Source organism: Thermobia domestica, chromosome 7 (assembly GCF_964235325.1).
Source record: "Thermobia domestica chromosome 7, izTheDome1.hap1.1, whole genome shotgun sequence".
Taxonomy (NCBI): Eukaryota; Metazoa; Arthropoda; class Insecta; order Zygentoma; family Lepismatidae; genus Thermobia; species Thermobia domestica.
In genome coordinates, this window is record NC_137460.1 from 113,032,567 (window position 1) to 113,176,745 (window position 144,179).

Consider the following 144,179-nt stretch of genomic DNA (forward strand, 5'->3'; position numbering starts at 1 on the left):
TTCGCCATTTTGGATTTTTGATTTTTTTAAATGGGAAGGGGGTGTATGACATCAAATAACACTAGCGTGAGCTCAGAAATTTAGTGGTGTAATTTGGTTTTTTCTATCTTGTACAATGTAGAAGTTATTAATGTTCAAAGGTGGGAAATTACCTTGATACTGACCCAGTTCTCTCTCTGTTCCAGGTGATCTAAAATGGGTCTGACACGTGAACAGAAGATCGAAATCATCCTTATATCAGGGGAACGCAGCTACCGAATAATAGCAGCTGACTACAAGAGACGGCACCCAGACAGAGAACCGGTATCGCACAGCACGGTGGCTCACGTGATTACCAAATTCTGGGAGACGGGCTCTGTTCAAGATAGGGCACGTAGTGGGCGACCAAAGACGGCCACCAATGAGGAAACTGCAACGACGGTTGTTGTGTCGTTTGTAAAAAGTCCTAAACGAAGTACCCGTCGTGTGTCCCTAGCATGTGCAATAAGCCAATCCTCCGTTATCCAGATATTGCACGCCAATCAGTGGCATCCTTACAAGCTGCACATGCAACATAAACTGAACGAGGATGACCCTGATCGCCGGTTGGAGTTCCGCATGTGGGCTACTGAACAACACGAACTGGATCCTGGGTTTGCCAAGGGTATACTGTTCAGCGACGAGGCGTATTTCACTTTGAACGGGGAGGTTAATCGACATAATTGTCGATACTGGTGTGACGCAAATCCGAACTGGGTTGACCCGAGTCGAGAACATAGTCCAGCGAAGGTGATGGCATGGTGTGGCATGTGGGACACAAGCATCATTGGTCCATTTTTCATTTACAACACCTTAACTGCACCACAGTATATGATGCTGCTCCAGGACCTTGTGTTACCTGCCACACTGAACGCTGACGGCATTTTCCCATCTTATTTTCAGCACGATGGAGCCCCTCTACACTATGGACTTGGTATCCGTGAATGGTTGGATGAACAACTGCCAGGGAAGTGGATTGGTCGCCGTGGTCCCGTGGAGTGGCCGCCCAGATCCCCTGACTTAACGCCCCTTAATTTTATCTATGGGGACATCTTAAGCAGATAGTGTATGCTGAGACAGTCCGTGATTTGAGACACGTGGAGAAACGCATCCAACAAGCCTGTGATCAAATTTCAGAAGACATTCTTCTCCGTATGCAGTCAGAGTGGTTGCGGCGACTAGTTGTGCATTGCACGGGATGGACAACACGTAGAACATGTGTTGTAGCATTCAGTATCAAGGTAACCCACCTTTGAACATTAACAACTTCTACACTGTACAAGATAGAAAAAAAAATTACACCACTAAATTCCTGAGCTCAAGCTAGTGTTCTTTGATGTGTCATACACCCCACTTCCTATTTTTAAAAAATGACTTGAATCCAAAATGGCGGATTTCAAGATAGCGGTCATGAATGACATACACTTCAAACGTTGCGGCCCCTAATCAAAGCTCTGTTCCCATCATCACCTTTTACTTTTCCCGTCGGTTTTCAAACTTATGCAGGTGATCAAGGACTTTTGACTCACCCTATATATATATATATATATATATATATATATATATATATATATATATATATATATATATATATATATATATATATATATATAAAGAAAGAAAGAAAGAGAACCGGTTGTTAAAAGATTAGAATAGCACCACTGAATAATACAATCCTATATCATTCATTGTTCCTATCATGAGTGCCGGTTGGCTTTCATTTGATCATTCCTTACATATATAAGGGGGTGGTCACACTGTTTGTGCTTATAAATTCCTACTTCTTTCGAAGGTAATTCTCTTCAAAATGTATATTTGAACAGTTTAGCACAAATGGAACTTTGTATCTAATTAATAGGCTAGTATATTCGGATCAGCAAAAATTATAAATCTAAGCAATGAATATTTGGTGAAGACTATGGGTACTTAAAGAAGGAAAAATTGCGAGTTTTGTCAATGTAAAAACTTCAGGAATTCACTTTATGATTTAAATTTCTGACGCAGACAATTAGTTCCATATAATCTTTTAATATTTTTATCCATATTTAATATAAAATTTCAAACTTTTCATTTTTTAAATATACTTTTTAGTATATAAAATGAAGAAAACTTCAAATACGAATAATTTCGCAATCATTAAATTTATTTTTTTAAAGATGTGTTTATTCACTAAAACATTGATATATTGAAAAAAAATTATTCCATACCATATGTTTCTCCCTTAGATGTTAGTTTAAACCTGGAGCAGATGTTAATTTAAACTTGCATCCCCATTTTGAACTATGAATTAGAAATATAAATTAATTGTATGTTTTCCTCCTGATAAATAAATATTTGTTACTGTTTGTATACATTTACTTGCTGTGTTTTTAACTTCCATTGACTTCATCTTACAAGTTTGTTCCTCCGCTGAAGCATCAGAAGCACGATTTATTGGCCGAGTTGCGTTTTCTATATCTTCAGTCAAAACTTTATCTATATAAGGGTCGTTGTAGATGTAAAAATTGACACGACCGCTCAACTGGCAATGCGTGAATTGAGTGACTTGTGTGTGTAACGACGAATTGATAATTTTCTGTATAATTTTTTGAACGTACCTATCGTTAATAGTCTTCAACCTATCGTCGTCTTCAGCATTGCCACTGGGTATTCTTGTGTATCTCACAAGGAACCGGCCAGCGATATTACAGTCTTCGAACATATATACCTCTTCCGGATTAAGATTAAGTTCAACAAGTCGTTCCTGGTTACGCGCTGATTCTTTCTTCAGTGCTTTCTTTCCACCAACGTTGAAAGACACATCGGAAACTTTCGGATAGCCAAATATCTGGAACACAATATCTCCACTTATATTGGTGTTCTTAAATAAATGTCTGCCCAATCTCATTTCCAACGCTTGAATGACCTGATTAAGACTTTGCTTATTACGTACAATTTCTTTGGCATCTGTCATTCGTGTAGTTGATTGCGCTCTGGTCGCAAAAGCATTAGTATGTACTTCGAAAGAAATGTTACCACTGAATGAACAATCTTCAAACGTCAAGCTGTAGAGTTTCCCAGTGCAAAGTTCGAGTTTAGTTGTGTCAGCGTTACCATCCGGTGGTCCTGCTCTTGTTTCATTGCGAGCATGATTTCCAACTACGAGTTTTAAAGAAATATGGCCAGAGACCTGGCAATCCTTAAAGAGCAAAATAAAAAGCTTTCTACCAGTTTCTTCTATATTTGACATGGACGGTGTGCCACTCACATCTGCACATTTAACGGGACTGTTATATATTTCCAGAGAGATGTGGCCACAAATTCGACAATCTCTGAATATGCTCATCCCACTTCTCAGTGGCGCCAAGTAATGCATTGACTTTTTATCATCCTTATTTTCTTTATTTGACGACTCCTTAGCACACTCTGAATAATTATATATTTTAAAAAATACGTGTCCATAGAATTGACAATCTCGAAAACAGTTACCTCCGTTAGTTTGAATTATTTCTATGTTGTTTCTAATCACTAACTTTTGATCATGTTCGCTGCCTTTAAATTTTGATTTATTTACAATTTCGTTTCCCCCGAAAGCATTGTTGTACATTTTAAAAGTGATATTAGTGGTATAATAAGTACCTACATATGTCTTCTCTTCTGGTGTGGTGAACAGCCCTTCGCTAAAATAATCTTTTCCGTCGTCTCGTCTGAGTATGGCTATTTCTTCTTCTTCCTCCTCTTCTTCGGCACTAGATGCATCTGCATTGTTGTATATGTGGAATGAAACGGTACCACCAAACTGACAATCAGTGAAATGATTCATGGTTTACACAAATGCATCAGCCGAAGAGATGAGAATTAGTAACTTGAAAATTTAATTATTTGCTACATGTTTGTGATGGATTGATTTAAGTTTTTTTTTTTTTGTCACTTCTGCTACTGAGCAACCATTATTACTTAATAAACAATGAACAAATATAATTCATACTTTATCTTTGTGTATGTATGTGTGTGTCATATTAAAAGCTTATTTTCGAAGAATATATGAAGTATGCAGGCACTAGCCAGGATTTCGTAATGGGGGGAGGGATGCGTGCCTGACATGAAATACTGTGGTTATCACACCAGGGGCTTGATCAATCTAAACTATTTTACTGGCAACATATATTGGTTTAACAAATAAAACACAGTTCTGACCAGAGCAGAATGGAAAATATTAAAAACTATACTTGTAAGTATAGTTTTTAATATTTTTCATTCTGCTCTGGTCAGAACTGTGTTTTATTTGTTCTCTACTTATCCAGAGCCATGGAGTTTTTTTCATATATTGGTTTATTAGGATTTTAATAACAAACTCTGGAGAAATTTCGAGTAAAAGAATTAAAAAAAAAAAGTATTGAAAAAGATTTTACAATATCTACGTTCCTTCCTCTGTTCATTCAAACACAACAATTTTCTTTTCATTATGACCTCAACTATTATAAAAATCACATATCCGATAATGTCTTGTAAAATATTTTACAACATCTGCGTTCTTTTCTCTGTTGAATCAAATGTTAACAGAACTTTCTTTCCACATAACGTTTTGCTTTTATTATTCCGTAAACTACTGTCTGTTCCAAATACAAGTTAAAGGAACAGTAAAAAACTGTTTCTGAGTAACATGTTTGATATTCCAGAGAAGTGATGATGAAATATTTTTATTTTTAACGCTGAATCTTCTTTTTGTTTCATCCTTCCTTATTTTTTCATTTTTGGTTTCGACCCCCCCCCTCCCGCCATGGCTACGTGCCTGAAGTACGGTATTTAGTTAAATTTGATCCAAATCGGATATTTACATATATGTGGATTTTTATTTTTTAAATATTACGAAAAATTTTACCGCCCATAACTTGGAAACGATAAGCTTGCACAACAAAATATTTCATATGATTTTATAGTAGATAACGTTCTATCAGTTTGCCAAATCTGATCCCAATCAGATGACTTTGATGTATCGGTTTTTGTTTTCGAAAATATGACGCAAATTCGACCGCCCATAAACTCGAGAACTGTAAGTCTACACAACATAATATTTCATACATTTATATAGCAGGTTAAAGTTTACCAGAATGGGAAATTTGATCCTGATCGGATCATTTACATATATATGAGCTTTCATTTTTGAAAACATTATGCAAAATTTGACCGCCCATAACTAGGAAAACCTAAGTGTGCACAACATAATATTTCACATGATTTTATAGTAGATGATGTACTACCAGTATGCCAAGTTTGATCCCGATCGCGAGAGTTCAGCTGAACTCGTACGATATGATCTTTATTATTTTTAGAGGAAAATCAAACGAAAAACAAAAATACTCCTTATACACCTGCGAAGAAACCTTCTCCAGTGGAAAATGTTGTATCTGATGATAAAGAATTGTTTGTCAAACAGAACACAAGCAATGGTGGAAGGATGGATTGTTATAGTTGAGTAAACATGTCAAAGTCGTCTATGAAGTATGGAAGCCTACCAGCCTTTGTACGGTGTTATTACAAATGATCTTCCCGATTACAAACATGAAAAAATCACTTTTAAAACACTTAGACACGTGAAAGTAATATCAATGCAAACGGATTTTTTTTTTTTTTTCATTTGGTTCACCGTATCACATTACACATGTTCAAAGAGCTCCCTTTTGTCACTTCTTGTTAAATACGTTGTAACATTGGTTGATACACTAATGCAGTGGTTTCTGTAATGTGAACACAAAGATTGTGGATGGTATTGGTAAAGATAGACGATAAATGAAATGACAAAACTCAAGAGAAAAAATACAGGATTTAAGGTCAGGGGAACGTGGAAGCCAACGCAAGGGATGGAGTCCATTCATCCCTTTGAATGTCCTCGCAGAAATACTACCACTTGGCTTTGTTACCCAGTTTCAGAGCCTGCAACAATTGCAAACGGTAAAGATGGACCTGCAAACGTGTGCGTAAAATCTTCCACATAGTTCGTTGCAAGATATAGAATTCTTTGGTGGATTTCTCAGTCTCCCCGCTTATGGTTGGACGGTTGGTGAACGGTCGATTGACTTTCGCTTATAGATACATCCATTTGTTTAAAATTAAGTGCATCCTCACCAAACCTCTTCCTGAAATTACGTTGCACAATGAACACAGAGTGGTAGACGCGAAAATCAAACATAGAAGCCCTTCTTGTTTTCATTGGCAGCCATTTTCTCTCCTATCGCCCTTGCGGCGAAAACGATAACCATGCGACAACCTGAAAATTTTTGAGTAACCATTTCCATCGATTTCACGTGTCTGAATGTAGCTGAGTGAAATCTGTTTAGGTTTATAATCGGGAAGAACATTTGTAATAACACTGTATTTCACTAAGAATTATTGTCCCGGACAAGCATCTTAAGTAACCTAGAGACACAATATACTTACATAGCCTTCAAAATAAAGAAGGGATCATTGGCTCATAAAAAAACAGTCACAGAAGAAATGCTGATTATCGATCAGTTTTATCTCTATCATTGATTCCTTCTATTAAAGCGGTCCCATGAGCATTGAAAGCGTAACCACGCCATCAACGGTGATGAGGAAATGTAAATATAATTCATTGTGGTTCCAACGAAAACAAACAAACAACAAAAAAAAAGTTTTATACATTTTTAATCACTTATAAATACTTTAAAATCAGAAACAATACAGATGAAAGTGAAATCTATAGTGCAGTTCGGTTTCACCACATCTACCGCCTCATGGAGGCTCTTTCAACTTCTGGGTTTATCTGCTCCGCTGAGTTCAACCAGGACAAGGATTAGGAAGAAAACACACAAAATCATGAGGATGGATCAACCGCCAGTTTACCGACTAAGTACCAGTCTTAGTAAAGCGTTTTACATAGAACAGCTACAGGGAAATATGTCACGGAATTTACTTGTCTATCCACACCATCTCTGACTATTTAAGAAACAGCAACTCATATTAAATTCACACAATTGCTTTTCCAGGCGAAGTTCCACACTTTAAAATGTATTCTTTTATCCATAAATTCGTTCCCTTCAGTCTATATTATAAATTAATTGTGAATAGCGATCCATCACCAAAAATAAGTGTGACTGCAAAATTAAAGGAAAATCGGGCTTTCGGAAAATCGGATATCAAAATTTGACCCAAATAGGTAAATAGAGCAGTCAAATTGCAATCGCGTAAAATAGTAACTTAATTTAACAATAAGTGTAACACGAACATAACACTATAAAAAACATATTTCTCTGCATCAGTACTAACAATTCCTCCGAGGAGAAAGAAAAAGAGAGGAGTGACGCATTACACACTTGTATAGTAACCCATTAGATAAGGTATTTGAACGATAGTTTCTTTTACAGCTAAGTACAAGAAAAATCCATGATTTTTTACTCAATAATTTATTGACCCATATCTATTTCAACAGTTTTTCACTGGGAAATTGGATCATATTTTAACTGCAATATAGTACAAAATGTGCATTATTTACAAAAGCAATTTCAATGTTATTACATACACGGATCTAGTCTTTAATCTTTTAACTGTTCCTGATTTTGTTCATTGAAAAAAAAATACATAAATCCGATTAACTATTTTAGTTTTTCCCTGTGTTTTGTGAATGTATTTTATTATTTACGTATAGTTTGGTCTAAAATTTCATACTAACTAATCAAAAAAACACTTATCATTTGTTTCATCATACATACTGTACATAATCATTTCCACTAATAACAAGTACGAAAATTTACAAGAAAACGTTATATTTTTACTTGTATTTAATACAGCTAAAGATTTTCTGTATTACGTCATTTTTTTTTCTGTTCAGATATATAAATCTGAAAATAAATTCCATTAACTTTTAGTCTTATTTAAAAAATCCTGTCCGCTCTTCTTCTTAAACCCATTGGTTGTAATCAATGGGGAGCAAGCTTCTATCCATTTCATAGGCGAATACGAAAGATATACTCCTAGGTATTCCAAATAATTTGAGATACTAGGCATTCTCAGAAGAGAAGACACTTCGAATCCACAAATACATATAATATATAGAAAGTAAAAAGGTGAAAATTTTTTACTGTTTTCAACTGTAAACATGTATGGATTCTTTTGTAAGATATATATTACTTTTCTTTACAATCTTTGAATTACTATATTCAATTAAGAAGCTATTGTAGAAGAGAAAGAAAGAGACAAGATAAACATGTGAATTCGAGGATTCTCCTCAGCCCCATTGAGATTCCTACGATTAAAACATACAGAGCAGTGTCTATCAATATCCCAATCATGGATTTCCCGACACACTATTTTAAAATTAATAATTTATACGTTGTCATTTGAACAACCCTATATTTTGTAATTAATACGAAAAATGTCAAAGATCCAAACAATCTATTCTAGAGCAATCCCTACTATATAATGTCATTTCGATTATATTCCTAGAATTACTTATTGCAATCGAATGATAATCTTCATTAATGGAAACAAATTGTAATTTATCAATATATTTTAGGTTTTAACATTGTGTTTCTTAACACATTTCAAACAATCATTCCAAGGGCTACATTGAATCATAATACAAGCTCAGTGCAAAACCATAAAGTTCAACGGCACGAAGGAATACAATAATTGCATACGCTTCAATTATTATTATTATTATTATTATTATTATTATTATTATTTTTTTTTAAAGTACTGTAGTCAAAATGTTTTATTTTAGAAAATGTTAAATATAGTTTCGTGACGGCCAAAAAAAAAAAAAAAAAAAAAATTGCTGCTGACGCTTCCGTTAAACCCATATTCATTCGCTAAAGATTGTTTAAGCTCTTATATTACGGGTTTATACCATGAGCTTAAATAAATACGACTTTCCTGTTTCAATACCTTATTGCGAGATTTATATTTTCTACAGACTAGTATATTTCATGTGTACTAAGTAAAATTACTTTAAAATATTAATTACGCTTATGTATTATACCAGCATCAATCTGAGAGTTGAAAGTTGCTTTACATACAGTATTACTAGTAACTATATCAATTTCTTGATGGACACTGATTAATTAAACCTTCTTGATTATTATTTATATTTTATCGAAGTATTACATTTTAAATTAAAGATTTTCAAAAATAACATAGTTTGAAAGTTCAAAATAATCATGTATCTACGGTGATTCTCAAATCAGCTTCCTGCTTGTTCTTAGTTTGATAAATACTTACCCAGACATTTCTTTGTAGATTAAGTTCAAAATATATTACTATCAAATACCAACTAATATCGTACGAAAAACACGTATTTAGAAATAAAAAGCAAAGAACGTCCGCACTATATGTCTATTTGTCAACCCTCAAGAACAAACTGCTAACCAGAGATAAAACACTGAAACCCAAAATGCATGTTTCTACAATTATCTTATTATAACATAATTTATGTAAATATTAGGTGCTCAAAAAAGTTCTATCGGCTATCCATGTGGTAGCTACAATTTTTGTTTCGAGATGAAAAAGAAAAGAGTAAAGTGACGTATAGGAAGTGTTTCATCTTGTAGTTTGCTTGTTGTAGCTACAGTTAAGCGGGAACGTTAGTGAGAACAAGTCAAATCTAGGAACCCGAACAACGTTGGACGGGAATGTGTATTTTGTGAGGTTAAACTGGGAACAAATGCTAAAGAAAATGAAACGGGATTTTTTTTTTTTACCTGGCTTGATGAGGTAAATGAGAGGATAATGCAACTGTGACTTTACAAATTTAAGGGCAACGATGGAACCGTCTAAAACACCTCATACGAGATGTTTACAAAACCATCGACAACCAAGCACTTAAATCGGCTATTATGACTAATAATGGGCGTACATGTGAGGTATTACAAAAAGTGCAGAAAGGATTTGCGAACAGCTAAGGAAACGAGATAAAGTGGAGCAATGGAACCCACATAAATTAACTGCTGCTTAGAAAGTGACATGAGCAAATACGAGTACATTTAAAAATTTTCCTTTCTGATAGTGAAATATCGCCACTGATCGAAAGCCAATCACGGCATTTAATGCCACCTATGGAAGAAATAATGTATTAATTCATCTAGCTGTGTCAGTTCGTTGGAGGCAGTCATTTGAATCAGTTGTTCTGCGTTGTGCTCGCTTTTTGCATAACAATGCACCAGTCCACATAGCATTGCCAAGGCTACGTGGACTGCATTGTTGGTACCAAGGCTGCGTGAAAGACGATTTAGTACTCACTCTACAACCCAATCTAGCACTGCGGCCTTGCCAACAACAACCGTGTAGACTGGAGCACTGTCATGCAGTATGTACAGTGCCTCAATGCACAGTGACTGATTCAAATGACTGCTTTTAACGAATTGGCGTAGATAGACAGTTGAAACTGATACATTTTTTTCTTTCAAACAGCACTATCTGCTATGAACGGCACTATCATCAGCGGCGCACTATTTCAGTGTCAGGCTGGAAACTTCTGGAAATACCCTCGTACCTACGTTTCTTTATTGTTTTATCAGTTACTCCAAAACCAGGACCACATCAATAGAAAATTATGCTCCTTATTTGCTAGAATGCTCAGGGCTGCTACACCTGACCAATCGATCACTGAAACTGTGCACTCGAAGCAATTGGAGTGCATGCATGAAAAACTGAAAACCGTTGAACCGTTGAGCTAGTGATGATGAATCAAAGTATACTTTTGCTTCAGGATAACGCAAAGCCACAAGTTGCTAATGTAAGTCGTGACACCATTATTCGATCCGGTTGGGAAATGCTAATGAATTCTTTACATTTCCCGGACATTGAATCAACGGTCTACCATTTGTTCTATTAAAAAAAAAAAAATAAAATAAAATAAAAAAAAAAATAAAAATAAAAATAAATAAATAAAATAAAATAAAATAAAAGTGCCCGATGGGAACTATGCTTCCGAACCGTCAACTCGGTGATGCATACACTAGACAATTTCTTTGGTTCATATGGAGTTCTACTATCGTAAGATCCATAGTCCACCTGAATGTTGGAGACAAATGTACTGTAATTTCATCGCTACTGTAAGTTCGCTTTCGAATTTCCTAGTACGTCTTATTTCGTTATCGCTTTTCTCTGAATAGGTTCAGAATCAGATAGAGCTTTTTTTGAGTGCCTTATACCTTGACGGCTGTTACATAAGAATAACAAAAGTAAATATACATACACCAGTAATTTCGCCATATCTCTCTGAAGTTTGTGCGCACTGCCTTCTATCTTTGCGTGTTATTAGGTTATACTGCTGTGGTAACGCTTGCAGAATTTGACCTTAATTGCTCAATTTTTCTTTCTTTTATTGCAGAAACCTGTCTGCTACGTTGGAAGTATGCACCAAACACGAGGAGAAGACAATGACCCGGTTTGGTTGGTCTGAAGATGTGTAAAACTAAAATTTATCGAACACATTCAATATAATGCGGGAACATTCCTCTACCGTGTAGAAGTATATACAATTGGATAAAAAAATAAATAAATAAATAAATAAAATTAAAAAAAATAAATAAAAGTTCCCGAATAAGCACGACACACGAAAAGGGAGCAGGACGTGCGTTATCTTTTACCTCTTACTCCACCGCTACAACAATCAAGGCGACGAAGTTTTGAGCAGAATAGTCATAGCACTTAAAATACGAGTTTCTCGTTATAAGCCTGAATCCAGAGAGAAAGATATACCCAAGACCACTAAATGAAAAAGAAACTGAAGACTAACTTCTGCGGGATAGGAAATGCTCAACGTGACCTGAGATTGAAAAGAGCGTATACTGGAAGACTGAGTGGAAAAGGAGTGCGAAGTTAAGAATGTAAGATACAGTACTTTGCTTCCCAACAATTTAAAGCCAGTAGTTTGTACCCAACTGCGAGATCTATTGTCGAAGGCAGTATTTTTGCTCCATGATCACTGTTTTCTCTGTTCTCCCTTGATGCACACTACCAACTGAATGGCTATGTTCTTTCTGCGATAAAAGAAGGAAAAATCGAGCTATCATGATCGAACTCTCTCAGCGTTACCACAACAGTATAACCTTATAACACGCGAGGGTAAAAGACAGCGCACAATCTCAGGAGATATATGCCGAAATTGCTGATATATATATATATATATATATTCCTCGTATCTTTCTTTATCGTTATTGAAATCATTTACTTTATAATGGCGAAATCTAAATTGGAACTTATCACAGTGAAACAAGTATGATACTCAATACAACAATCAATAACACTATATACAGATCTAATTTCACAACCGAAATTATATATATAACAAAATTACGGGACCTATTTCTTCATTCTACATTCACCTTTTAAAAGTTTACACTTCGAAAAACATAATTCATGTTCATATGTATTGCAGTACTTATGTATCGTTGAAAACAGACTTACCAACTTCTGTTGATAAAATGACTTACAAAAATGGATCTAGATTTCAGTCACATAAATACTTCAACGTGTAGTTACAAAACTCTTTAAAGATAAGTAAACTGCACAATATTTCTGAACATAACTGTAAACTAGCTACCTAGTCGCTACAGAATGTGATTTATTATTATTATTATTATTACAATAACATTAATGTTCGGGACTTCGAAAGAAGCCGAGCACACTACTGATTACCTTAATATCACTTAATGAATTGTTACTTTACTAAGATGCTGGATAACACTCAAATAGAATAAAATTGACTGGATTTGATACAGTTAATTGTGAAGATGAACAGCATGGGATGGTAAAATGTGGGAAGAAAAGTTTATAGACATATGTCAATTAAAAGAAGAAACTTGTTTATAATCTAATATTTGTTGATTTTCGATAAGATACTGCGATGGGATAGTTAGCCAATATTTAGTCTTCTTTCTTTCTTTCTTTGATTAATTTGTATGTATTTTGTGTGTCACAAATGATCAATCCTGGAAGATCAAGCTCATGATATAATAACGATATACAAGTAAAGCGTGTAACTAACGTTATATAGTTAGTACTAGGTAATGAAGTAACGAGTCAGCACTGTAACACTTCGGAATGTATTGCAGAATCCAAGCCAATAAATTAATGCTAGCTACTGCTTGGAATTCATACGTTTAGATTTATGGAACTAAAATGGTAAATACTAGGCGACCTTTGGATGATCTGGTATGCATCCCCGAAGACGTCTCTAACGTATTGTACTTTCCGGCTTTTAATAAACACGATATTAACAGAAAAGATCAAAACAGATTCTACATACCGCTCATTACGATATCTTATAGACATATTTAGAATTAAGAAGACAAGATGAAGTAGTAGAACAAAGGTGTCCAGTTTCCTACACTTTTGGACAGAACCGTAAAAGCACGTCAGATTCTTGAGCCTTAGCCTGTCACAAGAGCGCATTATAGTGGAAGGAATCGTGCTTCCTCTACTATTTTTGTCATTTAAATTTTAACTAAGTTACCTCAGACAGAATGGTCAGTCTAACCAGTTGTAATTATAGAATATACAAGAAGTAACATTATCATGCAAAGTGGATAGCATCAGCAATATTACCACTAGTAATTTGTTATACCGGGATAATTATGTTTGTGTTTAAAATATTTTTTTCAGCACGCGGAAGCCTTGCTCTTGAGCGGCTTGATCTTTCACGGGTGTTTTTTTTTTTTTTTTTTTTTTTTTTTAATATTATTATTCAAAGGCAGACAAACTTTACTGTTAAAGCGAAACAACAGGCAACCACCAACCACAAATAAAAAAAGATCCAATAATCTAGAAACTATTACGAGATGACTGATAATTTGAATCATCTCATGTAATTTAAAGTGAGACGACTGTACCACGAGATGTAATTAAAATCAGAATTTGTCGTTTCGTCTTCTTAAATATCACGTTTTGTTTATTCCTCTTAGCTTATACTGACTATGCCTCGATCAGAAAATGAACTTGAAACCACATACATCAAAAGCAACTATTACAATTTGGCTAGTATTAAAATTATCAGTGCATCAATACAAGCCAATATTTGTATCAATAGCACGTGCCTATAATGAATTTAAAAAATAAAAGCATCGACAATCGTATAATAGAAGTAACTGTATGTGCTATGAACAAGTAACATCGAATTCCTTACATACAAAATTAATACACTATTTACAAATGTGTTGCTTACAAGATAACTTACAAGTTAAAATAATGTACAGTTCTCGACTATTTATACGATATTGTTGTACGAATTTAATTTTTTAGTATGTGGTTATGACATCATATAGTTAGCACTCCTCCAAGAGTACATCCTTCTAGTGTTCAATCTTCAAGCTTTCCTTCCTCGACATATTATTACAAAACAATTACTTCTTCAAAAAGATGAACAACTAAATAAGTTTGAAGTACTGAACACGTCGCAGTACATAATGGTTCTTAACTTTATATTTCTTACTTGTATATCTGGTTGTGAATAGGCTTAATCTCAAAGTGAAACTCATACTTCAGCAAATGCCTCAATTCCAAATCAGACTTTCATTTTTAAAAGTAAAAGTAACGACAACTTTATAACATAAAGAATGAAATGTCCTCAGTTTTCACACGCAATATTGAGAATCTATCTACAATATCAACAATTTACATCGCATCTATTTATCTAAGTGTCACGGGACAAAGTTTTATATATAATTACACATCACAGCAACATATTTTGGCTTGTCCTCTTCTACAGACTTCTAGCCAATCTATACAGTCACCACAAATAACTGTGGCTATTACATCTATTACATATTTAAAGAAGCAGACCATATTGATCTGATCACATCATTAACTGTATAGGAACACAAACACAAACATATATTATATATATATATACGTACGTCTTTTGAAACTTGTGAAAATTATACAGAATATAAATGGAATGAAAAATGGGTCGCAAAACACTTTACAAAAACATTAACATATAAGTTATAATTACTGTAGCATTCTTTCAGTACGTACCCTCATATTCGATTTTTTAAATATTTATAATCACGTACAACGTATATCATATTTTTTTTTTTCTGTTTACTTTCAATAAAGGGCATCGATAATAAATATTTTACAGTATCTTGTATCAAAGAAATATATCTGTTTTAATGTTTTCGTGCTTTTGCTCACAACATATTGATTTTAACGAGCTTATTTTTATAAAACAAAAATATTACGTAAAATTTCTTCAGGAAAAGATTAAGTATTAAAAAAAAAAAAATCGGAACAAATTTCACACATATACATCAAAGCTTACAGTCTAAAGGAAAGATTAAAAATATTCTTAGTAATGCAGAACTAAAATATATCCGCTTAAATATACGCTTTTACATCCCACACAAATACACAATTCTCATACCTTTTTTCTATGGAAGCTCACACAAAAATAAACAAGCCATTACGCGGACTTGTTTGTTTATAATCCCTTAATTTGTTTATAAACCACAATTGACAGAAAGCAAAATTTCCCAGCCCACTTATTAATTTTAAAGGTGCAGAATAAAAAACGATTATCCTGTGTATAGAGATCAACTAATGCGGTTTGTATACTTACGTCTCAATGAGCAGAACTTATAATTAGTTACTGTATGTGGTTTAATCTCGAGCGCGTTTCATCGAATATCAGGGCCGCACTAATACAAACAAAAGAGAAAAATCTCAATAAGGTAACAATTTTCCTTGGTGTAATTACGAATAAATTTAAAATTGGTGCATTATTTAACGTAAAATAAAACACCTACACAGGTTTCACATTCTGTCATGTATTGTTATTCATCAAGGAATGAATTGCTTCTACGAGAAGTAATGCTAGCTTGTACTCATGATGCTCCTCCGGTAAATAGCGTAGAACTTGAGCTATTAGTTGAGCAGTATCTTGGAGAGTGCACGTGTGACATCGTAATGAATTATGATCCTGTAAAGATAAGAGAAATCTGGTTATTTCATTACTATTCCAGTAGAATGTTAATTTCATTTCCATATTTCTTGAAGGTGTTAGGGAAGATACTTGATGGGGTCTTTGTGCTAATATTGAAAACGAATCTATCTCTATGGTTTAGGGGTCAACGTGTATGACCCCAATTAATCATTAATTATACATACAGGATGGATACAAACTGTTTGAAATTTAACGTCTCTTTTCATAACGTGTCTTTCTATATGAGACGGTTATCTACTCGTTAAAGTGGCATCCGAAGCACGAGTTGAGTTTGCATCAACAAAGCGTAGTCCTAACTGGGATCAAACCCAGAACCATGCGAATAGAATCATGCGCGTTAATTTGAGTACCCAAAGTATACCACGTAATAGTTCATATAATAATAATAATAATAATAATAATAATAATAATAATAATAATAATAATAATAATAATAATAATAATAATAATAATATTCCAAATCAATGGTTTTTTATAGCCGTATTTTGCAGCTACAGTCTTCAGAAAGTTGCAGCTACAGTCTTTCCGGTTTGCAGAAAAGCAATATCCACAATTATGTCATGCAATCACTGGCGAAAATACCGGGGGGGGGCATGTTCCCCAGTCTTGGAACTGGGGGACACTGTTCCCCCAATAATCCGATTTGAAATGGGTTTTTTGGGGGATAAGTGTGTTGCTTTTGTCGGACTGCTGCAAAAGAAAGTGAGATGAAATAGGTTTATCTCGGCTTTTCCATTTTTAAAAAAGAATCGTGTAAGCATTCATATTTTTATATCCTTTTGTTGTATGTTACAACACTAAAGTATAGCTCATTTAATATTAGTGAAGAAAATTTTTAACTTTCTAAGTGAATCTCGTATAAAGGCAGCTCTGAGAAATTTCTCTTCGCAAACAGACCAAAGTGTATATGTATGTATGCGCCTTTGCGACGCAGAAAATCCTTTCGCTTCTCCAAATATGGTTATGGAATGTAACCCAAGGAGTAAATTTCCTCCCAATGAATTCTTAACCACAGTGCTCCATGGCTATTTTTAACCATTACGTTATCCATTGCGTTGCGTTGGTGATTGGAAACACCCGGTGGAAGAAGTGGAGGATGTAGTTCGTTGCGTCAAAATTGTTAGTGCTTCAAAGAATGAGATTCCTAAACAGTCAACTTAAATAACTCGAAAACAATGAAGTGGAAAATTGGAAACTCATCAAATATAATGGTGCTCGCTTAAAGTGATGTATCTTCTTACCTAAGAAAATAGGATGGACATAAACCGCTAAATCAGATAAGTATTAAGGATAAAGGGTTTTTCTCTACATGAACAATACGCAAACGTGACAACCGCGTTCACGTAGGAAGGGCCTCTAATAAACGTAAATTCATACGATTGATATAAAAAGTAATTGTAACGAAGGTGTAATATAATTTAGTGGATATACCTATATAAATACCTAATTATGCATGATTTCTTTGTGTTTTAGTGAATTTCCAAAAGCATAAAAATGGAATCTTTCTTAAATGTGCATGTGACCAAAAAGTCAGTATAAACGTATAATTTAATTATACCGTTACATGAGGAAACACGAACACATATTGCATCCTGTACTCTGGGTTAAACAGGTTAGAAATGGTGGTTGGAGCAAATAAACTTTGCGGGTGCCTTCAGGTTTATTTTGGCGTGGGACCAATGTGCAATAAAACAGTATTATTGGATAGTGGACTCGGGCGGAGTGAAGCTGGAGGGACCTGCAAAGCGTACAATAGTGCAAGGTGCTATTATATCCTTTTGTTGGCTAATGAAATGTTACTTTTCTTAACCGCTAAAGCTAATATAAAAACCGGTACGGAAGCACTATACAATCACTTATCCACCGTTATCCGTACGTTAACGTTAAAAGTAGCGGAAGATGCTCGACGAGGAATAAACCGGGCACGCTACAGAATGGCGTTTCCACGCAGGGACCAACCGCTACAATGTACGATCACGTAGTATTTTGTATATTATATTTTCTATTTACTTTCTCACTTAAGTAACATTCTCCTAATTAAATTCAGCATCCGCCATTGAATAGAATGGGAGATCGGAAAGATTATAGGAAGATTAAAATTATTATTCTACGCCCTGGAAAGAAACTGACTCAAAAACCACTACACTGTCACGTTAATGTAAAGCAAGCTTATGAATTGGAGGACTGGAGGACATCACTGCATACTGCATTCCTTCTGCAGCAGACTATTTGACTACGTTAAATGTCAAACTCATGAAGACAATTTAAGAGTGTTTCAATCCTAGCTCTTTTACGTCACCTCTTCGTGATAACATAAACTTCACTACTCCATGGAAGCTCCGAAGGTTACCATCAGTGAACGTGCCAAGAAATACTCTACTGGTTCAAACATGGCAGTGTTGTTTCTAGTGCACGAATGAAAGACCGAAATTCAGTGGAGAGTTCCGATTATTAAAGAGTTAATGCATACACGAAAGAGTTTTCCCTAATTAGCCAGCTCTAGTTTTTGATTTTTTTAAAATAAAAGATTTATTAAAAAAAAAAAAAAAAAAAAAAACGGTGGAAATGTTCCCTACAGATAGTGGAAAGTTAACACAAGAGCTCACCGGATATAATCGAAAATTGGTTTTCGAGTACAAATGGAAGATGAATAATTGAATTTCTTGAATTTCTTCAATTCACACACACATAAGTTTTAATTAATACTAAATAATTTTCGTACCAAAAGATGCTTAGCAACAGTGGAAATTTTAAAGATCTTCAGTGCTATTTTACAATATAAATAATAGTTCTGGAACTTTCAATGCCCAATTGTCATCTACTTTGCGCAAGTGTCTTAAGAAATTGGGTGATATCAATAAAAATAAGTAACTACTCCTGAGAAGTCCTGCTCGAGAATCGGAGTAACTACACCTGGAGTAATCTCCTTCCTCAATTTCGTATCAATAAAACAAGCCACTACTCAGGTCTAGACTGCTCCAGATTTATGAACGTTCACTCGCGTTTCCTCTGCGCGTAACGATAAAAGAAGTGATTACTCATTTCTCCCATCTGTCGCGCGGTCTTTTCGTTGTTTTTAACCTATGGCGCAGTATCCTAAACGCCATGGAATGACAGTTTCAATCAAAGTGCATTTGTGGATATTTTAATAGAGTTTCCAGTGATACTTTCAAAGTTACTGTTACCAGAAAGTAAACGAAGGAAAGCCGAAACTTTGAAGGCAATTACAGTGAAATGCAATCGAAATATCAATTACATCTAAGACTGAGACACAAATCCAAAAGAATCTTTAATATTCGAGCGAGAATAAAACAAAAAACTAATTTAAAAAAAGGGGGAACAAGAAAGTAATACTGTAACCGCAAGGACGAATCTATTCGAGCTGATGGATGTTGATTGGAATCCAGCAATATCAAAATTAACACGACAAGCGCATATTACGTGTTGTCCAAGGTCTTTGGAGATTGTTTGGCTTTAAGAACGAAATCAGACACTTGGCCCCTTTGTTTCCTTTTTAAAAAAAGTCCAACCAGTCACGTCATGAAGCACGTCCATCTGATTGCATTTTTCACACCATACGTGTCCCCTTTCGCCTTGACATAAACAAAATGCATTCTTATGTATACACCCTTTCTATCAACGTTGAGTTGAGTTGATTTTGAGTTTAACGTCCTTTTCAGTAGCGAGGCTATATGAGACGGGACCCACTGATTAACGTGGAATCGGAACCACGTGAGTTTCCGCCGGGAATCGAACGCGAATCTCCCACGCCAAGGGCATGTATGCTAACCGCTTAGCCACGAAGAAGCTCTTCCTATTAGCGTATTCGTCTCCAAAGTACTAGGTTTCTTTATTGTCACGTGTGTATAGTCAAGTGCTCCGATAGCACCCGGAAATGTATATTGTTCTTGCCAATATGCCTATGCTGTTTGCATATTACGCACACTTCCAGAAACAATCAATTTTCAGATTTCGCAATAATCGCATCCATTACACTTGCAGTAGTCATAGACGCAGTACTTTGAGCCACACCAGAATCCCTTGACATTCCGACCTGGAATCCCGGATCACTCACGTAACGCAAGAAAACCCGCATCTTTTCGTCAGGACGTAGTGCACCACCCAAATTTCAGTTGATTCTCCTAAAAAATGTTGTGCTAACCACTCTACATTTTCTTTCATGAACCTATAATGTCTTTTGTAATCTCCATTTGTAAAATTTCTATGCAGTTTATAAGTTTTTCTACGTAGCAAAACAATCATATACTCTGCCATATTTCACACGGATTCACCTATTTAGCTCGCTCCACAAATTCGGAGAAGTTATTAGCATCACAGAGGAGTTTTTGATTTTTATTGATATCAAACGCGGAGTAGTTACTCGGCTCGAGAATAGAGGTGTGGTTATTCCAGAGGGGCGGGGCTTCTCCGAAGTCAACCGAGACGAGTAATGCTCAGTTCTCTTTTTATTGATACCAATGCGAGTAACTACTACAAAATTGGGAATAATAAGTAACTTCTCCGTTTTATTGATATCACCCATTACACTGCTTCTAGTGAACAGTTTCCTTCATTGTAGAGAGAATATTAATACTTCTTGAATCATTACTGTTAAAATTTCTTGTCAAAAACTTCTTCCTCCTCCTCTTACTAATTTACTAGTAATTCCAAAACTGCTTCCCTCCACAGTTTAATACTTAGGGAAAGATGTAACCATGTTTTAATTAACTTTAATGTGAAATATTTTGTTAGTTTTATGAGAACAAAATTGAAACTTAAAACAGTAATCTATCTATTAAAATGCTACAATAGCAACAAAAGCGCCTGAGCTCCAACCTATAACTTTGGATTTCAAACCCTTGATTTACGGTTATTTGTGTTTCACGTTTAATAAAGACAAATATTTTAAAATATTTTACTTCAAATACATTATTTAAATAAACCCGTTTTTCATAAAGTTTATCTTTTTTAAATTATTGTTCAAAGCCTTTATATTTTAAGAAGCTTTTCCAAAATCAATGCAAATCAATTGTGCTCCCATCTTTGGAGTTCTTTTAAACTATATGTTTGTGGACGTTTATATGCTTATGGCCAATCCTTTCGACAATGAGATCTCGGAAACTACAGGCTCTAGAAAGATGACGATTTCACTGATCGATTGCAAATTTTATGTAGATTGTCCAGTTCTAATTGAATATTTCAGAAATATGGCCATTATTTCTTTATTACATTTTTACGTGTACACTGGAAGTGTTGAAATTAGGAAGAAAAAAAAAAAAACCTAAAACATCATATTCTACGCATTATACATTCCAACACCACATTACTGTATATGGGGGTTGCATACCTCTCAGGCGTTTGTTTCATGGCTAAATGATAATGAAAAACGAAGGATAACCATCTCTCCATTCTAAGTTGAATCTTTATTGTTTGGAGTGTTTTGCCCAATGAACACCATATATCACTGACACTATAATTAATTATGTGTGTAATGTATTTGCTTATTACATACTGCATGCAAGAAGAAAGAAAACACTGATCATACATGAATTAAAAAATCCAACCGGAAGTAGGCTCTGATCTTGCAAACGGTGCGAGATATTGAAAAAATAATCGAAAAAAAAACCCTCCCCTCTACGGTATCTCTTGCCAATTTTTATCAAGACATCTTTCATTTGTGTTTGTAAAGAGACATGTATAAATGTGAGGAATAACAAGGAGATTCATGCTCATATGTGAATGATGCGGTGTAGAGAGCGCAGGTTCAGCTAGTAATATATTAAAATGCTAGGTTTATACGTTTGTGACGAATTCCTTTGGCAATGGTATCTCGGAAACCACAAGCCCTAGAAAGATGCCGTTTTCACTGATCGATTGCAAATTTTGGGTAGATTATTCAGTTCTAATTGAATATATATATATATATATATATATATATATATATATATATATTTAAATGGCCGTTCTTTCTTTATTACATTTCTTAGAGGTACACTGGAAGTATTGAAATTTTAAAAAGAAAGGCATCATATTCTACGAGGTATACATTCCAACACCACACAGTTGTATAAGGGGTTAGTATATCTCTCTGGCGTTTGTTTCATGGCCAAATGATAATGAAAAACAAGGGATAACCATTTCTCCAGTCTACGATGAATCTTTATTGTTCGGAGTGTTTTGCCCAACGAACACCATATATCACTGACATTATAATTAACTGTGTGTGTAATATATTTGCTTATTACATACTGCATGCAGGAAGAAAGAAAACACTGCATACATAAATTAGAAACTCCAACTGCAAGTAAGCTCAAATCTTACAAAACTGTGTTCCGTGCAATCTTGAAAAAAAAAAAAAAAAAAAAAAAAAAAAAAAAAAAAAAAAAATCGCAAACATCTCCCCTTTATGATACCCTCTGCCGATTTTTACCAAGAGGTCCTTCATTTGTGTCTGTAAAGGGACATGTACAGATGTTGTGAGGATATGCGCAAAGAGATTCATGTGCTTATGTGAATGATGCGCTGTGTAGAGAGTGCAGGTTCAACTAGTAATGAGTATAATTATATTCTTCAAATTGGTAGATATTGACTGTAAAAACATGATTTATTAACAGATAAAATGCATTTCATATGAATCAACATAACATAGTGGGTAGTATATTAGCAATTTATTTGTATTCTTTACTGCCTTCTTTTAGGGGGAGGGGAATAGTAAGATGAGGAATGAGTATTTTTCCATAAGAAATTTTAACAATTATTCAATATTTTCTCTACAATCGAAGAACCTGATCAAAATTTGCAGTTACGCACGCAGTGCAAAGATGATATTTGGTCACTAGAACGTTCCGTCGATTTGTAGTTCACCATTTGGGTGCTTACATGAGCGTCACAATATTGTTTTACGTCGAAAATTTTGTCACAATATTGTTTTACGTCAAACAGGGGCGTCATTTCAGACTTTGCTTGGGGGGGGGGGCAAGAGCACCACCGACGTAAGACTTTCACGTCTTGTCTAGTATATTAGTAGACAATCGCTAAAGTATATGTATTCCTCAAACTCTTGGGAGGGGGGCAATTGCCTCCTCCTGCCCTCCCTAAATGACGCCCCTGATGTCAAAGATGCATTATTAGAATTCGGCTATTCAAGAAAACTTCTTACTGCGGAAAGTATTAGTTTTATTTGAAGGACACAATGTGTAGATAAATTCTCAATATAGACTAGGAAAGTTAGGTGAAAAAATGGCTGAACAGGGAACAAATTGCAATACAGTTTCTGTTAACGGGTTCTTATGGAAAAATACCTGAGGAAAACGATGGCGAAAAGGCTACCACTCTCCGAGGTGGGGTAAAGTCACTATGGAGAATTTCCCATGACCGCCACGCCCTACTACAATTCGCAAAGTTTCACTTACGCACCTCCTGTGTTACTCCTAATTAACATAGAGCAATGAGTAATATATCTTTGTAAAGCTTATGGAACGCAGATTCGAACGATGTAACATTGTTTCCTATTTTGCCCACCGACTAGAAGAAGAAAGAAATTTTCTGAACCTCGAATTTATTGTAATGTATAATTTAGTGTTGACTTTTTATGAAAAGATACCTTAGAGAAACGACGTTGAAAAGTCTACCACTCTCCGAGAGTGCATAGACCCGCTATGGTGAAGTTCCCAATATGGACACGACATTTCCTAGTACTTGATATCATTATATGTTGAGGATTGTTCAATATTTGGAACTTTATTCTTTATATGAATTGAAAGCAAACTCTTCCACAAGATTTCTTCAAATATTTCTATTATAATTTTCTTTGCATGGTACACTACAGTTTTATATCTAGTACAGTGTTCAATAGTTTCCATGTGTTAGAGCTTACTTACATTAAAAAGAATATATGCTACACAACTTAAACTATATGCATTACGTTGAAAATAAGAATTACATGTATGAGTATAATGTGTATACAACTATGTTAAGTTCTGCTACATAGAACTGTAAATGAACTAAGCAAATGGAAACTGACACATTCCCAAGTATGTTAATTAACTGAAAATTTAAATTTATTGGTGTTAAGTATTGCTTAGTTAATTTACAGTTTCATGTAGTAGAACTTAACAGAGTTGTATACACATTATACGTACTCGTGCATGTAATTCTTACTTTCAACATAATGTATACCGTTTACAGTGTGTAGCATATATTCATTTCAAAGAGGTAACCAAGAAAGTTCGGTCGCTTTTTCATTCACTACCTTCGAAAATTGATGTCACCTATGACGTACCTGGAAGATCAAAAACAGTCCCCATCAGCATCGACGATCTTTTGCCAACGTCCTGGAAGGCCATGGATTCAATCGCGTTAGAACTTGGGTGGGCCGTGAAGCGAATAATGTATCAAGTGAATTTTGCACATCTACTACGGATTTGAACTGGCATCCTTGAAGGTGATTGTCTAAGGAATGGAAAAGGTGATAATCAGACGGTACAATGTCCGGGGAGTATGGTGGATGCAATAGTGTTTCCCATCCAAGGTGTAGAATGGTGTTCCGCGTCATCCTAGCCACATGGGGCTTAGCGTTGTCCTGTAAGGAGGGCCCTTTTGCGATTCAGAAGTGTTGGCTCCAGAGTTTTGAATTTTTCTTGAACACGGCTCAACTGCTGACAGTACACAGTTGCAGTGATGCTATGACCAGTTGGTAGCAGTTCCCAATGCACGATGCCGCGGGCAATCCACCAAACACACGGGAGGATCTTCTTCTGGTGCAGTGCTGGTATCGGCTGTTTTGGAACCGGTTCATGGGATGCTAACCAATGATGACGGCGCCGTGGAGCTTCGTACAGGACCCACTTCTCATCAAATGTAAACAATGGTTCCTTCCTCAGACGAGGCAGCAATGAAAGACAGGTGTTTGCTCGCGTTGCCTTCCGGTCTGGAATCAAATCATGCAGGACCCATCGACCCAATTTGTGGTGCTTTAAAAGTTGATGGAGGTGCTGACGATAGGTTTCTCCACTCACACTGAATTGTAGTCTCGGCTCCTCACATGTCTAGCCACTGTTCGCCTCAATTGCTGCCTCAAGATCTTCAATTTGTACATGTGTTGGTATTCCGACACGTGGTGCGTCTTCGAGTGTTTCGTCACCGTCCTTAAAACTTGTTACACCACCGCGAAAGGTCCGCGTGTTCACGACACTCTGACCAAAAGCCTGACATATCTTCCGCCCCGCTGCAGCGGCGTTTGACTCCCGTTTGAACTCGTACAGCATACGCGCCCTGATGAAGCTGTAAGGAGGTCCCATGTTCACTCTATCCTTACGCAAGATCACGGTGTAACTTAACTGCCACAACAAGATAGTAAGTTGGACATGGGACGTCCATAACGGGAGTCATAAAAACAACTGACTTTCGTCTTATCTTCATTTACGTTCAACTCACGGCGTGAGGGCCAATTGAACACAGAACACCACAAAGGCGACAGAACTTTCTTGGTTACCTTAATAATGTAAGTCAACTTAAACACATGGAAACTATTGAACACTATACTGGATATAAAACTGAGTGTACCACGCAAAGAAAATTGTAACAGAAATATTTTAAGAAACTTTTTTAAGAGTTTGCTGTAAAGAATTAGGTTCCAAATATGAACAATCCTCAACATACGAGGGCAAGTCAAGAAAGACTTGGACTGATTTTTTTCTAGGCAATTTATTATTACTCAGCAACAGGCACATGATCCTTTTCAAAGTAGTCCCCGCCCATTTGAATGCACTTTTTCATTCGAGTCTTCCAGTCCTCAAACACGTGTCGCAGGCCATTCTTTGAGAGGTCCTTCAAAACCGCCTCCGATGCCTTCAGAACCTCGGAATTATCGGAGAAGCGGCGTCCACGCAGAAGGATCGAAATGATGAAGCCATGACTCATTGCCGGTGACAATTGACTCCATATAGGCGTCTCCACCATCCTCAAACCTTTGCAACAGCTCCCTGCAAGTCTCCATTCGAACGGCCTTCTGCTCTGGTGTCAGGAGTCGCGGAATCCATCGCGCACACACTCGGCTCATGTGGAGGTGGTCATGCAAAATTTTGAAGGCACTGCCATGAGATATGCGTAGTGCGGCTGTCAGATCGTCGATACTGATGCGGCGATCTTCTCTAACAATGACGGCTGCCGTGTTAATGTTCACCTCAGTAACAGCTGACACTGATACACCTGGTCCACCAGCTTTCGTGATTGTCATTCGGCCCTCTTTAAACTCTTTGAACCACCAGAACACGGTACTTCGTGGCAGAGCGTCATCTTTGTAGGCTGCTCTCAACATTCCTAGAGTTTCTGTTGCACTTTTCCCCAGGTGATAGCAGAACCGTATAGCTGCAAATTGTTCATCTCGTAATGACTCCATTTCTTCTACAGGCGACTTCTAGAGGCGGCGCAGAACATCACCTGCAATAAAAAGTCGTGGTTACCAAACATGCAACGATTCCTTAACAACATTTTATATATATGCACAGCAAGACCCACCCTACTTGTATGCCAAACTATGAAGCTCCAGCGTTAACAGAACTGCCGGAAAAAAAACCAGTCCAAGTCTTTCTTGACTTGCCCTCGTATAATGATATCAAGTAATAGGAAACGTCATGTCCACATTGGGAGCTTCACCATAGCGGGCCTGTGCACTCTCGGAGAGTGGAAGACTTTTCAACACCGTTTCTTTAAGGTATTTTTTTCATAAAAAGTCAACACTAAATTATATATTACAATAAATTCGCGTTTCAGTGTTTTTTTCCATCCTAAATTTGTTAGGCTGTTAAGGCCAATATTCCACTTCTCCAATTAGAACAAATGAGGACAACTATTACATTGTGGGGGTTCTCATACAATGGTATACTTCCTCCAGTAAAATCCGTGATACAGCATGCGTATACAGCAATTACAATTTTTCAATAGTAAATAAATCAAGAAATAAGTAACTTCTTTGTAATTTTACAACTTTCTTCTTCTTCTTCTTCTTCTATCCGGTGGGTCAAATAGGGATCAGTGCTACATAGTTGAAATCTGCGTTCTATAATCTTTACAATGATGTACGTCATGACACTGTGGTAATTAGGATGGTTGCAGAGTGTTTTAATATAATGGTCCATTTCCTCCATTGAAATCGCATTCAGCCCATAAAGGGTATCCCATATTGGGACCACTTACTCGGTCTAAATCTCGGTGGCTGCTGCACATCTTACACACAAATGTGTAAGGTATGTACTAACGAATTTTTTGTTGCGTTGCTGAACACACAGTGTTGCGAGATATGAAATATTTTCGGAAAAAAAAAAATCGTGTTTTTTGTGATTATTATAATTTCTTCTTCTAGTCGCTGGGCAAAAGGGAAGCAATGTTACATCGTTCGAATCTGCGTTCCATAAGCTTTACAAAGATGTATTAGTCATTGCTCTATGTTAATTAGGAGTGACACAGTAAGTGAAACTTTGCGAATAGTAGTAGGGCGTGGTGGCCATGTTGGAAAATTCTCCATAGCGGCTTTACCCCACCTCGGAGAGTGGTAGCCTTTTCGCCGTCGTTTTCCTCACGCATTTTTCCGTAAGAAAACGCTAACAGAAACTGTATGCAATTTTTTCCCGGTTCAACAATTTGCCTAGACTAATGATAAAATAGTCCAAAGTGAACAAAGCATCCATCTCACTTATTATCGAATTATAATTTGAAATCTCATAGAGCTACAATAACAGATTAACAAAATTACTAATATACCACCTACTATGTTACGTTTATTCATATATGCATTTTATCAGTTACAGCTTCCTCAAGTCAGATTTTTTACAATACAATCTCTGACCAATTTTAAGAACTACTACTATTATTATTATTATTATTATTATTATTATTATTATTATTATTATTATTTAAGTTTCGTTTATATGAAAGTAACAAAATACTTAATATTATAAATGTATTTCTTCTATCACAATTATCTTGCTTTTTAGTAATAACTTACCTAATTTTCGATCCATTTTCTAGCAGATTGTAACCGTTTGCTGAATTTTCTTTCCGTTTTACGGAGAAGTAATTTCATTAACACGCTTATCACGCATTCAGGTTTTAAAAAGAATGTGTGAAGACAGTAATACAATAGTAAATTAAAACCAAATTAAATCAAAAGATAAGACAGGTCAACATATAATCTTGAACGACTTACCAAACTGTTTAGCCACTTCGAGAGCGTTGGACTGAGATTGGACAACTTTCCAGTCAAATCTGGAGAACTCATAATTGCCAGCTGAACTCTTTGACCAGCAATGAGCACAAGCTGAGATGCTAACAACCCGACGTCATGAACAGCTGGTATCACCTTAAAATGAAGATACAGGATCGTAATTATGACCTTTATTAAGCATTGCATAGCACAGCATTCCTCAAACTGTAATGCTCAAGACATGCCCTTGTGATTCTCTTAAATTAAACATTAGTCCAAAGAGGCAGAAAAATTAAATTCAAGTGAATTATGAATCGCATACTACAGTTGGGAACCTCAAACGTATACAGATTACAGAATTTAATAATATTTAAAAAAGGAGTTAATTGAGTTGAGTTGATTTTGAGTTTAACGCCCCGTTCAGCAGCCAGAGTATATGAAATGTGGACTACTCATTAACGTGGAATACGAACCACATGAGCTCCCGCCGGGAATCGAACCCCGGTCTCCCACACCCAAGGCGCGTACGCTAACTGCTTAGCCACGAAGGAGTTCTTATTTGTATTTATAATATAATCAAATAAGAGAAGAAGATGATCGAAGATAAGATGGATGGACCAAATGCAAAATCATCTAAAGGCAATGCAGATAAGAAACTGGAAAAAGAAAGCAATGAACAGCGTGGAATGAAGGCGGATAATATCAGAGATCAAGCACAACCAGTGTTGTAGCGCCAAGTAGTAAGGTAAGGCAAGGTACGGAAAACCTTAGCAATATTTATAAATACACCATACAGAATAAAACACACTAGTATATAAAATGTATTTTCTTTTTAAATGTTAGAAGGGAGTATTTTTCTGCTGTAATTTTAACTCTTCGCTTAATATATACTGTATACACAGAACCGAAATAAACGCAAGGCTCTGAAACGACGACCAGTGCTGAGCTGTAAACCCATTTAAAAAATTCTAGTCGTTCTATTACTTTCACTATATTCAATTTGTATCTCTTATACTTTTAAAATCTCTTCTCATTAAGAAAATCTGTATTATATAACAATGCAACTCCCAAATTTATCAGCAAATTTCGAACTTAAACAGAGTCTGCATCTATACTTTCCATCAAAAACGTATGTAACCTTTGCTCCTTTCATTCCAAATATCTCAAGTCTCGCTGGAAATCCAAATTGCTTCCAAAACGCCTCTACTCAAAACCGGAACTGGTGAAATTACGATTTCCGGTTTCAACATTGATCGCTATAGTGCACAAACAGTTACAGATAGCGAGAAGCAGTTTTTTTTTTTTTTTTTTTTTAAATATATATATATATATATATATATATATATATATATATATATATATATATATATATATATATATATGTGTGGATTCAGTACCGCAAGAATAGGTTTCCTCTCTAGTTACCTTTTCCTTCTATTGCAACCGAAAAGATCTACTACTATTATATATCTATTCTTCCAGTTTCAACATTAAACTCACATACTTTGAAAAACTAACGTAGTTTCACATTACGAAATACGATTCACTTGTTTGACCTCTTCAGATGGTAGATACCCTGAAAACGAATAAACTGACAACATTTCTGGCGCTACAGTCAAGGGAGAGGTGGACAACCAAATGGTTTGTTAGTTGAGTGATGTGTAGCCAATATTTCTAGCTTTCCAAACTCGAATAAGTTACCTCTTAATTCTGAGTCTTTTTCGGCTGCCACCCGATGAATCAATACTAAAAATTATGTATTTTCATTAGGAATCATATCTAAAACTACGTGCTAACTATTTGGCTAAACATTAAGCTACTCCAACCCTAAATGGTACTCTTCTCATTCTCCCATTATACCACCATTGCCTACTGTATACTATAATTAAATAATACACTAATCGCTGAGAAAAAAGAACCAATTATATTATAAAACTAATAACCTGTGACAGATTCTGGATGTATGTATGGTGGATAGTATCTGATGAAGCTAAGTTTTTAGTTGGTGAAATTGTCAGAAGTTATTAGTTTTATACTATAATTGGTTTGCTTTGCTCGACAATTAGCGTATTATTTAATTATACTTTTCTAAGTTTTATTTCTTTATTAAGTTAGTTTTTAATTAAAGAAATGAAGTGTTTTTCTGAAGTTATGTGGAGAATTACTTCAGAAGTTACGAGAGTGAACACTGACTTTGTGCCATGCGTGAAACACGAAGTCACATCAGTGACACATTACCAAAGCATAGACAAATTCAATATGATTAGTAATAATAATAACGACAATCAACTAATGCAATAGTAAAGTAGCAAAATTGTGAATAATAATAATAAACACAATATGAAACAGGACAATACGAAAGAACACACGAAGAAGGATAAATGACCCCTGTTACGTTCGTAAAATTTCAATGAGTATATTTTTTGATATAACAAATAATATGAAGATTTTTATTTAAATCAGAATAATAGCAACCTTCATGCTATTAATAAATGTCCATATGTAAAGACTATCACTTTGCAACAAATCTAAATTTTTATTGAAAGGAATACATATACTTACTTCTTCCGCAAGCCTATCATGACCGTTGGAATATAATTCACAGATTTGATGTCTCTTCAATGCATCGGAACTAACCATCCACACAGATGCTAATCTTAAACACTTGCTCATCCACTCAATTGCACTGGACGCATCGACTTTTGGACATGTAACAACCTGCTAAAAGAGAAATCATCACAGTTTATGTAATAGACTGGAGCCAAGCGAAGTTCTTACACGTTTACTTATTGTGAACTTGAGAACCGAAGAACTGACAATATCTAAATTCTGCAGTTGTTATAAGTGGTATCAATGACAAGGTTCGTTTACGTATTCTTAGTGATTATATTAGAACACTGCTCGCAGAGTACATTCATCACTGCACTTAATGAATCGCGTATCATGCATCAGTAGTTCCACAACCGTACTAATGATGCTTTGCATTATAAAAGCAAGCGACCCTTCGTCTTTTCTTTCACTAATTTCAACTTGAAATTTTACAAGTAATTCTGTAATATTAAAAAAGCATTATGTTCTCTTTAAAAATAGAAGTATTTTTGCGAAAATTTTATGGAAGTATTCACTCCCTCATTACTGACTTATTTCAACTCCAAGCGGTAAATAAAACTGGAAACTTTCATAATATTCCACCACAACCGAATTCTTTCACTTTACGAAAGCTGTTGTAAAATGTTCTTTCTTTGAAATCATACAGTGTGATATAAAGCGACTCCATAATTTTGATCGACTTTAATTCCAACCATTCGGACTTGTGTAAGCCTCAAGAAATATATTTCGTGAAAACAGAAAATTAGAGTTTCCTCGTGTCTAAGCGGTTAATGTACACACCTTTGGCGTGGGAGGCATGGGTTCGATTTCCGGCGGGAACTCATGTGGTTCGAATTCCACGTTAAAATGTAGGTCCACATCTCATATAGCCTCGCTGCTGAAAGGGACGCTAAATTGAAAATGCAATCAAATGAAAACAGTTTTTTTATGTAGGTAATGACGATTTTTTTTAAACACAGGAGAGAATCCCTTTCTCGCTCTTGATTGATTTTAAATTTAAGTAGTGGGAATTATCGTGAAGTCTCCAACAACAACAACAAAGCGCTATATTATATAGAAAACTAATATTTTTAAGTTCAGTTTACAAAAGCTCCTTTATATATTTACCCTGTGAGTCCCTCAGTATGACTGGGGGAGAAAAAAATTTCAAGAACTATCTAAAACTTAGGAAGCAATCGATACTCAAACCGGAAGTGGCAGAAATTAACTACTCCCGGTTTTAACGTTGATCGCTATAAAGCAAAAACATTAATAGATGGAGAAATACGGTTTCTGCAATCGGTTAAGCGTCTCAGAAACACATTACTTTTCCCTCCTTAACTCTCTATTAAAACGGAAAGTGACAAAAGTCCACTACAATTTCCGGTTTTAATATTGATTTACATGAGCAAAACGATAAGATAACTAAAAGTGGACTTTTGGAATCAATTTAGCGTTCTAAAAACCATCTTTCTAGGTTCTAAACCATCTAGCGTTCTAGGTACCATCTTCTTTCTTAACCCCTTTTCAAATCCAACCATTTCCAATTTTAACGTTGATCGCCTTAGAATAAAAACTGTAATATATAGCGAGAAGCGATTTTCTGTTATTAATTAAGCGCCCCAAAAGTATATTCCATATTTAATCTCCCTACAGAAACCAGAAGTGGTACAAATCAACAACTTCCTATTTTAAAGTTGATCGTCACAGAATGGATGGAATCAGATAGCGAGAAGCAGTTTCCTGCAATCAGTTAAGCGCCCCAAGAATATAATCCAACTCCACTCTAATATCTTTATTAAACCCGAAAGTCGCAGAAAATCAATCACTTCTGTTTTAAACGTTGATCGCTACGAAGTAGAAACTGTAACAGATAGAGAAAGCTGTTTTCTGCAATGAACTAAGCGCCTCTAAAATACAGTTCATGTCCATCCCTAAGTCTCTACTAAAACCGGAAATAGTAGAAATCTACTACGACTTTGGGTTTCAATATAGATCTATATAGAGCAAAAACGCTACTAGATAGCAAGCAGCGGTTCGGTTTTGTGTGACCGATTTAGTGTTCTAAGAATATGTACCGTCTTTTCTCTTAGAAATAGACCACTTCCGGTTTTAACGTTATTACTGTAGAGTGAGAATTGTAACAAATAGCGAGAAGTGGTTTTCTGTAATGAATTAAGCGTTCCAAGAATATATTCCATTTTCACTATAATCCCTCTATTATGAACCGGAAGTGTTATAAATCTACCACCACTTTCGCTTTAAATAATAACTGAGAAAATATCACATCATACAAACCGAACTCCTTCACATGGTGTATACGTGACACTACTATTTGTTTTTCTTTACTAAAGTTACCTTGGAGAAGTTTCTTAAACCAGGGGAGGGCTATTCACCAGGGGCTAAATTCATCAGTTATTCATGTCTGATTTTAATCCCAAGCACTGGTGTAGAAAAGCCTCAAAGAAAATATATGTAAAATCAGTGGCGGCCGGTGGATTGTGGTATCGGGTCTTGCAGTACGAACGATCGAAGACAGAAAATATAAAGTGGACTCATTGAATATCTGCATAATTTTAGATGCAAATGGTATGTGACATATGAAATTAAATAAAATTCTGTTTTTAAAAAATAAAAAAATGCAAAACATTTTATCTGATTAATCAACTTAGGACATTCAATTTCTTGAAAGTGTCAATTCTTTCTCATGTGGAAAAAAAAAAAAACTTTTCGTCTTTTGCTGATGCCATAGGTACAGTTAATATTAATTTTAGAAGCTTTGTATATTCCCTAAACATTTTTTCTAGATTATTGCGAACGATTCATTCTAGCAAACTCAGTCCCTGACAGTGATCCGAATTCCTCTTCAGTGTTGACTGAAGAGAGTTTCGTAGCAGAGATTAGTGTTATAAAAAAAAAAAAAAAAAAAAAAAAAATGTACATTGAACACACTTTATTCACAGTTTATCTAGGAAAATTTAAAATAAACTGAGGAAATGTATTTAGTGCAAACAACATTACTGCCATAAGATATCCTGTAAATTCAAACTGGATTTTTTTTCGAACACACACTTGAATTGCCCTTTGCTTGTTTTGTCTAAGCCTTAATTGCAAGTTTTTCCTCAGTTGAAAGCTGGGCACTTTTTTATTTTGTAAGTTATTTACAGAATTTAAGCACACATAATAAAATTAAATCTAATAATTAAAAACCAAAACAGCTGATACAAAATTCGATATATGAATTCCGAATGTCACATATTCATACATCAACACACACACATGTGCGTAAAAGAAAAAAAAAATGAAATGAAATCTTTGAGTTTTACGTCCCACGGTTATGCCGGTTAGGCTAAAGGAGACGGTGATGATGAGTGATGAATGAAAATGGTGGAATGAAGAAAGTGGGAGGAAACGGGAGAACCCCGAGAAAACCCACGCACACGGTGTTTGTCCACCACGAAGTTCACATGGCGGGAGCTGGGATCGAACCCGGGACCCCAAGCACCAGAGGTGAACGCTCTACCACTGAGCCACCGCGGCCGCTAAAAGAAAAAAAAAGAAAAAAAGTCTTCGTTGTTGCGCAATGCACGATGAACACAATATACTTCCACATGAGGCGAAACAATGCTTATCAATGTGATACGTTCTGGAAAGGAAACCTTGAAATCCGCCAGATGTAGGATCAGCATGTAACAGAAGTCAAAAATCAAAGAACATCAAAACAAACAGATCGCCAGTTCTACACCCAGAAATGTTAACTGGGAGGGGTCAAAAGTATTTGAGGGAGGTAAAATACGTCTACGTAATACCAAACCTGTCTTATACTACCCGAAAAGACGATAAGTAATTCTTAATTACTGTCACCTATATTTTTAGAAAAAATGATAGAACGATTATTTTTATAAGAAAAGAAAGAGTACATGATGAGGCGTAAAATAATTATTTAGCCTACATCAATCGTTTCTCTGTTAAACAAATATGGTTCGTTAGGAAAGTCTACAAATGTTGTCAAGTTTCGGAATCTTTGCGAGGTCCGGACTCGGTGGACCCCCCTCGTGGCTACGCCTCTGAACATTTCTAACTAGTCCCAAATTCAATGTGGCGTTCCCCATCATACAGTTTTATGTGGAAATTATCAAGAGTATAAAATATACTTATTTTATAAAAGAAATATGTATATGCTAAAATACTATCCACAGAGGAAGGGGGGGGGGGGGAGATTCTACATACTGACTTATTAATATTTGATTCACAAATTACTGTAGAAGAAGCCTTCATTATCAATATAAGCTAAGAATTAACTTATAAATGCGGGTCTACTTTCATTTGTTTCCTGCTCTACTAGATATTTTCTTTCATATTTTGTAATTCTGCACTACTAGATATTTTCTTTCATATTTTGTAATTCTGCAATCATTTTTTTAAAAATTGTCATTATGTTGATTTGCTTCAGTATGATCCCGTAATTTAAAAATATGAATGCATAAAAACAAATTCCATTTGTTAATTGTTAGTGAAATAAAATTCAGAAATCATATTTAACGGGAAAAACCTTCTCGTTCACTGAAAACCATGCTGTGTTGCAGAAGCACTGCAACGATCAGTCCCTTTAACTTCTGAGATAGGGGAAAGGAGACTTAACATTCGCTCCAATTGCCGCGCTGAAGGAATCTGGTCGTTATATGCTCACTGCAACACAATATAAATTAGAGACAGCGAATAACATAAATTAAAAATATGTTATTTAGGTGTATATATGGGAGTATTAGAAAGCATTTTATTTCTGTTCTTTACTACTATTGATAATAACATTTTTTTCTTGAAATACTTTGGTCGTTGCGCAACGCTGCAGTACTAACATTAGCCGCCACTGCGTAAAATTCTATCTAAATATTATATATATTTTCGAAAGTTATCGTGGAACTTGTTTTAAAAACAGGAAGAAAAGATACTCTATATCTTTATTCTTCACTGATTTTAGCTCCATCCGGTGGAGATTATTCGGAAGTCTCAAAGAAAACATACGCCATATTGCATCACAATCAAACATTGTTTTAATCGAAAATAATGATGGAACGGAGAGGGGGTAAATTTGCCCTTTCATTGTTGGCAAATTATAACTCCAAGCTGTGTGGATCATCGAGATCTCCTAAAGAAACTGTACATTATGTTTTGTTAAAATCGAATGTTTTATGCAGTTTGTCCTGCAAAATTATTTTGTAGGCAAATGTTCAAATTTGCAACATGGAATGGCTTTGACCCCTTTTCATCCCCTTATTCTTTCTAGATTACAATCGCAAACAGCTGGCTTATTTTTGGAAGATTGGAGGAAGGTACATACCAAGCTTAATTAAAATCGAAAAGTTTTGTAAGAATTATCGTGGAACAGACACACACACACACACAAGTGCCTATCTTCAACAAAGCTGACCATATGTTCAGCTCCATTTCAATTTTTCCATTTTTTTCCAAATGCTTCAGTTTTTCCATTTCAAATGCCATTACCCACTAATGAAAATTTTAAATATAATCATCTTCTGCGTATACCATTAATACTAGAACTGAAATAATCTAATCTACTGAGCAAACTAAAACGGATTATGAATAATAATAATAATATTAACAGCTAGCAATTTCTTACCTACGGTACGAAGTCTTAACTTCTTTCTTTACTTAATTATTCAAAAACATGACACAGTCTATGACTCAGAGTCATGGAAGTTCATCGTCCGGGTTTCTTATTTTACTTTCTCTACGCCTATTGTTTTAATTCATGACTAATGTATGGTAATTCATAAATTAATGTGATGAAACATACTCTTAGTTAAACAATTAACTGTGTTGTGATCTCATTATACACTGCTTATCTTTCGTACTACTTACACTATCTGCTGCTTTCTCAACAGGTTCAATATCTATTTCTCGAATGCTCTGCATTGCAGCTGATATTACTCGACACAAAAATTGAGTACGACTATTGCTGAGCTGAATATCAGGATTATGACCTGGCAGTTGAGGATTTGACGAAATGTCTTGGAACAACGCCGTCTGTCCCTGAAGAACAAAAATTTCATTGAGTCAACATTCAACATTATTAACAGCTTAAAGCAATGTAAATTTTGTGTAATAAACCAATACAGTTTTACATTCTTACCTTACATCAGAATGAAAATACTCCAAAACATTATTAAATTTCCTGGTGATTCTATGTGAAGAACAAAATAATTGCAAACGATATTATCAACAGTCTTTTATATAATTACGTTACGCCCATGAATTAACAGTTCAATAAGAAAAGTAACTACGTTCATTTATTGTCGTCGAGGTAACTTGTCTCGCTTGTATAACTTTTCTTCATTCAGAAAGACATGGCCAACTACCGTCGACTTCTGCTATTAGCAAAGGTAGTATATATCGCCCTCCTTTCGGGAGTGCTTTTGCAAGTACAAACCGTAAAAACAGTTTTTATATTATTATTATTAGGAGAAAGTATTTTCACTGTAATCGACTAGTACAAAATTCTAGTGCTAATCTTACTACATATATGAGAAGATACAATCGTTGATTATTTTCTTAGGTTCTATCTCTGGAGTGGTATCTCACAGCAACAAACAAAAGAAAAAAAATAGTTTAACGTCCCACGATGAGTGGAATAAGAATGTGGGAGCAAACAGAAGAATCCCACAAACACGATGCTGTTCAATACAAATTCAAATGCCTAGGATCAAGCTAAGGACTCCTTGCACCAAAGATGAGAACTCTACTAATGAGTACCGTGCCCCGCCTCGCTCGATAAACGTCCGTTCTGTATGCATAATGACAAAGATTTTTTTTTTTTCGATTCTGCAATAGCCGTTTGTTCGCATGCATACTTGAGTATTTATTAGTTTACTATGTTTTATTATTTTTACGCCTCCTTCATTTTCTTGATTCTAAAGCCCGTTCACTTTTATCTGGAGATGAACAAAGCATTGAATGGCAAGGTAAATCATGGGAAGCTCAATGATAGTTCTGTTCATATCACCAAGAAGTGAGACTCCAGTTTTCTTGCTTATCCCGTGAAGGGCAGAAGAAACCAATTTTTTCTCTCTCTCTCTCTTTCTCTAATCCTAAAAAGAAGTTAAAAAATCATATGGTTACGGCCACAATGGGAAGCTCTCATTCGAAGGGTGAAGGGTGGAGCATTTAAATGAAAAAAGAAGGCCTTTTCTTTGTCTCCTTGGCTCGCTTCTCTCACAGGTAGGGGGAAGACTGTGTTTACAAGTTTCTTCTCTTACTTCTTTCTTACGTATAAGTAAATAACACAACAGTCGTTTACTGTATTTCAGAGTCAGAATATAATAAAAGACAAATATTCTAAATAAACAAGAAAAAATTGCAAATACTTACCACAGAATCAAAATACGTCATTGGGCGGACTGAACGTAGGTTGAAAGTGACCAGCATATACAAACATAAAGACAACTGATAATGAAGATCGATGAGATCATAATTGGCTGCTGGTTTTTTAACAGCTACTTCCACAAGTGGCATTGGAGTTTGGTAGCCAGTCCAGAATTCTTCGTGTAACAATTGGTATGGTTCCGTCACTTCGCATACACAATTTGACTGCAAAAGAGAACAGGTAAAATTAAATACAGTGGATTCCCTCTACTTTATTTATAGATATTCTAAAACCGAGCAGCCATAGCAAAATTGATAGTGTTCTTGCTCTGTAATAGGGAGGTCTAGGGTTTTACGGCTTAAGTTTTCCAGTTTTTCCTAAGTTTTACCAAATAAAGCCGGAAAGGTAGCCTTAAATATAAGCACTAGTCAGTTTCCTTTTCCTTTGTTGCAGTTCTCGTTGTCTGTTAATAATTCCAATGTAAATTGGCATCGCATAATAATAATTACAATTATAATACACTAAATTCTAGGGAATTTTATGTCGAATTTTACAACAGAGGTACAATGAAATTTAAAGTCTGCTATTTACGTTCTTTTGCCTGAATATTAAGCCTCAAAACAAGTTCCAGCCCTTTTAGTAGGCGGCGCCACTAAACCAGTAAAGTAGAGTAGGGTAGTCGTTTCTTTCTAGTGCTCCAAAGCAAGGAAATCTAGAAATAGGAGCAATGAAGGAATAGATTAAGACTTCCCTCATAAGACTACCTCTACTGATACTCAGTGGATACTGAATTGTGGCCATCACTCAAACTGCAATGAACAACTCCTGCACTTCATCATATCACGAGACTACAGCGATTTCAGATGACGCGTTACGAGTACTTGTTATTTAAATAACACACCTTGTAATGGCAGGTAATAAGGATTTAAAGAGGGGACGGGATGCATCAGTAACTCACGACAATGAACCCGATTAGATGTACCTAGAGGGAAAATAAAGCCACTAACCAAAGAAAATCAGAACTGCAATGGTGATAGCATAACATAAATAATCGTCAAATAAAACGGGTCGTAAAAGCTCAACTCACCATCAAAAAACGTCAGGAAATTTATGGGGGCTAACAAATGTAGATGCACATCCCAAATGAGTGCATCGCAAACTGGCGATATGAAATTTTCCATATCACACGACTACTCGTCATCCATTGTTAACGAAACATCCAGTCCAACTCATTTCGATTACATTGCCGAATATTTTAACAGAATGTGTTCAAGCGATAGGTAGTCAAGGATTTTGCTACTTCAAATACGCGTAGATAGACATGGTTGGGGTCAACAGCAATATAAATCCTGTAGAGACTAATGGAGGGGCGTGATGTAATGTGTCGGATGCTTCTGTGGGCGTGGAATGAGACCATCAATCTGTGATGACTGCCATTTGGCATTTGTTGAGTATTGTTACGAGAAGTTAGAAGTGTAAACTCAATGACACCTCTATTACCATTTATCCGAACAACAATGCATTGTGCCACCAAAGCACGATTGCGCCTGACTGGCTGGAAGTGATTTTCAATTAGATGTTTCGTACATATTTGCCTCTAACCCAGGATTTTAATAAAATGTCTGGGGATATTGTGAAACGAGCATTCTCAGTATGCAACAGGCAGTGACATATATCCACTCTTTACGCCGTCACTCGCAGTATATGGAGTCGAATCTCCGTGGATACACATTAGCCATTATACTTACTGAGATTCTTCATTCTCTGTATAAAGAATGAACCAATGAAGTAGTACATTTGGGAGGTGCAATTCAGAAAACATTTAGTGTATTTAAAAGTGCAATAATTCTCCTCATCTCTACAATCAAAACCTCTCACGTTGTACACAGTCATAATTAATACCTAAATTCTATACCTATATACGTTACTAGTTCGTAAAGTTGTCAAGATTATATATATTAATATGAATGAAATACGCATTTTATTTTAATTATATTATGAAGCAAAGAAAGGATCGTCTTAAATTACTATTCTCTTCTAGAGCAGAGATTAAACTATCATATAGTCGCGATTAAAAATTAATACCTACACAATCAAAATTGTTCTGTAATGAATGCATTTAATTGCAAGTTTTAATAATTTTCAAACAACTATGTTCTCTCAACATTGATGACAACTACACTTAAGTTATTTGTCTCTTCACTTGGCAACTACTGACAAACGAAGCAAATATGAACTTTTGAAGTAACTGTACCTTGTATAGAGTAGACAACATGGCATAAATTAGTTCAAGTTTATAGACTTTTTTTTTTAAATACACTTTTGGTACGCCAAATGAGAAGTTAACTTACTTCCATGAAAGTTTCAAGGAACTTTGTACAAAGTTGAAGAAACGTTGACAGCTGCATATCTGAAATTCCTATATCGCGTCTACACAAACGTTCCTTTGGCACTTTTCCAACTTTTTCGATTAAAGTTGTCGCTGCTTCCAAACGTTGACTCAAATACATAGACCAAAATAAACTGCACAATCCTACAAAATAATAATAATAAACTGATTTTATGAACTTCTGGTGTTTCAAAGTTAATATTTGAACACTAAAATTTGTATATAATACAAAACATGACATCCTCCATAATACAAGTAATATATTTTCTCTGTGCTCTGTCGAAATTGTTTACAACTTTTGCCTAATGTAAAAATTCTTTGTGAAGTCTTTGTTAAATCCGAATTTACCATTTTTCCAACTTATTTCGCTTATTCTTTACTCTCGCAAGTGACTGTAATACAATCTAGTCGAAATTACTGGGAGAAACTTTCCTCATTCTACAGACTTATTAAAGTATTATTAAGGACTTATTAAAGTTTTTTTTTCAATATACATGAAGGAGTTTCCTTGAAATAATACGTTTCTTTTCTCTCTCTTCTCTGAAAGAAGAAAAGGAGTTATTCCTACTTAGGACAGTTCACTGTTCAACGCGTAACTCTCCCAGAGTTTTTCCAAGGATTAAAGGATTATCTACAATTTTACACGAAATCACATTTGCTTGTTCTTAGAGAGGCGTGTGGCAAAAACTGAGGCCAAAACTTGGCTGTTGCAATCATTCTTTCATCTAATAAGATTATGGTTTCCTTTTCTTTAGCAACAGTTGCATTCCAAGTAAAGCTACTTCAAACACTACGAAGTTAAAAGTGTATTGACCAAAAGCTCCTAAAAGATTCTCATCAGATTATACATCATTCGGACTGACATCTAGACAATCTTACTTCCGGAAGCTCCAATAGCTTGCATCTTAGAGTTTTTGAACTAAGGCTTTCAGAAGCAGTAAGCGTTCCACTTTGAAGATTAAAAGATCTTTTTCGTTGTTTGTTTTTCCTTTTCTTTTATTTCTTCATTACTCTTATTTTTAATACTTCCGAATGTTCGAGGAAGCAAAGCCAATGTTATTGTTTTCGGCACAGGGGCTTAAACATTATCTATTTCTATATGCTTTCCAGTTCTATCCAAAGTTCATTCTTCATGAACTGAAACATAAATCTATAAATACGCCGGAAGCTCGACAAGGAACCATACCTTAATCTCAGTTTCAATCTGAGCTTCAGCGATAACTAAGTTACCCTCATTAAATCTAATTAAAGCTAAAGATGGAAACGTATCCCCGTTATGACTAAGTTTAATTCCAGTTTTGTTGCAACAAAAGAGAAAAATCAGTTTTGCCATGGTAAGTCGATCCTGCTACGCTTCTTTCACTATCTTGAAAAGGAGTTCACAAATGCTTCTATCTGTGGCCAGGTTGGAATATTTCGTTCAGCAACTCATCTTGTTACAGAACTCCGTAGAAAACAACCTCCTTTACAGTTTAGTTGGAAATCCCCCCCGCCCCTTCTTCTTGCACGAGAATCTTTAAATAAAACCTGCAAAGAATACAGTTGCCAATAATATTCCACAACAACATTGTACTGTTTCTTTTCTTGTAATTTGAAAAATAGCGTAAAGTATGATACTGCAGTTGCTAACATTCACTTTCGGCAATTTTCCTCTCGGTTAGCCCGGAAGGCTACAATCATGCCAAATTTTATCATTCTAATCCTGCCGGATGCGCCTAAACATTTTGGAGTGTAGAAGACGTCCCATATAAATAGCATGGAAAAGATTTTTCAGTTCCCCATAAAACCACTATAAAATTGGAAATTTTTATTTTCACTGATTTACTTAGATAACATTAACGAAAACGTACAAGCATACCGAATTTCAGGTTTGTGTTGCAATTCCAAGTACCTAAAACATGAAATTATAGGTCCAAAAAAGGACCATTTAAATAACATGGGGAATTTCTTCATCCCCCCTTTAGAACCCCTAAAAATTAAAAGTATTCACTTTTGGCAATTTTTCTGTCGGTTAGTCCCGGAAAGCTACAATCACGACAAATTTCAACTTTCTACGTCAACCAGAAGTGCTCCTTTAATTTATGTCAGTTCATGTAGTTTTATATATAGTTAGGATTTTCATGACATTCAGGCTTTTAATTTCATGTTTTCATATGTTTCAATACATGCTGCTTGTCCTTTGCTTTCACATAGCTAAGAAACTCGGATCCAAAGAATTAGTGAATCTTCGTAGTGAAATCGTACGAGAAAATACTTATAAATTCCTGTCGCAAATTGTTATTTACACTTTTATCCATAGATTTAAAGAGGAAAAGTTTCTACTATGTATTTCCGGAAAATATTTCACCTTTAATGAAAAGTATCTGATTAAAAATAGTTATTAAATGATCGTTCAAATTACCAGTTATATTGAATTCATTAAATCGTAACTAGGTAATTTTTAAATATGTGATTATAATGAAGTGTATGGTGAATTTGCATTTCTAAAACACACCAAATATAATTAGTTTTATTTATTGGAAAAAATTGCAGACGATTTTACGAGAGACATACTGAGCGCCAAATACCTCAGGAACATCAGACATTACTGTATCATATAATAAAAAAGTGTGTGAAATATAGACAAATCTCTCCTTGGAAAATATGCTCATTTCTCAAGAGAAAATAATATAAATATGTATATTTTTCTCACTTAAAATTTTCGGGGAAGAATTAGTTTCTACTGCTATTAAGTAGATAATTTAAAAATACAATAAAATAAATAAATAAAGTTTTGCTTTATCTAAAATTTTTGAACTTTATGTATTTATCATTTTCCACAAAATCGGAATTCAAGCTCTTTTATATATCCGTAATTTTACTCGAGCGGCCTTGATCTTTGTATATTAATAGAACAAAATTATGTTAATATAATTAAGTATGAAACAATATTGTACGTTGTATACATGAACCGGTGTATAAAACAAAGGCTTTCCGATGTCTTGGATCAATATGATAAGAAAGAAGAGTTTTCAGGAAAAAAAAAAAAAAAAAAAAAGTGTTTCGGTTTACACAGCTTGAAGAATTTAATGTGCAGTCTGATCTTATTCATAAACATCCCTTTAAAACAAACAAAAAAGAATAGATTTTCAGAAGTGGAAAATTTTCATCGTTACTTCCATAAAAGCAACTCACAAATCACTTCCGGCACCTACTAGACGAAGTAAATTGTTCGTGGAAAAAAGGTTAAATATCAAAGCGCATAGTTATTTTGCTATTTCATTCTATAAGAATGTCACTGAAAAAAATACGCTACGAAGGCAAAAGAAGAAACGTGCTACTGATAAAGTACTTACCTTGTTTCATGTGAGGAGATGGAATGATTTTAAGACAACTATATGTAGCAGTAAGAGCTTCGAGTTCATCCACTTGCCTATGCCACGCTAATGCAAATTCCCAGCATAAATTAGCAAGCAGAACACTAGATGAAAGACTATATGGAAAGTGGCTCTTGATTATAGACAAATATTCTAAAAGAAGAAGAAGCATTACTATTAGCAACATAGTCAGCCTTGATAAACTTAGAAAAGTTGCTTATGAAGTTGGCTGTAAAGTTTATATTTGTCATAGGGTTAAGTCAATACGTAACTGCATTATTTTTCTATTTTTTTTTTTTTTTCCAAGGTTGGTTCTACAGAATTATGTGCTCACCAAACTAAATGTCACAGTTGGCTTCGCCTGTGGAAGGTTGCAGCATTACCACATCAGTCTGATTTGCGCTGTTGCGAAGTAAAGATGGCCGCGTCATTCTCTGTTTGTATTAAAGAACGGCGTTCTATAATCCGTTTTTTGTGGTCTGAAGGTGTACCCGGAGGGAAATTTATAGACTTTCAGAACAATACGGGATCAATATGTTGACACAGCGAAGTGCTTACCATTGGATTGAACAGTTCAAACGTGGTCAAACGAGCGTGAAGGATAAGGAAAGAACACGGCGTTCAGCTACAGCAACAACTAATGACATTATTAAACGACTCCGTGCCTTGATTCTGAATACTAGACGAGTGACTGTTGATGAAGTGGCAACCCATATGCAGACCAGTCATGGTTAAGCATATGACATCATGCATACCAGGCTCAATTCTTACAAAGTCTGTGCGAGATTGGTTCCGAAAAACACTCGATGAAAAGCACATGCAAAATCGTGTGAGAAACTTTCAGCACCTACTGGACCGTTATATTAACGAAGGTAAAACGTTTCTCATGCGAATCTGGAAGTGGATTCATCACTTTGAAACAGAGAGCAAACGCCAGAGCATGGAATGGAAGCACCCCGAATCTCCTGTTACGAAGAAATTCAGGAGTCAAACTTCTGCACGGAAAGTGATGCTCACAATGTTTTGGGACTCTCAAGGGCCAATCTTGGAACAATAACTGGAAAAGGATCAACAATAAACAGTAAAAGGTACAGTGATATGCTGGTAAGCGAGCTGAAGCCTGCAATTCGTAATGTACGCAGAGGTCGATTGTCGGAAGACGTTCTTGTATTACATGATAATGCGCATCCACAAACCGCCGCCCACGCCCCTCAAACTCTTCAGACGCTGCGTTTCGAGGTATTGGAGCATCCCGCATCCAGTCCCGATCTCGCCCCTAGATTGATTGCCATCTGTAAGGTCCACTTTAAGATGCTTTCAGAGGCCGTCGATTCAGCTCAGATCAGCAGCTGAAGGAAGTGGTGCATTCGTGGCTTGCTGCGCAACCAAAAACCTTTTCGCAGAGAGTATCGGAAAGCTTGTGCAGCGGTGGACCAGGTGCATTGAAAAGCAGGGTGACTCTGTTGAAAAATGATATGAATAACAACATTGCACTCTTGTGGTAATAAATAATAAAAATTAATTGCAGATACTTATTGACTTATACTCGTAGTTATGCCTTTTTTTTTTTTTTTTTTTTTTTTTTAACTTTAAATTAATACGAACTTCATTCACGTATCTGAGATCAAACGTGAAGGCAGACGATCGAATGAAATTACTAGGAAACTACAAGAAGGAAAATTTTATGAAGGTGCAAGACATCTGATATGGGATAAGAACACACCTAGGAGCTAAAATGATCCTACAGAAAACATACTTCGTGTCTCTCTGTGGTCAACATTGCGTTTTCTGCACATATGGTTCTGGTGGTGCTAGCCTCGGATATAACACGAGTAGCAGTTCGGATCCTATTTTAATCAGAAGGTTCTCTCTCTTATATACCCCGCATGCTGAAATGGGACTTTAAACAATCAACAACACATACTTTATCCGCACAATAACTGATGCTGGGGAAACATCTCATGAGAGGGATCCCTGGCCATGCGAGTTTGTGATAGGCAACATCATGTCCATAGGTTTTCTTGGAGTTCCTCCGTTTGCTTTAGCCTACAGAGCATAACTGTGTACGTAAAACTGAAAGATTTAATTTCATCTTATTTCTATGCTAGGGAAAACACACATAATGACGAAAAGATAAAGTCCAAGTAAGAAGATAATATTCTTCAAAAGCGTTCTAGGAAAGACAAGACATAATCAAATACTGAATTTTAAAATCATCAAAAATGCACTCAACCAAAAGACTATTCATTAAAGAGTACAAAATAATGTGATACGTTACTATGGCATGTAGAAAAAGTGAAAAGAAGAATGCTTATTTAAAAAATTTCTACACATCCTAATGATAAACAGCAAACGTCTCAGTCTCTGTGTCGCGTTATTCCTAATAATAAAGTCATGCTAACAGATGTCGCTATTATAATAACGTATAATGTATAGCGGCATGAAGGATTGGGTGGAACAATTTCTAGTGAAAATAACAAGGAAACGGCTATACGAAGAAGATCGATCGGTTAATTAAGGTGTTTAATGAAGACATCAGTTGAGCTATGATAATGACAATGCTGACACATGTTTCTCACAAAACGTCTCACGCAACACAAATAATGATTAAAAATAAAATTTCTAAAAGGGTGTATATCAAACATAAACTCTGAGAAACCTTAAAAAACCCACATAAAAAATAAATAAAAATTAAAAAATACACAGATGTCATGAAAAAATAAAAGAATTCACAACAAATGAAAAATATACAAGAAAATAACTAAAAGAATACCGTAATTGCGGGCTACTTGGACCCTTAAGGGGCTACTTGGACCCATACCAAAAACTCGTTTAAAGTCACATATGCAATGCAATAATGAGTGAGTTCAGAGTTAGATCCGTTAGATGGGATCATAATACAGGCGTACACACATTGAAACTAGTTCTGTGGTAGACTACGATTGAGCAGCATTGGTGAGAAAGGTCGTTGACGAAAAGAGTGTATTTATTGAGCGCCAAACTTTTATGTGTGGACACTATATGCAAGGAAGAGGAACCAATGCTAAGTAAACACAAAAGTAGTTACATATAGATTAATGAAACTGACATGGTAAACTTTCTCATATACAATAAGATGTGTGCGTAATTGCAGTATACAGTATATGAAGTGTGTACATATGACCTGGAAAACATGGATATTTTGTCCCACATCTTTTGTTATCTTTATCCCACCCCATCCTTTGTTATCTTTATCAATGAAAAATAAAGGTCTGTTGTCACGTGTCACACAAGTAAGGACTTTTCATTGTTTCCTTAAGGATACCGGTACAAAATGGTACATCAATATAAAAGATTACCTGCAGGTCGAAAATATGCTGATTTTTCATAACAGCTTGAAGACGGTTACCAGCAATTCAGTCGGGAAAAATGTCGCGAAAAGAAACAGAAGCTCACTTCAAGATAAGTCGTTCCACCATAGAAAGAAGATTAAAGAATAGGTCAAGGCAGAATCTGGGCCATCTGAAAGTGTTCACTGAAGAAGAAGAATTAGCCTTCGCTAGTCATCTTGATAAAGTTTGTGATTTCGGATTCCTCGTTAATTAACTTCATTTCAGATTTATTGTGAAGTCCTATTTTGCCATGCATGGCAGAACTGTCATTGCTTTCTAAGACAATCTTCCCAGTCGAGATTGAGTGAAGTTATTTCAGAAAATGCACCTCCAGTCAACAACTAGATTCGCTGCTAATATAGATAGGGCTCGTGCAGCTGCAGAAGAAAACGTAATCAGCTATATTTGATAGTACCTCTTAACATGTTCTCTTTGTGGTTTGCAGTAAATAAAAAGTGTTGTTCTTGAAACACCTACGTCTTACTTAGTCTCAGAGCAGATTTCAATGGTTTTCTGCAGGAAAATATGGGGGTGGGTTCAAGTAGCCCGAACGCGAGTCTTACTTGGACCCATTTTTTACAATAATCGCCTGTGCTTTGTTTTCAATATATGTAACTAAAACTGTCCTCGATGTGTGCAATAAAGCCTGTAGCTCCACTTAATATGGGTTATGACAATAGCTTTCAAGTTTTCGTGGATGAAAATAGGCCGAAAGAACGAATTTGTTGCAAAATTGGGTCCAAGTAGCCCGCATCTACGGTACTACTACTAATAAAACAACATAAAAAAGAATCCGAGAACGTATCAAATACGAAGAAGATCGAGGAAGAGACAGCAGAATGAAGTACGACTACATCTGAAAAGGGGAATAAGAGGAAAAAAAGGTCCAGAATGAAGAATGTGGCATGAAACTCGTTGGAGGGGCCTCATACACAACCAAACGTGGCAGAAAGCTGGAATCGAGAAGGTATGATGACGACAATAATGATTATGAACTAGGCATATTATGCTCACATAATGAATTAGTAACAGAGCCACACAAAAAATAGAAGTTATGTGCACCGGACTCCATGGTATGGATTCGATGTATTTTGTTACACAGAATCAAAATTTCGAAACCTCAGGACGATCAATCGTGTCAAGTTTTTTATGGGCAAAAGTCTAGCGATTTTAGATAGGGAGGATACACGTAAGACAGAATAATAATAATAATAATAATAATAATAATAATAATAATAATAATAATAATAATAATAATAATAATAATAATAATAATAATAATAATAATAAACATAATTAAAAAAAATAAAAAATCTGATCAGCGGACTCGACTCGAGGGTATGGATTCGATGTATTTAGTTACGTCGAATCCAAATTTCGAAACCCCAAGACGATTCACCGTGTCAATTTTATTTTATGGCCGAAAAAAAATGTGTCCTTCTCATCCAAAATTGCTCAAGTTTTTCGCCTATAAACAAAATTATCACAGTCAATTGTTCCTAACAGTGGCTGTTCTTGAGGATAAGTCAAACTGGTAAAAAATAAAATTTTTTATCGCTACAAGCTAAGGGTACAAAGTTAAACTAACTGGCTGGATTGAGTTTATCGTTCCTTTCAACTAGGAGACGTGAATCTACAGCTTAACGTGGGATTCGAGTCATATGAGCTTCCACAGGAAATTGTATTCGGTCTCCTGCGCCGAAGACGCTTACGCTAACCATACGGCCACGAGGGAGCTCTAGCTTACACAATGTACTAATTCTTATACACTATTTTCTGCAGGTGTATGAAGCTTTCTTGCCTTAACTTACAGCGAGAAAATTTTAGTTTTTATCGATGTGCTTCTCTCAAAAGCCGCCACTGGTTCCCGGACAAATTATGCAGATGCGGGTACTTGAATGTTAGAAAGCACATTTTCCTTAAAGTTGGTTCTTTCTTTCAATCACAAACCAGTAACTTTAAAATACTGATTTCTATTATAGAAAGATGTATACATTTTTAACTATTTTCAGTATTTTAAGACAGCAGTTAGAAGAGAAACTTAGATGTTTTTATTGCAAACCAGGCACAGTAGTTACATGAAAACTAATATATTGTCACCAGCTATGCTCTTGCAGCTAAAAGAATCTTCATAATTTGCTATATACAGTGAAACATCTACTAACGGACACCTCCCGTAGCGGACATATTTTGTAATCCCCAAACATTGCAATAGGAAAAAAATATATTGTCAAACCTCTCTAAAGCGGACACTCTCTAGTACGGACACAGACAGCCTTTTCTGTCTTTTATAGGTATTATTTACCTCCGTATTACGGACACTTTCTCTAGAAACAAGTTGGAAAGTACTGTAAAAATACATTTTAGTAATTTACTAGCAGCGTTCACCCCGCTTCGCTGCGGTCACCCCGGAACGCAATAAACTTTGTTACTTAGATAATTTTTACTTTTTCGCTTTCAAGTGATATGATAAAAACCATAGAAGATTGCAGTAAATCTTAACATTATATCGCCTGTCATTTATGTTAACCCGCCCCGCTTCGCTGCGGTCATCCCGGTGCTGGCATATTGTAAAAGTGTCTGTAAAAATAAGCAAATCAATTAAAAAATTTTAAACAGAAGATTCAAGCTATTTTCCGCTGTATATCGCCTGTCATTTATGTTAACCCGCCGAGTGACACGGTCATGCGGGTTGCATATAAATACGTTTATTTTTACCTATGATGAACTAATAACAAAGGATTTGTACGTTATGGACACTTGAATGGTCAATTATCTCAAGACACTGGTAATTAAAAATTAAAGTGATATGATAAAAACCATCTAGGGTCCAAATCCTAATAACCCCCCAAAAATGAAAGAAATTGGTTCAGCCGTATTAGCGTGATGAGCGGACAAAATTTTGTACGTTCTCTTTTATATATATAGAGAATACATGTGTCATCAAGGAAGGATTGTGACAACATTTTGCCTCCTCAACTGGCTGCTCAGCAATCCAGACGAAGTCTCAGTTTAACAACACTCTCATGTCCTTTGCTTGCATACCACTCCCACCCAAACTCTTTTAGACACAAAAGTGATTGACAGTTGCCCACCGTTAGGGATGACATGTTATGCTACTGTCCCTCTGGAATCTCTGACCAAGCAGAAGACAAGTTTGGTACTTTTTGCCCGCGGGTATGTATATTGTCTCAAAAAAGACACTTCTGGACTAAAATTAGCCCACAAATTAAAGCGCCATACTGAAAACGTAGTAAGTAGTGATAAGTGTAAAGTGCAGAGAACTATAGCATCTTATTTCAATGTTGTGCCTCGAACACGGGGTATTGGATGGCGGAGGATAATACAGGTATCGTAACATTTTGGTAATATTCGTAAATACACAATTCATACAAAAATATTTTTCTTCTAATTACATATCACCTTGATTACTAATTTTTTGTAAGAAAATATTGAAACCTCTTTAAGGCGGACACCTCTCTATAGCTGACAATTTTTGATTCCCCACGGCTGTCTGCTTTACAGAGGTTTCACTGTATTTATTTTTATTTCTGCAACAATGATCGACATAATCAACTTGATCATGATGAAAATAAAAAGAAAGAAAAAAAAAACTGTACCAAATCTTTTAAATATTAATAAAAAAAATTTTCGAGCTTAACACTAAAATCTCTCAACATATTTTCACGATTATTTAATAAGACTGACAGAATAATAATGGAAGTCTTTATATTAAAATAATAAATCAATGAGAAAATTTGGACTTGGGTAAGTTGGAACACATATTTGAATATCTTTAGTAACTTTGGAAAGCGTGAGGAGGACTTATCTTGTACCTTTGTACAAAAGCATGGTGGTACACGAAGATTGTAATAGACTAAACATGGTTTTCTTGCTGGAATTTTACTTGTGCTTGTACGAGAATAAATCTGTGGCAATGCCACTTTTTGGCAAAAAATGAGATGTTCGTCAATTTTAACGCCTATAAATGGATATTTTCATGTGCAAGAAAGGCAAATGTTAATATAAATTATATATATTCCGAACTATTTCGTGTTGACATTTGCTCTTTTTACACAAGAAATATCCATTTAAAGACGTTAAAATTGAAGAATATATCATTTTTGCCAAAAAAGTGACATTGGCCCTGTTAGATCCAAGCCATAGATTTTTTTTTTTCCACTTATTTCTTTTATCCGTCGAGAAAACTAGTACTCCAGCACTGAAATATCGTAAGTGTGGTTTAAGAGATTTTAACGTTCCATATTGTTTTCTTACATTAATGTATTTTAATTTCTTTGAGAGGAAAACTAAATATGCTAATCAAAACTCTAAAATAGCATCCTACACGGATTTTTTCTGACTTCCGCAAAAATGCTGATTGTTTTTTAAGTTTTAGATTAAATCCCTGGTTGTGGCAGCTCATTAAACGATTTTAGATGTCATATGATTTCAAATTTTGTAGGCGCCGATCATTTGATTACGTTAACGCATATCTGCAGAAGGATGTTTGTTTCTTCCAATATAATCAGTTCACAGAATAACAAAAACTATCTGTTTACCCAATATTTTTGCAGAATTGTCATCCAAATCAACTGCCTCAACTCCTACTTCCATATCCTCAACAGTTTCTTCTTCCTCCATTTCGGCGTCTTCCGTCTCCTTTTTCTTACTCAGTGGTTTCTGGAATTCAACGTCCTTTTTATCTATCAACAGTTCTGGATTTAACCCAGTTGTACTTAACCAACGCACAACCAGCTCAGACACTGAACCTGCAACACAAAAGTAGTTTTACTTAGTCCTTTACTAAAACGTATGAAATTCAATTCAGGCTACTGTGGTACCATTCTATCACCTCAATATTCTATTGAAAAGAGAAACCATAAAATCCACTATTAAATTTACTTTTATACACTTAATACTGTTGAAGACGAAAATTATAACTTTTATTCTCTAATAGCTTTACGAATAAGAAATTGTACAGGTTGGGCACATATTCAATAGACTGACATATATTTCAAATATCTATTTAGTTCTTAACCTCTTCACAACCAAAGGACATACTAGTCCCATTTCTTTAAACTGTTCTAAAATTCTAAACTATATTGGACCATTTAAAATATCAACTTCCGCGTGTTGGGTGTTAAAGATGCAGGAACTACCTAAATGGAGCTTGAATATAAACTGTTCAATACTTTTGAAAATCGGCCTCTCGTTTTGTATAATTTCTATCAGCTACTTATGGCTTATGAAATATATAGGAAACACTTGTATTGGCATATACAATTATTTTAATGCAGAGGAATAAAACAGTTAGAACTTATCACAGGTAGAACCGTTTATGTTTATTTATATAAAATAATAATAATAATAATAATAATAATAATAAACTTAATTGACTACAGAGATCCAGACCATAACTAGATAACCGCTGAAGTGATCCACCTGCAATGTCTATTTTTGGAATCCATGTATCAGCTTTACTCTAAATAGCTTAAAAAATATTTTTTTTTTTTTCCTTGTCTAAAATTCTTATGGTCGTGAAAGGGTTATATTTCAATGGCTAGGTTGTGACGGATCACTCTGATTGCGTGACATTGATTGTTCCTGTTATTCCAACGATATGGTTTCAAGAGCTGCTCCAGCTCTATCCACGGATATTCAATGTGCGTAATTTCATTGCTCTTCATACGCTGAGCATCTAGGATAAAATCTAGAGCAACTCTCTGACTTATACACTGACATAAATAAGCTGTAAGCTTAGTTATACTAATTAATATGTATATTTCATTTTGTACAGAGGTCATTCCTGTGTTATAAAACAAAGGAGTGCTAAAATATTTGTTCTTTTAGAATGTACTTCTTCTTCTTCAAATATTTTGTAGTCTCCTCTTAGGTAGAATTACATCAAAGGAACCTGCAAATCTAGTACTTGCAATCTTTTGGTTAAGTACATACAGGTCTTCAGAGTGAAAGATGTGGTATGAGGATACATATGATTCGGATTCTATATTAAGCTCTTGCTCAATGTTTTCACAAAACATAGGTGATAAAAAGTGACATTGAACTACATAGAGAGCATAATCCACCGATTTTTCCATCATCATTCACTTGCCTTAGCCTAAAGGGCATAAACGTAGAATGTTAAACTGAAAGATTTCATTTTACTTTTCAAAAGTTCAACTTACTAGATTAATATGGTGTTGGACCACTTTTTGCTCTCAAAACAGCTCCAATCGACGTCGAATGAGTCAGAGGTCGTGAATGCTAGCAAATGATTTGTTGATTTTAGTTTAGCGTCCCTTTCAGCAGCGAGGCTATATGAGACGTGGACCTACTGATTAACGTGGAATCCGAACCACATGAGCTCCCGCCGGGAATCGAACCCGGGTCTTCCACGCCAAAGGCGCGTAGCTAAACGCTTAGCCACGGAGGAGCTCATGAATGCTAGCAAATGAAATATTCCACAATTCCACACACAGTCAGTTACTACGTGTCACCCAGTACCGTGAGGGATGATGGGAGGGAAAAATTGCGCCGCATTCGTGTCTCCAAACCGGACCACAGATGTTCAATTGTATACAGGTCAATGGATTGGGCGGATCAGGGAGTTGTTCAACTGCCCCGATTTTCCTAAAAATACACTGCACCAGCTAGCTCCAACTGTCGAGTAGGCGCATTCTCATCCTGGAATATGGCGCCATTGCCAGAAAACAACATGTGGACCATAGGATGTATATGGTCCCCTAAAATTGTGATATAATTACAGAAGTGACGCGACCGGTACCAGCACAGTATCCACTGGAAACCAGGAACGGGCCACAGCATCATAGAGCCGCTGCTATGTATTATGGTCGGGTAGTCATTGCGGATCATACGCTTCTATGGCGTCTGCCAAACATAAACACGACTCGGTTTAAATATGGCGAAGAAAGACTCATTCGACCATATCGTATGTTTCCTGTCACCAGCGATAAATGTTTCATCCGGCATTATTGACGTCACATTAAAGCATTATGGTTTCTTACCAGCAGTTTCGACCGTACACCGCGACCCCGTACATTCATGTCATGTAACTCGCAGTGGACTGTGATTGTCGACATAGGAAATGGGAAATGCCGGTTGAGTTCCTCTGTCACTTGCACCACAGTTGCAGAACGATTCTGAGTGACAATCCATTTTAATGGTCGGCAACACTTCTCACTGAGGGTTTTCCTCCGACCTTGTTGCTCTTGGTTAATGTGCTTTCGCCGTTAGTTCGTAGGTCGTCATGTATTTTCTCGCGATAAACCCAACTTTAAAAAGGGGTTTCTGCAAAAATATGCAGTTTTTCCAATAGGTCCATACCCGCTTTTCTTCTTATTTTGATGTGAGGAGTCACCTTTTTCAGTCTATCAGTCTAGTGTATTAACCTTAGAATATCGAGATAGTTTCTGTACCTTTTAATACACATATGGGGTGCTAGTGAACTCCAGCAATTTACTTCATTATTTTTACGGTTTAAATTATTAGTTAAGTAAGTCTATATTTTTACAAATATAAATACAGAATATTGTATCTATTCTGAACTGAATTTCGGTGGAACGAATTACAATCTTCAACTTCACTTAGTTCTTCAAACCTATCACAGTCACTTAGTTCATCAACAATTTACCGTACAGCATCTCGAAAGTCACTATCAGTTAAGACCAAGCGATTCGTAGCGGCATTTTTGTTTTTTTAATAAACATTATCACAGTACTTTGAACAAACACTTGATAATACCTAGATGGAGTGGCAGGGAACCCTAAAGTATATATACGACCGTGATAAACCAACTAAAAATTCAATTCAAAAGAACGTCAATGTACCAGTATATTATAACTTCAAATAAGAATACACAAAGCAAAATAAACCAGAATGTGCAGTGCGTCTTCTGCATGTAAACGAAGACCTGATTTTGGAGGACAGCACCACTCTGTGTATTCCAGGATTGTATACTCTGTATATTATTGCATATATATAATTTAATAATTAATCAATGGACGTTAATATACGACTTTTCACGTAAATTTGATTGTCAGTTTTATTATTATTATTATTATTATTATTATTATTATTATTATTATTATTATTTCATTTTTAACATTAAAATTGCGTGAAACAAAACCATTACCTTTGCCCTTTTCCAATATATGTGCTAAAGACAGAGATGGTCTTTCGTACGGAAGGCGATAAATAGATGGTGGTTCTACTTTCAATTTTTGTCTCAGAACTTTCTCTAACAACGCAACATCTTCCAGTTGCTTAATTAACAAATTCCACTGCACCGTGTCCATGGAAAGGTTTTCAAACTCACTCGAAGTGCTCTTCGTTTCTTCATCAGACACATGTCCACTCTGGTGAGTTTCATCTGGCAACACTGCTAGGTTTTCATTACAATTTTCCACACCTAAATCCGTTCTCCTGTTCTGAAAGTATAACACAAAGAAAATGAGCAATGAAATCACGTGCATTTAGTTTAATGTTTGCCTAATCGGTTATAGTTTAATGAAGACGTCAGCAGTGACGATATTTGTCTCTATTACGATAAAGGCAATGGCCCATACAAGCTGCACATTAAAATTTCACAATGAAACCGCTATGCAAGTAAATGTCAAATATTAATTCTACAAACAGAATAATAATAATACTATAAAAAAAAACTATGAAAGTTACAAGGGTTACTGAAAGAATAAATAAATTATAAAATACACAACTAGAAAATATTTTTAAAGAAAAAACTCAGAACACCGTAACTATTCCAATTATACGAATAAAAGTGAGTGAGATAAATGACCACATTATTTAAAATCTAATTTAAAAATCTGGGCAGTCATAACCGTTTTCTGAGGGGACACTCTACAAGAATGTGACGAATATTCAATGCAATGATAGTGTTCACAATATGGACGGTTAGAACCACGCACTATTAATTAGTTGAATGTCCAGTGTTACGTTCTGCAAACGAAAAGATCATGAAAAGTATTTGTGAATATGATGAAATAATCGTATAGTAATGATAAAGTGGGAAAAAATTGGAGATGGTATGTTCATGAAATATTGGACACTATACTACATGAAACAAGAAAGGCGTATAAGTAAGTGACCAGGTTTTCAGCACAAGAAGGTTTGCTGATAAAAACTAGGCAAGATGGAATTCAGGATTTGATTCTTCGCCATCCAGAAATACAATTGTGCGTTATATCATCTTAAAAGGTGCGCCCTTCAGGACAGGCCATAAAGGCCTAAGAGTTGTATGTGGAAGTAAAGGCTTCACACTTCTTTGACTTTGACATGGAGGTGATGTAGTTCAACATTACGCTCCAGCCCTTTTCATTTTCCCTGATTGCTCCAGGTACCAATTTCCAAGAGAATAGAACGAAAGAAATTTCCCGACTCTACTGGGGATCGAATCCGAGCCGCACAGCAGGCAGATAGATACCTTATCAACTATGCAACCGCAGTTCTTAATTTTACTTATTAATTATGCAAAAGTTTCCACAGTTGATATATTAATCATACATATGCCTCATCTTTACATCCTTACTACGAGGAAAGGACAGACAGGAAAATAAGACACACTATGTAGTTTAAAGTATCAATCTAGCAATGACCCTCAATATTCAATTTTTGTGCGTGGAGCCGCGGTGGCTCAGTGGTAGGGTTTTCACCTCTGGTGCATGGGGTCCCGGGTTCAAACCCTGCTCCCGCCAAGGGAGCTTTGTGGTGGACAAACACCGTGTGCGTGGGTTTCCTCGGGGTTCTCCCGTTTCCCCTTACTTGCTTCATTCCACCATTTCATTCATTACTCATCATCACCGTCTACTTTAGCCTAGCCGGCATAACCGTGGGACGTAAAACTCAAAAATTTCACTTCATTTCAATTTTTGTTCGAACAAAAAATTCAAGAAAACTTTACCCTAAATTGAGTATGCTCTTTGCGTCAGCTTTATTCTGAAACATTTCCAGATAATTGACATCTTAGGTAAAGTACTAACGAATTGAAATTTCTAGTTTTACATCCCACGATTATGGCCTTTAGGTCAAAAGAGACGGATGATTAATGAAACTGAATAATTATGAAATTATTAGTAGAATGATAATATGGGATAAAAGGGGAGAACACTCAAAAAAAAAAAAAAAAAAGTTTAAACACGAAACAAGTTTTATAGAGGGAGTTTGGCGACGGGCATATAAACTGAAGTCCTCACAAACTACCTCTATAAAAAATATTGCGGAAGTACCTTAGGGCTCTGAAACATGGATATTTGGATAGGGCACATACTAGTTCCTAAGTGAAGTCTTGACCCGACTCGATAGTTCCTATAGTATTGGAGCTATGGACTTTTAAAGTTCAATTTTTCATGTTTTCGACAGGCCATAACTCCGAAAGGAAGCGTTCGTGCACCAAGGTTGGTCTATATTTTTTGTCTTATTTTGGTGTCAGGAATCACCTCCCAAACATTGTCGGTGTTGTTTTGAAACATCCTGTCTAGTATAATCCTACTATTACTACGTTAAAGAGACAGACAAATATCGTACACAGAGTAAAAATAATTAAAAACATAACTCATAATATTTAAAATGTTGATTACCTGTTCTTCTTTCATTTTTTCTATTGAAATTGCAACAGCCCGACACACCACAGCACCAGTCAATGCCATGTAAGGATTTGTTGACTCAGATAGGGTATTGCGAACGTTCTTCCACCATGAAGACAATTCATTGTAATCGGGACAGACAATGTCAATATCTAGAAAATAGAAAAGAAAATATGTGATTTACGTAATATTTCAAATTTTCAGGCGCACTTATTCACGTTGGCAGTTGAAGCTAACATACACACAACACATGATCCAGCAAGCTTTTTGATTTTTATCCCTGCGCACTTTTATATTCAGTTAATAGTTTACAGGCTTCTGGATATATGAAGCTGAGATACAATTGTTTACCACGTCATAATTAGTATCACTCAACAAGAAAGGCTAATAAAGTTCTAAGAGCAGGAAATAATGAGGGTGAGAGGTAAGCAGAAAGTTGGTACGAAGACAGAGATCACTGTGCATCTTCCTTATATCAATAGTGTTCTATAACTCCCATTGTGTGGGTTTCAATGTACAATATTATTCTCAGGAGATTTGATAATGTATCTGTTTACAATGGATGCAATTAAAGCAAAATTTATAATTTCACTAATTTGCAAAAGAAGTCTTTCATTTACTGCTTCTAATATTAACTGTACTATTTCGGTGTTTCCTTAACAGATCGGGCAACTCACTGGCAATCCATCTCAGTTCTTAGGATTTCCTTTTGCATTATTTTTGATATTGTGAGCATTTCTTAGGACTTTCTCTTGTACTATTTTGTTAATATTGTAAGGAAAACTCCTTGCACTAGAAACCTCTATTTCTCAAGTTATTTATTGATGTGGGAAATTTATGGAGAAAATTTTTATTAAGACTAATGTAATTTTGTGACAGTTTGTACAAATACTGTTCATTTCTAATAGACACTTTCTGAAGATGCTGTTATCTTAAATCTATGTTAAACGTGAGTAATACACTAAGATTCGTACATACTTCTTTCATTTATTGTAGTATTATTAAAAACGTATAATGTTTATTATATAGTAAAATACGAAATACCCTGTAACTGTTCTTGAATGTTTCTTCTTCTTCTGTTTAGTGGACTGATGGATTTTTTAAAAATTGTTTGTGTTGACAAGTCTTCTTATAACTTGATGAATTTTTGCGTAGTAACTAAGTCTTGACAAGTTTGATTTTTGTTCCTCATTCTGGATTCTTACTTACTAAGTTACTTTCAAGAGCAAAAATTAATGCTCTTAATGTTTTGCTTTTTATACTGTTCATGCAGAGTTTAGATCAAACTACAAGGGTCGTTCAAGGCAGACCGGGACTTCTATATCTTCAGGGGAAACAGATGTCACAAGGAGCACCAAACTATGTCAGCTTTTCAAGGTATTCTTCGTGCGCGTTGAGGCACCGTTGCCATCGTTGTGGCAGCTCCCTGGTTCCTTTGGTTGTTGCTGTAGCCACTGGAGGACATCGTTCCACAGTGCTTCATCTGACGTGAATTTTCCCCTCCCAGATGGTCTATAAGGGATGGAAACAAATGAGAATCACTGGGGGCTAAATCTGGACTGTAGAGGGGATAGGGCAAAACTTCCAGCGCATTTCGGCCGTGGAGTTGTTGTTGTCGTATTGGCCGTGTGAGAGCGGACATTATCATAGAGAAGAATGACATTTCTAGACAACATCCCAGGATTTTTCTTACGAATGGACTTTCGTACAGCACCACTCAATGTAGAGTAATACTGGGCATTAATTGTGCTCCCTTTGCCCAGAAAATCCACATGGATAACACCCTTCACATCCCAGAAGACACTTTCCATGATCTTTCCAGCGGACGGCTGCGTTTTTCTTTTCTTGGGCGTCGGGGAACCTTTATGCCTCCACTTTATGCTGCTTCTTTTGGTCCCTGGGGTTGAATTGTGTAACCATGTTTCATCACACGTAATGATGGATTGCAACAATTCATCACCTTTGGCTTGAAACCGATTCAGAAGCTGTTCACAGACCGTCATGCGTGTCCACTTCTGATCAAATCTGGCGGGGAATCCACCTTGCACAGATTTTGAGGACGTGAATGATTGTTTAAACACTCCCAACACTGATATTTATCTCGGCAGCAATTTTCCCGCACTGTTACTCGCCAGTTCTCAAGAATCATTTGCTCAACACGTGCGATATTCACTGGTGTGACAGCAGTCAGGTGAGTGTGTCCATGCGCTTCATTTGTCACTAGCTCCCGTCCTTCCCGAAACTGTTCACACCATTCGTACACTCTTGTCCGTGACATCGTTTGTTCACCATACTATGCTTGCAATCTTCTGAAAATCTCAGCTGGTTTAACTTTCCCCTTCACAAGAAATTTGATTACATACCGCTGTTCGACAGCGGCTACGCATGCGCCAAATACGTCATGCTGGGCGCTAGTTACTCGAGAAGGAATACATTACTCACCCGCAAGTTTCAATCATGATCCAGCTATTCATCAATTATTTACGTACGAAAATCTCGGTCAACCTCGAACGACCGTAACTATGAATAAATAACGAAATTTGACCAAAGCTCTAATTATATACAGAGAATTCTCGATTTACATAAATTCATACTTAACGTAAGGATACTCCGATACATGTAAAATCTACGAACGGTATTTACATCTGAAGTTAACAAGTATTATTAAATTCCAAAATTCTATTTTGAAAGCCGTCTAGTGAATGAGGCATGAACTACGTATTAATGTGGCAACGCTGCACTTGTCATAAACTGTACGAAACACGTTGGGGTATGTTGTGACTGCGAGGTTTATGTAAATTCAAATAGACTTGGAACGATCTAAGTCGAAGACTGACTGTATTAACAAGAACTACATTAGATTCGGCGATTTACACTCACTCACTCCATTCATCAAATTCGTTTGTTGCAGCTATTTTCTTACTATAAGGAAATCTTTCAATGTAATTTGTCATAATTATGGATTTAAAAAAAAATAAGATAAAGGAAATTAAATACTCTATTTAATAGTATTTCACGAGTTTCCGAACATGTGACATTGCTAAATAAATACATAACAATAAGCTTGTCTTCAATCCAGAACAAGAAAACCATACAAAGTTGTTTCTCTGGTCCTCTCTCTATCAGTGTTTCTCTACCACTTCACTGCCCAATAAAGCATGGTTACAGGTTTTGTATATCCATACAGATTCTGTTTACCTTAAGTTACGGACTGTCGAAACAGCAGAATGCATTGTCACTAACAACAATTATCGCAACTTAAGAAGAGAATACCTACTTCCAGATGTGAAACTCATTACTGGCTTATAATTACTTTCCTCGTGGTACAATGTTTACATCCCTCTTCACAAAATGTGGATTGATATAACTTTTTTTTTCTATCTCTCTTTCTACGAAGGTTTTATATTTGGAGCATAGTTCTTTTACCGATGGACAGAACTTACAAACATGATTCACTGTGCAGTGTAGCGGAAAATACACTAACAAAAGAACCAGACAAGTCTTGGAACTGATGTTCTGATTCTCACGGATTAGGATTAGGAATTAGATTTTTGGACTTTCGATATCTACGATCATGTTAGCCCGTCACGTATGTGGGATGATGTCCCATGGTGATGACATTACCCAGGGGATTGAAGAGGAAGAAAGGAATCGAGAAGGAAGGAAGAGGCCTGGGTTCCTTATGTTACGTACTATCCAGGCATTTGCCTGGTGTGATTGAGAAAATCCCAGGAAAACTTCACTCAAACTGTCTGGCCTGAAAATGCTCTCACACTTTTTCGACCGAATTTCTCCACCGGAAATCGAACCAAAGATTCTCCCTCCTAAAGGACGGTTATAAAAGGGCGTGAAGATCAAGAAGTTATCAGTGCTTTGTACTGGTCATCCTCCTACAATATCTACTCTCGAGGCCATTATGGGCTACGGAGACAACCTACAATACCTATTTCTGAGGCCGTTATGGGCTACGGAGATTTAACTTACAATGCCTACTCCTGAGGCCATTATGGGCTACGGAATCACCAATCCCGTCTGAGGCCGCTATGACCTAGGACACGTTCCTATCAACCCGAGGCAATATTATGCCGAGGGGACCCTTACATTTTTATAATAAAAAATGAAAGGCAGAATTCCCGCATACGTTATTGACTCTACCTACAGAATATTACAATACAGTTCTTTACAACACGAGAATACTAATAGGAACGTACCTGCTAGTGAACAGACTGCCTTTAACAAATCACGAAAGCGCAACATCTCAGCAATAAGGGATGCTCCTTCTCGTCTGTTGAGCCAAAACACTACTGCAAGATGCATAAGATTTGCAGGTTCGATACGACTTGCTTCAGCTGCTTGCATCCACTCTTCCACAGATGAACCACTATACAACCATCCTTGGAATAATAAGTCACCTAAAACAAACATGTATAGAATTCAGTATTACTGCGAGCATTATTTTCTGATTTCTTGAAGTTTCTAAACCACATAAATATACATAACTGATATTTTTTTATTTTAATCAACAATTAGATTTATAATGTAAAGAACACTCACCAATTATTGTATAGTTGAGTTGATTTTAGTTTAGCGTCCCTTTCAGCAGCAAGGTTATCTGAGACGTGGGCCTACTTATTAACGTGGAATCCAAACCGCATGAGCTCCCGCCGGGAATCGAACCCGGGTCTCCCACGGTTTATTGTATATGATAGCAAATATCTACAGGTTATTAATAGCATGGATTTTCATCTGATAAGCATAATGGATTGATCAATTTTCTTATACTTTGTCGCAAGTTTTAATAGCCTACTTTTAGTTCCTCTCTATGGTTAATAAAACAAGAATGAAAACAGAAGCATCCAGAAATTTTACAGAAAGAAACAAATTAGTATTTTTTTTAACCTCCCCCAATCCTTTCACCTTTCATTTTCATGTTATTAATTGTGACAGGAATCCTAGAGGCGAGAAGAAAGCTAGGCATATATAATTGTTATCAAAATTGGAAAGAGGTGTAAAAAATATAACTAGAAAATTTTCTGTGTGTTATATGAAATTAATTGCATATAGCAACAATGAGCTAAAATCTGAAAGGTTTTATAAATGTCTTTACAGACTGAGAAATCTTAAGATTACAATATTCTATCAGGCAAGAAGTGTAAACACAAATAATAATTATCTCATTTTGATATTTTCCTGGGGGGTACGGTGGCTCAACAGTAGAGCGCTTACTTCTGGTGCGTGGGGTTCCTCGTTCGATCCCAGCCCAAATAAGTTTGTGATGCACAACATCGTGTCTGTAGGTTTTCTCGGAGTACTCCTGTTTCCTCCAATTTTCTCATTCTACCAATTCTTTCATAATTATTCACCTGCTTTAATCATCGTTTCCCTTAGTCTAAAGAGCTGAGCGTGAGACGTTCAACTCAAAATTTCATTTCATTTTTGATGTTTTCTTGGTGTAGTTCACGCAAGTACACGAATAAAATGTCATTGTATGCGAGTCTAAGTCTCAGCTGGTCACCAATGACAGTTCGGGTTCGGATGAAGAATAATTCTGCAGAAGTCTGCTCTTTGCCTGTGGGAGTTTTCAAATATTTCTTTCATCTCACTTAATTACCCCCGCCCCTTTAGTCAGTGTCATTTACTTTGTTTCCTTATTATTTCTATTAATCTATATACAATCCTGGACATAAAACTAAAATGTATTTCCTAAAGTACGCAGGATGGAGAACAAATATATATCAAAACAATGTATTATTTTAGAATCTACTTTATGACTAAGATTAGTTTCAATTCAAGTCTTGTGTCCTTTCTGAGTTACGCGTAGCTGAGTAACTCTTGTGCTACCTGGGTCTCCCGTTCGATTCCTGGTGGGAAGCACTTGACTCGGATACAAATTCGAGTAGAGATTCGGATCTAATTTTTAATGGTAGAACCCATCTCATATAGCTCCGTTGCTGAAAAGCGACGTTGAACTCCACGTAACAAATCAGTACGAATCGTTGCTCCAAGTACGATTCGACCTTTTCGCAACTTTCTTCCAAAGCCTGAGGCACAGATTTTCACTACGAGGTCAAAAAGGACATCTACTGCCACTTCACTTTGATGGATATGTCAATATTTCTAATATATTAAGGGATTTATTACAGACATAATTGGTGAATATGAATTATATTCTTTTCGGATATTAACTCACAATATGTGACCACTTACTGAGTCTTCTGATTTTATCTTCAGGAACGTCCTTCTTCAAACCGATAGACTTCACTTCCTGGCGTTGGCTGACAGGAGAGTTACCAACTTCAAAACAGGACAAGAATTCCGTAAAAACAGCTTTTCCATCTTCTTGAAATGAAACTCTTACTTGTGATTTTGCAGCACTTCCTATTGAATTAATAACGTTTAATAACTCCAGCAGGTTGTTGACTTCTCGTTCGGGAGCATGCAAATGACTGGCTAGAGCCTAAAATTAAAGATATAGGCATAACCCAATGTGCTAAATTTATTATACAAATAAAACAGAACAATCGATGTTTCAAACATCTAAGTAATTACGTATAAAAAGCTTTTCAGTTACATACAAAAAAGCTTTTCTTAAAGATCTGCTACCTAATTTATTGGTAAAAATATAAAAAAAAACAATGGTCACCTTAGCATCTTGATTCCTTCAAAATGATAAATGCAGGCTGATGTGCGAGAATAACCTACATATGGATATGAATAGATAATTTTCTAACAAAATATAAGTATTCTTTATTATATTATTATTATTATTATTATTATTATTATTATTATTATTATTATTATTATTATTATTATTATTATTTTAAATATGAGAATACCTATTTTCTCTTTGCAAATATTTGTAAATTCTTAAAAATTAAATTTTTAGTCATGTAAGCATCCATATGGTAAATGTCAAATCGATGCAACACTTCAGTGAACAATTATCATCTTCCTCGTGCGTATTTCTTAAGAAATACACTGACTATACCTGTAGAACTACATTATTTTGATCAGTTTCCCCTCTGTGGAGGAAATATTAATATTTCTAGAATCACTGCTGTAAAAATTACTTGTAAAAAAACTACCTCTTCCTCTTTTACCATCCCCCTAGCCCAAAGAAAGCCAAAAAAACACAATAGTATTAATATTAGTGTTAATTAAACCGTAATACAAAACGAATTCAAAAACGCTCAAGAGGAATACCACAACACAATCTGAAACACTAATATTCACTAATAATGTTGTGGTTTGTTCACTTGTGTATTGGAAAAATGGTAAGAAAAGGAAAGACTGGTTTCTGACAAGCAATTTTAATAGCACAGTCAAGAAACATTAACGTATTTCTACAACAGAAGAAACTAATCAAAATATGTACTTCTACAAGCAACGTATTTTCTGAGATGGGGAAGATGACAATCGATTACTAAAATATTGCATCTAATTTCTGTTTAGCAATTGGGTGCTTATGTAAGTACAAAATAAAGTTTTCATTATCAATATGCATATTACTACGTCATAAAGTAATTAGTACATTCTCTTCATTTAATGCAATTTTTAATTTACTGAGGATAAAGATTTTTCTAGAGATTTTAAAATATTTGTATTACTATACCTGGTTCGAAACTTCATTACTTTGGACCATTTCATAATTCGGAGGTGCTGCACCTAGCTGTTCTACATACTTAAAGAACGACACTAATTTCTGAAGTTGCAAACTCATCTGAAGCAAAATTTTGCTGCTATGCTCCATATTTTCACCATCTGTAAAACAACATTTACACCTGTAAAAGATCATTTTCACTTATTCATATTACACTCAGTCCCAATACACAAGCGCATGAGAAAACAAGATAATATCAAGTCAAATGGATCAACAAGCGGGTGGCATATTACTGAAGGTAAAAAGTATCTTTACTACACTTGCACCGTCTCTAGCATGGATACACGTAGCGAAAGTGTCTGATATAAAAGTCGTCAAAAATACTTGATGCTCTTACGTGAACTATTATGTCAAAGAATTTGAAATAATCGCTCCTGCATCGTTTCAGCTGAGTCCTTTCATTTTCAATAGGATTGTCTGCAGACCGATAAAAACAAGGAAAGATGTGTGTAGCACAAAGGATCAGTTAACCAAAGAAGCTCGTGCACATTTGAAAGGTAAAAACAAAACAAGTTTAGACTGGTAACAACGGTGATTTATTCTATAGAGATCTTTGTGTGTACGAATATTTCCACGAAATATCTGTTCCAAAAAACACCAGTACGAAATACTTCGAACATGGAAAATTCCTTGTATGCATATACTATTAACATGGGAAACTGTGCGTGTAAATCAAGATCAAAGAATTTATATTTGACACAAATCTAATTCACATGACTCAATTATGGCTTACATACTTCCGGGTTGGCATAATCTACAAGAACTAATTACCATCAAACTAAAATAATAAAACTAGACGACACAAATAAATTTTACAAATGATGATTGTGCAAGATGTGATGTTGCTTCTCTGGAGACCGACTGCACAGTGAGTTTGTATTCTCTTGCGCCTGCCAGCGTGCTGTGTTGAGTCTGAACCCAGATTAGTTTTCGGTAGAATTCGCACTCTCAGTACCCTTACATGTTGATTGTTTTTTAATCACGTCGTCTGCAAGAGAGTTCACATTGGTTGTTACTGTTCCGTCGTTCCCAGTGTACTTCCTGGGAAATTCATTATCAAACCTCTCCCACGGATTTAGAGATAATCAAGAACGATGTGCTCAGAGAGAGAAAGAGAGAGAGAAACTTACAATTGCACAGTAAATTGTCCCAATAATTCCAATTCACCAAAAATTAAAGTAATATCCTACATAATGTAAAATAAAACTATTATAATCCAGACAGAATGAAGATGCAGACATTTCGATCCCCCGAGCATTCCTATTTCTGAATCGTCTGTTCCTTACATTCTTACCCAGTAACAGACAAAAGTGATAGTCAGGTAGTGAGATGTTCGGAAAGTACAGAGGATGAGATAACATTATCAGCCAAGAACTTCAATTTCCCTCATGGTCATCCGCAAAGTGTAAGTGCGAGGCTCTTTTGTAGACTAGTGCAAGCTGTCTTTGCCGGGATATATCCGCAACCCGCTTTACCTATGCACATCACCATCGAGTGCAGCTCAAAATGGACAATTCTGGCGAGTCCAGACTTTTTGTGGGCACAATAGGGACTTCGATGTGACCTGAGAATGACAGCATTTTTTCTATGTCCTACGATTTATATTACGAAGCATATAACTATTACATCAGCATCTTTGGAACAGATATTTCTTTTTAAATTGGCTTATTTTATTCAACTCGAATCTTGTAACACGAAACATGTATGTCGGCAGTCTGCAGTCTCGTATTTTGACCTCAAAGTGATTCTAACAACTTTGTTAAAATAAATTGAAAAAAGCAATAATGGATATACTATCAGAACAATAAACATTGTACCTCTTGTAGACTATAGTACCTTTCAAAACGAATACGATCATTCATTATGACTCTTGCTTCAGCAAAACACTAATAATTGACATCTACAACAATGGATGTATAAAAGATAACTATAAATATCAGTTGAGAAGGTACAGTGTAGCCTCTTTCCGGATCTTCCTCCCCCCCCCCCTTGCTGCCGCACCAACGAGTACTTTCAGGAGATCTGAACTTACCTGGTTAAGATATCAAAGAACACTTCCAAGAAGGGATTGCAGAACTTTTCCCAGATCGCTCTCAGGTCTCAACAATGAGATGAGCATCAAGCACCGAGAGGTTCGGATGTCTCGTCTCGAAATCCTCGCGGACATCCAGATGATCGCTCAGATTATGACACACAAAAATATCATTCACACATGTAACAAAAACACATTAAATACAATAATACCATGCTTATTTATGAAATGCACTATGAAAAAGTATATAGAAGAAAAAACAATCAAAACACTAACACTGATATAGGTATAGACACTTGACTACTTCCACAAACATAAAATTACACTTCACATTTCACGAGGTAATAGCCCTTTGAAATTGTATTATATATATATATCTGAATGAAATATTATATTTGGGGGTTTTCCACAAACACTTTTCTCTCAGCACTACCTAATACACATGAGGGATTAGCACTGTGGGGTAACACTAAGAGTAATCCCACGACGTAAGTTCCTGGCTGCTGCGAGACGAATCCGTAAAAACGGTAGTCTCCAGCACAACAGGTACTCACAATGTATAATTAGGACATTGGTAGGGCCCGTTGACTACTTATATGCACTGGGTCAGCGGACCCGGGACTTCACTAAATGGGGGCTAGCCGCTGTACCAGTCCTTGGGAGGTCACTAGACGTACGCCCCTTAATTCTATGGCGAATTCAACGAACGTGTCGGCTATCTCGAAACGTGTCGGAAAACTTCTAGAGTTGAGGTGTTCTACGTACGAACTGGGTTTACCGACCGACCGACTGGTCAATGTTAGCAGTTTGTTTTAAAATGTAATCAGGTTAAGCCACCTGTATGGGTATGCAAATTAGATGTTGAAAGGATTTGCGTTAATTTACAGTTCACTAGTCACAATGTATAAGGAAAGGGAAGTAGTTCAAACGTGGAGATAATAACGGACTGGGCGATATGGTTGGCGCCGGTCTGTCGTTTAAACACCTGGTATGCTTTGACCTGCCGCCAGTATTTCCATAAATAATTGAAGAAAACACTTAATTTAGTTCCAAATAACTATATAATGTAGTCTTTGCATATAAATGAGTAGTGAAGAAACACTGAGGATCCAAGCAGTAGAAATACGATTTTCATACATATAGGTCAGATAATGTTTATGGTTTTTGTTACTCACTAAAATTCTTTCACCGTGAAAAAACGTTTCACATATATGTATGAGTGAACGATGAAAACTCTTTTATTTTAATTCGTGGGAAAGAAATTGAATTATTAGCAGTTCCCACCGAAGAAAAGAAATTATTTCCGTCGCAAAAATAAAATATAAATTGACGAATGATTTCTGTCTTTCCAAAATATACAGAGCATAAACAAAAATTACTTATATAACCTGGTGACGGTTATAACAGTACAATATTGCTGAAACTTTATTTTTGAAGTTTGCTTGCAAAGAAAATAAGGCTTTATACTGAAAAATGTATATTTAGTACCTGACCCCACTTCAAAAATGTCAAAGTAAAAAACAATCGTATAACCATGAATATATTCCCAATTACAGTAAAATGCCCTCAGAAATTATCTGAAGAATGAGACGCCCATTTCAACCTTGAACCCGTTATATATATATAGCAAAAAGTGGCGTAGGGTCAAAAGATCACCAGATACCAAGCGAGGTTTAAACTGTTTTGATATGCAAACAATAAATCATCAGCACGCTGGCATTGGTGAACGTTGTGAAGTATTACCTTAGGACATGGGTATTTTGTATTCCTTTCACTATTCATTTGAACCTAAACACTATTCGTTTGGGCAGTAAACGTCGAAACTATAATTAAATATATCATTAAACTATTTCATATTTATCGGAAACATTATAAACAATGAATGTAATCGCAAATAATAAATAAATAAAATTAACAATTACTCCTATCAGTGCTTTATTTTATTCTTGATTCTCAATCGACAATATTAATACATTACTAACATCTAATTGTTTTAAATATTGTACCTACTCAACAATGAAATCGGTTGCCAAGTAGCTATTTTCCATGGCAAATTTCAGAATAGACATTCTGAATTATCAATCGTATTGCTGACCTCCTTGTTGATTTACTCTTTTGAAAGGAGCATCTTAAAAAGCCAGCCAATAATATTTCATTGATAATTCAAGATGTCAAGTAAAGGTACGTACGTAATTTCAGTTCGCGCGTGTGCTACAAGTGTTTGAGGTTTCTTACCAAATAATTTTTCTGCACTCTATTAGGCCAAAGGCAACAGCGGGAAGAGAACCATCGCCTTGAAAAGAAAACTTGCTGCACAGAATTTTTAAAGAAATTAGATTTCTTCTCATTAAGTCAGTGAGACCGTACACGGTGAGTGTTTACTCATCTCGATTTTACCTAGGTATAATTACCTATGAAATTTATTTTACTTTTATTTATTTATTTATTTATTTATTTAGGCATCCTCACAAACCTGAAGATGAACCCTGCAGACAGATAGATATGAGTGTAAATGATAAAAGTATATGCGATAGACTATTTTGTGTTTATGTATCCGTCCACTGCAATTCTTTTCTCCTGAAACTAATCGGAAAGGATAAGAAGAAAATAACAATAACATATGTTGACGTACTTGAGTTTTATTATAGGGCAATAATTTTGTTATCAGTGGAGCTGCACTGAAATTATTGCCCTATAATAAAACTCAAATACGACAATATATGTTGCTGTAATTTTATTATTTTTACGTAAATGCGTATTATACAGAAAAATGAAAACCTTATCTTATAACAAAACAAGAGCTTGTCTGTTAACGGACGAAGAGTTCTAAGCAACTAAATAACGTTACCACACAAATTACCTTCACCAGCGGTTCTCATTGGAGCCACGGGGTCATTTTCAATCAAGATGGAGAACATGGAACTTCTTCATGGTTTTCTCTTAATCTCACGTTCATGTGTAATTCACATTGTTCAAATTTTCCTACATGAATACCAAACTACATTTTTAGTTTAAATGTTGTTCCCGATTTTAATTAGTTGTAATGCGAAATATATCACATGTCTTGTCGCAGAAATTCATTTGACAATAACAATACTAAAAAAATTTAACACTTCTACAATATTATAAAATTTCACTCTTCTATGAGTCCATACCTATGAAAATAACAATATCCTATTCTCTTACCTTGCCCCTGTAAAAACTCAACGAACGTTTCTAAAGCTGCCTCTAACGTCTCCGGTGTTATATATCTATTGCATGACAACATCTCAAGAGCGTCTATTTTTATCTCTGTGGTTCTCAGTTCTCCAGCTGTTCTTCTCACCTCCTCAATGATTTTCTCATCGGCATGATCTTGTTCTTTCAAGAAATGCTTTAATTTCTTCAATAAATGAAGATCACCAGCTCTCTTGCTATTCTTGTCACTAGAAAAAGGTAATAAAAAAATTACATTTTCTCGCGTTAATAATCTTTATTCTATAGAGAAACATCAACTCATACTACTATTATTGCTCATTCAACTCATCAAGTTATGATAAATAGTTTATAATTGACACGTGTTTTCTCTAATGAACAAGTAACATATGATCACGGATCAGCAAAACTAATTTTAACCTTTTCATAATCAACTGGGACGTGTGTCCCACAACTTACTTGTGGTATATTTAGAAAAAATACTCATTAAACTAACAAGGAACGGACATGAACATGTCATCCGGACATCCGAATCAAATCTAGTCCATTCGATAAACATAACAAAGATACAAAATCCAAATATATAACGAAAAGTACTATAGGGGATAAGAAATGAGTGTACCAAGTTTTGTATTGATAGTCATAATAGATATGAGTGGAAAGCGTGTATTGGTATACAACTTTTCCCTCATATCTATTCAGTCTATCAATACGAAACTTGTACACACATTTCTTATCCCCTATAGTAGTTTCTGGGATTCAATTGGATTGTGTGCTTTTATCCGAGGCCTCTCCAGAGAGGTCCAAAGTAGATGGGAGATATTTCTGGAGGAAATTTTCCCAATTTTCCCTATTCAAGTACGTTATGGGCCCCAATACATAGCACCTTTGGAAAGCTTGTTTTATGCTGAAGAGAAGGAACTACAAACCATAACTTTCCAATGAACATTGTTAATGCAATAGCTATTTCAATGCGAGTCTACGATTTTCTTTATACTAACAGGGTTAATAGGCCCCAGGGACTTACTCCATTGTCCATGGCACCTAATTTTTTGTGCATGAACATATCTTAGTTATGAGACAAAGCAGAAAGGCTATTGTGGACTAGGTTACTGAATGGACTAGGTTTGATTAGGATGTCGGGATGACACGTTCATGTCCGCTCCTTGTAAGCAGCGTAAATGTCCCTATGGTATGAAGACTGATCAGAAAAAACGTGACATGCAAAATCACTTGCACGGGTAGTTGTGTTTATATATATATATATGGTTGCATGATATAGGTAATGCATTGCGTTACTTTGTATTGATATACAGTGGGACATATAAAAATTCTACCTGAGCTTTTGAGTGGAACATATATTTCAACTAATCGAAATATATACATTTATTTGTAGATATTTATTTTATTTATTTGTTTGTTTTTTAAACTGAAATATATTCGCCACAAATCTTTATGTAGTAACCAACAAAAATCTTCTGCCGTATGTAAACCACACATAAAATAATTTTCTGCTGGATTACCATTTTTTTTTAATGTTCTATATAAAAACAAACAAGAAGTTTATGATCCACATAAAAATATCAGTGAGAGAACATGAAAAGCGATAGTTAAAGGGTTAAATGCATTTCACAATCGAGCACTTTTCCATTGTTTTAAAGCTTCTAAATGTTACTTAAATATTGTATATGAAACAATTTACTAAAGATTGGTATGTTGAGAGAACTCTTAACTCAATAGTTTAAACTCTTTATACAATTCTTATAAGCTATATTTTTATTATTTTATACAGTTAAATTTATACGGAAGTTAGTTAATTTAAATCACTATATTGTACTAAGTGTCAGTAAGTACAGAATAATGATGGAACAGTATACAAAAATCTAACTGTTAGGCTGGGAATAATCGAACTCCAATCTTTTTCTCGTTTACCAAATGGATTCTCCCATTATGAACCCTGGGAACACCAAGGTATTTTTGGGTTACATGGAACACCAACGGGGGAATGGTACTCTGAGGTCCACAACATAAAGGTCATTATTTCTCACAGAAAACAATTTATCTTGTCTGATATGAACTTGGGATGCCTAAGACATCGTATAATTTTATTCTCTATTATTACTAGGTTTCTAAGTACAGTGTTGCCAACTATATATGTGTAATTGTTCAAGTTACCATTTATACTTATGTCAGTATCTATGACCTATTTATTTTATTTGTTTGTGTAGAAAAAAATATCAAACAGATCAATAGCAACTTGTACAGTGTAGTATGTGTACAAAGGCGGCTCCTAAAAGCATTTTGGTGGTGGTGCTGTAAAGTAGGGTAGAATGGGGAAGAGTGGGGGGTACACTTCAGTATTCCAATGAATTCAGGATTTATCTTTTATAATTCCAACCCGGTTATCATTGGAATGCGAAATTCTTTCAAATTTTGTTTCCGCGAAAACATAGATAGTGTGAGGAACATTCATTGAACACTATAGGGGATCACACAACAATCTTTCTAGTAGCACAACGTTAGGTTTTTGCACCTATGGAATGAAGATGTAAAACGTAAGCAAACAAGCTACGACTTACCTGTCAGTTTTGTAAACTAACACCACTACAACATAATGAATATTACAAGGGATTCATTGCAAGAAACGTGCCACTGCTTCCATTTGTTCCATTTGTATTACCAAATAAAATATTCAAATCACTGTCTTTTGCATCAAAATCTGACAGGATTATTTCCACCTTACTATATTCGAGCTTACTACCTTCTGTGTCAGATTCATTTGAAAGTTCTTTAAGTTCTTTCTCAATTGAATTTTGGCGAAGAACACGATTTGCTATTGGTCCAATGCTGCTTCAGATTCCTACATACAGTCACAGTCACAAAATAATGAACTGACAATTTCCTATGAAATATGCGTCTTCAGTCAGTGTTGCAGGCTGCTGCTTGTAGATTCGATGATTAAAAATTCTTGATAACACCAGAGGTGCAGCAGAATAGTTCTTTCCAATCACTATTGAAACTTGATTCTCTCTCTTTCTTTATATATATATATATATATATATATATATATATATATGTGTGTGTGTATTTGTGTGTGTGTGATTTCAATATAAAGTGACATATTTAGGTGTTAGCAGGTCTTAAGAAATAAACTAATAGAAAATAAAATATTTAGATGCCAAAAAATAATCAGAAAAACTGTATATACTAAATTTTTATAATGTACAGTTGGCAACACTGCACCAGAATAATAGCTCAGAGTACCCTGTATGTTGTAATACCAAAATTGTTTCAAAGGAAAATAAAATAAATAACAAAAACACTGGAATATAACACTTAGCGTGTGCGGTGAATATCCCCTTAGTACTACAAGGTGGGAGGGGCCTCTGAGGCCCACAGCACTTTATTTATAAATAGAAAAAATAAAACACTAAAAACTCAGCAAGTACGTTTTATGATGAATGGGGTCAAGCTTGACAATATCAATTTTTTTTCAGATTATTTATGCAATTAGAAATGTAACAAAAATAACTTGAGGGCCTCCGAGCCCCCCCCCCCCCGCTAGTGTTTCTTGGGTTAAACAATCAGCGATAAGACCAGTTTTCTGTGTTTTGGGTACTCCACTACTTAATTCGCTACTGACCAGACATCTGCTGCTGGAAATGTATAGTAGCAATCCAACAAGGGTGGATATTTCAGTTCGCAGAGAGTTAACGTGCTGTAAATTATTACACTGCACTAAAAACGAGTAGATGCACAAGAATAATGGATTATTTTTTTTAACTTGTCACTACAGGAACTCCAAGTTTGTGCTTGTCGTACAAAAATACAATGTCGTTTTAGGTTATGGTAACGAATTTGACACCTTTACCAGCTTAATACCACGACGTCCCTAATGACTGTGCTCAATGTGCAAACTCTGTCTGTTAGCTATCGCACTGAATCTCAGTTTCCTAAGGAAAGTATGTTGAAGCACAGTCTGATCAAGTTTGTTCCATTCCTTTTGACAAACTTTCCAAAGACCATCGAGTGTGAGGGGCTGTTGACGGTCCAATGTTCGTTTCAACAAAGGAAATCCGCAAAAATCTATAGAGAATGCATCAGGGGGATTTCACGAAAATGTTTATTAAAAGGATTGGATAGATATTCGTTTTATTCGCTTCGTTTCGTGCCATTCGCTGCATGTACGTCACCACTGACTCCGCCGTATAACTGGACGCTTTGTCCTATTGCAAAATATGTCACTGCCATGTAGGGATGAAATAAGACAGTATAGCGATTCCAAAGTATTGGTAAAAAGCTGAATTGATTTTTGCCTTTTTGTCTACTCTGCATAGTGTAAATCTGTCAGTATAGCAGTAACCACCACCCATCATAATGTTTTTCGCATACACAGCCAGTCAGAAGGACTCTGGGATCTCGGGCAAGACAGATGGCTCTCCTTTTATCATATTCCGACAGACACACTTATGTCTCGTCCAGTCACTACAAACTCCCACCTATACCCTGCAAGACGACGTTTGTACATCTCTCGACCGTTCGTCATCCTCTCAATGATAGGTAAGGGACGGAGTATACGGAAGGCTTATGCTTTCTTTCATCCTGTGTGTGTTCTTATGTAATTTACGGTCGCTCATGCTATTGTTCTCTGAGGCAGTGGTTCTCACGTTGCACCAAGAATTGCACTTTCGTACCACATAGGGGATACGTCTCGGCCTCTTGTATCTATAATGCTCAATATTGGTGGGCCCAGCTACTGTATATGTGATGGAAATCTTTTATTATACACTGTTTACTCATTCGGATATTAAGTGTAGTCAATCTAAAAGGATACGAACGTAGCTCTTATAAAAGGTCGTCATTTTCGGATCTATATGATCAGTTACACATCTAACATTCATTCTACCTAGAAATTAACATACAGCACTTACGAACCACCCGCAATAACTTCTTGGGCGTATATTCACGTGTTCTGTTTTCTAATTAATGAATTTGTTACTATAAACCTGAAACGATCTTCTGTACTGAATCACACCTAAACGTTTAAGATGGATTTACGAGAGATGTTTTCTGCAGATTATTTCCATCAAAGATGTCTACCACATTCAATTTAAAATTTATTTGACCTTATGGGCAGAGAAATGAGTATTGAAAATTATGTGCCCACAGAGCACATTATTTTAGAGAGAGAGAGAGAGAGAGAGAGAGAGAGAAACAGCATCAATATCTTTTGATTATCAGTCGTCTCTGCTAGTTTAGTTGTTAGCTTTCGAGCGCGTCTTTGAATTGTGACAGTTCGGATTACATCTCAAAGTATACATTCAGATCTCATATAGCCTCGATGCTAAAAAGGGATGGTAAAATTCCAACAAACAAACACGTAAAAATTAGTGGTATGCAGCTGTGATCAGACCTATATAAGGGTGACAAAAATCAAAGAACATACAATGGATTCTAAAGATCGCAATCCAGCAGTTTCAAGATTATTCGATCACTTAATAGAATCTAAGCAAAACAAAAACAAAACAAAAAAAAAAAAAAAAAAATCACAATCTACACAAAACTGGAACTTTAATCTTACTTCATTAGAACAAAGAATTCAAAAAAATGAAATGAAATCTTTAAGTTTAACGTCCCACGGTTATGCCGGTTAGGCTAAATGAGACGGTGATAATGAGAGATGAGTGAAATGGTGGAATGAAGAAAGTGGGAGGAAACGGGAGAACCCCGAGAAAACCCACGAGCACGGTGTTTGTCCACCACAAAGTCCACACGACAAAGAATTCAAATCTGGATGATAAAGGAAGCTTAGATAAGCAATGAGATTACATCATGAATCAAAGAAAACGAGATAATTTCATACGTAACACTAATACACCAAATTGTCTGTACCAGTTTAATAGAAAATACCCCACAGTCTCCTTTTAGTATAGAACTTTTAGATATAACAACACTGATAGTCTAGAAAATAAAGAAGTCAGCAGTTCAGTGTGTCCACATGTTGTAATTCAGTGTTTTTAAAGCTTAGCTGGATTACTTTTAGTCTTTCTACACGACTTTTACTATTATTTATTCTCATCAAATATAAAGAAGTCACTTTCCCGCTCACCATAAGAAAAGAAAGATGGTATAGTTAACAATTAAAAAAAATCGAGGAAAAATTCTGCGTGATGAAGCTGACAGAAACCACTCAGTGAAATATATGTCTTCAAACTCCACAACGCACTCAAAAAGATAAAAACTGTTTGGATTTATTTATTGAACAATCAACCTAATAAATAATATGATGTCTGATGGGAACACGAGAAAATTGGATACAAAAATTGGTACGTAAACTTACAATCACAAGATTCATTGCGCTCACTCTTCTAGTCTAACACATTTGTATTATATCTACGCCTCTAAATTTCCCTTTATAAGCCGCGGTGGTTCAGTGGTAGAGCGTTCACCTTTGGTACATGAGGTCTTTGGTTCGATCCCAGTTTGCGCCAAGTGTTTTGTGATGAACAAATACCGTGTGCGTGGGTTTTCTCGGGGCTCTCGCGTTTCCTCCCACTTTCTTCATGCCATTCATTTCTCATCATCACTGTCTCCTTTAGTCTAGTCGGCATAAAACTTAGATTTCATTTCGTTTTCATTTCTAATTTCTCTTTGTAAAATATCTGACAGCTGCTTTCAAGTATTCTTTATTCTATTGGTGAAACAAAATTACCTTTCGCCGTTTCTTAACTTTCCAAGTACTGTAACTTTTCATGAAATATATTTATTACTATTGTTTTTGGTATAACTGACAAGGAATATATCATTAAGTACTCTACTTCTGATCTCACTACAATATCTTAATTTCACACTAATTTTTTGAATGAAATGATAGAAAAAGACTCATATCTGGAATTTCCTAAAACATTAATTTTAGCGTATCAGTACACAAACTAGCTTTTCAACAATATGAAATATAAAAACACACTGCTATGAGCACTTACGTCAAAGCTAAATGGAATGGTACTGATACTTCTTTTAATGAGCCTCCAGGGTCAAGGAAGACACATGGGAACTGGCTTTTGTTTCCGCCTCTAGATGTATTGAGACCCATCAGACCATACCCAATAGATAAAAGCCTATACATAGAGAAAAACAGTAATAATTACTATACCATATTAGAATTATACTCAAAATAACAATAACTTTGATTTAGATTAATCAAAATCAGTAGATTTATAGTAATTCTTTGTCACGTATATGAAGTAAGTATTATTATTATTATTATTATTATTATTATTATTATTATTATTATTAATAATAATAATAATAATAATAATAATGATAATAATAATAATAATAATAATAATAATAATAATAATAAACTTAATTCCGTAATTTGACTTTTATACAGTTCTACATATGTTTGATCATTTTTCGTACTTAATTCATAATCATCATATCTTTTTGACTATCGAAGAACTAGCTCGCTTTGCACATTATTTTAATAAAAGATTAAATTCTAATGTCATCGGAAAGGGGCGAGGCCGACCAAATGTTATTTTCACGCAAGAGGGTAGCTTAAACGTACCATTAACCCACTTACTCAACTTTATAAATTAAATATTACATGTATACTGTACACGTGGAACATACAGTGGAAGATACACAGATTTAAGCAACCAATACCAATTAAATGATACACAGAGTGAAAAGTGCATGATGAGAGCGAGACCAGAACACGGGATCTTCGGCGTACCGTGCCGATGCTTTAACCACTACGCTATCCCGTCCGCTTCCTGAACAGCCATATACTCTCTCATTCTTTGACTCTCTAATTTTTTTGAAGTTGGTATTTTTTCACTCAGATCTCACGACTTGTGCCACAACTTCCTGTTCTGCTTGGACAATCCAGTGTCCACATTCAGAACTCTTCTGACGGTTGTATTATCTTTATTTTTGACGAATGGAGGAACCGATTTTTAACATACCAATTCCAGTTCTTCTATAGATGCGAATTCAATGATTTTCCTCCATTCGTTGATATAATAATACAACTGTCAGTGAGGAATTGATGTTAAAATCGACTGTTTCCTCCATTCGTTAACACAATACGAGCTAATTTACTCACATCTTGTAAGTCTGTGATTCCCAACACTTTTTGACTGACGACCATTCTACTGAGCGTCCACGACACCGCGACGCACTTTTTTCGTTCTTTAATAATAATAATAATAATAATAATAATAATAATAATAATAATAATAATAATTTTTCACAAGAAAAACGATACGCTTCTATAAACTAGTGACTTATGTAGTAGTGAGGGGGCGAGGTGGCTCAGTGGTACAGCGTTCACCTCTGGTACTTGGGGTCCCGGGTTCGATCCCAGCCCCCGCCAAGTGAACTTTGTGGTGGACAAACACCGTGCTCGTGGGTTTTCTCGGGGTTCTCCCGTTTCCTCCCACTTTCTTCATTCCACCATTTCACTCATCTCTCATAATCACCGTCTCCTTTAGCCTAACCGGCATAACCGTGGGACGTAAAACTCAAAGATTTCATTTTTTTATGTAGTAGTGAGCACTGTTGCTACTACTGGATGCGCTGACTGGTAGTCTGTCTCAAAATTGACTTAAGCTAATTACTAAATGCTTCATGACTTTTAAATTCTAAAATTTTGTGACACACCCTACTGAACAAATAGACAAGCCGGTTGGGAACCATGTCATAAGTATATGATGCTGTTAAAATTACTATTACAGAATACAAAAGTGTTTGACATAGATGACGTTTATTTTTAACTGAACTGAACGACCCATTCGGTAAGGTCGCTTGCCTTCCCCTATAAAATTGATGTAGGAGCTAACTTCCTGAATCTAATTCCTGACTGTAATAGATTTTACCTCCAATTCTGACAGATATGCACTGGAAAAATTTATGTGATGAACAAAGTTGCCTTTTGTCTGTCACACATCTAAAAAAGGCCAAACTACAGCATGAAACTGCGCACTTAAATCTTCTTTTTAGCGGGATGATTCAGTAGATCAATTGAAAGAAAATTTTAAGTCAAACCTATCTTTGCTGCTTGTTTAGTGATCAAAACAGGTATACTTCCAACACATAGATGGGATTTACAAGCAAGTAGTATTAAATGAGAAGTTATACAGATAGTATTTTAAAAGCATGGATTGTAATTTGATGCACCACAATGTATCAGTAACTTTTAGAAGCCCCTTTTTCATAATGAAAGACATTGGAAGTGAATGGTACTTAATGTATAAGATAATTTAATAAAGAAATAAAATGTCTTAAATCTAATAATCTCTTACATATTTACCTTCCTCCTTTACTAGCTTTGAATGTAGCTACTTTTGGTCCTTGCTGCATTGTCCAAATTTCAATTATTCCTTTCTTAGGGGCATAGATTACGAGAAACAATGCTGTTCTTGGATGTGGATTAGCTCGCTGGGCATCTCTGTGATAAGAATCTTCTTTTACTTCAATCCAACCACATTGCGCATCTCTGTAACCTAAATGAAATAAATTAGAGAAATAAGACAGACTGAGCTATTAAAAACCTATCGTTTTTTAAAGATGAAAAACATAATAAAAACGATTACTTCGTACAAAGTTGTTAAAACATAAACTACAATTGATGAACTTTGCTTAAGAATATTTAGCATCATCTTCTTTACATTAAGATATTAGCAAGGTATACCGTCCTGTATAGGATAAAAATGTTTGACCGTTTTATGTTTATACGAGGAGCTGCTGAAAAATTTATAGTCCAGTCCAGAACTGGTCCGGGGTGCGATTTCCAGTGGGAGAACTTTGGAATTTGAACGCATTACAGTAGTTCGAATTCCACTTTACATTTTACATTCACGTTTAATATAGTCTTACAATGTTAGTACTGAAATGGAACCAATTAACAAACAGTAACATCAAATTCAAAACTAAAGGGCAGCAATGGCTCAGAGGTACAGTGCTCACTTTTGGTGCGTGGGGTTCCTGGTTCGATCCCAGCTTGCACCAAGTTAGATTTGTGGTGGACAAACACCGTGTACATGGGTTTTCTCGGGATTTTCCCGTTTGCTTTCACTTTCTTTAATTCGCCATTTCGTTCATTATTATTATCATCATCATCAGTCGTGGAACGTCAAATTATAAATTTCATTTTTCGAAACTGAAGATAATAACTAAATACAATGTTTTGTATAATAAACTTACTTAAGGAAGGACTATCATGTTAGCTGGTAATAATGATCTAACGTCAAATACGACACATTGGAATAAAGAACATAAATTGCCACTATTTCAGTAAGAAAGAAATGAAATTGACTGCGCTAGGAATAAATGAAATGAAATGAAATTTTTGAGTTCTACGTCCCACGGTTATGCCGGGTAGGCTAAAGGAGGCGGTGATGATGAGCAATGAAAGAAATTGTGGAATAAAGAAAGTGGGGGGAAATGGGAGAACCCCCGAGGAAACCCACGCACACGGTGTTTGTCCACCACAAAGTTCACTTCGCGGGAGTGCGCTAGGAATAAAACAAATTTTAACAAAATACGTACTATCCTTCTAGATGTAGTATCTCTCATTCACACTATATACAATCGTACGCACATACTCAAATCCTCTGATTAAAAATTAAATAAATAAATAAATAAATACGTAAATTAAATATCTAAATATGTTGGAAGTGTGTTTCTCACCTTTCCACATTCGCACAGCAATGCCTTTGTGATTATCTAGTAAAATAACTCTTCCCAAACTATCCGTGACAACAGACAAATTTCTATTAGGGGACAAAATAATTTGATCTCCTCTTCTTCGAAGATCACATAAACCAAACCTAAAAAAACATGTATGTTAATTAAAATTTATGAAATTAAATGAACTACAATATATATATATATAAATGATAAGTGCTGCAGAATCATTAAGATACATATTTATTAAACTGTATGTATTTGTGAAAAATAATACATTATTTAGTATAACATCACAAATGTATATTTGTATGTGTACAGCACTATCGGAAAATGTAAGAAACAGTACTCAGTGGTACGAGGGGGAATCGGAACTTCAATGTTCCCGCTTAATAGGGTTAAAGCTACAAGGAACAGAATAAACTTTCTGTATTTGTTATTCTTCGAGCTACTGTTACGTACCAGAAAGATTTTCTTAATAGCGATCAGACAAAATTCTAAATTATTATTATAATGACGATGCTAGTGAAAAAATGTTATTTTCAGGAATTACATGCTCAAGAATGGAAATACTTTATGTATTAATTTTCTTCAAAATGAATTGAAACGGTGATGCTAATTATGGCGATTCAGGCATAGCTCTGAGGAACATGCATGTTTTGCTTGAAAGATGACTTCAAAACTGAAGAAAAACAATGTCTAGTAAATGTTCGGGTATTTTCCAGTCACAACAGCGAGCATGTGATGAAATGCCTTCTCTCTCTTTAACCAACGGACTTGTCTATTGTAATAACACTGAAAGCAAGGTCATCATTTCATACAATGCCTTAAAAAAAGGGTCATGATTTGAACCAAATATTTAATTTTTTTAACGAGGAAAAAAATATGTTGTATAAAAAGTTTAGATACCTGAGAACCATGGGCCAAGTACTTATTTAGAAATTAGAGCCTCAGTGAAGGTTTGCGTCGAGAGGGGAAGGAAAATATCAAGAAGGTCCTAAAGCTTTACTCAAAGGAACATTTTCATCGCTTACTTGGTGGATGGTGAAACCGGAGAGAGAAAAAAAATAATTCTGATATCCTTATCTTGAGAGTGAATCTACGATTTTCTACTAACGAAGCTACTGTCATTGCTATTCCAGCATCACTGATACGTATATGTAACTCTGGCATAGCTATATTGTTTTGCTTTATTATACTGCTTTTTCTTCTATCATCATCATCAACAATTATTCTTCTATTACTAATACTACTAATACTACTACTGGCCTCACGTAGCGTAGTCTCTAACACTCTTGTCTTTAGTGCGAGCGATCCCGGGTTCGATTCCCGGTGGAGACAATCGGTCGAAAAAGTGTAAACGCTTTCTCACAGGCCAGCCATCCTGAGTGAGGATTTCCTGGGTTTTCCTCTTCACACCAGGAAAATGCCTGATATATAAGCCCCAGACCGCTTTCTTCCTTTCCTTCCCTCAGATGGTTTGATCGCCGAGGGAGGTCTTCCTTCATACATGACGGGCTAATATGGCCAAAGGTACTGAAAACCCAGAAAGCTAATTCCTAATCCTAACTACTACCATTAGCAATAGCAATAGTGGATGTTGTTTTAAGAACACTACACTGAACGTCTACCCTTATTATAAAGCAAAAATGTATATCAGTATGTGAGTAGCGTTTATATTCAAACTTCAAAACCTTTAAGAGCCACGGGTTGCGAAAACATTCTTGATCGTTATTATAAGCGTAAGATGCCTCAGTCTCGCTAATTCCAACAGTTCACAATAAGGCTTATAGTTGTCGCTATCTGCGTTGCTTCCTACGTGTTATGCCAAGAGATGTTGCTAGTGTGCAGAAAATTTGCAAAGAGAAGGCTTGGGGGGAATAATTCGTATTCTATAAACTCAACTACACCTTAAGAATGATATATAAAACTATAAATATTTTAATACAGAATACTTCTAACTTCCTCAAGAAAGAGTTTTGAAAATTTACACTTTTAGTTTAGCAAGTCAGGGTTCCCACAAAAAAGCGAAGATCGATTTCCCTGACTCAAATTCTTGTTTTCACTGACATAATTCTTGAATATAAATGGGAAGATATGGGGTGAGTTCTATCATGCACATTTTTAACGGCCTCCTATATCCCCATAGCCGTCCAACACACTCCTTTGATTATCATTTACAGACATGTTATGTTCAATATGAGTACTTGTTATTTACACAAAATTTAACCAGTAAGTATATAATAATATATGTATGATACAGTAACACATATCTTAACATTGCAAATTATACTTTCTTTTTGTTTCTTCAAAAAACAACAAAAAGCAGTCAAAAATATATTGCCAACTATCCCTGAGCCTAATACTATCAGTCCTAATATTACCAACTCTGAGACATGTTAATCCTTACATTTACATTTTTAAACAGAGTTTTGTTTTGTTTTCAGTTCTCGACTTTGTTCTACGAAAGCTTCTTGTTCTTGTTTGTAACATAATTCTATCTGTTTCTTCCTTCTTCCAATTTCTTAACTTCAGCACTTAGTTTTCTTCTTTCACCTTTGATTTTACTGGGGGTGCGGTGGCTAAGTGGTAGAGCGTTCACCTCCGGTGCTTGGGGTTCCTGGTCCGATTCCAGCTCTCGTCGTGTGGACTTTGTGGTGGACAAACACCATGCTCGTGGGTTTCCTCGGAGTTCTCCCGTTTCCTTCCACTTTCTTCCTTCCACCATTTCATTCATTTTCCATAATCACTGTTTCCTTTAGCCTCACCGGCATAAACGTGGGACGTAACACTTAAAGATCTCATTTATTTATTTACTTTACTTTCCTCTGCACTTTGGATTCGTTTCTGTTTAAGGTATTCATCATAGCATCTCTGAGCTGAACCAACTGAGAGAAGCATTCTTCGATCAATAGCAATAGATTCCACACCTCCATAGTACATAATCGCATCATGCACCCGCCTCTGTGCTACCAGAGAATCTTCGATTTGGTTTTCTACAGTAAGTGTCTTATTGACTGAGAACCCGTCCTCCACTGAGGTATTGCTGTGGGATAAAATTAAACGTATTTTCACAACATGCCACATATCGGAATATTCTTGTTTCTTGGACATTACCTTTTGCAAAGAAGTCACCTAACCTGATGCCTCTTCGTATTTTCTGTAGACAATTGCAAGAGACCCATGGATTTCAGTACAGAAAGAAATGAGCTGATACTTTACTTTCTCAGTACAGAATCAGATATTCTGTTATGCTCATGCAGAGTTTGTAGGATACGTTTCATCCTAGTCTGAGCAAGTTCTGGATTCTTTTGTAGCCTGGGGTTCAAAAAATGACAAGAGTACGTACTAGTTTGTAATTCAGAGGGGTTATTTCCGCATTCTTCTTGATTGTGCCCAGCAAAAAGTTTCGACAGTCAAGCTTGAAAGCTAGTTTATCTTTATCTGATGCTTTCAGTTCTTTCAGTAGTTTTTCTGTCTTAAAACCAATGTCCACCTTTATTATTTCTAGTAAACTTTCATTTGCAGTCAAATCCAACGCAAGAAGCTTCACTGCACTGTCAGCAAGTTTCATAATACTTTGTTCGACACAATGACTGATTAGATTCCTTAAGAGAGAAGTTCTGAATACAGGAAACAAACAAATGGCTCAAGACTCTGGAATTTCCTTTAAAATGTTTCACACTCTGCTGTGATAGTTTTGAAGAAACATAATTTACACTTCATGAATTGTCTTGCACATTTACGCTCCCTGACTTTCCATGGCATTTTACGCAAAATGCATGATTTCCCTGACATGTTTTCATTTCCCTACCTTTCCAGAATGTGGGAACCCTGCAACCCTTAGTATGTGTTCACTTTTAGTTTATAATTTGCCAGATTCGATTCCCGTTTGGATTTTGTCTTCATTAGTTTCCATAACATAATGGCGTAGAATTAAAACAAAGCAACATTATACTTACCTACAAACCATTGGCATTCCCGGATCAATTTCAGTTCGTTCTCGTCTCTCTTCAGTCTGGTGGTTTCTTCTCCCTCCAAACAGTAAACCGCTGAAAAGCAATACAACAGAAACTAAAGAAAGTGCCATCAATTTGCACGTAAAACTTCATTACTTCAATACTTTTCATAGTATTCGGACGAGTGAATTTTGCACATTATCTTTCTCCAAAATCTCTCCTGCGCCCCCGCGTAGTGTAGTCACTAACGCTCTCATCTTCGGTGCAAGCGGTCCAGGGTTCGATTCCCGGTAGGGGACACCGGTCGGGAAAGTGTAAAAAGCTTTTTCAGGCCAGCCATCCTGAATGAAGATTTCCTGTGTTTTCCTCATTCACAGCAGGCAAATGCCGGGGTCCCAGGTAGGTCCCAGGCCGTTTTCTTCCTTCCCCAATCCTTTCATTTCCTTTGCTCGGATAGTGTGCTCGCCGAGGAGGAACATCTCTCATTCGTGACGGGCTAAATGGCCATAGATGCCGAAAGCCTAGAAATTTAAATCCTTCTCTCCTGTTATGATAAAAAAAGAATGTCAAATGTTTCATTTCTCACTTCATTTAACTGCATTAAACAGTAATCAAATTTAAATGAAGCCTTTCAGATTAGATGGGATGTGAAGTCACTCAGCATATCCGCTCCACTTATCCATACATAATCCTAGTTCTTATACTTGCCGATCAAACTTTTGATTGAAGTCAAGCTAATGTCACAACTCTTACACTGCTTCCTGACCACTGAAATACTAATCTTTGAATCGTAAAGAGCTACAACATAACTTTCCCAAAAGCGAGTCAGTCTTAGCTGCATTTTCGGCCCAGCACTTGGAAAAGGTATATAACGTACTCCTCCCCAAAAGGGGCTCAGTTTGGATGGGATTTTCGTCTCAGTGAGAAAACAAAATCTTTCTCTCTCATACCTTAGACACCACACTGGTAGACGTGTGTGATTAAAGTAGGGCGAGTCTATTCTGTGAAGGGGAAGAAATCTCGTCTGATCAAATATACTTGGAACAGTCTTCCATAATGTGGTGTAGAACGGTTTATATTGTGAGTGTTGATCTTGTATGAGGGTCTGTGCAGCAGCCAACTGCACCGGAATCAGCCCTCGGTCGTGGATCGGAATCCACGTTAATAGTCGTAGGCCCCGCTCTTCATAAGCTCGGTGTTGCACAAGGATGCAAAACACAAAAACTCAAACTCAAATACTGTACTCCGACTCTAGAATATTCGGAACTACTTGGGTTTATAGTGTAACACGATTAAAATTTCCATCAAACCCAAAGTCATAGTGTTTACACTCATGATGCTGTTAAAAGCCAGAAAACAATAAACACACAATACTATATGAAACTTTTCCTGATGTTATGAGTTCCCTGAAGATCTAACATTTGAGTCGTCTGGAAATATCCTGGTGAAAAGATCATTATTTTTATCATCGCGCGAACTATATTTATGCACCAAAGGACCTCCGCTTTCGTGATGCTATCCTTCAGTAGTAGATGACTTCATTTGGCTTGACGAACGAACATCATTAGTGGTGACGTACATCTAATATGGAAGTAAAATTAGCTGACCTTGGTTTAATGAATTAGATGAAATTTGTTTCAACCGGATCGAACTCAGATTTCCAGTTCTGCAGTTCAACGAGTTAAATTTTCAAACTTTATCGTTTACCATGTTGTAGGCACGAAGAGCATGAAAGGCTCTACACCCTCCACTCGAGAAATTCCCCCTTCATCTGTGAATTACACTCATCGTCTAAAACACAGTATAAATCCTAAAGTTTATATCCTTCTTTTCTCCTGATACTTCCCGTCTTTGTTGATGGTAATTAGGATAATCATGCCCCAAACGTTTTTATAAGACGTTTCCTTATCGAGCTATCTATAATGTAATTACCTATCAATATTTATCGACCAATATTAAAACTACTTGACAACTGCATCAGCTACTACTAAGCACCATCTATTTGAATGTATTAGAAATATGTATAAAAATATTGCAAAGAAAAAGACCAACTTTATCGGCTGTTGAAATTTTTACAGTATATTTTGTAATTTTAAATTATGGATTTTGTAGTAATAACTTTATATTGCAATATATCGTAATACCGTAATAGTAACTACAATAATAATAACAACAAACTAAAATCCACCTCCTCCTCCCCGAAAATTCTAAAAGAATAACAGACTTTTCTTGACCTTTCTCCAATTTAATATCAATTGCTGAACTATCAGCAGAAGCCTTGCACAAGTCACCATTAAAGAAATCTACTAAAATATATAACGGAAAGTGTTGTTTATTTTGTTCAATTGGTATGGCTCTGTTAAACTAGTTGTTACGTAAATCTGCAGAACGACGTCCCTAGGTACCACTTTTTAGGGGTACCTAAGAATTCCAATGCTCTCAAAGGCATCATTGCTGAACTTGCGTGTTACGACTAAGAAAGAAAGAAAAAATAAATAGATGGTCGACTTGAGAAGGACTTCAACGTATTCAAGTTCTCATTTTTGGAACCACAACAGTAGCTAACAACCCATACACGAAAAGTGTAACATCCATCATTATCATACCATCATCAAGTGTTCTAATTAATCAGATCTAAACCTGTATGTTTAGAATTTGTCTTCAACACATTAAGTGCACACCCTGATCCTCGTATATTATTGACTGTTATAATTCAAAATACTTGAGGATAGTATCAAATATTTTCTTCCTACATTTTACACTAAAACTGTCGAGCGTAACTTAATAAATACTTACGTCATTTGAGCTAAAGCTGACTTCATTTTATTCCCAACCGCAAATGCAACATCCATCAACACAGGTGGAGCTCCACCTTCCAAAGCAAGATGAAATCCAACATACGGTTTGAGGCCTGATGCAATAAATAGCGAGTGAGCTGGCGCACTTGATTTGTATTGAGTATTAAACCCTCCACATAATGAAGCTGTGTGTAGGTGGTCGAAAGTATTTGATGACATAGGTCCCACTACTTCACAATCTGTAATCACTTTCTGTTCCTGAAAGCTCCATTTTTTATAAACTAACGGCGGGGGTTTGGTCATTTCTCCTCCGTTGGCTTTGGCTGGAAAAACAAGTTTTAAAAAAATAAAAAAATAATTAAAATAAAAATTGCACTATATATTCAAACATTATATATAGTATTGTTAAAATCACGGTTTTCTTTCACTGAATACAAATACTTCCATTAATCCTTGATTAGAGCGACAAAAATATTTCATTATATATTCACTTAAAACGAACTACTTGCTAGAATACATTCAAATTTGATACCGTTCCTATACTAACAACGCAAGAGAGAAAAATCCATTGCACTTGCTTTCTTATTGTCACAACTAATTACCAAAATAATTGTACAATATGCATCTCAGTTAGAGATGAGAAAATGTCGGGTTTCAGGAGAAAAATAAAGAGGAAATTTTGACTTTTTATTACTTAGATGGTAGTTTCTACAAGTGAAAAAGAGGCTACAATATACAGTGCTTGTGAGTTTTAGACTCTATCTGGAGAAGGTTATCTTGATTTTTAGTTATGTTGCATTGTTAGTCTGCAACGTTAAGTTACGCAATTCACTTTCTCATTTCTCTTGTATGGGTTGCCTAACTTCAAACATAAAGAAAGAAAAAAAAATCTCTGCATACCAACATATACATAAATCCATGTGTCAACATTCTTTTCTTTTGATGTTAAGAGTGAGCTGGCACCACTATTATCTTATATCAATACAATAGGCACCTTGGTAACGGTCGAAAATCTATTTCAAAATTCTCTATGTGTGGTATAACACATGATCAACTTACATGTAATAAATGAAGAAAATAACCTATTTTATGTCGCACCAGTTCTTCTATAAATTGATTTCAATGATATACAAAAGATCGATAGAACGTATGGTTGTTCAAGGAACGCACTGGATCCACACAGTAAAGATATCCAGATACAAATCCCGGTCGTGTTCTGTAGTTTTACTCTTCGTATAACATGATCAACTTTTTTCACATAGTAACTTCCCAGAATAAAATGACTTACATTTTCAGTTCAGTTGATGATCAATGCCACATACACATCAAAAAAATCAGTAAATATTATTCCAGTAACAATCCCTACGAAATTAGAAATCATTTGTTGATACTAGAGAATGTCTTGCGCCCCAAATTTACCTTCACCACCCTCCCTTCTCCTATGGAATGACCTACAATATTTTATTTTGTCCGGGATAATTTATACATACTATAGTGGGACTGGTTAATCTTCAAACACACACAAACAAGATGGGTCGCAAGAACAGTGACAAAACAATTTCCTCTACTCTTTAATCTTTGTGTCATATGAAACTGAGAGCTTTGCTTGTGTGATTTTGTTTCTAAATAAACTGCATAAACGAAAACTCTGCATATCCTTTTAGGACAAAAGCTCATGCCTTTCCTTAGAAACATTTAATCATATATATATTCCGCTACTGGCCACTATTTCCTAAGTTGCAAAGAGATGATAGTAACTTGCTAGCCAATGCGATAGATCAGCATATCAACTTACAAAACACCCGAGATTTAAGTAAAATTATATCTCAAACAAATCCAAACTATTGCCTTGATACTAATCAAGTTAAACATGTCAGAAATCCACTACCGTAAAACAGGAACAATAGACAGTTTTTGTATTCTAGCAACAAATTCTCTACACTTCCACGTACCTCTTGCTAGTTGATTCCTGCATGCGCGTAATGTCTGAAATAATCCTAGTCCAAATAGTGTAAGCACTACCCGTTCGTAAATTATAAAGAGTTCTTCTTGGTGTTCTGGAGAGATGAAAGACTGACATTTCAGATGAACCACTGGCTCGTTGTGCAACTGTTCTGATATCAGCAAACTCGTACTCTGTAATGAGTTACAAATCAACTTTAATAATTTAAAAATAGTAGAATATCTAGTTTAACAAGTATCCATATAAGGCGTCCAAATCTCAATGTGATGATTACCTCCATTTTCACTTAAATCAATATTTTTAAGGATGAAATTACGCACGCCATTTGAACAGGGTTCGCTTGATAAAAATTAGATGAAAAATGACTAATCACTAATTTGTACTCTAGTAGTATTTGCATATACATTTTTTTTTTCATACTGGACTAGAAGAATTTTAATGCATTTTTTCATCCTTTTCAAGATTCTAATACATATAGTGACTGGCAACTCTCAATCATTATGGTGGGTTGAAAAAGCAAAACAGTTCGTAATAGTTAATACATTAGTTTGTATATTTCCATCTGCTCTTCCATTAATATATTTTTGTAGTGCATTGTGGGTTTCAGTAGTTTTTGCAGTTTTCAAGTGGTCAAGTTTATTTTTTTAAATGAAGAAATTCACACACGGAATATGTAAAATTTGTTAACTCAGTTTCGAAATAATAGCTCTTTTAATACTATGTATGTTATGTTACTTTATTTCCTTATTATCTTACATGACAGCGTATTATATAAGAAATGTTAACCTTAACTTACAAAACTTAAGAAACTTACCTCAGTATAAAATCGAACATATCCAGAGGAAAATCCTACAACTATACACGTCCAGTCTGCTCCGCCTTGTGAACTTTTCTTCTGGGAAACCAACGGAACACAAAGCACCGACGTAATTTCTTCTCTGCAAATAAGAAAACAGCATCAGATCAAATCAGTTTCAACATTACAAATATATTAAAGCTTTCCTGACTAAATAATGACAATCAGAACGTTTCTCTACGATTACAAGTTCGTAAAATCATAACGAGAATTATAATTCCTCAAGATATTCAGCTGAAAACCTTCCTACAAATTGTTCCCTGACATAATCGTAAGGAAGTTTTGACGTATATGATGGTCTGCTATTTGTATAATATTCAAATAAACATGTACGAATATTAAAAAAAGTTAAATCTTATACAACCATCATTCTAACTACTCTTCCACTGAATGTATCTCTCTCTATCCCCATATTCTTCATCATTTTCCCTCTACTGTATATAATGCTGTTATTCATCACAGATCCTATCAGGACGAAGTAGTGGTCGCAGCCTCTCTCGATATGGTGACCTACACATGCCAATGGGTACGGGAGAAAGCGTGCATCAGCGTGTACGTGATGTCTTAACACGTAAAAGAGAGGTAATCTCGGACTGTTTGGACAAGCATACAGGGGAAAAAGCTTCGGTGGAATCCCAAATGACATCGGCTACTTCGGTAGTCCGGCCTACATCAATCACTGGCTCCGCTAACGGTGTATCTCTATCGTATTTAGGGGGAGTTCAGTATAGCTCGGACGATCCTACAGGGGAGGGGGACTCGGATTTATCAATCCCGAAGGTAGCAGGAAGCATCTGGGTAAAAGACACTCCGATACTAGTGTGTGAAAAGTAAACACCCGGGTAACAGTAATATAGGCTCAATCCCAAATGGTGATCTGATCCGTACCATTGGATCCGACATGACATGCAAGAGCATCTCAACGTGTTCGGGATCCCTCTACGCGATAAGCGTTGACGTTGAATGATGCAGGTAGGCAAGACTGGGACCTGAGCACTCCTGGTTTCCAGACGTTCCCATTTTGAGTTGGGACTCTGCCGGGCTGTAATCAGCCCGTGGGATTCAGTAACTGATATTAGTACTAGCGGGAGGTGAGCTTGCCTTAACGCTCGGGTGCCAACACTGCAGGGTAAATCCATGTCAAGTGGTCCAATGCATGTTGCTCGAGATTTTTTTTAAAATCTGATTTTTTTTATATGCAGTTACCTTACCATGTCCTTAATTAAAAAATATATACATTATTTTAAGTTTAGTGACATTAGGCTTCGAGTGGCAGCCATATTTGTTTTTGAAGATGTGCCACTTGGTGGTGTTGTAAGGGATTACCGAATTTGAAATATCTCCGCTCCTAGTTGTTCTATAGATGTAGAACAAAAACCAAAATGGTCAGCAAATTGTAAGTTGCAAGACTATGTATTAGCCATTATCGTCCATACCTGGATAAAAAGCAGGCTTGAAAAAAATACGTCACTGACGTTAAAAGTTCCGAGTTGAGCAGACGAGTTTTGCAAGAAGGCAAATGATCAGGAAGGTGAGCTTTTCTGGATAAAGAGGTCTGATATAGAAATCCTCATTCACCAAGTTTCAACTCTTAGATGTATCCTCCCCTTAATAATAATAATAATAATAATAATAATAATAATAATAATAATAATAATAATAATAATAATAATAATAATAATAATAATAATAATAAAAGTACTTCACAGTTGGGGGACCTGATAAAAATATACAATTCCTCCCCATAACAGGTCTGTATAATATTATTATGTACCAAAAATTAGGAGTTTCAAATTTGACTATCAATACTTTTATTATTACCACAAAGTTATACCTACAAATATGCATAGGCAGAAGAACGGATAACCGAAAGTTTACTGTATAGACATCATAAATCAATAGGTTGTGGATGAATAACTCACAGAGGGGTTAATCAGAACGTACTAGAACAAGTTTTATCCTGTTAAGAAGCAAACAGAACAAATGTACATGAACACACACACGTCAGCAGACTGCGTGTGTTCCGTAAGCAATCACAGAATAATGCCAACTTTTAACAATATCACAAGGCAGGTCTATTTTTCTGGAAAATATTATATTTTGTTCCAAGTGGATTTTCTTAATTGAAAAATTACTATTGCAACTTTTCTTGCAGTAACTATATAAAACAGTAACACCATAGGGACATGTTGTAATTATATTAAAGCATAAATATTTAAAATTTGAACAAGTTATTTCAATTATGATAGCTATATTGAAATCGAAAATACAAAACTGGGAAAGTATTGCACATTTTATAACCTACAATAGCATTCTTATAAGTGCAATCGCCAACCGTTAAAGTAAAAGCAATATTAAACTAAAACGTACTGCGGGAAGAAGATGATGAACATTCTAACAATATAACACTGATTAGCAAGACGTAATAATGTTATCAAACAGCACGCAACAAGGTGAAACAGGCCATTAAGAAAAGGTATTTATTGAAATTTCGTATTGTTCGGATTTTTATACATAAAGAGAAAAGAAAATGTATACATAAAGGTCCCCCTATATGAATCCAGCTTCTGAAAGGTATGAATGATGAACTATTTCGCTATTCGCAGGACTTTTTGTGGATTTGAATCTTATTGATGTTTCGATCAAAAATAAAGTTTTAGGAGATGTCTAATTAACACTTAACTTGCATTTTGTTACATGGTCAAGGTTCGATTGTCAAAGTAAGGCCACACAGTTTTAATTCCTTTACAGGGCAGAAACGGGAGACATTAATGTAAAACAAACCAAGTCCCTCCCAGCATAAAATAAATAAATTAAATAAAAAACACTGGAAAAGTGACTATAATCGTATCATCGTACTGGCGTATTCAGTTTTCAGTACACTGTATAATCGCAACAATGTACCAATAAAATTAAACACACATAAACAAAGGAAGTACACAGCTTTTTAACAGAATTAACTTAAATATCAGCTGTTATAGTTTCTGGAGAAAGAGAACAACTGAAATTCAATATGAACAAGATTAGGAAGAGGCAGTACACATAAATTTTAAGAAATAATAATACGTATTAACCAGTCAGTATATAAATTACTTAACACTATATAACTTTACTAACTGAAACAAAAAAATCTACATACGTTTCCATTTCACATGGATTTCCGTGCCAAATGACATAATACTTCATTTTAACATCTCCCTCTTCCTGTGAATCCCATTTTTCTGTAGAGAAGAAACAAAACAAAAACGTTACATTATTTACATAAAAACTGCACACTTTTGATTAGAAAAACGCAAATGTAAAAAAGCTGTATAGTGTACTTATGCCAAAATTAGAGCATAGTATAACTATGTGATGTTTTTTTCTTTTGCTATGAAATATTATGCAAGTTTTTGTCTATAATCTATTTGCATTGGGAATACATGAAATAATACAATGTTTACACAAGTCTTCGCTTATTTTATAAGTTCATCTATTAAGAGCATAATTTAAATTATATAAATTAAAATAATAATAATAATTAAAAACTGGTAACGGGCTTTGCATTGCGAAAATTCTCAAATGCACTAAGATGGAACAGACAGAAGAATTTTCCTTCACAGAGAAAAAAAAAATGAATTTGGGAATTACAACATATGAGGCGTATAGTTTCTAAATTCGCCATCTCCAATTTTCAAAAAAATTAGATAAGTAGATTTACTGGTATTCCTTTCCATGCCCGACACGATGAGAGAGATTTTTATCATTTGGTACAGGACATTCTAGTAGATATCTACCATTTCCGGCGTTAACAGAAGAAAAATAAATTGAATTGGATCTATATTTGGAATCCAGATTTAATATTAGTTTCTCATAAATTTTGATGTTTTTGTTCTTCCGAAATCAACATTGAAACCGAAAGTGGTATGTTTATCACTTTTAGTTTCTGCAGTGAGAAGATGAAATATGTTTTTCGGACGCCGACTCTATATTATTATTATTATTATTATTATTATTATTATTATTATTATTATTATTATTATTATTATTATTAATAATAATAATAATAATAATAATAATAAAAACATCTAGATCTCTGTTACAGTTTCTGCTCTGAATACCAATATTGAAACCCGAAAGTTCAATTCCTACAACTTCCGTATTTAAAAGAAGAGTAAGAAATTAGACAGAATCCATCCTTGGGATCGATATTTAAATAGGAACTGGTAGGAGATTTCAACACTGATTTAGAAAAAAAAAAAATCTCAAATCTATTGTCATTTTTGCTTTATGCGGTCAGTGTTGAAATTGGAAGTGACAGGTTTCCGCCAATCCTTGTCTGAATAGAAAGGCAGTTCATAGAAATAATATTGAGACGCAGAATATCTCAAATACCACCCACATCTCTCAGTGTGCTTTGCTCTATGGAGATCACTTCCGGTTTTAGTAGAGAAATAATGACGAAGAATGAACCTATACTTGAGACGCTGAATTCACATGAAAAATAGGTTCTCGCTACATATTACCGATTTTGCTATATGAAGATCAATGTTGAACCCAGAAATGGTAGATTTCTACAACTTCCGGTTTGAACGGAAGATTAAGTGAGGAGATGGAATCTATTCTTGGAGCACTGAATATACAAAAAGATTACTATCTCAAGTCTTTGCTCTGATACCTGTCGACAGGCAGTTCTACACGAAGCTGATGCATTAACAATGTAACCTACATGTGGTCGCAATACTGCTCAAATGGACAGTATTACAACAAATAAGGCACCTAAAATGGACAAGTATACCTTCATTTCATTCCAGTTTCAAACAAATAACGAAATGTTTTCAGGGAATCTAATTTTAACATAACACTCAAATGAGAATAAAATGAAATCTTTCAGTTTAAGGTTCCACGATTATGCCCTTTAGGCTAAGGGAGACAAATGAGTAAGGCAAGTAAATGATTATGGAATAATTGGTGGAATAAGAATGGAGAAGGAAACGGGAGTATCACAAGAAAACCCATGGACACGATGTTGTTCATCGAAAACTTACTTGGGTGGGGATCGAACCAGGGACCCTCGCACCAGAGGTAAAGTCTCTACCACTGAGCCACCGTGCTTTAACATAGTATTGGTGCTCCTACAAACCACTGAGAAAAACTTAACAGATTACGAAAGCTTCTTCACTAATCCACTTTCCGCAAGCATCTATGAAGTTTCATATACATGAAAACATTTATAAAGGCATAACGAAAACACACACATACTCAAGATTGAAAGAATATATTCAGGATTCCAAATACAACAATGCCCCAACATCGACCCTTCCAAAGCACCTTAAAGACACAGAAGTGCAAAGCGAATAAAGTGAAAGTGGTCAAAAACTCTTCATCATTTACAGAAAGAGAGATACATGAGACGACTTTCAACTGAACGAAGGATCAAAATTACATTCTAATATGTGAAATTTGTCCAAAAGCGAACATCATAGACACATTCACACAGGACCAACATGTTTGTGGAGTGTGTGAATTGGCAAGACTTTCAATATTTATTCTGTCTAATGTTGAAGTGAGCACCATATTATCAGTGAATGATTTCTTGTATCTGTGAAGTGGTGTGTAAATATGGTGATGTACTATTTTTTTTTTTTTTTTGTTTGTTTGTTTTTTCTTTATGCGAGAATTAACAATAGATTTAGTTCGATAATCAGTTTTTTAATACTACAGCTCATGTTACAGTATAGTGTTGGAAAACTGACAAAAATGTGAGTTGTTCGATGCCTGTACTCATTTTCACTAGTGACTGCAAAAGTCAGTAGGAACGTCTCTCGAAATCATTTCTCCTTATCAAATACTACGGTATAGGTCAGTTATTGTGAAATAACAGTACTTACGTTCTAAAACGACCATCCGATTTCTGTAAGCTAAAACCATAAGTTCTCCTGTAGGAGAGAATGAAACTTCACATTCTTGCAGCCATGGAGCTTCTATAGTGTTGTCTTCAAAGTGTTCTGCAACAGTGATGAGAAAACATAATTTATCAACATGGGAAGATATCTCCATCAAAGCTGCATTAACACCGCAGATAATACACATATAACTATCAAATTCTATTTAGACTGGCTGGAAAGACCCAGCAATATGTGTCATGAAATTTCTTTAAAAAATATAAAGAGAATTAGTAATATAGAGATATTAATAATAAATTTTATACAGTATATGTACACAAATGTTCACCGTTAGCTCTAGTGTGCAAATTTATTATTATAAGAAAAAGAGAGAATTATGAAATTCATGTGTGTAATTGAATAAAAGGTTTAATTCTGATGCAAAGAAGGATCGCGCAATATATTTGAAATACACGAATATATAATCGTCATTTATTCGTGCCCATAACCGGGGACGTGATGGTCAGAAAATTATACGTAACTGAATTCTTTAATTATTGCTTCTTGTGATATCTGGTCATTTTCAGCATCTGAATTAAATTTTTTATGCGATTACCTACAGGAATTCCATAGTTTTCAGTTTTCTTAAATAGTACACCCCAGAGAGAATGATGAACATTTTTATATATATATATATATATATATATATATATATATATATATATATATAAAAGTATTAGTATCTGCAATATCAATTTTCTCTTTCTTTCTTTCTTTAAGAAATTACATGGCACATACTGATAGTATGTAAACAATATATGATCACTAATCATCATTATGTACAATCAGCGACAAAAAACCTGCAACATAATCATGTAAGTTTATTGTGAAATGACGAAGTCTTTTGCTCCAAAATAAGTGTTCACGGGAGGACGCCGAGGTTTATCCTGGCGTGATTTGTGCCACTTAGACGTTATGTTGATTCCCTGTGCTGTTAGGCGTAGTATCATAATAAACTTACATTCTCATGTTGCAGGTTTTTTGCCGCGGATTGTACAAAGTTTGGTTAGTACAAAATCTTCGGATAGTATTGCAACTATTAATAGGTATAAAATACATAAATATAAAATAACGACTAATAGAAAGTATGGAATACATATTACAAGATGAAAATCGTACTAACCTTTATATGCCCTGCTATCTGAAATAATCTCCAATATTTCAAATGCTTTAGCGAGTATCCATTTTCAAAGACAACAAGAGCTTAAACCATGCTACAGTAACATCTTTACATACTTTTAGCATCAACATTGATTTTTTTTTAAATTTATGTAATAAGTAAAGTATTTTAAAAATATTATGTAGGATTTCACACTGCTATACCTTCTCCAATAAAAGTATGCTAGTGTGAAAATTATGCACTTAACACAATACTTATTATTCAATTCTGGGTAATAATCACTGTGTTAACACTTTTACTACTAGTAGTTACACAACGTACTTAAACGCCCTATCGCAGGAAATACACCAGCTTCGTCGTGCTCCGACCCGGAATAGGGCATTTATTCCGTTAAGCCCTGCCAGCTAATGAATAGAAGTAGATACAATTTTTGCTTGAAACAGTCACCTAGGATACGTTGCGGCCTATGTTTAGTTAAAGGGGTCCAAGCCTTATTTTCGGAAAAATGACAAAACTTCGCTTATTTCTGTCAATATTAGATTACGGCTAACTTGCATATTTGTATTCATATTCCATTATGTGCGCATCCGGGAGATACATAGTCTCTACAGCACTTTGCATTTCTCATTTCTACAACATGTAGTACGATTCCATTCTTCGGCATTAGTACTGTATCGTCGGACCAATTTGAAAACCGAAAAAAGCACCAAAATGTACTGTATTCAGTTATATTTGATTGGATTAGATTAAGTGACGTTACATTAGGTTAGGGGCATAAAAACTAGTGAGAAAAAACACACCCCAACCCGCGCTAGGTTCCCACTAAAAAGGCGAATACCATCCGAGTCAGGGCAGAGCGAAGGTGGTAGGCCCGCGCGGAAACGCGTCCGAAGGGAGCAGGCGCGTCAGCGGCGGTGCGTATACGCGCAAGCGGGTGTAGTGAAAACGTGTGGGTTTTGGTAATCATAAAAAATTCAATAGCACTTCTCATGGTTTCATATTTATAACGCTTCACTTGTGACATAAAATACAGCCTCTGTACACTGTGCAGAAATACATTTGCCTTTGAGTTACAAGTTACCTATCTTCAAAACTGATACCACTTACACTGAATCCCACATGGCCTTTTCCCACACTGAAAATAACGATTGAGTATAGCCCGCTCCCCCCAGTGATTTTTAACGAATGATAGTGATTCTAACGATTCATATTAGTTCATAATGAATCGGAATCGCATGTTATAAAGATTTAAGATGTAAATCTTGTGGTATGGAAGCTTTAGTATAAGTAGTAGTAACGATAGTAGTAGTAGTAGTAGTAGTAGTAGCGATAGTAGTAGTAGTGGTAGTTAGTAGCAATAGTAGTAGTAGTACTAGTAGTAGGAACGGGTTAGAAGCCCCGCAGGGGTTGGTTGGGTTCTGTTCTCGATATAAGTAGTAGTTGTAGTAGTAGTGACTCTTCCAGTTCCGGTGACAAAGAACTGGGGGGAGCGGGCTATACACAAGCCGAAAATAATATGTTCCTTTTCTTTTCTGTACTTTCAATTCATTTCCACATTTACAACACACTGTTCGGCTGCTTAGCATACAGTGTCCGTCACATAACTTCGACAACTGTCGTTCTTTATTTTTGAATAGGTCTATATAGCTCGCACATCGTATGTCACACCCTTCACATACACGCGTTATTTCCACACTGCCTTTCGCGCCACCATAGCATAGCTAGTGTACCTCTCTACGAAATTGTCTATCCGCCTCCACATAGAGTGCCGCTTACAACAACACCAAAATGTCACCTTCATACTTTTACTATTCCCCTTACCTGATTTTCATTCATTCTCCCTCACAAATTTAAATAAATTCTCCAACTGTCCCTAATTTCCTAAAATTGGTCCGGCAATACAGCACTTAACTGCATTCTTCAATGACACAGGGGATGAGATTTAGTATCTCCCCCAAACCCATCGACAGCTCCGGAACCAGTAGTGTGACTTATACTGAGCCGTTGCAAATGTTTTCATTTATTCTCATACACACAATCGTTGACGCGCCCGCTTCCTAAAGCTGGCCACTAAGTAGGTAGGTGGATCTTTTAGTGGCCACCTAGCACAATTTGGATCGAGTCTTATGCATTGTCGTTTTATGTCATATTGTATTTATACTGATCACAGAACCGTAAACCCTATACTAAGTGATTTGGGGAACAAACTAAATAATGCCAGACACACAAATCAATTACAATTCCGTTACTTCATCCCACTTCTATAATTTTTCATATACCTCTGCATAAAAAATGCTTCCTGTTTTTCACATGGTAACAATTTTTTATGGCACGTTAGTTAGCACGCAAATTAACAATCTGTAAGCAACCATTCGGGCATATGTCACCGAAACAACAAGTACATAATAATTTAGGGAAGGGAAGGTCCTAAACAGAGGGCTCCTCATATAGGGCAGTAGCTAGCTTGGTTCCTTTCTGTACCGAAGTTTAATATTTAATTTACATAGTATTGCCAAGCGAGCGTAGCGAGTGAAGGCGCGTTAGAGCCCCGCAGGGCACGTTGTTTTCTGTCTTTATTACAGCTAAATAGGAAGGGAGACCTGTGATCTAGAACCCTGCCTTTAGAGAATCATGTAAAGCAAAAAAGAAAACAATTAAAGATAATATACTTTAGGATTTGAACATCTATATCGTATACCTGCGTAATACTTAAAACTTGTTTCCCACGGTTGGCAATTTGTCTTTATTAAACTAGAGTCAATTATTCCCCATGGATACTCAAAATAAATCATGTTTCGTAAAACATTATAGAAATAACTCCTTCGCATAGGAACATAAGCAGGGAAAGTAATTACTACGAAAAAAATTTCACATCAAAATCGTCATATTCTATGAACCTGAGATTAAACATGGAACTAAGTTACTCAATTAGAACAGTGCAAGTTTCCTGACTATTTTTTGAATATTAAAAATTAACAATTTTTTGACAAGAGGAAATCGACCAACCTAGTATAACTAGTCATTTAATACCCAGAAACAATTTTTCTAACTTAAAATCAATCGTGATTTCCCATTACTTAATCTCAGAACTAACCTATAAAGAATATACTAATGCAGAATTAATAAACTATTGTTTTTAGCTAGTCATTACGTAAATGCTGCTTTGTTTATAGTAATCAGCTGCGTCGCAAATTGTGTGCAAGACTTTTAACATAGTATGATACAACTAAGTAACTATTACTTTCATTACTCATATAGTTCAGTAATTTACCTGGTTGTCTACAGGGAGGAAATAAATGATTTTTAACACTATTAACATCAGCAAACAGAGCAATTATGTTTACTTGGCACGACATTATCTTATAAAATCACAAAAACACTTTCCAAACCAGAGAGAACTGACAAATAAACATCATTGTCTTCCTGTGCTGCTATCTAGACAATGAGAATGGAAACTATTTTGCGATTATTTTTTTGTTTTAACTTCCTGCAGGGACATTCCGTAACGGTTTACTTAAAGAATCGCAAAAATTGCCATTTACTTTGAGATAATCACTATTAGTGGGGACGCCAACATAAAAATTGTTCACTTCTGGAAAATAACCTGAAACTTTCCGGAATACTTGTTTACACCTGGCAGAAGAAATCTAAAGGTAAAGCTCAAAGTTTTTGGCAGCCATATTGGAAAATGGCCGTCATCTTTAAAAATAGGACCACTTTTCATAATATGTATTTTAAGTAGCTACTGCTTTAACACTATTCATCCGAATTTCACGGTTAATACGTCATTGTCTTCAGAATAAAACAGGCTTTCAAATGTAATATGGCATGTGTCCGTATGACGTACAAGGGAAAAAATTGGAGGAAATCGGGAATTTTTCTTTTAAATATACCCTTTTTTGGAAGTTTGTAGTCCTCTAGAGCGGCCCCAGGTGAGAGTACGCAGCCCTAATGTATCCTGAAATAATACAAAGGATTACGGTAATCTCTTTCCCAAACAATATTCGAATATCTTGTATAATGACATGAGAAAAAATATTTCCTAATCCTGTTTGAAAGTAGAAAATTTACACTAGTAGGGAAAATTGCGATATAAAATTTCTGATAAATTAATATTCCAACGGATTTCATGGCTAGTACATCATTTTCTTTAAAATGATACAATTTCTCAATTTCCAATACTGTCCATGACGCTGGCATTTTCGCCGATCCCAAGAGGTTCATCTAATACACAGACAAGGGTGTATCCCTTGTCTGTGATCTAATACATGGCTGAAGTTGCACTCTTATTAGCCGGGTACCGATTACGTCACAAAGTTTCAACTTCAATCTGTTACTTTACTCCTTGCTTTCGTATTTTTCTGTTTCCGTGTTGTGTGTGAAATTATTTGTGAAATAAATTGCATTATAATTCTTAACTTATGTTCACCTTTTACGTAGTACAAATATATTGGCCTTAAATAAGTCTTCGTCCATAAAGAAAATGCACTACACATGAATGTTATTTCTGTCTAAAATTTTAACATTTTTATTAGATCACATACAGTATTAGTTGATGGCAGTGGCGTAGGGAAGGGGGCCCCTCCCCAAAGAGGTCCGACAATGTACTTTGGTACTTTGATGTTTGTAATTTTTATATATTTTATGTTTATATATTTTTTGTTTGTGAGTTTTCTATATGTACCTATAACAGCACTTGCTCCCCCCCACCAAACACACATCCTGGCTATGCTACTGGTTGATTGTGCTCACAATGAATACACTTGCTTTTGCAGAAGTCGTACACTTTGTAATACAACTTTTTTTAAAATTCAAATTTACATACAGAACTTGGGTTCCACTCACTTGATGATGCAAAATTAAAAACGTCTTGGCCTTGTTACTTTTATCGTGTACATAAATGTTTCTCAAATTAACTTTACATTAAACACCCAGTTCGTTTTCGTTTGAATCCAAGAGAAGATCTGATTTAGAAGTATTTTGCGGCAAATAGCGTTGTAGTGTCGTTTTAGATAAGCCATGCTCTGCTTAATTGCACGAGAAATGCCCACCAACTTGAGCTAGATGACCATCAGGGCCGCTTCTAGACATATCTTAAGTGTAAGTAAATAAAATTTAGGTGCCCTCACCCAAATGATAATACAAGGATAATCGTAATGGACAAAAATCTTCAAATAATTGTTAGAATTGAAAGTTTCTTCAATATTTGTAGTCTCCCTGTGTATATTAACAAAAAATAGCGAAATTATAACTTCTTGACTGTAAATGAATACTGAACAAAGTTCCCATTTTAATAATTAATAGCATTTCTGTTAAACAATCACAAGACACAGTTACCATAGGCGGAGTTAGGAATTGTCTGCTGGGGGGGTACTGGGGGTCTTTTGGTTGGTCTCGCAGTTCTTGGTAGGTGGCCATCTTAAAGTGGCATTTTATTTTTTGTCAAAAAGTTGGGACAATCCCCGCATAACTTAGCCCATGTAAGATACATACCTAAGATATGTTTTAACCAGTAGTCTACAATTGAAACATATAAGTCGAAACAGAATAAAACTCATCAGGTTCAAGTCTAACATTAACACAGGTTTGATTTTGACAAAGAGGTATGCTCTTATGCTTCATTAAAAACATATATACATGGTATTTTCTAGAAGTTATACAATTATGGTAATTAGCTTAATTTTTCGTTTTCTTTAATACTAAGAAGGCTTGTTATAAAGACATTTTTTCTAGCTTTCAATTTAGCAAAATCTCTTCTTATTGTATCCGACCCACTTCATTGAGCATATCATTTCTAATGGCTATTTAAACCGAAGGTAGTCCATTTAATCTTTTTTTTTTTTTTTTTAGTTATATTTGATCTCAAATAAGTCCTTATTTATTTTATCTGAACTTGTTTCTCTTCAATCCAGTGGCGAATCTTCAAAATCAGACATCTCTGCAAAATTCTTCTTAACCCCGTCCCAGCAAATATTCTTTGAAGGCCCCTTGAGCCTATAAAACAATTCAGTCGTTTCATGTCTCTTTCCAACATAGAATTCGTAATTAGGCAATGTGTAACACAAAGTAAACACAAGCAATAGCACACTCAAAATTTCTCTTTTGGGTCTGAAGATTTTTCGCAGTAGCCTACAAAATGCAAATAATTTTATGCATTTGCCCCTTGAAATTGTGCTTTTTCTTAAAATGTAAGTTCTGGGGGATCCAGACTCTCGGATCCCCTACGTCGGTGCAAACAAGTTTCTAATAATAAAAACTCTATTTTGCATTAGGACTATTACCAAATATTTAAAAAATTTAATAGGAGAGAATGGATTGATAATGATTGTTACACTGTTATAATCATCTACCTGGCATCTTCTTCTTAAACCTTGTATACTTCACGTCAACCTCCCTCCCGTTCATTCGCCATATGTGCTTTTTTTGTCTGATCCATCTATGATTATAGATTCTGCTTTGAAACTTCAAATTTTCAATAATAGTAATAATAACGATAATATAATAATAACTATTATTTTAATTTGTAGTTCCTCCGTGGGTATATGATTAGCATAGGAGTCTTCGACGAAGTAGACTTCAGTTTGATCCCTGGCGAAAACTTATGTAGTTAGGATTTTACGTTAAGCTGCAGTGTCACGTCTCATATAGCTTTACTGCTGAACGGGACTAAAAACCTAAAACCACTCACCATATTTCCATCTGTTAATGTTTATTAAGTGTTAGTTCTTAAAATCTCGAATGGGAGTCTAAGAAAGACAAAATATCAAACACATAACACCTATTAAGTTTATAGATAATTTTATAGTTTATTTCTGTCATTAGCTTGTGATTCTCTCGCTTGTCCTTCAAGTCCCCTCCAGGAGGAGGGCCCTTGGAAACCACAGGTTTTGACCCTAGTATATTCGTTCTAAAGAAAAATAGGGTTAATCTTACATTGTCTGAAACTATCTCGTGGCTATATCGTTAACGTATGCATCTTTGGCCCGGATCCGATTCCCGGCGTAATCTCATGTGGTTCGGATTCCATGTGAAGAAGCAGGTCCATGTCTCATTATAAACTTGGTATTGAAAGGACGTTCAACTCCAATGAAATTTACATTGTACGCTCCAGTTGGTATCCTTATGTGGTTAATAAGCAATGCTAGAAATGTCTAGAGCCGGCACTAATGGCCATGTAGCTCAAGTTGGTGGGCATTTCTCGTGCAATTGAACGATGCATAGCTTATCTACAGGGTGCGGCACGTAAAACCGTTCCGTCGAAATATTCTGGTATATTGTGTTTTTGGCAACACTTAAATAATCTACCTTCCTACCAAGACATGGCGTGTCGAGGTCGGGTCGACTTACGTGACCTGCAGCAGTCACGTGCAGCCGCAGCCAGTGAAACTTGTCGAAACCAGTTGAGAAAAAGGCCTCGTTGTGTTAAGCCGGGTGAGTGTCAGTGTGTGATAATGCCGTATTCGATACCCAAGCGTGTTGCCATTGTTGAAGGGTTCATTCTCACTGGATCTTTTGTGAAAACAAAGAATTTGTTTCGGGAGAAATTTCCAGGACGTTATGTGCCAGCAAAAAGCACCATTCAGGAATTGATTGAAAAATGGCGGCGTACAGGATCGGTTCGAAATGCTCCCAGGAACAGACGACCATCTGTCTGCACACCTGAATTAAAGATGCAGGTGGAGGAGATAATGACAAGGAGTCCTCGAAAGTCAACCAGGAGATTGAGTCAACAGGTTCATGCGAGTGAGAGAAGTTGCAGACGTGTTTTAAGGTGCAACATGCCACACATCAGCTGCATCATTGTCCCTTGTGCATGAGATGTTTACACCAGAGAGGACAATCAGCAAAGGCTTGTGGCCTCCTCGGTCACCAGACTTGTACACGTGTGACTTTTACTTATGGGGACTGTTAAAGGGAAGAGTATACGAAACAAATCCACACACACTTGAAGAACTCAAGACCAGAATCCAGGATGTCACCAATAGCATTACAACACAAGAACTGACAAGGGTATATATGAATCTCCTCAATCGTGCTCGCATGTGTGTTGAAGTGGGCGGAGGACACTTTCAGCACCTGCTGTGAAGGCTGCTGTGAAGGTGAGTAGTGATATTCAATACATTACATTTCATTTATGTGTTGTAGTTAATCATATTCAATACATTACATTTCATTTTATGTGTTCACTTTACGGGCCGGTTTTACGTGCCGCACCCTGTATAACGACACTACAACGCTATTTACCGGAAAATACTTCTAAACCAGACCTAATCTTGGATTCGAATAAAGACGAACTGGAGTGTTCAGTGTAAAGTTAATTTGAGCAATATTTTTGTACATGGTAAAAGCAACAAGGCCAAGTTTTAATTTTGCATCATCAAGATGAGTGGAACCCAAGTTCTGTATGTAAATTTGAATTTAAAAGAAGGTATTGTATTACAAAGTGCACGACTTCTGTGGGGGCCAATGTATTCATTGTTAGCACCATCAGCTAATATGTGATCTAATAAAAATGTTAAAATTGTAGACAGTAATAACACGCATGTGTAGTACGTTTTTTTAAAACTTTTATATGGACGAAGACTTATTTAAGGATAATATATTTGTACCGCGTAAAAAGTGAACATAAATTAAGAATCATAATGCAATATATTTGACAAATAATAATGTTGATAAACTCGTCTCTCTCCTTTTAAACACGCACACACATAACACGAAAACAGAGAAACGAAAGCAAGGAGTAAAGTAACAGATTGAACTTGAAATTTTGTGACGTCATCGGTACGCGGCCAATACGAGTGCTACTTCAGCCATGTATTAGATGAACCTCTTGGGATCGGCGAAAATGCATGCCGCTGAGAGGCATGGGAAAAGGGAAATTTGTGGAAAACCGGGAAATATATCTGAAAATCTTTCTTTAAAAAAATTCTTGGTCCTAAAATGATTCCGGTGAAAGGACGTGACCTTGTAACCTGCAAAATACAATACCATTTTGATATCATATATCGTAATGTTGTGAAAAATAATTCTCCAATCCTCTTCACTAAACAATTGTACATTAGGGAGAGTCTTATGGCACGTTGTATTTTGAATCCTGGAGATATAAAGGGAAATTATTTATAATATTTTATTTATTAGTTTTTCATTTAATTTTGGATTCTTGTACTTCATCATTCTATTATTATTATTATTATTATTATTATTATTATTATTATTATTATTATTATTATTATTATTATTATTATTATGTCAGTCTCAGCGTTGTTAACACAAGTAGGAAGTTCGAATTGTTAATTTTCATTTTTACAGTCAGCACACCTGGAAAGCATTGTACATTAAATCCATGAACTTTTGCTCTTGTAACGTGTTGTAGTTTCTGCAATCGTGTAACAAAGCTTATTAAATGTGAATCTCAACGCCGTCAAAATCATCATTACTCCTATCAACGAAAGTAAGAATCTCGAATTCTTCACTTTCATTTTTACAGTCAGGACACTATCGAAGCATTCTATATACATCACATCCGTGAATCATTTCACTTGCAACGAGTAGTGTTGCACTTTTTGCCCCAACAACTGAATAATTCCCTACGTATACGAACTGATTCAGGAAGAGTTGTCCAGTTGGCTCCTAGCTCCAGTTTCATTTCTGTTTCAAACCCAAAGGCCTGGATCAGATAAGGTAGGTTGTTTAACCAAATACTGTCCCTAAGAATAACCAGCTTGATAAACACTCTTCATCATCATCATAGGTATTCTTATTGGCAGGTCACTTGCCGCAGCTGAGAAACTTCAAGACATGTTGAAATAAATCTGCTTTTGATGGTGGTATTCTTCCCATGAAACGTCCTTTCTTTGTAAAGAGCTCCTTACTAAACTCATTAACTGTGCTATGAGATGATGACTTATCATACATTAAAACAATTTTTCAGCTTCCTCCATAAACATATCAATTTCTGCAGGTTGCTGGGACGACAAAATTTGGTGTATGTTTTCTAAGCGGACTTTTTCCTTAACCAGCAAAGGAGGGTCGCTACCCGACAATGAATGGAAAAATGGAAGGTAAGTAGTTTTTTTCGACTCCAAGTTTGGTAAATAGTAGGTGAATTGGGATATACTCAGAGTTGTTTCCAGTGCCAAATGCAATCTATAAGCAGTCTGTTTCAGTAGTTGATTGTTTAGCTGGTGAAGTAGTTTTGTAGTTGATTAAATGTTGCCAAAGAAAGCACTACAACATCAGTGTCCACTGTCCGAATGATGATAGATTTGTGTTCAGCTTGACACGCTTTCTTGGCATGAAGCAAAGTTCGTGTATCCACTTCCTCTTGACTGCATGGCTGAAGATCATCATAGGTACATAATGGTGTGTTGCATAATATTGCTTATTTCGTAATCACCACTTCTTTCCCCACTCGAGATACGAGTTTAATTGCAAGTAGATCGAAGAGTTCTCTCTTGTTTCATCATTGAAGGAACAGTTCATCCAATTTCTAGGGACAGACGTATTACTACAAACTTTTCATCTTATGCCAGTACTTCAAAACATCCTGGTCTCAGCTTTCAAACTGTCAGGTTTGTAGTCATCCCACACAATGTCAATCCTATTTACACTGTCCCATTCGTGAAGAACTACGCTGGCAAATCTCTGCGTACTCACCAAAAGTTTTGGAATCTCCAGGAGGTATCATGTGGACTCAGGCTGAGCCATCCAGTATGGCACGGCACATGATTCTGAAGGTTTGTCACTGCGATAGTCACACACATTTTTTAAACATTGAAGATAAGATTTCTTAGATTTTCAAAGGCACCCACAGTTTGATAAAGAAGGTGGAAACGGCTGATTTTCATGGCTAAAAAGATCGTCAAGATCAGAACCTCGCTCCTGACACAGGATATATAATTTTGAAAAGAGGCAGGCATCACTTATTGCGCTTCTCATCAACAATGGGGATTTGTTCTTGGTTGGAGTTTTTGTTTTGAACAACTTCACTTGATTGCGTTTGATCGGTTCCTCAGTACTTGCCGTTCAAGTGTGTTGTTGACAAATTCTTTAAATTGATGCATTCCAAGATCTCTTTTTTCTCTTAAATCCGCAATTCCACTTCGAGAAACAATGACTTTATTTATCCATATTTCGCAAGTTTTGGCTGCTGTCTTCAAACCAATTGTCTAAATCTTCAATAGTGTTTTTCAAAGTCTTTACGTGTTTGAAAAATAAAGACAGTTTTTAATGAGCATTGGTGGTGTTCCTTTAAAGCCGTGTTGGACATTTTAAACCCTTCTTCAAATGTTTGTATCAATATAAAGTTGAAAATTTGCGACACACCACCCACTGTCTGATAGGCTATCCATTGCTCGTAATTCGCGTAAAATATATTACTCGCGCTTTACCAGAAATACCAGACTTTTAGTGTTTTTATATTCATCCGACAGTAGCACTGTTGATCTATGATGAAATAGTTTCTAATAAAAATTTCGGAAAATGCTGCAAATGATCTGATTCTTTATTTTGTCGTAGTTGTTCACACTCTGACAAATGAAGTGGAAATAGGTGGTTTCGTTGCTGCAAGTTGTATGAATGTGTTAATAACATTTTATGAATGTCTCGACAATGAGATTAATAACACCAGAGTTAACTCTTATAAAGTAGTGCTAAAAAGTGGTATGTTGTCCTTGCAAACTCTTCATAACGTTACTATGTATGATATCGGAATTATTTGGCAGAAACATTACCAATATCCCAATGTATTTTTCAGGGTACAACAAGGTCACGTGCTTTCACCCGGGATCATTCTAGGAGCAAGAAACATTTTAAAGAAAGATTTTCATATACATTTCCCGATTTCCCCCCAATTTCCCTTTTCCCATACCACACAGGCATGGGCGCCCGAAGGGAAGGGCATGCTGGGGCCCGGGCTCCCCTGGCTCAAGAAACTGCATAAGTAATATAGCAAACTACCTATATTAGATACCAGAAATACCAGATGCAACATCAACTAGTGATGAGCAAATGCAAGACCAATGCAAGACTGGATGTGCAAGACCAAGACCAAGACCACCCCGGTCTTGGTCTTGGTCTTGCACTGGAACACTTGGTCTTGGTCTTGGTCTTGCACACCCAGTCTTGGTCTTGGTCTTGCACACCTAGTCTTTGTCTTGGTCTTGGTCTTGCATGGAAGAGTTTTGCAACTTTTGCATTTAAGAAATCTCAAGCTTTTCATAGGTAAATTTTACTATCGATATAAGTGATAAGAAACTCTACAATGCACCAGTAGTAACGGAAATACAATGTATGTTTCTAAATGTAATATAATTTAACGTCGTGTAAGTATAATGATAGTGTACGACATAGCTGATGACCTTTATATTTTTTCATGGGTGCCCACGCTTCACTACTTATAACATGTGCCTAAATCACGTTTTGTAATCTGTTTATATTTTTTAACAGATCCAACACTCCACTGGTTCCCAAACTGTGGAGGCTACCCCTGAGACGCATGAAAGAAAATCAGACGGGACAGATTATTGAAATACCATGGATTGCAAAATTATTTTTACACTCTAAAGGCATCAGATTTTTCTTTTCAACCACGATTAGCTAATCCTTGTATTAAACAAACTTCCAATTAAATATTGAAACTTTGTTTTACTGATTCCAATATGTACTCTATGGCGCACATTACGCAAAAACGATTAAAAAATTGCAGACTTTCGAAACATGGGCATGGAGGAAAAAGAAAACAATTAGCTGTGTTGAACGAAAACGAATGAGAAGGTGTTAGAAATATTAGCAGTAGGAGCCAAAAAGGAGAATTTTAGATATTGTTAAGAGGAGGAAGAGGAACTGGTTAGAATATGGACTTAAGAGGAACTGTATTATGAGGGACGTGCTCATTGTGAAAGGAAACAGAAGGAGGGAGCGAAGCAGACTAGTTGAAGGAAGGTATTGAAACAGAAAATTGCTACGTCAAGAGAAAGAGATTAGCTGAAGACCACCGAACGTCGAACCTTGTCTGTTGAAGCAAAGAACCTGCCAATAATGGCAGAATAGCTATTATGATGATGATATGCTTAGAAATATTGACCAAAAAAGAGGAAGAGAAAATTAAAATAACAATTATTATAAACAACCCTCTTAATATTTTAGAATAATTTGAGTGAAAACTGAAAACGACTCAACTGTCCATGTCTTTTGTGTAAACTCAGTTTATATAAATATTGTTGATTTCTAGCCTTGTCTATGATGGTCTAGGCTTATCTATTTTCTATCCTTATTACTTCTTTTGCTTTATTAGGCTATATGATGTTACCGTTTTACTCTACTCATCTTTCTCCGTTCGGTTATTACTATCCATTAAACCAATGGACCCAAAGACTCTAGGATCTATTCTCCTATTGTCTAGGCTTACTGACCTATGGCTAATAACTACCAATTCTGTTTGGTAAGTATCCTTACATGTTTCTGTCCAAAATTTCAATTGTTTGTTGTCCTAATTTATTATTTACTTTCCAGGTTGTTTTTAAATAATTTTCTTCTCCATACTCAAAAATGTTTATTATTGTTTTTTTCAATCCAAGGCGCAAACAACATTGTTTACCTTCATCATTGTTTATATCATTACTCTCCATTATTATGATTATGATTATTATTATTATTATTATGTTTCTTGGTTCTGCATTTTATATTTATATTTATGAATCGACTTATACAGCCTACAATATAGTACTACAAGCAACTTAGTTGTTCTGATTAATGTGAATATTATTCCGCCTGACACATACATCATATAATCCGTTTTTAAACTTAATTCCGGAACAGTCGTGTCTACTTTTAACTTTAATAATTTATCCGTCAATACGTTTAATTCCTGTGTGTGTATAGAAAAAATCATTTGTCTCTGTCCAATTGCCCATTAATTTAAGATGTTTATTTTGTACTTGTATATTCTGTTTCGTTGGGATAACGAAGTCGCCAATAATAATATTGTCAAATTTATCGTAATTAACAAAATATGTCATATTATTTCCTTGTTCTAATTTCGTGGATATAATCTCTCGACGTACACCTACCTTCGTCATATATCCTTCTTGTAAAGAAGAATACATAACACCTGCGTGTGTATATCTAAAGATCACTTTCCCTAGAGAATTTTCCGAATTTTGCCGATATCCTTCCAATGAGTTGTTCAACACAATGTTATTCAAGCATTTTGCTTCATCATCCAACGTGATACTCTCACAGAAATACAGAAAACGTTTGAACTCACATTTTGTTTTATCTAACGAATGGTATTTTCCCTCGGCTAAGTATACTGCCTCAGGCAATTTATAGAATACTCTAGTGTTATTTATCAAATATCCCATTGATATTACATTGTACATAATAGATATACTAATGTCATAGATTATTGGCGTTTTTAGTAATAAATCTACATTATTTTCATCATAGTGACATTTTATTAAATATATATTAGACATTTGATAAAATATCAATGTCTGATCTATAAATAGTATGCTTTAGTGCATCATGTAAATTTACCAATCTCTTTATATCCTCATTCGATAGAATATGATATGAAAGTTGATTATTTAAAATATTGTTTATAATCTTATTAACCCTTTCCTGAACCAGATGCGCAAATAAATTAGTATTTTCCGTTGTAATTGATGAAGATAGCAATATAACTCTGCTATTTATTTTTAAATTCATGCAATACATATTGCACTTTAACCACATACCATGTACCAAGGAAATCTCATTGTTGAAAGATGACTTTAATTTTTGATTTCAGCTGCTAGTAAGTTCTCATGTTGAGCTAATTTCCTTATTGACGATGACAACTGCTGAGTATGAACTAAATTGTATGTGAAAAGACCAATTGATGCTAATCCTAAAAGCCAAGAGAATATAAACCTTTTATTCATATTATTTTGCATACACTTAGTCTTGCCATTTTTATATACAAAATGGCAGGGCAATGAGTTGACAATGTTATTTCTGAATTATTTTTCCTTTCTTGCATATTCGTTCAAAATATCATAAGCATCGGTGCATTTGTCATGCACCGGCACAGCCTCGTGAAAATTTAAATGTAATTTTATTGTCGTATGCACCACGTTGGATGAGTGTACAGCATAGGCATCCTGTACCAATGCCAACCCTATTTCTGGCAAAGTGACCTGTCGATGGTCGTCTTCCGCTAGTGTCACTGCCATCATAACCATACCTCATATTATGTTCCTCAACATGTTGACTGTAAATAATTAAAATTTCCAATTACTTTATTCTGATTAATGAATTACTTTATTTATTAATGTGTTTAACTATTTTAATTATTTATAACTTTAATTATTTACTTATTTATTTATTTCCTATAGCCATTTTATTTATTTGCTTATTTATTTATGTTGTATTTGCATCTTAGATGTTTCATTATACCAATTAATCAATAATAATTCTCCAATATTAATAAAATCTCCAATATAAATCCTATTTTCTCTAATTACTGTAAACAAAACACGTTTACCGGTTTAGATTTTATTAATGGAAACCGACATTTTCTTCGGTTTCGGACAAACTTTGGTTGTTCTACTGCGGTCCAACTCGCAGTGCACCGATAAACTCATTTTGCTTACAGGTATCCTGCTTTAAATATTCCAAACTTATAAAAACATATATATTTTTATTTCTTTAACTATCGAAATATTGTAAAACATAAGCCTCCATTTTCCATTCTCCTAGTCGTCACTATCCGAACTCTGTTCATCCTCGTCGTCACTTCCTTGTTCCTTTCGTCCTACAAACGGCTTGATTCTTCGAATGTCAATCGTGTCAACCTTCTCCTGACCTTTCACACTTTCATATTTTATCTTGTACGAATTATTGTTCATCCTTTCCAAAATAACTTCTCTAATATTAAATCTTCCCCCAAAACATGCTGGGATACCTCCTCGCGGCATCTCTTTGATCCATACTTGTTGACCCACGTCAAATGTTGGTTGGGAATACCTTTTCTCAATCTGTTTCTTCTGGGTTTTGAATCTTTTCTGTAAATTTTGGTACGCTACTTTTCGTGCTTCTTTTACTGCTTGTATTCGCGCATCGTTCTCTATATACTCGCAGAGTATGTCAAGATCTTGTTCAAGGAACGTTCTTGGTTCACGCCCTGTCAGTAAATAATATGGCGAATATTTTGTTCCATCGTGTACTTGGGTGTTCATCGTAAACACGATATATGGTAGAATTTCATCCCAGTTGGTAAACTCCTTATCTATGTAATGCTTCATCATCTGCTGAATCGAACCAATGGCCCGTTCAGCAGCCCCAATACCGTAATGTGCATCCGTATTAGCGAAATGTAACTTCATTCCAAATCTTTCCGCCAATTCTTCCATTATCCGACTGCAATGTCCACTCAATCTATCAAGGTTCAAAATCTCTGGCACGCCGTGTTTTGTAATCAATTCTTCAAATATCACCTCTGCTATTATCTCTGCTGTAAGAGCTGGTACAGCGCGAGCGATCACGTATCTCGTGGCATTATCGACAAAAACCAAGATGTACTTATTCCCATGACTTTTATATCGTTTGAAAAGGTCCAATTTCGTCCAGTCAGAAACTGGAACGGCATATAGCTTGGATACGTTTGACCATGCAGTGGCGTTCGTCCAGTCTTCCTTTTCTGGATCTGGCAGCTAACGCACTGGCTGACCTGCTCCTGGAAAAACATTTTCATATTTGGAAAATATACTGATTTCTCCGCTCGGTTGTAACATTTCGTGTAGGAATAATGTCCTCCACCGTAAATACAACAGTGTAGATTTCAAAACACTTGCTCCCTCAATGCAAAAAGAATGCATAAGAGGAATTTAATTCCACTTGCCATCTTTTGAGTCCTGTACAACCTTCCTTCCTTAACCACATACCATCGCGCCTGTTTTTGACCTTTATGCCTGCATTCTCAGAATGTTCGTTTGTATTCATTATAGGACCAAAGAACGAGTTCTTTGAGGTTCTCCAACATCTACGTCGTCATCGAATATTAAATTAACTTCCAGGTCTCCCTTGTTTATCGGTAAGGCTTCCAAATCCACATCCTCAGGCGTTGTTTGGATGTCTGTGTTTCTTGACAGAATGTCGCTCGGGTTCTTTTCTCCTGGACAATGAACTGGGCTGTATTTATACTGCGCCATCTCAAGACTATACCGTAATAACTTTGGTGATAACTTAGGTGTTGTTTGAAGGTACTCAATGCACCGACAGTTCGTGAATAATTCAAACTCCTTGTTATACAGATAATTAAATGCCTTAAAAGCACTAACCACAGCAAGAATTTCAAGTTCAACTATGTGCCTCTTAGTTTCCTGTGGCCGAAACCCCCCTACTATAATATGCAATGGGTGTCCACTCGTTTTCTTGGTTTTGCATCAAGACAGCTCTTATGGATTTCATCGATGCATCGGTGTATAACCTTGTTTCCAAATGTTCCCTGAATGGTGCCAACAGTGGTGAACTTAGTAACGCTTATTTCAACCTCTCAAATCCTTTTTGATGTTCTTCTAACCAAACAAATTTATGTCCTTTTTGCAGCAACGGTTGGAACACTGCCAAAATTTCCGCATAATCCTTGCAAAATTTTCTCACATAGTTAGTCAGTCCCAAAAACGATTTCAATTCTTTTGCCGCCTTCGGTGGCTTACAGGCTTTAATGGCTTGTATAACTTTCGGACTTATTTCGTATCCTGCATCACTCACGACGTGACCCAATGCTAAAATTTTTTGCTCCATAAACTGGCATTTCTCTACCGATAATTTCAATCCGTATTTTCTCAACCTCCAAAAAATAGATCTTAATACTGTCACCATCTTCTCTTGCTCATTTACGTATACGAACACACCGTCCATGTAATATGACACCGCCTCCGGACTAACGTTTGCGAGTGTCATAGCCATGAGTTTTGTATATAGAGCTGAAGATTGGACATAACCCATCGGTAAAACTTTATAGGAATATGCTCCTTTCCCAGGTATATTGAACGCAGTGTCCTGTCTAGATTCTTTTGGTATGGGAACTTGGTGGTACCTAGATTTTATATCGAGGACGCTAAAATATTTATGACCCCCATACACGTCAAAATTTGGTGTATAGGTGGTATGGAACTTAACTTTAGAATTGAGATATCGAAAATCCAAGCAAGCTCGAATAGCTCCTGACGGTTTCTTGACAAATAGCATCGGCGAATTATATGAGATACTACTTTCTTCTATAACTTTCTCTCTTAAAGCTATAGGGGTTGGCTATTGTTTTCGAAATGGAACGTTTGACTCTAATTTTATGCTCTATTCCTTTAACTCTGCCTAATTCATTTTCTTTCCACGCGTAGTCGTAACAGTTTCTATATCTTATTTCAGGTTTTGTTTTTGCTCCAAATTTCAACCTCGACTTCTCAAAATTTTCTCTCGCCTCCAATATCTTATCAATCTCTTCCTCAGTCAATCCTTCGTGTCTCAACCCCTTCTCGCTCATGTATTCCTCTGTTTCGCCAATTTTCAAATTCCGTGTTAACAGTGTTGCTTTACTTGATGGATTTATAACTTCTAATTTTATATTTTCTTTTGATAGCAACGCCCTCAGTATTAACACATTATATTGTTGTTCCAATTTCCTTTCTGGTTCCAACAAAAACTCATTCCCATTCCAGGAACTAATCAGGTTCACTTCTACAGTAGTTCTACTTCTTGGAAACAATATAACTTCATGGTTTAGTACCCATTTAGGTCTCAAACTCATCTTGATTTCAATAGCTGTACTTTCTGATACTAATCTTGATTCTTGATGGTTATCACATCTCCGTCTAGGTTTCCCAAATCTCTGTACTATTATCTTATTATTCCCGTAATCAATTTGACAATTTTGCGTTTTTAGAAAGTTATTGCGTATCAATACTGATATGGAAAATCCTTAATTACTCTAAAGGCCAGATGAAACGCCTGATTAGCGATTTTGAATTGTATAATTGCTAATTTGTTGATTACTAAGACCTTTTGCGTAATATCGCGAATTTTCGTTTGCTGCGGAATTACTCTAGCACTAGGTGGCATCAATTTCTCGTTTATAATAGAAATCTGCGATCCGCTATTTAGTAACGCTTTCACTTGTTTATTTTCTACCTCTATAGATAAATATATCATATTGTTCTCTTGGAGTACTGAGGCTATCACTTCTCTTATTCTACTATTTTTCCCCTGTAAATGTGCCTCGACCATTTACAGTACTTTCTACTTTAAATTCTGAGCACCTATTGGTTGATAATAAGAAGTACCATTTACTTGAGCCGGTACTACTTGCACATATCTCTGTTGACCTTGGCTTTGTTGACCTTGCTCATGACAACACGTATGTTGACATCGATTTCCTCCTTGCCAATGCCCTCGCTGTGATCTACCTCTATCGTTCCGCCAGTAACCACCTCTGTTGCCTCGCTTGTTCGAAAATCCATTATTATTTCCTCTATTGTTCCAGCCATTTCTTTTAAAATTATTCTGACTTCTACCACCGTTACTATTGTTCCACGTTCTATTGTTATTATTTCTATACTGATTTCTTTCATTATTTCTAGACTGTCTATTTCCTCTATTGTTTCCAAAGTTCTGACTTTTTCTAGACTTATCCTCTTTACTTTCCCGTTTATCACTAACGTGCATTTTTGCTAATAACGCTAATTGGAGCTGGTCTATCTTTTTCTCTAATTGTGCAATTTGTGTTAAACGTTGGGGTTCCTGCTTAATCTTCGCTTTCTCTTTGTTTTTACTATTTTTTCGAAACACCGCTCGATCTATCTCCGTATCACTATCGTCTTCTTCTACTTGCTCTCTTATCTTTTTCACTAAATCTTTAATTTTTACCTTTCCGGTTTCTCGTTTGATCCTTTTGTCTACTTTGCACATATTTCGCTCTATCTTTTGTAAATCTTCTACGAACTTATCCAAATTCGAGTAGGCTACAGTCTCTACTTTCTCCATGTAGTAAGGCTGCAGTCCACTAACTATAATCCCTATTTTCTTTTTATCTGTCATTTTCGAATCCAATCTCTCGCACATCACTAGCATATCATATACATAGTTTATAATCGGCTCATCTTCCTGATGTAACCGTTCCCGGATTCTTTCCTCTATACCCAAGGTTACGTTTGTCCGCGTAAACTCGTCAACTATCTCCACCTGTAATTCCTTATAAGTTATATCAAACAAATTTTTCCTCTTTAAGAACAACTTGATCCACTGTCTACCAACACGTTTAAATACGCTTGGCAATAACTCTTTCCTCTTATTTTCCGCGACACCTGCCATTTGACAAGCATCATCGAGCTCATCAAAAAATGATATTATGTCTCCATCATTCTTCATATCAAATTTGGGAAGTTTATTTACATCCGCATAAAAAGTCACGTTCGATGCCATATTTGTTTCACTACTGTTATTGAAATTTTCTGAATTCCCGTCTTTACTATTATGTAACAAATTTTCGTCAAACTGAATAATTGGTGGATAATCTTCGGAAAATGATTTCACTACCGGGTTACTTGGAAAATTAAACACAGGTCCTTTTTCTACTTCAATCTTTGGACTTGCGGGATCCACTTCTGTAATTTGACTATTTATATTTACTTGTTTTCGTTTTTCAGGCGTTCCCAAACTAAATAAATTATTAAACTCTACTCGTATGCCTTTATTTGCTTTCTGTGCTCTAGTTACTACTGTATTTTCACTCATATATTTATTAAATTTTTAACTTGAAAATAACTTTAGTTAACTTTAACCGACTGTGAGGGTGGGTGGTGAGGGTTAACCTATTTTTCTTATTATGAATACTACTTTCATTTCTTCTAGCGTGTCTAATAAACATTAACTATATTCTAAATTAAACGACCTTAATTATTGTAATATTCCGGGATATCGAACCAAAGGTTGCCTTCACCATAACAATGGTGGGTTAGTTAATAATATGACATAAAGAAATACAAACTAAATTGCCCGAGAATGGAACCAAAAATATCTTCACCATAACAATGGTGGTATAATATACTTAATTATAAATGAACCGGGAATCGAACGAAACACATTTCCACCATAACAATGGTGGGTTAATATATCTAAGAAAATTATGAACGAACCGGGAATCGAACCAAGAGCATCTCCACCATAACAACCTCCTCTCGTCGTGCCTATAGTTTTCGGGGATGCAGCGTTGTGACGCGGAGAAGTTGCTTCTACCCATTATCTGAAGTGAGTAAGTTTTAAGAAATCTAATTACTAGCGAGAGGATCATTCAGTAAATTAAAGAAACACTCCACTTCATCTAAAATTTCATGTATTCTGATCAATGAAAGGTGTAACGTGTAATTGTTTTGTACTAGCGGATATGACTTAATGAATTCAGATCACAGTACTCAAGCATCTGGAGATTTGACCACGAGTAAAACTTATAGTTGAGGTACACATACCTTAAAATGTTCTGGCTGCTTGGTGCCACGAATGTTCCACTCGTGGGTTCCTCTCTGCACTACGTTGGCAGATCTTGGGACAATCGAAGGTCTTTAGTCCTAGGTGATGACCATGGAATATATTGCTCTCACGTTGATCGAATATATAAACTACTGAGACTTGTATTGGCAGCTCGGCTTTATCAAAACTAGCCGACTAGAAGCCAACCATCATAAGATGGTAGTTCGTAATATTCGTAACCGTCGAATTTTAAGACTGCAAGTTCTCGTATCAAACTCTGATCTCGAACTCCGACCCAACTCTCTTCTTCTGATTCTCTGAACTTTCTGATCCTTGATCCAATCTAGATCTGGTTTTTATTCTCCTCTTCTGACGATGGAATTAGTTGTTTCATGTCTCGATGTTGATTACCTCAACTATTGCTCAAACTTTCGTTGCAGACCTTGTCACATCGTGACCGAATTCCCAGACTGTCAATCTCTGCGAATCTGAATGTTATGCCATATCCAAATTGTGTTTGCGTTAACAAAAATTGTTTCATTATATCTTTCTGAAATTCAGGCTTATATTAATTTTTCTCAATTTCTATTTACACCATACTGTGAGCTAGCGTCTAAACAGTATTTCATGAACATCAAGACACAACCATGCATAACTGATTACATAAGCAAACAATACCAAACAATAACAATAACAATAACACGTGCCATTCCACCATATCACAATTTCACATCTTTGTAGTTTCTTAACTCAGAGTTGACTTTATTTAAATTATAATTATTCCAATCACCAATAAATAACCTATAATCATTTAATATTATTTTCCATGTATCTACAATATCGTCTGAAATCTCTTGCTATGAGAAGTACGAAACCGTTTTCAAATCACAGACAAACCCACAACTTGACAGAACTAGCTCAGGAGAGTAATGCTCCCGGAAGTAGGAACGAAAAACACAGTTCTGATTGATTGGCGTTATCTTGCCACGTTACATTCAAATAGCAGAATTCAAACGATTGTTGTTGTCGGTCTTCGTGGCCGAGTGGGTGGGGATTTTCTCGTTGACCGTGGAAGTGTGTGGACGTGTCTGCGTGCTCTGCGAAGTTAACGTGTTTACTTGTGTAGTGCCTATCAAATGAAACTCCGAAGTGGTAGGTAAAGTGTGGCCTATTATTTGGCATGTTCTTCCTGAGACAGCTACACATTTATATATATTTATATACGATACGTGACGAACTTTTTTTTTTTGCTTTTGAGTTTCTGTGAAAATGGAAAAGAATTTAAGAGAAAATACAATCAAATTTGCATTTGATAAGTCGACGAGTCGAAATAGGCCTAGCCCTTATGCAATACATAAATGTCTGTCTGATACGATAAACCTCAATGCTGATCAGGTGTAAGGTGTACAATTAAATAGCGAAGAATATTGTGTATATGTAAAGTTAATTTCTAAGTGTTCTTTTGAACAGATTAGTCCTCACTGCCTCAGTCTGTCAATTTTCAACATGAAGATGGCCTGATCAGTGAAGTTCTAGTGTCGAATGCTACTGAACAAATAACGAAAGTGAAGATAGTCAATTTTCCATTGGAGATGGAAAATCAAAAAATTGTCGCGACCTTAGGCAAGTATGGTGTAATCAAAACAGTATCAAATGAACAGTGGTCAGACAAATTTGAATATAAAGTAAATAATGGCAATCGTATAGTACAAATGGAAATAAAACAACATATCCCATCTCGTCTTGTCATAAGTAGCTATCGTGCCTCGATTATCTATTATGGACAACCCCCACGTGTTTTATTTGTGGATCAGTTGAACACATAGCTAATAGGTGTTCTTTAAACAGAAGAAGAACTGCAGTGACACAGCAACAAAATTTGCCATCTACATCTTCAGGTGTTCTGCAACGCAGGTAGTAAACTTCCTTCCAACAGAATTATTACCGGATGATGGACAGATTCAATCACCAACTACAGAACAAAATATAACTGAACGAATATAGGAAAGAGAGCATATTTCAACTGCCAGATCAGCAGCACGGTACAACACTCTCGATCCCCATATTTCCAAGAATGACGACTTCACTCTCCCCGAGCACAATTTCTCTCCATTAGTTCAAGCTGTGACTAAAAACAGTGCTGCTACCCTTTAAATTGCGGAATACATAGGTGCTTTACAGCCTGAGGACGTTAGTCTTGGCCCAGTTTTTACAAATTACAATCAAATGACAGTATGTATGACTGTATCTCTTGACAAACCATCTGACGATACTATACCTTCTGTTGTGACAGCAGACGAAAATTGTACTGTTATAGCTGACAAGAACTATGATATTGCAGACCCAGACGAAGGAAAGAGCTTACCAGAGACAGAAGGAATAAACGATGAATTGAATACGGAGAGCACATCACCTGAGATTTTGAATGAGAGTAGAAACAAGAAGAAAAGAAGAAAAATTAGTCAAATTGAAGGAACAAACAAGCCAAGTGTACAGACAGTTTTTGACGTCGAAAACCAATTTCTCTACTTTTATTCCGTCCAATAACATACATTTAAAGCAATTTGTGCAGTTTAATAGTTATTTATGTTCACTTGAATGCCATATGTTACTAGGTGCATTTCACAAAGTATTAACAAACTACAATCTGAAGTAAAACAGGCCCTATTCAAACAGTTTGTTTATGAACATGGTGTCGACTTCCTGTGTCTTCAGGAGGTTACGACTGATGATTTTTCATATATTTTTGGCTACACTAGTTATGTAAATCTTGGCGAGAAGCACTTTGGTACTGTGATCTTAGTTAAAGATGGCATTCACATTTCAGATATTAAAATGTTAGTTGATGGTCGTGGTATTGCTTTATATTGGGACCAAACTGTTATTGTAAATATATATGCTCCGAGTGGGCATCAAAACAGGGAAGCTGGAGAAGTGTTTTATATTTCCGCATTTTATATCTGTTTACAGGCACCTTCAATAACATGATTTTAATAGGTTATACTAATTGTCACCGTCGACCACAAGACTGTCAGGGTGTGCCTTCGTATAGTGCAGCATTACAACTCCTCATCGATCAATTCCATTTAATTGATTGTGCTATTCAGTGTAAACGAGATAAGCTATTTACATATCTCAGGAATAATGCTGGTTCTAGAATAGATAGATGCTATGTTAATCGTACTATCATTTCACAATTAGTTGATTATAATGTCTACCCTGCGCCCTTCACAGATCATTTTGCAATTAAACTAGAGCTTGCCATTGGAAAGCCTTTTGTCTCTTATGGGAAATGTTATTGGAAAATGAATGCACAGCTCTTACACCGACAAGACTTCAATGAGTTTTCTGAAGAATGGTAATTATGGGTTAAGTACAAGCAGCGATATTCCACAACACAGTGGTGGCAAACGTATGTTAAGAAAAATATAAAATGGTTTTGTATACAATATGCTCGGGAAATACAAAATACAGATAAATATACTATGGATTATTATATGAAATGTTTAGCAGAAACAACCAAACTTTCTCACGGTAATACTGAGATTTCTTACAGGGATGGAAAATATTTCAAACGTAAAATATTACAGCTACAATGTAAGAAAATTGCAAAACTGCGAACTTCATGTGGAAATACTGATATTTTACCTGACGAAAAATTAACATTATACCAGTTAACACCATGCAAGGAGACAGAAACAATTGATTACAAAACTGGAAACTGGTTCCGGTAATGTACTATCATCACAGGCTGACATTTCCTTATGCATATATGAACATTTCAAAAATTTATTTGACAAAGAATTTACAACTGGTCTAACTTCATCTTGTAGACATTTCTGATGCGACACAAATTACGCCTGTAGCTAATGATATGTTAATGGGATTGTATACAGAGAAAGAAATATGGGAAGTTATTAAAAATCTTAAAAGAAACAAGACACCAGGGTTAGATGGTTTAATAGCAGAATTTTACCAGACATTTTTGGTACCATTGGAGCAGAATTCACTCAAATAGTGAATGAAATTCTTTTCGGTAACGTTCGTCATCCGAATTTCTCCCAAGGTGTCATTATTCTAATTCCGAAAACTAGATATTCACGTAAAATTAAAGATTATCGTCCATTATCTATGCTTTGTGTGGATTATAAAATCATTGCTAAATGCTTAGCCAATCGGCTAATGAAGGTCATACCCTCTATATTACATTCAATGCAAGCTGGATTTAATGATCGGAACATGATTATTTGCTGATGGATTTAAGAGACACAGTGTCATATTTGGATTACAGCAAAAAAAAAAAACATATGGAATATTATCAATAGATTTTCAAGGTGCTTTTGATTTAGTAAATCGTGACTATTTATATCACGTGATGAGTAATATTGGGTTTCGAATGGAAGTCATACAACAAGTCAAAGCTTTATATACTATATCGAGATCCAACGTGCAGGTTAATGGATATTTTACTCCATCCTATGCTGTTAAACGATCAGTGAGACAAGGATGTCCATTATCCATGATCCTTTTTAATATATATATGATGCCTTTGCTTTATACACTTGAAGTAAACATATCTGGTATACAATTCGCTGATTTACAATTTAAACTTTTTCCTACGCAGACGATTTAACTGTCTTTGTTAAAGATACAATTGAGTTGGATAGTGTCATTGCCATTATTCATGCCTTTACAAAAGACAGTGGTGCACAACTTAATATGGAGAAAACAAAATTACTTAAATTTGGAAACTGGAATAATGAACACAATATACAAATCTCCCAAGTTTACAATTTCAAGATCTTAGGAATCTGGGTTTGTAGGTCTGTACATGAAATGATTACTTACAATTGGAATGTGATTATTCAAAACATCAAAGTTACGTGCCACAACTGAAAAGATCGTAATTTCTTTTTAGAGGAAAGAGTTTGGATTTCTAATACATATTTAGCTGCGAAAATTTGGTTCGTTGTCCAACACTTGCTCTTGCCATTACGTTGTAGTAGGCAAATTCAGACTGCACTCTATTGGTTTGTGTGAAAAGGATCCATTTTTAAAACTCCTATGTATGTAATAACACAACCCAAATCTAATGGAGGAGTGAATTTAGTTGATGTTCACATTAAGTGTAAAGTTTTGTATTTCCTTAAATGGTTCTACATTCTTCATTCAGACAAATCGTTATTTGTGAAAGTATGGAGCTTCTACTGGATAGAGAAAACAGGGACAGTAGCACCTCTTAACCTCACAGTGATTCCCTCCTGTGTCAGATAGATTCAGGACAATATATTTGAAAGTGGTTATAATGTTCTCGATCCAAGTGTACCAGTAAGATTTAGTGTCAAAAAAAGTGTATCAATCTTTACAACTCACACAGACAGTGATGTACAGAAGTCTCAAGTTTCATGCAAATCACAATTGGAATCAGATTTGGGAAAATGTAACTAATACAATTCTTAACGCCAAACAACGATCTCTTTGGTATAAAGTAGTGCATGATTTGGTACCAACAAAAGGCAGACTACCCAAGATTCATCTCACTCAATCCCCAAATTGTATGTCTTGCTCTGAACTTTATAACCTTCAACATAGACTAAGAACCTGCAGTCTAGTTAGTCCCATCTGGCTCCTTCTCGGAACTATTTTACGCATTATATGTCGTTGCAGTATTGATACGTTTTCGCCAGACTTTATGTTATTTCCGGATTCTAAATACTTTCCATCACAAAAACACTATGCAGTGATTTGGCTTTGTGGAATTACGATACAATATCTTTTGACAGTGGACAGTTACAAATATCATGTTTTCAAAGAAAAATGGAAACTTTCTCCCAGTGTAGGGCAAAAGAACTTTGGCAATTTTCTTGTTGTTTTAAATGAACAATTAACACTATGATGTACAGGTCCATAGTTTTTTTCAATCTTATTCTATGAGACCTCCTTTGAAATGTCTAATTTCCTGTTACCTATACACTATTTTTTGTTAGTTAAATAAATAAATAAATAAATAAATAAATAAATAATAATAATAATAATAATAATAATAATAATAATAATAAAAAGTGGGCTAGCGCTATATGCTAGTAACGAAAATCTCTTTTGGCGTGAGTTCAAACCCGGCCCGAGGAAAGTTTTTTTTACATTTTTTTTACATTTTTATAACACTTTTTAAATTAAAATAATATGAAAATAATACTCAAAAATGTGATTTACTTACTTTTGTGCAGATAAGTAGTAGTAGTCGTAGGAACGGGTTAGAAGCCCCGCAGGGCTCGTTTTGTTCCCCTTGTACTCCATGATATAAGGCTCGTTTTGTTCCCCTTGTACTCCATGATATAGATTTTGTGACCAACTTGAAACAACTGGCTAGGATAGCGCGTAAAACAGCTGGCTAGAGTAGCACGCGATAAAACGTACTTCTAGAACGTGACTTGGGCAAGGGTTTGACAATATCACTTTGCACCCTGACATACCCATTTGGTCAATGTTGCCAACGAACTGTAAATACAGTGTGAAGGATGGTTTCTATACCATTGGATGTATATCCATGAAACGTGGCATTAACATCATTCCGTATTGAAGAAAATATACTGTGGACGTATTCCTCTCCTAAGTACCACAGTTTGTCAGTGTTGCCAACAATTATAAAAATGAGAAGTTGTAAAACAGGTTCCGTACGATGAGACGTTTATACACCTAGCTTGGCAGAAACATCACACGATACTATATCAAAAAGACATTGAGTGTTACTGTCTCTCAACCATCGTATGTTATAAATTTTTCCAGCCATTCTAAAATATATTTTCTCGAAAGGTTGCCTGACCATTGCATGCATATACTAGAGACAAAACTTGGCATAAACGTCATTCGACTCAACAGCAAACATACTGTGATTGGTACCATTCCCCAACCTCAGTCTGTCAGTATTGCTAACGTTTTCTAAATTGAAGTTTTTCAAATAGGACTATACTAGGTTGGTGGTGTTTTTATATTGTCTAAAAATATGAACATGCGGCTAAGTATATATATTGACCGGCACAGGTTAGGAACTCGTATAGAACGAAAGGGTTGGATGAGTCATGCATACATCTGGTCATAGGAGCTTCATTGCAACATACCGTATAGAAAGTAATTGTCGAGAAACCACGATTTGTCTTTAAAGTTTGCTCATCGTACCAAATTATGTGATATGCCACATGCTAGGGTTGTGCCATACGGATCCAGGGTCCAAGAATGTTGACAACACATTTCACCATACAACCAGCAGAACATTGCGAGCGAAAGTAATCAGCAAGGTGGGTCAATAGATAGTAAGAAAAATGGCACGAAAATGATTCCCTCCAGGCGCCTTCCGTGCAGCAAGCGAATTCTGTTGAATCCTAGTGCTTTCACAATTGGAGATATCTCTGACCATGCGCATTACAAGTTTTCATCACATGTAAACGTACTTAAACGCGCTGTGTTTGACATTTTCATTTCATAGACAGTAGAACAAGGGGAAACTAGTGTTGCTGTTCTACGTGATTTTCAAGAATTCTTGTGCTAATTCTGACAACGTACTTTTCCAACGTACATTGGACTATCGTCATGGCAACGTTAGTTGGTCATGAAAACCATCCTTGAGCTCCAATCTGTCCCTGATGCGACAGTTACACCCACAGTAATGCAGAAAACAATTGCACGGAGGATACATACCAACATGAAAATAATGATTGTGAACCGTAATCTTGAACAGGTTACCATCCGGATAGAAGATCATCCCTTCGTCGACGAGAACGATGAACCGATGGATGTCTTGTCATGTAAATCGCTTGCTCTTGGTGGTGAGTCAGACATCTATGTGGATAAGGAGGAGACAGTCACTCTCTCGCAAGATACTGCAGCGTGGCGATTGTGAAAGCCTGCCAAAGTCGCTGCAGTAGTTGACTACGAGAGTGCACCAAGATGCAAACAAGCTAAATCAGCATCCCAAAGAACAAGAGCTACCGTCACTGCCAAGAATATTCAGCGCATGAGATGGCAATTGAACCGGGATTCGAAGAACCTCAAGTTGACCACCCTTCGCGAATCTGTGAAGTCTTGGGTTCTGTCTGAACGTGCTCCTCCCAAGTATCATCGGATTACTGAAAAAGAAATTTGGATATATGCACAGAATCGAACAACCGATCTTGGAATTGTTGTATTTATGGCTTCTCGAAAATGGTTTTCCGAATCAAGAAGGAATTAAACCTGCAGCCATGGAAAATCATCACATTCGTAACAATGGCTACTCAAGGGAAGCAGGATGATCGGTCAGTAGAAGCGGATAGTTTCGTTCGAGACATACGTCGAACCATTCAAGACAAGAAGTATCCACTGGAGCAAGTTATAAACGTTGATCAGAGTGGATTTAATTATGAAATGATTACGACACGAACTTTAACTCCACGAGGACGGAAAGACGTGTTCTGCCAGATCTGATCTGAACATAAGACGAAACACTCGTTCACATTCCAACAGGCAATAGGTGCTGCAGGCAGATTAGTTGGATCAACTATGATTGTATTCAATGAAACACTAGCCAAACGCACAACAAAAGCCTCTTCAAACCAGGCAGTCAATTCGCCCAAAGGATTCGGACCTCAAGTAACTGCCAAACTACCCGCGTATCCAGGACTCATCTTGCGGGGTAACTCGTCCGATAAGATAACTGATGCCCTCTTTGAAGAGTACTTGGAAGTGTTGGTGGCCGAAACGGGAACGCTTTTACTGCTGATTAAAGACGAGGCATCAATCATGAAGCGCTCTTCAATGTACGACAAATGGCCTGATTTGGAGACCAAATCCATTCCAGCTGGAACTACAGGCTCAATTCAACATTGGAATGTGCAGGTCGTACTGCAGATAAAATACATTGCGCGAAAAGCCCATGAATATATCAGGAATCATGGGTTCTTCGTAGATGTGGAAACGATGAGCCGATTTGCTCTCGTCGCCATCATGGCAGTGACTAGGAACTAGCTGCAATCGGAAAGAATCCATCCTCTTTTGCAGTACGCGTTCATGAAGCCAGAATACATCGATCTACCTGCGAACTTCACATTCACGTCAGTCACGGATATGTGTTTTGGTTTTTCAAGAAAGGAACCTTTGCTGTCAAAATGAAGCAAATCCGATGAAGAACATTGTATGGACACAAGTTTCATCCAGTGTAGTCACAGCCTCCAACTTTTTTGTTTCTACCACTTGTTCATTAACAACAACATTGGGAAAGGGACTGAACACACATGGAAACCTCATTACCATGCTGTGTAATCAACATGAATGTGTCTGAGATATATATATATATATATATATATATATATATATATATATATATATATATATATATATATATATATATATATATATATATAGGCCTCACACATTATAACATGGAAGTCAAATATGGAATGTTCGTTATATGGCACGTGCTAGAACAAAAATCCAAACTCTGGCGAACAATATCTATTCAGATTTTTCTATCTCATTATTCGAGCCTTAGTATGGACAGTGCTTGAACTTATAGGGCCTTATGCAGAGTCGTTCTGATACGTGATTAGTGCCATACTAAAGAGTTCGATTAAATTGTTTCCTACAGTAGTCTGTGCTTTTGTATGGCGCTAATAATACGTCAAAATGACTCTGCATAAGGCCCATACAATTCACCAAGCAGGGCTCTAACAGAAGAAGTAGACATTGGTTTGATCAAATTAACACATATGTTCATAATAATGTACCAATACTATTTACTTTTATGACCTTCCCTTTTGTGCGACATTTCAAAACAAATCGCTGCGATGCCAGACAAACACATATGCTCCAGTTCGAAATTGATTAGTTTACCTGTCACAGTTTTACCTGACTTGAAATGATCCTAAATTCGTATGGCCCAACCCTAGCATGAGGCATATCACATAATTTGGTACGATGAGCAAACTCTAAAGGCAAATCGCAGTTTCTCCACAATTACTTTGTATACGGTATGTCACAATGAAGCTCCTATAACTAGATGAATTCATAACTCATGCAACCCTTTCTTTCTATTCGAGCTTCTAACCTGTGCCGTTCGTTATTACGTGATCAACAGTCATGTCCCATGATATATGTTCAGCCATATGTTCATATTATTAGAAAATATAAAATACCACCAAGGTAGTATACTGATATTTGAAGAACTTTTATTTTGAAAACATTAACAGCACTGACAGACTCAAGCTGGCTAATGGTACCAACAGGGGCGTCATTTAGGGAGGGCAGGAGGGGGCAATTGCCCCCCAAGAGTTTGAGGAATACATAAACATTAATAGATTGTTCACTAATATACTAGTTCAAAACGTGAAAGTCCTATGTCTGTGGTGCTCTTGCCCCATCCAAGCGAAGTCTGAAATGACGCCCCTGGGTACCAACCACACTAAATTCGCTGTTGTGTCGAATCATGTTATGCCAAGTTTTGTCTCTAGTATATGCATCCAATGGTCAGGCAACCTTTCGAGAAAATGTATTTTAGAATGGTTGGAAACACTGACAATATGGAGGCTTGTTGGTTTACACTAACGTACTACAAATTAGTATGGGCCGCAGTCTAATTATGTCCGCCAATGCTGTAGATTTCATGTGAAAATCTTGAATGTTTGCATTAGTTGGCAATGGGAGACGGAGACATTGACCCTATGTTTTCCATTGTCCAATGCTGCTTCTGTTACACTTTGTTCTATATTCGTTCAATGTCACGCATGCCATTTGCAACATTATGATATTTACACTTGATTGGCAACACTGACAACCTAGGATGGTTGGGAGACGATAAAACTCAACGTCTTTTTGCTATAATGTCGTGTGATGTTTCTGCCAAGCTTGGTGTATAAACGTCTCATCGTACAGAACCTGTATTACAACTTCTCATTTTTACAATTTGTTGGCAACACTGACAAACTAGGGTACTTAGGAGAGGAATACGTCCACAGTATATTTTCTCCAATACCGAATGATGTTTATGGCTCGTTTCACATACACCCAATGGTACAGAAACCATCTTCCACATTGTATTTACAGTTCGTTGGCAACATTGACCAAATGGGTACTTCAGGGTGCAAAGTGATTGTCAAACCCTTGATCAAGTCACGTTCTAGCAATGAGCCAAAAAAGAGCATGATGGGCTCAGGCGCTTTTATGTTATGCATCGTAACATTCACTTTTATTCTGTTGAATATTTAGCATATATAGGATCACAAACACCAACAAACCGGCCCCTTATAGGGTCAAGTTGTGGGTTTTATGTGATTTGAAAACGGTTTCGTACTTCTCATGGCAAGAGCTTTCAGACCATATATAGGTTTTTCCTAGGTACTTGGTCCCGGTATGGAATCATCCCTAATTAGTGCTTTGATTTAGTACTTTTACCATGGCCTCTTAGGTCTTCTGATCTGAGAGTTTGTAATTCTTTTCTTTGGGGGCAAGTGAAAGATATAGTGTATAGGCCTCCACTACCCACCTTTTTGGACGATCGTCAGGACCATATTACAATTACATTTACGATCATTAGAAGGAATATGCTAGAGCGCGTGTAGGGCGAATTAGACTACCGCATAGGTGTGTTTCGTGTAATGAAAAGAAGCCACATTGAACATTTGTAATAGTACGTATGAAATTGGACAGCATCTGTATATTTTCATGTATTATTTGTTATTATATGTGTTACAAATTTTAATACAGCCCTTTCAAACCCGATAGCTCATTCCTAAACTAAAATTCAGTAAATTAAATACTTTTTGTTAAAATCAAGACTTTCAAACTGAATTATCTGCTCCAGATTATCTAAGTTTGTAATGCGCCGCTATATTGTACCTGCACCAGCGCATTACTTGATCTTTGGGCAAGTGGCAGTTGGATTTCGGTCCACGCCGTAAGATATAAATCTAAATTGTGAAAACATTTTCGAATCGAAAAAAAGTATTGTAAATAATAAGGAAAATGGAATATTAACGATATATAGAAAGAGATAGTTTTTGTGATTCTGGTCCCTCGAACAAGATGGCGAACGTGAAATCAAACTATTATATAACGTAGCGAATATATATTGCCATATTTATTATTTAGGGTAGTTAATTATCTCAATATACAATATTAAGTGATCTGAAGTTCACCTACACACCCATAAACTGAAGTGGAAGTGGGGAGGGTGTAAAAGTGAAGTTGTGAAACCCAAAACTGTGAGGATTCCTAATAGTGACTGCATAAGCCTAACAGGAATCCTGAATTTTGCAATCGGGTGAGATCTCAGCAATACTTTTACGTTCTTATGTGCATGTTGATTTGGTATTTATGGTGGCAATAGTTTAATTTCCTTTTAGTGTTTAGGGTTAAGAATTTAAGTGACATTGATTGTGTATTTTAAGTGTATAATCTGTAATTCTTGTAAGTAATTACTAAGATGGCGGATAACCAATTTAATGATACTATGAACTTAGAACCAACAAACTCCAAAGACAAAGAAATATCCGACAATTCATCAGAAATGGAAATTACTGATAATGCAAATAACCAAACCATTTCAAAGCTAAAAAAAGTAAGTTTAGACAAGAAAGAATATAATGAGATGGATCATTTAAAGTCTTATGGTGATTTTGTAAATACAAACACTTCTTTAGAAAATCGTTACACGGAAGAACATGTAGCACCTTATTATGTTTTCATAAAATCGAATCAAGAGGATCTGGGAACGAAACATGTAATGGCAATTAGCCGTAAACTCTATTTAGCTTCAGTAGAAGGTATTACTACTTTCAAAAAAATCGGAAAAAATTTATTAAAAGTCTCTTTTAATTCTGCGAAAGCAGCAAATGCTTCTCTAACTCACCCAATATTAAAATCACAAAATTGGATGGCATATATACCAAATTTTGCAATTTATACAACGGGGGTAGTAAAAGAGGTTGATCCGGAAGTACCGGTAGAGGAACTGCTACAAGAAATAGTTTCTGATGTTCCAATAATCTCAATTAAACGCATATACAGGTCACATGAAGGTAAAAAAATCCCAACTTCTACAATAATAATAACTTTCAATTCGCAACAACTACCACTCCACATTAAAGTTTTCTTCTTAAGATTGCAAGTGGAAACGTATATACCGGCCATAAGACAATGTCATTTATGTCTACGATACGGTCACACTTCCCGTACTTGTAAAGCTAAAAATTCCATTTGCAAAACTTGTGCTCAATCTCATGCATCATCACAATGCTCTAATGTAATAAAATGTTTTCACTGTGGTCTACCGCACGAAGCGGATAATGTTGAGTGTCCGGAAAGGGCTCGTCAAAAACAAATCATGTCAATAATGGCTACACAACATATTTCATTCAATGAAGCAAATATGCAAGTTGGTAAATTAAATTCAGATTCAAGGAAATGGAATGCAAGTAATATAACTATCAAAGCATCGGAAAATGTCATCATCCACTCTCAGAACAGAGCTTCAGCTCAAACTATACAAAATAAAGATACAAATGCTGTAAACATTCCAAACTACAGAAAAAAACCTAAACTAACTGAACAAGAAACTCCTCCCTGGAAAAGGAGGAAAAGTACGGAAGAAACTAGTGGTAAATTTACTGGTAATAATGGGAAATACTGTGAACGCAAGGGTTACGATTTTTCATCAGCTAGTACGAGCGGACAATTGGAATCAGTGGTAACTGCTTATAGAAACAGACATACAATGATGGATCAAAATCCTCAACAATTATGTGAATTGAAATGTATTACTAACGATAATAACCCACGTTGCCAAGAAAAATTCCCTTTGTATGTAACTCAAAATCAATGCAATTCTACGTCCTTTGAGCAATGTTTGAATACAGCAGTGGTTCCAATTCAAAAATCAAGTAAATATAATTCTCAAAAATCTACGGAAAATTCAGAAAAGAAAACCGATATAGATTCGGTAAACTCAAAAACATTATTTGCAATTAAACAGTTACTAGGTAATATACTAATGTCCTTAAATTGTAATGTAACTACTGAACATATGGAACAATTATCGCAGCAATTTTATCTGCTATTCAATTCAATACTTTCAAACTAATTCACGTGCCGGTAAAAAAAAAAAAAAAAGTTTTTTTTTTAAAATTTAATTATGGAGCATAAACAAAGTTTGAAAATTCTACAGTGGAACTGTCAGAGTATTTACAATAAAAAATATGCAATTCTACATTTAATAAAATATTTTTCTCCGGACATCTTACTTTTACAGGAAACTTGGGCAAAACCAAAATTTTCTTTGAAATTACATAACTACAACATCATTGAACACTTAAGGGATGATGGATATGGTGGTTTAGCTACATGTATCAAGAAAAATATTCCTTTTCGTACTTTCAATATAGCTTTAAGTAATACATATAGTGATATACAAATAACTGGTTTTGAGATAAATAATACTAAATTTGTTAATATTTATATACCGCCTGATATTACACCGCAACCACAATTCTGGAAAGAACTGTTAATAAATAACAAGATTGATTATTTGATGGGAGATTGTAACACCCAATCCTCAGTATGGGGAGCATCCAAAGGGAATACTGCTGGTAAAATACTTAACCAAACCTTAACTGAATATCCTTATCTTTGTCTAAATGATGGTACTGCAACTCGTATTACTATGGAAGGTAATAGTGTTCCTGACATAACTATCTGTAGAATTCAATATTACATTTTAACACACTGGTCTGTCTACTTTGATCCATTAGGAAGTGACCATCGCCCTATTCTGACGATCACTCACCCCTTTCTAGAAAAAGTATCTTCTAATCAGAATTCAAATAATAATGATTTCACATCCAAAATAAATAAAATTAGTAAAGAAATTAATTGGAATAAGTATCAACATTTTATTTCAGAAAACTTAAATAAATCTAATAATTACAATTACTCGATATCTAAGTTAAACCAAATATTAACGCAAGCTGTAGCGAGATCAAAAAATGAAGAATTGATACAGAGTCACAAACTGAAAAATTCCTTTAAGTCTATACCACAAGCCAAACCTAGTTGGTGGAACCGTGAAGCACAACAAGCAATTAATAAAAGAAAAGCGGCTTTTTTGCAATTTATTAGTACAAAAACGCCTCAAGACCTTAGACTTTATCTCAATAGTAAGGCAGTAACAAAAATCATCTTAAATAAAATTAAAAGAAAGCACTGGAAAGAATTTTGTGACAATTTATCATTTCAAACGCCTAGAATGAAAATTTGGAAATTTTTACATTCTCAACTCATTAAAAACTCTATAAAATCTGTAACAAGTACTTGGAATTCAACAAAAAACGATTGGATACATCAATTTCATGCTATGTTAACTCCTGATTTTGTTAATTCAAATAATTTAATAATAGCTAACTTACAAAATAAGCAAGAACTTAATAATGATGAGCTTTTTAAATTAGAAGAATTGGAAGTGGTGTTTAAAACTACCAAGAAGAACAGCTCTCCAGGTATAGATGGATTTCAATATGTCCATTACATAAACCTACCGTTAGAAGCAAAAAGAATATTCCTAAATTCTTTAAATTCAGTTTGGAAAACAGGTAACATACCTGAAATATGGAAAAAATCGATCATCGTGCCAATTCTTAAACCTAATAAACCAAGTCATATTGCTACAAACTATAGACCAATAGCTCTACTCTCTTGCAGCCTTAAAATTTTCGAACAACTGATGTTAAATCGTTTACAATGGTACATAGAGTATAATCACTTGTTACCAGACAATATCACAGGATTTCGTAAAAGTAGCTCAACTTTTGACTCTATCGGCCCTCTGATTATTGACATATGGAGAGCTTTCCAACAAAAGAAATATCTTATTTTGATTAGTGTGGATTTTCAAAAAGCTTATGACTCTATAAATCTAAATTTATTAATTTCCAAATTATTTAAACTACATATTCCGCAACAGTTCATATTGCTTATTTACAATTTATTATATGATAGACATGTACATATTAAGTTGAACAATTCTTATTCAAAATCTAGACGTACCTCTACTGGTCTGTTACAAGGTAGTAAACTAAGTCCAACTCTTTTTAATCTCTTCATGTTAGATCTTATTAATGTGTTGAATAAAACTACAAATACCTTCTTGTATGCTGATGACCTGGTTACATACGAAATAGTGGAAAATCTAAAAATTGGAGTGGAAAAAATACAACACAATATGCAAAATATACACCAATGGAGTTTTAAAAATGGATTGGATATAAATTGGGAAAAATCATCATTTACAATTTTCACAAAGAAACGTATAAAAATTTTACCACAAATAAGAATTAATGGCAAACAACTAAAATTTATGAAACATTGGAAATATTTAGGACTTAATCTTGATACTACCTTATCCTGGAAGTCGCATCTTCAATATTTAACCAAAGAAGCAACTAAATATCATAATATATTGAAAAGTTTGAGTGCCAAAAAATGGGGTATACAACCTCATGTGTTGAATATGATTAATCAACAAACATTAACTGCCAGAATTTTATATGGTTCCATGTTTTATAACACTAATTATACAATGTTTTACACAAAAATTCAACAAATTCATTATGATGTGATTAAGACAATATTATCTCAACCAGCTTTTTGTCCAAGGAATGCTATCTTAGAAGCTACAATGAATGTACCGATAGAAATAAAAATATTCCAACAGACGGCAAATTTTTTACTTTCTCGGATGGCAAAAACTTCTTCAATTATAATTAAAAAACTAGGAAACATGGAAATTATAAATCAAAGTAAAAAACTTCCTTACCAAAAATCATTGCCATGGATCTATACTGTTTTTAAGAACATAAAAGAATTGCAAAATAGCATAACAAAATCTCCAAGTATACCAGCATACTTATTCAGCTACAATATAAACTTAATAAAAATTCCAGCTGTAATTCCACAATATATACAATATCATAAATTTGAAAATTTACATAATATATATAAAAATATACAATTTTATATAGATTCTCTTCCTAAAGAATATATACTTATATTTACTGATGCATCAAAACAAAAAAATAAACAAGTCGGCGCAGCCTTATTGATCCCGCAATTATGTATACAAAAACTATACAAACTACCTTGTAACATGTCTGTATTTGAAGGCGAAGCCTTCGCCATAAGACAAGCATTTTTACTTATCAAAAAACTCAATCTTAAACATGCATGTATATGTACGGATGCTTTGAGTGTTATTACTGCATTGAATAATACAAGATGGAATACTCAAACTTCTTGGAATATTTTATTAATTAAAAAATTATTTCAATCATTACAATCCAATGAATTCAATACTATTTTAATGTACACCAAAGCTCATGTAAACATATAATTTAATGAATCAGTAGACCAATTAAGTAAAGCTGCAGCTAATTCAGGCATCAAAACTAACATACAAATTCCTTACTATAATTTCAAAAATATTATCAAAAACAAAATAGAAACATTAACTACCCAATGGAAAAAGAAAAATAGAGAAGGTCCTGGCAAGTACTACTGGAGATTAGCAGATAATTTGGAATTTAACAATTGGAAAGTATTAAGTATGTGGTCCAGATCGAAAATTGTGCTATTTTACCGAATAATATTCAACACAGCTTTAACTCCAAAAAAACTGTTCTGTATAAGGAAAAAAGATACAAATATTTGTTGGTGCGGAAAAGAAATTGGCAATCTAAATCATTTAATATTCTACTGTGAACTATTACAGAACAAAAGAAAAGAGTTTATAATACATGTATTGAATAGCTTCTATACGTTCCCAATCACAGTTGAAATGATAATCACCTCAAGAAATTGGATACTTATTAAAAGACTCTTACAGTTTATACAGGACAATAATTTAAATCTATAAATATAAATAAATAAATTAAATGAAATGACGTATAAGGTGTTACATAGATATATCTAAATCACTTCAAATACTTGGAAAGTCTGGGAAATAACTATTGCCACTATAATCAATTTGTAACAGCATGATCATGAGAAATTGAAGAACTAACTTGAACGCTTCAACAAAAAAAAAAACCGTTTAAACTCCCAGTTTTTTCCTCCATCATTCAAATTTGATACAATACCATTAATACAATCCCATTTTGGACATTTATAGGGAACAGGCCATTTGAATCTATGTTTGGGCCAAACTACACGGCATTTTACAGATGCCGAATGGAATGGAATGGAATGGATTCTGGTCGGTAAATATGTATGTAAAAATTATGAATCTGTAAAACGTAGAACCCCGGATCAAACGTCGGAAAATTTATCCAATTGTGTTAGTATCTAGATTTTGTTTGTGATCTCAACGAAATGAAATTCATACGCAGATGGTGCAACGTAATTCATTAGTAATTTAGATGATGTATAGATATTTAATGTATATATTGGGAGTTTTTTACTGATATAGCCTCGACGAATTATACATAATAATAATATAATGAAATAAAATAATTGAATATGAATATTAGTAAAAAATAATGATGAAGATATGTGATGAATATGAGGTAATTATGATATGTAATTTGAAATGAAAGGCTGATAAGAAAATGTAGAATAATTCTCAAGTAAATCGTTATTCGAAGAACTGCATCATCTAGTTGGCCATTTACAGTTTGATTATTGTTGGATGAACTATGTATTCGTACATCTGGTAAAACGCCAAGTTACTGTTTTACTGTAGAAGTTTCTTTTGTCAGTACCCAAACCTCAAAACAAGCAATGAGAATCATCCTCTTACTACAATTAGCATGGGAGGTGAGAGTAGTCCGTTTCAAGTTGCTTCCGAAATCTGTTAAATCGTGATGTGTAAAACCAAGGGAACAGTATTTACTGCTCTATTTACATAGTATTTGTTTCGAATGAAATCTCATGCATACTTGATTTTAATAAAATCTTCCGTAAATATTGTTAATAATAATTAAAAATTACGACGACGTTCGCGTTTTTGTAACATTACCTGGGAAATTGTGATTTTTTTTATTTGCGGGAGTTATTATTTAATTGAGTTGTGAGCAATTTTAACACGATGGGAAATAAAATACTTAAAAGAAGCGCTCCCGCTGTGGTTGAGGATGGCCAAAGCGAGAACAGTGTTGTATTAGGGGCCAGAAAGCCTAAAGTATCAAAATATAGTGAGGCCATTCGCAAATTACGATTAAAAAAGAGATTAACAAAACGTAAAAAACTTTACGTCGACGACGACGACGACGATGATGATGACGTTGAAGAATTGAAGTATATGTGGACTGGAGAACGATTTGTTAAATTAGAAGATATTACAAAACCATCTCTTGTGTTCAAAACAGTGAAGGAAGGACGTATAAAGGAAGGACATATAAAAAAAACGAATACAGAAGCCATTATATCAGGATAAAGAATTGCTACAAGAATATAGAGCTGATAGAAAGAAGTCATATATGAGAGATGGTTTCTGTATACCTCATATATGTAAAAGAAGCAAAAGTTCGGCACTGTAAAAGAAGCAAAATGGGAAGGAGAAGAAGATTTTCTGCAGTTAGACTTTTTCACAGTATTCGTAATCGACAGGAACAACAAACAAATGCTCTTGAAAACAGTGTTAGAGAAATGCCCATGGATAGATGACGACGTTGAAAAGGAAAGTTTTCAATGGAATGAACTAGTAAATGCTTGCGAGCATAAATTTTCTCTCATTGCAATTCAACCAATTGAAATGCAAAATTATGTATTAAGTAAAATCAATACAGGTAATTATATTCATAGGCTTTCTCTAGTGTTTGCTTTGATGTCAATTCAAAGCAGGTTAGTATTGCGAGAGACCGTTCTTGGAGCGTTTTTTGGATTAGTGTGTCTAGTTCTGAACAACCAACACAAGGAACACTGGGACGGTAGTTCCCTGGAACCCTACTAGTTGGAGGAGGATGAAAAGATATTGGAAGATGTCGCATGGAATGCTGAACAAGACGATCTACTAGTTATTAAAAGACATGATGCATTTAATGGAAAGCTGTGGAAACTGTGTGTGTTCTCTGCATTGTCTGTAACGTGCGTTATGATACTGCGCAGGACAATGTAAAGTGTTTTTCAGTGATCATACAGAAAATGACATAGTTAAAGATTAATATTGCTATTTTATGATTAGAGAAACGTTTTTAAACTTATTTGTTTTCATAAAGTATACCAAAATAGAACAGGTGCTTTCGTTTGTGGTGTGGTGGCTAACGAACTATTTAAATAGCTTGTTCCATTAGCATTTTAAACGCTACACATGACAATACGACACAAACAAGTAAATAACAGCGAATGTTCTCTAATGGAATTTATCTGTGAAAAACTCTTTAAGAAAATAACTGACTCAGAAAAGCACACATACGTAGATCAATCAAAAGTCTGACATCAGATCAGCTTCAAGAAGCAGCTAGAACGGTTTGAACAACTACTTACCATTCGTCAGATCACAAGACAGCCAACAGCATTCTTCAAGTACACAAACCAGGATAATTTATGAAGCACTCTTATACGTGTAAACCGACGAGAGACCTCAAAAAGATGCAAGATATCTAATTTTTATTGGCAATTTTTGCTCTGGAACGTTTGAAAACTATGAATTCCAAAGGCATATTACCGATTTAGGTAATTACTTGCAGTAAAAGCTATTGCAACAGACTTTGAGAAGAAGCAGGAAACCAACAGTGTTCATTCTTTCGCTAGCATGTTCAACGTTAAATAGGTGCAAATCTTAGCAAATACTTTAATAATACTGATTTTTGTGAGGTTTGTCGTATCCAAATGTCGCCAAAAATGCTTGATGACGTTAAGAAATAATATAGAATCATCAGTCTGACTAATTGGATATTATAGTCACAGGATTCTACTTTCTTTTGTTTAAAAACTGTTTGGATATTATGTTTTGCATGAAGTTTCTTCAAGAACAAATGCATAAACTTTGTCTTTTGCTGAGCGTTGGTTTAAAATGCGTTACAATACAACTTCAGATATCCTGTTTTTTTTTTTAAAAAAAAAAAAAAGAAGACGGTTCCGTATGTTTGAAAACCAAGAAAAACTAAAGAGAAGAAACTGCTTTAAAAAGCATCTTTTATATACTCCGTTCATCTCCATGTTTCAAGATGGTACAAGAGAGAAGTACAAGGATTTGACAAAGATAAACTAATCTGTAATACTTTCTCGCAACTCGTTTTTTATAAAGAGTAGATACAATAATGCATCTGAAGGAAATGTTTCGTTTCAACGTGTCCGTTGAAGATAAACTGGAATAAATGTTTATATAAACTCAATTCGAACAAACAGCAATTTAAGTAAAACAGATTCTAATCTGAAAATAATGGCAAACATATATATTTCTTTAGCGACATCTGCAGCTAGTCATCATCATCATCAAACAATTATTTAAGAGTACAAACAAACATCAATTTTTTTGACAATAAAGAAGATGTATACAATACAATATAAATTAAACGAATCTAGACCATCGAAAGATTCGAACTCATTTGTCACACTCAATTTGATGATTGGGGGGTTAACATATAATGATTGAAGTTCAATTTAGAAATGATTAAGATATACCACAGGAAATCAAATCTACAGTGATTTAAGTTTTCGCAATCACAGAGACTTCAACATGAATAGTTCACAGCACGGCATGCAGTAATAAATGAAAGAATCTCGCAGCGTGAACTTCTTGTCACCAAACAACACAGCAGAAAATTTCTGTTTACATACCTAAGTAGTGAGTAGATATCTTGTTCAATACTGAATCGTATGACACATATTACAGTTTTTGCATAGAAAAATACAGGAACAGTGATGATGAAGCCAATAATGGTCGTGGTATATCATGAATACTGGATATTTTTTCTCTTTACGATTCCATTTGGAAGTAAAAATTGTGGTATGATCTTTCTTTGTTCTCTCAATAAAACTAGTTCTAACAAAGAAAGGAGTTTGTTTATTCCTTTTTTATTTTCCTTATTTGTATATTTCTTCCGTTATATTTAGTTTGATACGATAAAAGTATTTTAACTCTAATATTTTAAACAAAAAAAATTCAAACATCACGAAGGTGAGTAAAAATTATCTACACTTTTCGTTCTACAATTCATTTACACAAAGGTTGGGGTTCAAAATGCACATCATTTTAAATCCCCTCATCGTCAATGTACTTGGTCCAGAGGTCCGCAAGCTTGCGGATTCCTTCCAAAAAAGATTTTCGGTTGGTCGCCAAGGTCATTTTTGGGCCTCTTTCTGCACGTTTAAGTCTACGATTGATGGGAATATAACCGATGTTAAAAGAAGACGCTACCCCGTCGATGGTATCTCGCCTATTCGCAAGAACCATCTCTCGAACAGCAATGCCAGATCCAGAAAACGCGAAAACAGTACGCAAGATAAGAATCGACCGTTCTATCAGAGGACCGTACACTAAAATTTCCTATGAATTTGATTTATTTTTTTAAAAAATATAAATACTTGTTTTTACTGTATCTTTTTTTTTGAACTCATTTGAAATTATGCATAATAAAGTACCTAGATAGTAACAAGTAAGTAGTAGTACATTAAGACAATTATTTTAAAATACAAAATTAATGTTACTTTGTAGCGTGGCAAAATAGCAGAACAACTTACAGATTTGTCAATAATCAAACTTGAATTTACAATCTTCATCATCCAAAGGGATGCCGTCATTTTCTTTGATTGCAACTTTGTGTTCGAACTACGAGGGTAAGTCAATAAGTATCTACAATCAATTTTGATTATTTATTATCACAATAGTACAATGTATTTATTAATGCCATTTTTCAACGTAGTCACCCTGCTTTTCAATGCACTTGCTCCACCGTTGCACAAGCTTTCTGATACCATCTGTAAAAAGAAAAAAAAAGTTTTGGTTGCGCAGCAAGCCACGAGTCCATCGCTTCCTTCACCTGGTGACAGGAGCTAAATCGACGGCTCTGAGAGCATCTTCAAGTGGACCAAACATGGTAATCAGACAGGGCTATATCGGAACTGGATGCAAAATGCTCCAACACCTCGAAACTCACTGTCTGATGAGTTTGAGAGGTGTGGGCGGTGGTATGTGTACGCGCATTGTCACGCAACACAAGAACGCCTCTCACATAGCCTAGCTGCTGAAAGGAACGAAAACTAAAACAAGAACGCCTTCCGACAATAGATCTCTGCGTTTATTACGAATTGCAAGCTTCGACCTGCTTACCAGCATATCTGTACCTTATACTGTTTATTGGTCACCTCTTTTCCAGGTAATATTCCTGAATTGGCCTTTGTGGGTCCCAAAATACTTTGAGCATGGTGGAAAGACTACAAGGTGGTTGGATGCGCATGTCGCCTAGAGCGCTGTCGTGACTGTGACGTCATCTGGTTTGCAAGAGACAACGGGAAAAGGCGCGGCTTTGTGACAAGTGGAAATTCTTTGTTACTTTGTTCTTTTAAATGATATCGAGAATGCTTAACTGTGCAGTGTACGGCTGTAGTAATTATTACAGAAAAACTAAGGGAACTAATATAAAATACTTTAGATTTCCTCAAAAAGAGGGGGAATGTCTCCAGAAATGGATTTTAGTTTGCAGGCGACAGGACAAAATAAACCTAAAATATGGTAAGTTTTACATAAAAGTAATAAATAAATGCAATGTTAAATGAAATTATAAAAAAGTGATTTCATTATGTAGTTTCTTTTTAGTATTAATGGTATATAGGGCAACAGTAGCTTGTGTTGATTCTGGATTCAAAAATCCAATAGTACGATTTAAAAAGACGAACTTTAAGGCAAGACCCGGATTCGAAATCATGAGGGAGGGAACCGACAGAGGTTATCATTTCTATCATCATTTCCTTCTACATAAGATATTGAGACAAAATTTGCCCCACAGAGGCAGGCATGTAACTCGAGAAGGGAGGCACGATGACCTAGGAGGCTTACCTCCCTCGAGTTACGCAAATGGAGAGCATTGAACGCGTTAAAGTAGTTCAGGTCCCATTTCATTCTGGAGGTCTGCATTCCCTGTAGCCTCGGTGCTAAAACGGGACGTTGCACCTCAAATTAACTAACGAATGGAAGGTTCGTAATAACGATTAACGGTTACAAAGATATATAACAATGTATTAGATCAAGAGAATAAAATATCCACCTACCATGTCAGGGCGACATTGTCGGGACATTTTTACACGCAGATTTTGAAATTTTTGTTCATTTTAATCATAACTTTGGAAAATTACATATTCATATTTAGGGGCCCTCTCCAGAATTATAAAATTAAGAATGACTGCAGTAAATTTAAAAATATGGTAGATTCTCAACCAATCAAGGAAGCACGGTGGCTCAGTGGCAGAAGGCTCACCTCTGGTGCAAGGGATACTGGTCCGCTTCTCGGTCAAGTGAGTTTGTGGTGGACAACATCGTGTCCGTGAGTTTCTCGGGGTACTCCCGCATTCTCATTCCACCAAATTCCACATAATCATTCACCTCCATTTATCTTTTGTCTTCTTTAGTCCACGGGACAGAAAAGAGAAAACTT

General features: G+C 35.5%; 1 protein-coding gene across 2 annotated transcripts; it reads right to left on the bottom strand.

Annotated features, from left to right (window-relative positions):
* Positions 1 to 11,104: 11,104 nt before the first annotated feature.
* On the bottom strand, positions 11,105 to 101,501 carry Rab3-GAP (Rab3 GTPase activating protein). 2 transcript variants are annotated; one of them, XM_081765176.1, is made up of 24 exons: positions 101,342 to 101,501; positions 96,897 to 97,013; positions 94,166 to 94,247; positions 90,985 to 91,108; positions 90,160 to 90,343; positions 88,206 to 88,530; positions 85,413 to 85,502; positions 81,454 to 81,593; positions 80,075 to 80,267; positions 77,742 to 77,876; positions 70,750 to 70,988; positions 65,484 to 65,632; positions 64,079 to 64,328; positions 62,083 to 62,283; positions 57,866 to 58,023; positions 55,405 to 55,699; positions 51,812 to 52,021; positions 43,858 to 44,031; positions 40,485 to 40,666; positions 38,139 to 38,357; positions 36,633 to 36,803; positions 30,723 to 30,878; positions 28,164 to 28,316; positions 11,105 to 15,934 (listed from the first exon to the last, which is right to left on the bottom strand). In XM_081765176.1, the coding sequence occupies exons 1-24, from the start codon at positions 101,424 to 101,426 to the stop codon at positions 15,779 to 15,781; spliced, it is 4,188 nt and encodes a 1,395-aa protein (XP_081621302.1). In that variant the 5' UTR covers positions 101,427 to 101,501; the 3' UTR covers positions 11,105 to 15,778. The 2 variants fall into 2 exon arrangements, with proteins under 2 accessions (XP_081621302.1, XP_081621301.1); XM_081765175.1 differs by having other exon boundaries at positions 30,723 to 30,881.
* Between the last annotated feature and the right edge of the window lie 42,678 nt (positions 101,502 to 144,179).

Excerpts from the sequence above, each read along its gene's own strand:
- Rab3-GAP (XM_081765175.1), bottom strand. The coding sequence starts at position 101,426 with ATGTCGTGCCAAGTAAACATAATTGCTCTGTTTGCTGATGTTAATAGT. Across the intron at positions 97,014-101,341 it reads TCCTCCCTGTAGACAACCAG|AACACTTTGAAGACAACACT; the intron begins GTAAATTACTGA and ends TCACTGTTGCAG. Across the intron at positions 44,032-51,811 it reads CAATTCTGCAAAAATATTGG|AATATTTGTCTATAATCAAG; the intron begins GTAAACAGATAG and ends TTCTTCTTTTAG.